This window comes from Phyllobates terribilis, unplaced genomic scaffold (assembly GCF_046119375.1).
Source record: "Phyllobates terribilis strain yellow unplaced genomic scaffold, ASM4611937v1 Scaffold_7__3_contigs__length_470593459, whole genome shotgun sequence".
NCBI classification, from domain to species: Eukaryota; Metazoa; Chordata; class Amphibia; order Anura; family Dendrobatidae; genus Phyllobates; species Phyllobates terribilis.
This window is the reverse complement of record NW_027362767.1, coordinates 426,691,846-426,836,024: the sequence shown is the minus strand read 5'-3', so window position 1 is coordinate 426,836,024 and position 144,179 is coordinate 426,691,846. Positions and strand designations below refer to the sequence as shown.

The window sequence follows — 144,179 nt, the reverse complement described above, 5'->3', positions numbered from 1 at the left end:
TGCTACATGTTCACAGACTTGCCAGTGGAAAAGCCAAACTTCACATGCCAGAAATGCAAGCTTGTGTCCCTGTTGGAGGAAAAGTTGCGAAATCTAGAAGAGAGGTTAACTACCTTGAAAATCATTAAAGAAGGTGAAGAGTTCTTACACAGAGCAGAATTATCTCTTCATGATACAGAAAGAGAAGAAATTTGAACTGCACCTGACGAAACAGAGGAATGGAAGCATGTGACCCAGAGAAGCAGGAGGATCGAGAGGCAGTCAGCACCCATACTGCTCAGGAACCAGTACCAGGCTCTCACGCAGGAGAACCATGAAGAAACACAGCAAGATAAGACTTTTCCAACAATGAATAACCTTGTAAGCCCTCAGAATCCTCCTGGATGGAGAAAAAAGAATGTTGTGAAGAAAAAACGGAGAGTGGTGGTCATGGGGTATTCCCTGTTGAGAGGAACAGAGGCCACTATCTGCAGACCTTACATAACCTCAAGAGAAATGTGCTGTCTTCCAGGAGCAAAAATTAAAGATGTGTCTGACAGGATATCAAGACTCTTCAGACCTACAGATCACCCCATTCCTGCTAATACATGTGGGGACAAATGACACCGCAAGAAAGGACCTGGAAACCATCTGCAGTGACTTTGAAGACTTAGGCAAGAAAGTGAAAGAATTGAGAGCACGGGTGGTCTTCTTATCCATCCTTCCAGTGGATGGCCATGGAACAATGAGGTGTAATAAGATTCTACAGGTGAACAACTGGCTACGTCGATGGTGCCGTCAACAAGGATTTGGATTTCTGGATCACAGAATGAATTACCTTTATGATGGACTACTTGCTAGAGATTGGGTGCACCTTACGAAGACTGGAAAACATGTATTTGGAAGTCACCTTGCTGCACTCATCAGGAGAGCTTTAAACTAGAACAATGTGGGAAGGGAAGCAAAAGGCCAGAAAAAGATATACAGCTGACAAATACTATTGAGATCTCTGCTATTGGAAGTGGAAAGGAAGAAAAAAGACAAATAAATCTAAATAATAAAAATATGGGAGGAAGAGAAACCAATCGCAAACTAAAATGTTTTTATACAAATGCACAAAGCATGGGCAACAAACAAGGAGAATTGGAACTACTAATGCAGGAAAAGGAATATGATGTCATTGGAATCACTGAAACTTGGTGGGACGATACACATGATTGGAATAAAAGGCTAAAAGGATACAACTTATTTGCAAGAAACAGACTTGATAAACGAGGAGGAGGTGTTGCATTGTATGTTAGAAAAGCGTATATCTGCACAGAGATTGAAGCTTCAGAGACTGGGAGTTCTGTGGAAACTGTTTGGGTAAGAATACAAGGAGAGAACAACGGAAAGGACACCATTGTAGGCATTTACTACAGGCCACCTGGGCAAGCTGAAGATATGGATGAACTCTTTATGTATCAAATGACCAAGTTCTCCAAAAAATATGACGTAGTGGTCATGGGAGATTTCAACTATCCAGACATTTGTTGGGAATCTCTCTCAAGTAAAACTAACAGGTCAAGCTAATTCTTATCCTCTCTTGCTGACAACTTTATCTTGCAAAAGGAAGGGGAGAAAACAAGGGGATCTGCTACTTTGGATCTAATCCTTATAAACAGGGAGGAAATGGTTGAGGAGGTAAAGGTGGCTGGGACTCTAGGAGGCAGCGATCATGCTATTATAGAATTTTTGATAACTAGAGGAGGAAGACATGTGAAGACTCAAACTTTAAGGTTAGATTTCAGAAATAATTATAATAATAATCTATATTTTTATTTATTTTTTTTTATATCTTTTTTTTATATTTTTTTTATCAGAAAGGCAGATTTTAAGCGACTCACAAAGAGAATAGGTGGGATCCAATGGCTGGATGTCCTTAAGGACAAAAATGTCCAGGAAAGATGGGAAATTTTTAAAAATGAGATTCTCAAAGCACAATCGTTAACAATCCCAAAAAGTAGTAAGAATGGGAAGCATTTAAGGAAACCAGGATGGATGAACACAGAACTTAAACACATGCTTAAAAGAAAGAAAGAAATGTTTATTAAATGGAAAGAGGGAGGCATATCTAAAGAAGATTATAATGCAGTCTGCAGATCCTGTAGGGCACGTATCAGGTTAGCTAAAGCTGACAATGAATTAAGGCTTGCAAGAGATGTCAAAAGCAATAAAAAAGGATTTTGGGGGTATGTCAAAAGTAAAAGAAAAGTCAAAGATGCTATAGGATTTTTACAGGATGAAAATGGTGAAATGGTAAGAAAGGATGTTGAGAAGGCCGAACTTTTTAATTCCTATTTTGCATCAGTTTTCTCTCAGAAAGAAAATGTAACCTCAACTGATCTTCACTGTCCTATTAAAGGAATAGAAGAATCCAGGTTATCTGTGAACAGAAAGATTGTGAGGGAATATTTAGCTAACATAAATGAGTTCAAGTCTCCAGGTGCAGATGAATTACACCCCAGAGTACTGAAGGAGATCATAGAAGAAATTTTAGAACCACTCTCCATAATCTTTGAAAATTCTTGGAGAACAGGAGAAGTCCCAGGAGACTGGAGAAGAGCAAATGTTGTTCCTATCTTCAAAAAGGGGAAGAAGGTGGACCCAGGGAACTATAGGCCGGTGAGTCTGACTTCTATACCAGGAAAGATCTTTGAACAAATTATTAAACAACATGTATGTAAGTACCTGGATAAGAATGAAGTGATTAACCAGAGTCAGTATGGGTTTGTAAATAACAAGTCATGTCAGACTAACTTAATTTCCTTCTATGACAGAATCACTGCCTGGGCGGATCAGGGAAATGCTGTAGATATGGAATATCTTGACTTCAGCAAAGCATTTGACAAAGTATCTCACACCATCCTTATTGAAAAAATGACCAAGTATGGAATGGACAAGGCAACTGTTAGGTGGATTCATAACTGGCTTAGTGATCGGACTCAAAGAGTGGTCGTAAATGGCTTCACATCCAGTTGGATGAATGTCTCAAGTGGAGTACCACAGGGCTCTGTCCTGGGACCTGTATTGTTCAACATCTTTATCAATGATTTAGGTGAAGGAATTGAAGGTAAACTGATTAAATTTGCTGGTGACACAAAGCTAGGAGGGATAGCTAATACTAGAGAAGAGAGAGAGAGGATTCAAAAAGACCTAAATAAACTGGAGCAGTGGGCAGCAACTAACAGAATGGTTTTTAACAGTGAAAAATACAAAGTACTACATATGGGCAATAAAAATGAAAAAATCATCTACAGAATGGGAGGAATAGAACTAAGCAACAGTACATGTGAAAAAGACTTAGGTATACTAATAGATCATAGACTGAACATGAGTCAACAGTGTGATGCAGCAGCAAAAAAGGCAAATACAATTCTGGATGTATTAACAGAAGCATACAGTCTAGATCACGTGAAGTCATTATCGCACTTTACTCCTCTTTGGTCAGACCTCATCTGAAATACTGTGTCCAGTTTTGGGCACCACATTTTAAAAAAGACATCGACAAACTGGAGCAAGTTCAGAGAAGAGCGACCAGAATGGTGACCGGTCTGCAAACCATGTCCTATGAGGAACGGTTACAGGATTTGGGAATGTTTAGCTTGCAAAAAAGAAGACTGAGAGGAGACTTAATAGCTGTCTACAAATATCTCAAGGGCTGTCACATTGTAGAAGGATCATCTTTATTCTCATTTGCACAAGGAAAGACTAGAAGCAATGGGATGAAACTGAATGGGAAGAGACACAGATTAGATATTAGAAAAAAACTTTTTGACAGTGAGGGTGATAAATGAGTGGAACAGGCTGCCACGAGAGGTGGTAAGTTCTTCACTGGAAGTTTTAAAGAGAGGCTGGACAGATATCTGTCTGAGATGATTTAGTGAACCCTGCTTTGAGCAGGGGGTTGGACCAGATGACCCAGGAGGTCCCTTACAACTCTACCATTCTATGATTCTATGACAACATCGGGTCGTCATGGCAACATCCAAGAAGCCGCGGCAGACAGCGCTGGAGGCCGGAAGAGGAGGTGAGTATCGCGATCACCTCCCCTTGCCACCGCAATGCTGTGATCGACTTCGATCGCAGCATTGAGAGGGTTAATGTGCCGGGAGCGGTGCGGGACTGCTCCCTGCACATAGTCACAGCTGACACCCGGTACTATCAGCTGATACCCGGCGGCGATCGCCCCGCACCACTTGTGTGCGGCACGATTGCCGTATGACTTAATAGTACGTCATTGGTCAAATCGGCCCAGGTCACCATGACGTACTATTAAGTCATATGTCAGAAAGGGGTTAAAGAGATGAGTTTTTAAAGCGCGCTTGAAGATGTGGGGGCTAGGCATTAGTCGGATCGTCTGGGGTAGTGCATTCCAGAGAACTGGCGCAGCACGAGAGAAGTCTTGGAGACGGAGGTGCGAGGTTTGGATTATGGGGGATGTTAGTCTTATGTCATTTGTGGAACGGAGGGCACGTGTAGGGCGATAGAGAGGAGAGAGGAGATATAAGGTGGTGCAGAACTGTGGAGAGCTTTGTGGGTGAGAACGATGAGTTTATATTGGACCCTGTAGCGAATGGGTAACCAGTGTAATGACTGGCACAAGATGGAGACATCGTTGAAGCGGCTGGACAGAAATACGACCCTGGCTGCCACATTCAGGACGGATTGGAGAGGATAAAGTTTGACAAGAGGGAGACCGACCAGAAGAGAGTTGCAGTAGTCCAGACGAGAGTGAATAAGAGCGACAGTAAGAGTTTTAGCAGTTTCAAAGGTGAGAAAAGGTCGGAATCTGGAGATGTTTTTAAGATGCAGGTGACAAGAGCGAGTGAGTGATCGGATATAGGGAGTAAAGGAAAGTTTAGTGTCGAATATGACCCCAAGGCAGCGAGCGTGCTGCTTGGGTGCTATGCTTGAACCCTCCAAGGTAATTTCGATGTTAGGTAGAGTTAGGTTAGTAGAGGGGAGAAACACAAGAAGTTCAGTTTTGGAGAGATTCAGTGTAAGATAGAGGGAGGACATGATGTTAGAGACAGCAGACAAACAATCCTTGGTATTTTGTTTTAGGGTAGGGGTGATGTCAGGGGCAGTGTATAGAGAGGAGAGGAGGGGGCCTAGGACTGAGCCCTGCGGGACCCCGATAGTAAGGGGACGAGGAGAGGAAGAGGAGCCGGCAAAAGATACAGTGAAGGAGCGGTCAGAGAGGTAGGAGGAGAAACAGGGATCATCGATGGGGATGTTAAAGTCTCCCATGATGAGTGAGGGTATGTCACAGGATAGAAAGTGAGGAAACCAGGTGGCAAAGTGATCCAAGAACTGGTGTGAGGAGCCTGGAGGGCGATACACGACCGCCACTCTCAGGGAGGAGGGTTTAAAGAGACGGATGGTGTGGACTTCAAAGGAAGGAAACATAAGTGAGGGAACCGGGGGGGGGGGGTGGGGATGACCTGGAAAGCACATTGTGAGGAAAGAAGCAAACCAACATTTCCACCCTGTCTGTTCCAAGGTCTGGCGGTATGTAAAAATTTCAGCCCACCAAACGAGAGAGCAGCAGCGGCAGTGGTGTCTGACTGCTGGGTCCAGGTTTCTGTAATAGCCAGAAGGTTAAGGGAATTAGATTGGAAGAAATCGTGAATGTAAGTTAGTTTGTTACACACAGACCGTGCGTTCCAGAGAGCACAATGGAAAGCGATAGGAGAGGGCATGCACTGAATGTTAATAAGATTAGCAGGGTTTCTATATGTTGCTGGAGAAGAGTAATGTATGCTAGTGGAGGGAGGCCCAGGGTTGGGGGAGATGTCGCCTGCGACTAGTAAAAGGAGAAAAAAGAGAGAGCAGGTAGTGCAATGATTTGTATGAACGTTTTGAGTGCTGTATGGATGTAGTGGATGGTTTGCAGTGGGCGAGAAATGTCAGTAGAGCCTCAGAGTTATACATGGGAGAGGGGAGAAGGGAGGGGTGAATATAGAGAGAGTGCACAGAATGTGTTAAAGGGCGGACGAGTTGTGAGAAAGCAGAAGTGAAAACAAATAAAAAGCATATTGATAAGACTAATGCATAATGCAGTACGACTGACCGAGAAGTATGTTTGTATGAATGTCTTATGCACCTTACCTGTCTCTTGCCTTGTCTAACTGCCATTGTATAACTGCACTTTTAACTATTGCACTTAAAATCTATTGCGTGCTTGACCCCGCATGCGTGCTATCCTGAGCCAGAGATGCCGAGGTGAGCTGCGGACATATTCACTCCTGTCCACGTCGGGACTATGTGCGTGGAGAGGAGCGAATATGCATTCTCTTTAGTAGCTGGCATTGTCAGCTGGAGCCGCGGCTTAGCGCTCCTCTGTGCCCGCTATTAAAGAAAATGCATATTCACTCTTCTCCGCTCCCATGGGCATGGAGAAGTGTGAATATTCATTTACCTTTAGCAGCGGGCACACGTGGTAGCCTCCACCGCCGCAACCCCCCACCACTATCCACCACCGAAATATACATATACTTGGGTATATATCAGAGTATAAGCTGAGGGGGACTTTTTCAGCACAAAAAATGTGCTGAAAGTTGGCTTATACTCGAGTATATACGGTAACTGCCAGAGTGGCATGAGTAGCTCCCCTAAGGGAAAAAGGACAAGGAACCGAGGGTTGAGAAACAGGACTCTCGCTTACCGGTTAGTGGTGCTGCTATCGGGGAAGCTCCCGAAGTGCTGTACTGGGTGATGGTGAAGCTAGAGAGAGTCTAACGCAGAGAGAGTGAACAATCTCAGAAACAAATGGGAATATGTATCACATGTTCTAACAGAAACGTCCATGAAGTTTTGCACCTGCTATCCACTGTACATACTTTTCCATAAGTTTTTGTTTAGTAAAAGACAGTTAATTTTTGAATGGTGGTCTCCCTCATTGAACTCTACATCTGTTCTTGGCCAGTTAAAGTTAACGGCATCATGTGGTCTGCAAGGGCGGAGCGCCCCCACAGATAAAGCCTACACACCCAGCGAGGACCTCCATTTTCCTGTACCATGCTGGGGTGTGGAAGACGAGTGCCCTGTGCCACGTTATACCGGACTACTTCCTTCTTCTGATTGTGGTGTACAGTCGGATATGCTGTCCGTGCTCCAGATCATAATGTCACACTGGCGGGTGTGGACCCACTACGCCACGGACCAGGCTTACCCTGGAGGGTCGTGACCAGGTGCCACTCTAGGACAGGACTGCAGCAACAAACTGGAGGGTCAGAGTGGCAGGCACGGGGTGCAGGAGGGCAAGGGCAAAGAATCTGAGGTCAGAGCAGGCAGCACAGGTTCGATAATAATAATCTTTATTTTTATATAGCACTAACATATTCCGCAGCGCTTTATATACATTATCGTCGCTGTCCCCATCAGGGCTCACAATCTAGATTCCCTCTCAGTATGTCTTTGGAGTGTGGGAGGAAACCGGAGAACCCGGAGGAAACCCATGCAAACATGGGGAGAACATACAAACTCCTTGCAGATGTTGTCCTTGGTGGGATTTGAACCCAGGACCCCAGCGCTGCAAGGCTGCAGTGCTAACCACTGCGCACACACATAGCTGAGGTCAGGAGCAGAAAGGTAAGACAGGACAGGTGAACAAGCCGGGTTGTTAATGGGAAGCAGAATATGACAATGCAGGCAATGAGTGGTGGGAGGAGCAGTCTAATAATAGAGCCTGAGCCTGCTGGAATGGGATAGGCCAGGGAACCTAATCTGTCCAGGACACAGCAGGGTTAAAATTCTGCAGAGACTGGCCATGCCCCCCTATTGCCAAATGGAAGCAACATACTGTTGCCTCAGTACAGAGCAGTGCTGCAACAGGCAAAACTCAGTGAGCCAACCTGAGGTGAGTAGAAAACGTATGGTGACCATGGTGAGTGAGGAAGCATTGGAGTTACTGCCATGACACACTGCACTTAGTGCAACTGTGAGCTGGATCACTTCCTTCCAATCAGTGGGTAGGGTTATACAGAGCTCAGCATTCAGAGAACTGCTAGATCTGCTGCAGATAAAATGTGATTTCATAAAAACTGCAGCAAGCAGCCTAGTGACACATAACTAGAATCAGGGTCTCTGCCCCTACTTTATGCTGGAATTGCAAAAGCTGGTGACAAATTCCCTTTAATACCCAAGATGTTTATTCATTATTTGTATGTGTTTGCATATTATGTGTAGTGATTTATATGAGTTTACTTTTTAAAAAATGTGTTTTATTGTTCATGTTCCATATACAGATTGTGCATTATATGAATTTACTGTCATATCAATGTATTAATTTCTTAAGAATACTAATGCCAGTATGATTCTGACTTACTTTCACAAAAACCTGCTGACAGGTTCCCTTTAACCGCTTCCCGACTAAGCAATTTTCCATTTTTGCTCTTTAGTTTTTTTCCCCTGCCCTTCTTCCAAGAGCCACAAGATTTTCTTATTCTTTCAACATCGCTGTGTGAGGGCTTGTTTTTTGCAGGACAAGTTGTATGTTGAATGACATCAACCATTTTATCATGTCATGTAGAGGAAAGTGTGGAAAAAAACTAAATTCCACCATCATTTTGGGAGTTTTCTTTTTATACTGTTCATTATGCAATAAAAATGACCTGGTAGTATGATTTTCAAGTGTAATACTATTAAGGAGATAACAAACATCCATAGTATTTTTTTATTTAACTGGTGAAAAAAAAAATCTGAAATTCTTTAACCCCTTTACAGCCTGGGACGTAATAGTACGCACCAGGCTGTCACCCCTTGTTCAGCACGGGCTCTGGCGCTGAGCCCGCACTGAACCGAGCATATGTCAGCTGATTTATACAGCTGACATGTGCCCACAACAGCCGCGGGTGGAATCGCGATCCACCTGCAGCTGTTAACATGTTAAATGCTGCTGTCAATCTCTGACAGCGGCATTTAACAGCGCCGCGCCGGAAGTGCGTCACTTGCCCCGCCCATCGGTGACCCCGTCACGTGATCGCAGGTCACTGATGGGTGGGCATGACAACCCTGGGTCTGCAGCAGACCCCAGTGGTTGTCATGTACTCATCGCTATGAGCACCACCTAGTGGTCGGCGCTCATAGCACAGGAGCATTTCTGCCACATAGAGGAGATCTGCTCATCATCTCTATGTAGCAGAGGCGATTGGACAGTTGCTGCTTCAAGTCTCCGATGGAGACTATAGGAGCATGCAAAAAGTGTAAAAAAAAAAAAAAAAAGGTTTTTAAAAATATTAAAAAAAATATAAACGTTTAAATCACTCTCCTTTCGCCCCATTCAAAATAAAATAATAAAAAAAACAAACCCACATACCAAATATGTGTATCGCCGCTTTCAGAATCGCCCAATCTATCAATATAAAAAAAGAATTAATCCGATCGGTAAACAGTGTAACGAGAAAAAAATTCTAAACGCCAGAATTAAGTTTTTTGCTTGCCGCAACATTGCAATAACGGGCGATCAAAACATCGGATCTATCCCAAAATGGTATCAATTTTGCTTCAGCTTGGCGCGCAAAAAATAGGCCCTCACCCGGCCCCAGATCGCAAAAAATGGAGACGCTACGGGTCTTGGAAAATGGGGCCATTTTTTTTTTTTTTTTTTTTTAGCAAACTTTGGATTTTTTTTTCACCACTTAAATAAAAAAGAACCTATACATGTTTGGTATCTACGAACTCGTAATGACCTGGAGAATAAGAATGGCAGGTCATCTTTAGCATTCAGTGAACGTGGTAAAAAAATTTAAAAAAAACATCTGTGGTATTGCACTTTATTTGCAATTTCACCGCACTTGGAATTTTTTTCCCGTTTTCCCGTACATGATATGGTAAAACCAGTAAGGTCATTCAAAAGTACAAATCGTCCCACAAAAAATAAGCCCTCACACGGCCATATTGACTAAAAAATAAAAACACTATGGCTCTGGGAACAAGGGGAGCAAAAAAACGAAAATGCAAAAACGGAAAATCCCAGGGTCATTAAGGGGTTAAAGCGCACCTGTCAGCAGGATTGTGCTCAGTAAACTACATACACTGTCAGGTTGGTGCCGTTACACTGATTAAAATGATACCTTGGTTGATGAAATCCGTCCTGTGGTTCTTGTGTAATCTTTACTTTCAGTTTTGAGATAATGATATGCTTCTGCTTCGGGGCGGCCTGTGGGGGGGGGCACTCTATCTGGTGCTCTGCTTACATATTCATCTGTATGCTCTTATGACAGATCACTGTGCCTTTACTGACCTGTTTCCTATTTTATATATAGTATTGTGAGATTCTAAAAAAATAAATTTCATCCATCAAAATGGTGTCCGCTCCCACGCATGCACAGTAGCATCTATCGTTTGCTGATAGAATGCTACTGCACAAGCACTGCTGACAGCGCCATTTTGCTGCAGCTAAATTTTTTTTGCCTCAAGCAATATGGCACCCGTGTATGTGCAATAGCATCTATCGCTTGCCAATAGATGCTACTGCGCAAGCACTGGAGCCATTTTGTTGGAGGAAGAAAAAATTGAGCTGCAGCAAAATGGTGCCGCAATAGCGTCACATGAGAGAGACCACATGAACGAAGTCATGTGATCAAATTTCCGATGACACGCAAATGTGGTGCGCATATGTGGCTCCCCAGGGGTCCGATTGCCACAGTGTCATTGCCTCCCTCAAAAGAGGTAATGCCATGCCTGGAAGCAAGCAGGGGTCTCCTAGTCAGGTATACTAAACATGCAACACTTTCCTGGCTCCAGACCAGCAAGGGGAGGCCCCTCCAATTGGCAACTGGGATCTGGGGGCGGGGTTAGTTAGTCTTAGTGTCAGGAGTTGAGTTCAGGACGTCGAGGAGACAAGAGCTGGGGACTGGAGCTGTGCGGCAGCTCACCCCAGAAAGAACTAACACAGAAGAACCGGACATCGGAGTCCGAGGCTGTGGGGGAATCGAAGGCCCAGCAGCTGAAACTGGAGGGTAGGAGACTGCAGGTCTCCTGACCCCATCAGACGCCCGGAGGCTCAGCAGCACCACAGGGTCCAGCACCGCCACGAGGGAGCGACGCACCAGCAAGGCCCGAGCTGCCTGCCATAGGGGTGAGCTCAGAAACGTTACACTCAGGGACGAGGGCCACCGCACAGCTACAAGCAGCAGGGCCAAAGAGTTTAGTGGAAAGGGAAGGCCTCCAACTTCACCTGGCAAGGAGGTTTCTTTGTTTGCTTCCAGGCTGCCCGGACTCCCACTTCTAGCCAGTACTCTAGTCCTGGCTTATCTAATCACCATCAGTAAAGACCCTGAGGACTGCACTACACTGCCTCTGTGTTTATTGCTGCGCCATCACTCCCTGCACTACAACGCCCAGCATAACCTGCAACTTCAACACTGCCCTGAAGCTAACTCTTCCTGTGGAGAGTCATACCATCCCTGCTGCGGTAACATCAGCTTCAGAGGAGTGCTCCGCAGCGGCGGCTCCCTTTAGCCGCATTCCACAGGTGGCGTCACGAACTTATTATAAAAACACTATAAATCCCCTTTTCAATAACCCCTTTTATTAACCGCCCTGGGTCACGGACCGGGTCACCGCCACTGTGACATCATCCCCCAGCATCTACCAGCCCGGCACAGAGTACCCCACGGCCCAGGGGGTACGTCATACATAACCGAGCGGAAAGCATCACAGAGTGTCATCAAAACCGCGATCATGTGACCCTGGGTAGAGGAACACCCACATGATGTAAGGGAATCCTCCCATTCAGGTTGGAATTGTAGCGGTCATGTTTAAAGGAATACAGCACATGTAATAACCCATAACAACCCACAAACTACATGGTACAAGATCATACTACAGAGCAAAGAAGGAGTGACAAAAGAAAGTAGGGGGGAGGAGTAAAGACACAAAAATCAAAAAAAGCTATATGTTGTCATAAAAACTATACATTATATCCATAATGTGTACAAATGTCCAGCAGTGTCCAACGAACTCTGTCTCCACACCTTAACTTCACTCCGACTTCATTCCGTAAAGGGAAAACCATCTAAAAAGTAAAAAAATACAAATGTTAAAAACATACTAATGATAACAACAACAACCAATAAGGAGATTCAAGGCAGGCAACTATGCACATTTGCGCGTCATTGGAAGTTTGACCACATGACTTCGGTCATGTGGTCTCTCTCATTTGATGCTTGAGGACAGGGGTGCGCTGAGATGGCGTGCAGAACGGATGAGTGTTGTAGCGCTTATAACGCTGTTGTCTTTTTGACAACTTGATGCTTGTCTGCTATTGGATGGGAGTGAATACACCCCTGTCATGCCTTATTATTAGGGATTTGGCGCACTTGTGGCAGCTATTTTTTATTGGCTGCTCATGGCACCTTCTGCATATTCATGAGCTATTCCGTTGAGATTGGACCCTGGTAGCCATGACAAAGGGGATGCTATTATTTGATTGGTGGGTTATTCCGATGTCTTTATACAGATCATGGATATAATATTATATAAGGGTATTATTTACCATCTTTTTCATGTATAACATGTTTTGTATGTATATTATTGTTATGGATTATATGTCCTGTATTGATATTTTTATAATTAATGTATTTAATAAAAATGGGTTTGACTTCTGTTGTGATTGGTGCATGTGTGCTAAACACACTATATAGGCCAGCCCTGTGACTCTGTATGTATAATTGATAGACCTATAACAGGTCGAAACATTGTTTTGTGATGACGGAATAAACTTGATCTTTTGGAATTCATCACCCTGGATTGGACGTAGTTTGTTTGTTTGCATTCTCCTCGAAGTCAGTTCCTTGTTATTTAGATGGAGCATCCAGCATAGTGAGTCAAGTAAGCCACCTCCTTCCTACTGGATAAGATTGTACAATTTGGTCTCCCTTGTATAAGAAAGACATTACTGAACTAGAGCGGGTGCAGAGGAGAGCGACCAAGGTTATTAAAGGATGCATGACCTGCAGAAGACATAAGTACTAGAGATGAGCGGTGTTAAGCTCAAACGGTTTGCTAATCTCAAATTTGAGCTGTTTTGGGCGGTGTTCGAGTCGTTCGACGAACTCGAACGGTTTGCAAAAAATTCGGCTGTTCGAGGTTATGTTCGATAACTGTTCGTGCACCAAAAGCGTAACTGGATTTTTTCATAGTAATACTGTTAATCAATGTTAATAGACAGTTTCAGTGTAGAGTGGGCAGGGGGAGGGGCAGGGGATGGATCTCTGCAGAAATAATGCCGATCTCCATTTACAGTGGGGCAGTGCAGTCTGTCAGCCTATCAGCAGCGCACACACGCAGCGAAGTGCTTTTTTTTTCACACAAGCTAGGGCATGTGTCATTGGCTGTGTATGTCACATGTCCTTGCTAGTGATGAGCGAGCATGCTCACCACTGCTCAGTACTCGCCCGAGCATCTCAGTACTCGAGATGCTCGGAGCTCGCCGAGTACTTTCGAGAAGCTCGGGCGGGAGCTCGGGTCCCCATCCTGCATGTTTGGCGCTATTTAGAGCACCAATCATGCAGGGATTGTCTGCCACTCACTGTAATGTCACAGCCATGGTGGTTGTGGCATTACAGTGATTGCCCAAATCGATGGGAGCAGTGTTCACAGTGAAACATGAAAAGCCGGCAATTCAGCAGCGGCATACACCGGTACCGACAATTTAGAGCAGAAAGAATAGATCATCATACATAGAATAGATAGATAGAAACATGTTAGTCACATATATAATAATTACAGTGACAGTGTTGGTTACTGTACTTGTCATTTAGTGTAAAAATAAAGGATTTATTTAAAAAAAATCATAGTATTTTCATGCACCCTTCTCTTTAAAAAAGCCGGCCGGCAATTCATCAGCGGCATACATCTGTACCCGACAATTCAGAACAGAAAGAATAGAGCATCACACATAGAGTAGATAGATAAAAACATGTCAGTCACATATATAAATGACGTCACCGCGTGAGCAGGAGAATTCTCCCACGCCGGGACTGCATTGAGATGACAGGCTGGATGGTAGCAGAACGCTGCCATCCAGCATGCCATCCTTCAGAGACACTGCGGAGCACAGGCATGCTTGCGCTCCAGTGTCTCCCTGCGACGGCATCCAGATGAGCCGAGTTCATGTCCAATGAACTCAGCTCACCTCATGCACGTCACTGACAGCGTGGGAGAATTCTGCTCACGCGGTGACGTCATTTGCCGGCACCACAAGCACAGGAGAATTCTCCCATGCTGTCAGTGACGTGCATGAGGTGAGCTGAGTTCATTGGACATGAACTCGGCTCATCTGGATGCCGTCACAGCCAGACACTGAGGAGCTTCACTGAGGAGCTTCTCAGTGTCTGCGGCATGGCAAGCTGGATGGCAGCATTCTGCTGCGGTCCAGCCTGTCATGTCAATGTAGCAGAACTGAAGCCATCCTGGGAACCATGGAAAGGTAAGGATGAGGTTGGTTTATTATTTTACTTTTATTGCAGGAGATCGTTGGCTTCAGCTGGAATGGGCGATACGGTAAGTAGAATTAAATTTAAAACATTAAAGAATTGTGTCTTTATTTCAATTAAAGGATTTTATTCTGGGTGTTGGTGTTTTTATTTCACATTCACTTTCACTATGGGGTTAGTAATGGGGATGTCTTATAGACGCCTCTCCATTACTAAACTGGGCTTGATGTCAGCTGGCATTATAAGCTGACATCAACCCCAGCCCTATTACCCCACTGCCACCGCTACAGGGCAGTGGGAAGAGCGAGGCTAAGTACCAGAATTGGCGCATCCTATGGATGCACCATTTCTGGGGTGGCTGACCGCTGGTGTTTCTAGCCTGGGAGGGGGCCAATATTCATGGCACCCTTCCTGGGCTATTAATATCAGCCCCCAGCTGTCTGCCTAGCCTTTGCTAGCTATTAAAATAGGGGGCACCCTACATCATTTTTTTTGGGTCCCCATTTTAATAGCTAGTAAAGGCTAGGTATTCAGCTGGGGGCTGATATTAGTAGCCTGGGAAGCTCCATGGGTATTACCCCCCTTCCCAGGCTTCAAACATCTGCCCCAGCTGTCTACTTAACCTCCGCTAGAGACTAAAATTACGGGGAACCCCACGCCAATTTTTTTTAAAATAAATCCTTTATTTTAACACTAAATGACAAGTACAGTAACCAACTCTGTCACTGTACTTATTATATATGTGACTGACATGTTTCTATCTATCTAATCTATGTGTGATGCTCTATTCTGTCTGTTCTAAATCGTCGAGTACAGATGTATGCCGCTGATGAATTGCTGGCCGGCTTTTTTAAAGAGACAAAAAACTATTATTTTTTTAAATAAATCCTTTATTTTAACACTAAATAACAAGTACAGTAACCAACTCTGTCACTGTACTTATTATATATGTGACTGACATGTTTCTATCTATCTAATCTATGTGTGATGCTCTATTCTTTCTGTTCTAAATTGTCGGGTACCGGTGTATGCCACTGATGAATTGCCGGCCGGCTTTTTTAATGAGACGGGTGCATGAAAATCGGATGGCACTAGTGTGTTCCAAGTACCCTGCTATGTTTTTCATGCACCCTCCTATATACCATGCCTGCCTGTCTGCCTATATATACTGCCTGCCTGACGTTTAATTGAGCACTGTTCCCATCGATTTTGGCAATTTTTGACCTTCTGCAGACCGCCGGTGGGGAACGCCAGAAAAATGCTCGAGTTTCCCATAGACTTACATTGGGCTCGTTGCTCGGGTCGAGCACCCAAGTATTCCAATGTGCTCGACCCGAGCTTTGAGCACCCAAGCATTTTAGAGCTCGCTCATCACTAGTCCTTGCTCTATAAGACCCAGCCATTTTCCCCATCGCCACCATTTTCTCACTGCTGCAGCTGAGTGTTAGACGGCACCGCTGCTGCTGTGGGCGCTATACAGTATAACTGTGTGATTTGCGAGCGACTTTCCAGTTACATAGAGAGCTAGGTTTAGGGAGTAGGGACTAGTTCTAATTGCAGCCCTTTTGAGGGCTAGGTTACAGCAGTTCATAGCACTTTTTGCCAGGCAGGTCTGTGCCAGTGCTGTGCAAGTGTTTTTTACAGCCTTTGGCGAAATGTAGCTCAGCCAATCCTTTTGGGCCTGTAGCAGTGTCTGGTAGTCAGTGGAGTAGCCCATCTGAAGCAAGCTACACCACCTGTGTATCTAATAACAATTTTTTACTGCATCTAACCTAGTAAATCCTTTTGGGCATAGTAGCAGTGTCTCATAATCAGCGGAGTAGCCCACCTGTGAAGGAAGCTGCACCGCCTGTGTATCTAATTCTAATTTTTTACTGCATCTGACCCAGGAAATCTTTTTAGGCCTAGTAGCAGTGTCTGGTAGTCAGCGGAGTAGCCCACCTGTGAAGGAAGCTACACTGCCTGTGTATCTAATTCTAATTTTTTACTGCATCTAACCCAGGAAATCCTTTTGGGCCTAGTAGCAGTGTCTGGTAGTCAGTGGAGTAGCCCATCTGAAGCAAGCTACACCACCTGTGTATCTAATAACAATTTTTTACTGCATCTAACCCAGGAAATCCTTTTGGGCCTAGTAGCAGTGTCTGGTAATCAGTGGAGCAGCCCATCTGAAGCAAGCTACACCACCTGTGTATCTAATAACAATTTTTTACTGCATCTAACCCAGTAAATCCTTTTGGGCATAGTAGCAGTGTCTCGTAGTCAGCGGAGTAGCCCACCTGTGAAGGAAGCTACACTGCCTGTGTATCTAATTCTAATTTTTTACTGCATCTAACCCAGGAAATCCTTTTGGGCCTAGTAGCAGTGTATCGTAGTCATCGGAGTAGCCCAGCTGTGAAGCAAGCTACACCGCCTGTGTATCTAATAAAATTGCCAATTAGTTAACCATCAAAATGAGTGGCAAAAGGCCTGCTGCTGATGGAAAGGGGAATAGGCGTGTTGGAAAGGGAAAAAAAGGTTGTGTCCGTGGGGTAGGTGGTAAAGCAACAGTAACATCTGCAGAAAAAAGACCATCTTCCAGCCAAACTAAGATGTCTACTTCTTTTCGTGGACAATGTGATATGATCCCTTTCTTATGGACACGCCCATCGCTACAAATTCCAGATGAGGCACAAAAACAGCAGGTGCTTCAACGGATATCAAGTGCTCCTTCAAGTGGGCTCTCCTCCACCTCAACTTCAACATCACAAATACTCCAGTCCTCAGAGGTGTCACCCCAATCGCACTTGCTTCCTCACAGCTCCCAAGTCTCCAGCTGCCCGTCTGAGTATGGGGTAATACAGATGATTAAGTCTGCAGAGCTGTTTACTCATACTATAGCCTGGGAATCAGAGGTCTGCTCCAGAGCTTCTGTGAATCCAGACGAGGAAATGATCTGCACTGATGCCCAGAATGTTTGAGTCAGATCCAGGCCCAGATGAAGAAGGTTCTGAGCATAATGTAGACCCTCGTTCCCAAACTGTAACTCCTGTTGGTGGAGACAATGAGGAAGACGATGATGAGACTCAGATACCTGATTAGAGCGACAACTTGACTTTTCGGTCAGGGCAGGAAGAGGTTGGCTCTGAGGATGACAGGTGTGAGAACACACAGGGTGATGGTGACGAGGTTGGAGGTCCCACTTACTGTCAACCCACAGTCAGCCAGTCGATGAGGTCAGCAGAGGAGGTGGAGGAGGATGCTAGTGACGACAAGGTTAGGTTGCGCCTTCCTGGACAGAGACGGAGTACTGGAAGCACGTCAACAACTGCATCCTCAACCACAACTCTGCCTCTGACCACAAGTCGTGGTGGCTCTTCAGGTCGCATGGGCTCTAAGCCTTGCATAGCCTGGGTATTTTTTGAGATCGCAAAGGATGACCAAACTCATGTTATCTGTAACATTTGTCCCCAAAAGCTAAGTTGAAGCCAAAAAATCCATAGTTTGAGTACTTCATGCATGAACCGTCACATGGATATGAAGCATAAGTTGCAGTGGGAAGCTCACTGTGCTACAATGCGGCCTAGCGGGCAGGGCCAACCACCGTCTGCCCCATCTTGTGCATCCGCGGCCTCTTCATCCTCTGTGACTGGGGTGTAGTAGTCACACATGTTTTTGGACGCAGACCTGCCACCTCTTTACCCGCAACAGCCAGTGTGATTGGCAGGTCGTCAGTTCATTTGGAAGTGGAAACACCTGCTGGTGTTGAGCGCTCTCCGACATCGAGAGCACCACCTTTGGATCAAGGCAACATAACATGTCCGCCTGCATCTTCCTCACAGACCGTCAGTTTGCCAGGGACACCCTACTCAACCCTGTCTAAGCACAACTGCCAGCCCTCGGTCCCTCAGATGTGGACAAGTAAAAGACCATTTCCTCCTAGCCATGACAAAGCTAAGAGGTTGAATTTCACCATCGGCAAGCTATTGGCTACAGAAATGCTGCCTTTCCGCCTGGTGGACACAGAGGATTTTTGAGACCTTATGTCCGTTGCAGTGCCCCAGTACCAGATGCCCAGTCGCCACTACTTCTCAAAGAAAGCTGTGCCTGCGCTACACCAGCATGTTGCACACAACATCACCGCTTCTTTGAGAAACTGTGTGTGACAGGGTGCATTTCACCACAGACACTTGGACGAGTAGGCATGGACAGGCGCGTACATGTCGCTGACTGGGCACTGGGCAACTATGGTGACAGCAGGACAAGGGGCTGCTGTCCAAGTCTTGCCGTCCCCACAAGTTGTGCGTCGATCCTCTTCATCTAGAAGTTCCTCCACTGCTTCTGCCTCCTCAACCTCCTCTCTGTCCTCCACCTGCACCCAAAGCCTGTCTGGCAATGCCACCTGCGTTCTAACTGCGCAGAAGGAATCCTGCACACCTCCTTACTATGCTGGCAGCAGGGCTCAACAGCATCAGGCAGTGTTTACTTTGAAATGTCTGGGAAATGTGAGTCACACAGCTGAGGCGTTGTGGTCAGCTCTGGAGACCGAGTTTCATGAATGGTTGTCTCCACTGAACCTGCAGCCAGGGAAGGCCGTGTGCGACAATGCTGCATGTTAGAACCTTGCTGTTAGGTTTTTTTTCCTTTGCTGGTCACATGACCTTGTTGGCCTATTTAATCCTGCTCCGCCCTTCTGGCTTTGCTGGACTTCATTGTATATCTACTTTCTAGCTAGCCTGTGCTCTGTATCTAACTCTGTTAGTTTGCTTGGTCTACGGACCTCTATGTTCTATCTATTTTGTTTGTTCGTCTGTCTGCTACTATTTCTGTTAGGAGGTGTCCCATATACCTCCCAGTCCTTAGTACTTGTAGGGATTCCCTCCCCAAATCTATAGGTCTCCGTACAGACTAGATTAGGACTTTAGCAGGTCTGATCGCAGGATCAGGTTCCCTGTTACATCGTAGGGATTCAGCTGAGTCTTATAGTAGGGACAGATCTCCTCTCTTTCCTTAGCTTTGGTAGCAGAACATAACAGTAAGTCCAGCCTGTAAATTCTCTAAGGAAAGATTTTTTTTGTTCCATCATGGTGTCGGTTCAGGATTTGGCTAAACACCTGCAGGGACTCTCTCTGGAAGTGGCCGAGCTCCGTCAGCACGTGAGTAACTGTCCTGGAGCATATTTCTTGGAGCCTAAGGTATGTTTGCCGGATTTATTTTTTGGTGAACATCGAGAATTTTTTTCATTTAAAAATGCTTGCTTATTGTATTTTCGTTTGAGACCCAAGTCCTCTGGGGATGAATCCCAGCGCGTAGGGTTCATAATGTCACTTTTGCGCAAAGAGCCTCAGGAGTGGGCCTTTTCTTTGCAACCTAGTGATACATGCTTCAGATCAGTGGATAGTTTTTTTTCTGCTTTAGGACTATTATATGATGATCCTGACCGTGTGGCATCAGCTGAGACTGAGTTGAGACGTTTAAAACAAGGATCAGGTAATATGGAAAAATATTGTACACATTTTCGTCGTTGGTCCACTCAAACAGGGTGGAACGATTCTGCTCTGAAAAGTCTATTTCTTGCTGGGCTCAGTGAAAAGGTTAAAGACCTGCTAATTGCTTATCCTACACCTGAGGATTTGCAACAGGCTATGCAATTAGCTATACGGGTGGATAGAAGACTGCGTGCTAGGGTTAATGAGAGCAAATCCTCTGCTATGTCAGTTTCTGGTTATGATAATGTGTGTACTAACAGTGGTGAACCGATGGAGATTGGATCGGTGGCACCTCGCTCTCAAGAAAAACACCGTCGTTTTTCAGAAGGCTTGTGTTTCTATTGCGGGAAATCTGGTCATTTGATTAAAGGCTGTGAGCTTCGTATGAAGAAAGAAAAAAAAAATGGTCAGTCACGCCCGTATTGCCTGTTTAAATTCCAAGGGTATATTTTTAGCTGCTTCCACGATTGCTCAGGAAAAATTAATGGAATTTCGGGTGTTTGTTGATTGCGGGTCTACACTGAATGTTATTGATGGGGGATTTGTGGAAAAACTCAATTTAAAACCTGAACCTTTATCATCCCCCATTGCTGTGGTTTCTGTGGATGGCTCCCCTTTGAAGAATATTACTCTCAAGGTCAGTGAATTTCCTCTCACTATTAATGGTGTTCACCATGAGAAATTGGATTTGGTAGTGTTGAATAACTTGCCTTCTCCAGTAATATTGGGTTTGCCCTGGTTAAAATTTCACAATCCTGTACTGGATTGGTCTACCAGTGAAATTGAATCCTGGAGCCATAAATGTTATGACAAGTGTTGTAACGGGCGTATTGCAGCTTTGGATAGGGGAGAATTGCCTGTTCCTATTCAGGATTTTTGGAGAGTTTTTTCTGAGAAAGAATCGCAGGTTTTGCCTCCTCATAGAGACTATGATTGTTCTATTGAATTTGTCCCTGGAGCGACTCTTCCTAAAAGTCGTTTATTTAACCTTACTATTCCTGAGAGGAAGGCTTTGGAGGAATACATACAGACAAGTTTGGCCGCCGGTCACATTAGGCCCTCTAAGTCTCCTGTGGCGGTTGGATTTTTTTTTGTAAAAAAAAAAGGACGGCGGTTTACGTCCTTGTCTGGATTTTCGTGAGATTAACAAAATTACGGTACGCAATCCTTACCCACTGCCATTGATTCCTGATCTGTTTAACCAGTTATTGGGGGCCAAGTGGTTCTCTAAAATTGACCTTAAGGGGGCATACAATCTGTTGCGCATGAAGGAGGGTGATGAATGGAAGACTGCTTTTAACACTCCTGTGGGTCATTTTGAGAATCTGGTTATGCCTTTTGGTCTTACTAATGCTCCTGCATTTTTTCAGAATCTGATTAATGACATCCTTAGACCTTTGATCGGTAAAAATGTGGTTGTGTATTTGGATGACATTTTGATTTATTCGCCAGATCTGGAGTCTCATTGGCGGAGCGTGCGTGAGGTATTACAGTTATTAATGGACAATTCGCTTTTTGCTAAGCTGGAGAAATGTGAGTTCGCTGTACAGAGAATTAGTTTTTTGGGCTACATTATCTCCAGCAAAGGTTTTGAGATGGATCCGGTTAAGGTTCGGGCTGTGCAGGAATGGCCTAGGCCTATTGGTTTGAAATCGATACAGAGGTTTTTGGGTTTCGCCAATTACTATAGAAAATTCATAAAAAATTTTTCTAGTATTGTCAAACCTCTGACTGATCTCACCAGGAAAGGTGCTGATGCGGTTCAGTGGTCTTCTGAGGCCATTGAAGCTTTTGTGTATCTCAAGGAGAGGTTCACCTCTGCTCCCATCCTTATGCAGCCTGATGTTACTAGGCCGTTTTTGGTTGAGGTTGATGCTTCCTCTGTGGGGGTTGGCGCAGTATTGTCTCAGGATAACGGGGATGGATTACATCCCTGTGCATTTTTTTCAAAAAAATTTTCGGAGACTGAATTGAATTACGATATTGGTAATCGGGAATTATTGGCTATTAAACTCGCATTTGAACACTGGCGCCACTTCTTGGAAGGTGCGGAATTTCCCGTTCAGGTTCTTACGGATCATAAAAATCTGATATATCTTGACGCTGCCAAGCGCCTGAATGCCCGTCAGGCTAGGTGGGCACTGTTTTTCTCGCGGTTTAATTTCTCCGTTACTTACATCCCTGGTACTAAGAATGTTAAGGCGGATGCCTTGTCTCGCAGTTTTTCTCCCATAGTCGGTGCTGAGAAAGAGGAAAACATTTTACAAGAAGGTGTTGTGATAGCTGCTTTAGACTCCGTTTTGGAAGATGAGATTCTTAAAGCTCAGGAGAATGCCCCATCTAACACTCCTCATGGGAGGTTGTTTGTGCCTGGGACCTTTAGGAGAGATTTGTTTGTTGAGTGTCACGAATCTCGGTTGGCAGGTCATCCCGGAATCTCTGAGACCAAGAGACTGGTGGGTCGCAGTTTTTGGTGGCCTGGATGGCAGAAGGAAGTCATTAAGTGGGTGCGCCAATGTACTGTATGTGCTAGATCTAAGTCCTCACATACTCCTGCTGCGGGGTTGCTTTGTCCTTTGGAGGTCCCCAGTGCTCCTTGGACACATTTGGCTATGGACTTTATAACTGACCTTCCCCCCTCTGAGGGTTTTACTGTCATCTGGGTGGTCGTGGACCGTTTTAGCAAGATGTGTCACTTGGTTCCCTTCGTCAAACTGCCCTGCGCTAAAACTCTCGCTAAGGCCTTTGTCAAGGAAATTGTCAGACTTCATGGCGTTCCTACTGACATTGTTTCTGATAGGGGTCCTCAGTTCGTGGCTCGTTTTTGGCGTGCCTTTTGTGACAGGTTGGGAATTCATTTGTCGTTTTCGTCCGGATATCATCCTGAATCTAATGGCCAGACAGAAAGGAAAAACCAGGATGTTGAGCAGTTCTTGCGTTGTTTTGTGGCAGACAATCAAGAGGGGTGGTCTGAGTTTCTGCCACTTGCCGAATTTGCTCTGAACAATCATACATCTTCTTCTGCTGGTTGTTCGCCTTTTTTTTGTTGTTCTGGGAGACATCCGTCGTTTGGGTCGTTCTCCAAGTTGGGATCTGCCGTGCCTGAGGAGGAGAATTTTTCCGGTGATTTGGAAAGAGTTTGGACGGATGTGCGTGGTAATCTTCAGGAGGCCAACAGAAAATCTAAAGACTACTTTGATAGGAAACGACAGGAGGTTTTGTTCGCTGTTGGTGACATGGTTTGGTTGTCCTCTAGGAATCTGCGGTTGAGGATTCCTTCTAAGAAATTGGGTCCCAAGTTTGTAGGGCCCTTTAAGGTGCTTCAGGTTGTCAACCAATCTGCTGTTAGGTTGGAGGTTCCTACCTCCTGGAGAATTAATCCGGTCTTTCATGTCTCTCTGTTAAAAAAAGCTGTTGTGTCGGATGGTGACGCCTCTGCCTCTGTTCCTCCGGTGGTGGAGGACGGGGAATATGAAATTTCTCGCATCCTTGACTCTAGACGGTATAGAGGTAGTTTGCAGTATCTTGTGGCCTGGAAAGGTTTCGGACCCGAGGATAACTCTTGGGTGAGGTCAGATGATGTTTCCGCGTCCAGACTTATCAGAGCGTTTCACAGGAGATTTCCTGATAAGCCTGGTCCTAGGGGATCCGGAGGATCCTCTTAGAAGGGGGGGTACTGTTAGAACCTTGCTGTTAGGTTTTTTTTCCTTTGCTGGTCACATGACCTTGTTGGCCTATTTAATCCTGCTCCGCCCTTCTGGCTTTGCTGGACTTCATTGTATATCTACTTTCTAGCTAGCCTGTGCTCTGTATCTAACTCTGTTAGTTTGCTTGGTCTACGGACCTCTATGTTCTATCTATTTTGTTTGTTCGTCTGTCTGCTACTATTTCTGTTAGGAGGTGTCCCATATACCTCCCAGTCCTTAGTACTTGTAGGGATTCCCTCCCCAAATCTATAGGTCTCCGTATAGACTAGATTAGGACTTTAGCAGGTCTGATTGCAGGATCAGGTTCCCTGTTACATCGTAGGGATTCAGCTGAGTCTTATAGTAGGGACAGATCTCCTCTCTTTCCTTAGCTTTGGTAGCAGAACATAACACTGCAAACCTGGGTGCGGCCCTTCGCCGGGGCAATGTCACACACGTGCCTTGTATGGCTCACGTGTTGAACCTGGTTGTCCAGCAATTTTTAGTCCACTATCCCGGACTAGAGGACCTTCTGCAGAGGGCACGGTCGCTGTGTGCTCACTTCCTCCGTTCGCATCCCGCAGCTCAACGACTTACATCTCTACAGAAGTCGTTGGGCCTGCCAGTTCACCAGCTGAAATGCGATATGCCGACACGATGGAATCCAACTCTGCACATGTTGCAGCGACTGTGGCAGCACCGACGAGCCCTGGTGCAATACGTTATGACTTATTGCCTGGGCCAACAAGATCCAGAGGTGGGTCAAATCACGCTGCAGGAGTGGTCTCAGATCAGGGACCTATGCACCCTTCTGCACAGTTTTGAAATGGCGACGAAGATGTTTAGTGCTGACGATGCCATTATCAGCATGACTATTCCGGTCATTTACATGCTGGAGCACACTTTAAACAGTATTCGGAGTCAGGTGGTGGGACAAGAGGCGGGGGAGGAAGTACAGGAGGAGTCGTATGCGGAAGGGATAATATCTCCAAGGTCCAGATGGTCGGCAGCACCAAGGCGGCAGGCATGGGAGGGTGGGGGAGAGGGATTAACGAGGGCGCATAGTAGCAGCCAAACTGTTGAGGAAGGTGCAGGAGCCGAGAAAGAAGTGGAGGACGAACTGGCGATGGGCATGGAAGACTCATCAGATGAGGGAGACCTTGATCACATTTCTGTTGTGCGAGGTTGGGGGGAGAGGGCAGAGGAAGGAAGCATGATTCTTACCTCGCCACCAACACAACAAGGACTTGGTCCTCCTGGATGCGCAAGACACATGAGTGCCTTCTTGCTTCACTACCTGCAACATGACCCTCGGATTGTCAGAATTCGAAGTAATCCCGACTACTGGGTTGCCACACTCTTAGATCCCCGGTACAAAAGTAAATTTGCTGAAATAATTCCTGCCATAGAAAGGGATTCACGCATGCAGGAGTATCAGCAGAGGCTGTTACAGAATCTTACATATGCTTTTCCACAAAACACCAGTGGTCCACGTAGTGAATCTCACAGTTCTAACTTGCCAACCATGGGACTGTTGAGTCTTCATCACTCAAACCATAACAGTAACACCATATCTGCTGGTAACAGCAATTTTGTGGAATCGTTTCACCAATTTTTTAGACCATCGTTTTCAAGGCCTCAGGAGACAAAAAGTCTGACACATAGTCAACGCCTAGAGAGGATGGTACAGGAGTATCTCCAAGTGAACATCGAAGCCATGACTGTGTCACTGGACACTTGCTCATTTTGGGCTTCCAATCTGGAAAAGTGGCCTGATCTCGCCACTCACGTCTTGTCATGCCCCGCAGCCAGCGTTCTCTCTAAAACGTGTGTTCAGCGCTGCTTGTGGTGTGCTGACAGTTAAGCTCACGTTGTTAGAACCTTGCTCTTAGGTTTTTTCCTTTGCTGGTCGCATGACCTTGTTGGCCTATTTAATCCTGCTCCGCCCTTCTGGCTTTGCTGGACTTCATTGTTTAACTACTTTCTAGCTAGCCTGTGCTCTGTATCTAACTCTGTTAGTTTGCTTGGTCTACGGACCTCTGTGTTCTATATATTTTGTTTGTTCGTCTGTCTGCTACTATTTCTGTTAGGAGGTGTCCATTTTCCTCCCAGTCCTTAGTACTTGTAGGGATTCCTTCCCCACATCTATAGGTCTCCGTACAGACTAGCTTAGGACTTTAGCAGGTCTGATCACAGGATCAGGTCCCCTGTTACATCGTAGGGATAAAGCTGAGTTCTATCGTAGGGACAGATCTCCTCTCTTTCCTTAGCTCTGGTAGCAGAACATAACAGTAAGTCCAGCCTGCAAATTCTCTAAGGAAAGATTTTTCTGTTCCATCATGGTGTCGGTTCTGGATTTGGCTAAACGCCTGCAGGGACTCTCTCTGGAGGTGACCGAGCTCCGTCAGCACGTGAGTAACTGTCCTGGATCACATTTCTTGGAGCCTAAGGTACGTTTGCCGGATTTATTTTTTGGTGAACACCGAGAATTTTTTTCATTTAAAAATGCTTGCTTATTGTATTTTCGTTTGAGACCCAAGTCCTCTGGGGATGAATCCCAGTGCATAGGGTTCATAATGTCACTATTGCGCAAAGAACCTCAGGAGTGGGCGTTTTCTTTGCAACCTAGTGATTCATGCTTCAGATCAGTGGATAGTTTTTTTTCTGCTTTGGGGCTATTATATGATGATCCTGACCGTGTCTCATCAGCTGAGACTGAGTTAAGACGTTTGAGACAGGGATCAGGTAATGTGGAAAAATATTGTACTCATTTCCGTCGATGGTCTACTCAAACAGGGTGGAACGATTCTGCTCTGAAAAGTCTATTTCTTGCTGGGCTCAATGAAAGGGTTAAAGACCTGCTAATTGCTTATCCTACACCTGAAGATTTGCAACAGGCTATGCAATTAGCTATACGGGTGGATAGGAGACTGCGTGCAAGGGTTAATGAGAGCAAATCCTCTGCTATGTCAGTTTCTGGTTATGAGAATGTGTGTACTAACAGTGGTGAACCGATGGAGATTGGATCGGTGGCACCTCGCTCTCAAGAAAAAGACCGTAGATTTTCTGAAGGCTTGTGTTTCTATTGCGGAAAATCTGGTCATTTGATTAAAGGCTGTGAGCTTCGTATGAAGAAAGAAAAAAAAATGGTCAGTCATGCCCGTATTGCCTGTTTAAATTCCAAGGGTGTATTTTTAGCTGCTTCCACGATTGCTCAGGAAAAAATAATGGAATTTCGGGTGTTTGTTGATTGTGGGTCTACTCTGAATGTAATTGATGGGGGATTCTTGGAAAGACTCAATTTAAAACCCGAACCTTTATCATCCCCCATTGCTGTGGTTTCTGTGGATGGTTCCCCTTTGAAGAATATTACTCGCAAGGTCTGTGAATTTCCTTTCACTATTAATGGTGTTCACCATGAGAAATTGGATTTGGTAGTTTTGAATAACTTGCCTTCTCCAGTAATATTGGGATTGCCCTGGTTAAAATTTCACAATCCTGTACTGGATTGGTCTACCAGTGAAATTAAATCCTGGAGCCATAAATGTTATGACAAGTGTTGTAACGGGCGTATTGCAGCTTTGGATAGGGGAGAATTGCCTGTTCCTATTCAGGATTTTTGGAGAGTTTTTTCTGAGAAGGAATCGCAGGTTTTGACTCCCCATAGAGACTATGATTGTTCTATTGAATTTGTCCCTGGAGCGACTCTTCCTAAAAGTCGTTTATTTAATCTTACTATTCCTGAGAGGAAGGCTTTGGAGGAATACATACAGACAAGCTTGGCCGCCGGTCACATTAGGCCCTCTAAGTCTCCTGTGGCGGTTGGATTTTTTTTTGTAAAAAAAAAGGACGGCGGTTTACGTCCTTGTCTGGATTTTCGTGAGATTAACAAAATTACTGTACGCAATCCTTACCCACTGCCATTGATTCCTGATCTGTTTAACCAGTTAATGGGGGCCAAGTGGTTCTCTAAAATTGACCTTAAGGGGGCATACAATCTGTTGCGCATGAAGGAGGGTGACGAATGGAAGACTGCTTTTAACACTCCTGTGGGTCATTTTGAGAATCTGGTTATGCCTTTTGGTCTTACTAATGCTCCTGCATTTTTTCAGAATCTTATTAATGACATCCTTAGACCTTTGATCGGCAAAAATGTGGTTGTGTATTTGGATGACATTCTGATTTATTCGCCGGATCTGGAGTCTCATTGGCGGAGCGTACGTGAGGTATTACAGTTATTAATGGACAATTCGCTTTTTGCTAAGCTGGAGAAATGTGAGTTCGCTGTACAGAGAATTAGTTTTTTGGGTTACATTATCTCCAGCGAAGGTTTTGAGATGGACCCGGTTAAAGTTCAAGCTGTACAGGAATGGCCTAGGCCTATTGGTTTGAAATCGATACAGAGGTTTTTAGGTTTCGCCAATTATTACAGAAAATTCATAAAAAATTTTTCTAGTATTGTCAAACCTCTGACCGATCTCACCAGGAAAGGTGCTGATGCGGTTCAGTGGTCTTCTGAGGCCATTGAAGCTTTTGTGTATCTCAAGGAGAGGTTCACCTCTGCTCCCATCCTTATGCAGCCTGATGTGACTAAGCCGTTTTTGGTTGAGGTGGATGCTTCCTCTGTGGGGGTTGGCACAGTATTGTCTCAGGATAACGGGGATGGATTACATCCCTGTGCCTTTTTTTCAAAAAATTTTTCGGAGACTGAACTGAATTACGATATTGGTAATCGGGAATTATTGGCTATTAAACTCGCATTTGAACACTGGCGCCACTTCTTGGAAGGTGCGGAATTTCCCGTTCAGGTTCTTACGGATCATAAAAATCTGATATATCTTGATGCTGCCAAGCGCCTGAATGCCCGTCAGGCTAGGTGGGCACTGTTTTTCTCGCGGTTTAATTTCTCCGTTACTTACATCCCTGGTACTAAGAATGTTAAGGCGGATGCCTTGTCTCGCAGTTTTTCTCCCATAGTCGGTGCTGAGAAAGAGGAGAACATTTTACAAGAAGGTGTTGTGATAGCTGCTTTGGACTCCGTTTTGGAAGATGAGATTCTTAAAGCACAGGAGAATGCCCCATCTAACACTCCTCATGGGAGGTTGTTTGTGCCTGGGACCTTTAGGAGAGATTTGTTTGTTGAGTGTCACGAATCTCGGTTGGCAGGTCATCCCGGAATCTCTGAGACCAAGAGACTGGTGGGTCGCAGTTTTTGGTGGCCTGGATGGCAAAAGGAAGTCATTAAGTGGGTGCGTCAATGTACTATATGTGCTAGATCTAAGTCCTCACATACTCCTGCTGCGGGGTTGCTTTGTCCTTTGGAGGTTCCCAGTGCTCCTTGGACACATTTGGCTATGGACTTTATAACTGACCTTCCCCCCTCTGAGGGTTTTACTGTCATCTGGGTGGTCGTGGACTGTTTTAGCAAGATGTGTCACTTGGTTCCCTTCATCAAACTGCCCTGCGCTAAAACTCTCGCTAAGGCCTTTGTCAAGGAAATTGTCAGACTTCATGGCGTTCCTACTGACATTGTTTCTGATAGGGGTCCTCAGTTCGTGGCTCGTTTTTGGCGTGCCTTTTGTGACAGGTTGGGAGTTCATTTGTCGTTCTCGTCCGGATATCATCCTGAATCTAATGGCCAGACAGAAAGGAAAAACCAGGATGTTGAGCAGTTCTTACGTTGTTTTGTGGCAGACAATCAAGAGGGGTGGTCTGAGTTTCTGCCACTTGCTGAATTTGCTCTGAACAATCATACATCTTCTTCTGCTGGTTGTTCGCCTTTTTTTTGTTGTTCTGGGAGACATCCGTCGTTTGGGTCGTTCTCCAAGTTGGGATCTGCCGTGCCTGAGGAGGAGAGTTTTTCCGGTGATTTGGAGAGAGTTTGGACGGATGTGCGTGGTAATCTTCAGGAGGCCAAAAGAAAATCTAAAGACTACTTTGATAGGAAACGACAGGAGGTTTTGTTCGCTGTTGGTGACATGGTTTGGTTGTCCTCTAGGAATCTGCGGTTGAGGATTCCTTCTAAGAAATTGGGTCCCAAGTTTGTAGGGCCCTTCAAGGTGCTTCAGGTTGTCAACCAATCTGCTGTTAGGTTGGAGGTTCCTACCTCCTGGAGAATTAATCCGGTATTTCATGTCTCTCTGTTGAAAAAAGCTGTTGTATCGGATTGTGACGCCTCTGCCTCTGTTCCTCCGGTGGTGGAGGACGGGGAATATGAAATTTCTCGCATCCTTAACTCTAGACGGTATAGAGGTAGTTTGCAGTATCTTGTGGCCTGGAAAGGTTTCGGACCCGAGGATAACTCTTGGGTGAGGTCGGATGATGTTTCCGCGTCCAGACTTATCAGAGCGTTTCACAGGAGATTTCCTGATAAGCCTGGTCCTAGGGCATCCGGAGGATCCTCTTAGAAGGGGGGGTACTGTTAGAACCTTGCTCTTAGGTTTTTTCCTTTGCTGGTCACATGACCTTGTTGGCCTATTTAATCCTGCTCCGCCCTTCTGGCTTTGCTGGACTTCATTGTTTAACTACTTTCTAGCTAGCCTGTGCTCTGTATCTAACTCGGTTAGTTTGCTTGGTCTACGGACCTCTGTGTTCTATATATTTTGTTTGTTCGGCTGTCTGCTACTATTTCTGTTAGGAGGTGTCTATTTTTCTCCCAGTCCTTAGTACTTGTAGGGATTCCTTCCCCACATCTATAGGTCTCCGTACAGACTAGCTTAGGACTTTAGCAGGTCTGATCGCAGGATCAGGTCCCCTGTTACATCGTAGGGATAAAGCTGAGTTCTATCGTAGGGACAGATCTCCTCTCTTTCCTTAGCTCTGGTAGCAGAACATAACACACGTGGCTGTCCACTGAGAATGTAGACCGACTCACGTTCATAAAGATGAACAAATCATGGATCCGCAAGGACTTTTCTACCCCTGTGTCATCCTGGGGAGACTAAAAGCTTGAGGATTTTGGAAAATCACCTCACCAACCATTTTAAGCAACTCTGGGGCAATTGATGCCACTTAAGTGGTGTCTGTGCCACAATTTTTGGAAAAAATTGAGACTTTTTGGAGTCCCCTTGCTGTGTTTTACATGACGTTGAAATCATCAATTCCAGGTGACTCGGGTCGCTCTCCCCCCCTTTTAACCGTAAGAAACTACATACACTATGGCTTGGGGTAACACAGATGGTTGAGTCTGCAGAGCTGTTTACTCATACTATAGCCTGGGAATCAGAGGTCTGCTCCATAGCTTCAGTGTCTACTAGTCAGCATAGTAGCCCAGCTGTGAAGCAAGCTACACCTCCTGTGTATCTAATAACCATTTTTTACTGCATCTAACCCAGCCAATCATTTTGGGCTAGTAGCAGTGTCTCGTAGTCAGCGGAGTAGCCCATCTGTTAAGCAAGCTACACCACCTGTGTTTTGGACGCTTAATTTTTTTAAAGGAAACGCTTCAAGCCCCCGGGACACTCTGTCAAGAGCATCAGGGAGGCGCCCCAAGGCAAAGGGGCTGGGACTGGCGGTAGCACGCCTTGCGGCGGACCGCCAAGTCGATCCTTATAAAAGCTTTTTAACTGCAGCAGCTTTAGTGGACGCTACTGGAGCTGGAATTACCGCGGGGGGTCTCGACCCACCAGCGGACAGGCACCAGTATTGGGAGAGGGGGTCTGGCCGTCAGGGTCCACCGTGGCTCTGGCACAAACCTGGCGACAAGGAGGTCGCACGGGCAGGAACGGCCTGGCCGTATCGGCTTCGCACTCCAGCGTAGTCCCTCTGCCAGCTCGCGCCCGTAACCTCAAAGGGATGCGCCAGCGGCTTTTCTTCCCAGGGCTGTTCCCCGCCCAGCAGGAACGCAGGGGAGTTCAGGTCGGCCTTCCACCGTACTCCCTTAGCTCCCTCGCCCTCTTTCCTTCTTCCGTTCTCCATCTAACCCCTCAGCTCTGTGGTGTCCGCTCTCCCTCCAGCTCTCTCCTTCTCACAGGTGGACTACCGCGTGTATTCACACTGTGGAGAATCTCTTGGGCCCAGGCATAAGAAGTCGTCGAGGTAATGGATAATATGTGCCCCCTTAGAAATGTCCATGACGACCCATTCGAGGAAGCAACTAAACGCCTCAAATAGTGAGCAGGATATGGAGCACCCTATGGGCAAACAGCGATCTATATAGTATGCTCCTTCCCAGAAGCAGCCCAATAGGCAGACACTATTCAGAGGCACAGGTAGTAAGTAACCGAAATGCCCCCTCAATGTCTGTTTTGGCCATTAGGGTGCCCCTTCCCAACTTCTTGACCCGCCTGATTGCCTTGTCAAAGGAGGTACAGTATATACTACTGTACTTGGTTCCGCGTCGATGTTGTCATTTACTGACCTGCGCCTTGGATATGACAAATGGTGGATTAGTCCGAATGTATTGGGTTCCGTTTTTGGCACGACTCCCAACGGGGATACAACTACGTCTTTTAAGGAAAGTGTTCTGAATGAAACCGCCATTCTACCTAAAGATATTTCTTTTTTTAATTTTCTTGTCATGACGTCTGTGTGTTGGTAGGCTGATTTTAGATTTTTACTCCAGTCTTTCTTGATTTTAGAAGGGCATGACATGCCTATATCTGTGTCTCCTCCTCCTTTTACTCCTCCACCTCTTTTCTTTTCACATGACTATATGTACTTGTCACTTTTCCATGTGTTAGTTGTGTCTTCTGAGCAGTTTGTCAGCTTTTGGACACCTTTGAAGGTGGTTTCTATGTGTTTCTATGTGTTTTTGTTTGCCTGCCATTGGTTTTAACGGTGTTCGACGAACCGTTCGGCAAACATGCCGGTGTTCGACGAACCGAACCCGAGCACTACGGGGGGGGTGGCTCAACACTAATAAATACTCCTCAACATTGAAATTGTAGCACCAAGAAGGAAAAGTTGTGAAATGATGGAAATCACAGGATGGAGAAATGTTAATGATGAAAAAATGTAACCAAATCTCAAACCAACCGGATTTACTGACATATAAATTTCCAAAGATGTTAGTGACAATCTGCAGCTTTTACAGATTTTTAATACTTGTACAACAACAAACTGATTGTAATTAGAGGAGAGAGGACAAGAAAGAAAGCTTTTCACCTTGTTGATGGGTCCAGTTCAGTCTCCTGTCCTCAATTCGTTTTTTTATTTTTTTGCAAGTCCCAGATTGTTTCAACACCCCAAATGTTGTGGAAAAAAAATCAACATGACAAACAGCTGTTCCAAATTGAAACATTATTATTATTACTACAAACAAGAAACATGTATTAATTTACAATAATTAGTCAAAAGATCAGACTTCTATACTGTATTACAGTTGATCTTCTTTCAGAATTATCCATGGAGTCATCCGATAAGGTTCTTTACCGTTCGTCCGTCGATTTGGAATTGTGATGAGCTGACTTACTTGGATGTGGATTTTCTTTGGAATTGTTCTTCAGCTCTTCTCAACAAAAAACATTACCTTGCATAAAGCTGATCATATATACACTGTGATACATGTCTAACTATAAAAACCTAATGTTAAAGCTAAGCTAAGTGCAATCATAATTTTGTCTATATTATAAAAGGCAATTGCGACATTTTAAATGAAACCCAATTGCAAAAATTATTTTTAGCACAACATATATGCATTTAGGAAAAATATTTCACTAAAGGTGGACAATGCCTTTAATCCTGGTGTCAAGATTATCGCAGCCCGGGAAGGTCATGCAGAACCACCCGCTGTGATCTCTTGAGTGAACAGCTCTCTGCTGCCCCCTGTCATCCGGACAATTACACGATTGGTTGACAATTAACGTAGGAGGTTGCAGGCTGTTTGCGTTATCAGGCCAGTTATTGGAAAACTAACAGTGAGCATATGGCATATACACCTTCGGATTCCAGCACATGGAAAAAATGTATATACCCCTGTACGATCACTGCTAACTTCACGATAACCCAAGATTATTAGCTGCCACAACCAGTTGGGTTTTATATAGGCTGACTAGATGCCTGGTTCTGGTAGTTTATGACTTCGGGGTGCAATATACAGAACAAAAGGAACAGAACTATTAAATTTTATATTTAATCCATAACGATAGGCAGTGTTTAAAAAAATATACAAGAGATTTTACGAAGAGGACAAAACAATACAGAATATACAGTTACATAAAATAAAAGGATAAACCAAGAAAACGTACTAGACCTGTCAGCACAGCAATGGCTTGAGATCTACGGAGGGAGGCACTTCAGGAAACAACGGTAGCACCTACAGTGAACTGTGCCTCCACAAACTGACAACGGCCAGAAGTTGGCATTTTCCTTTTATTAACTCCTAAGTTGCACCCACACACTACTCCTTCATGACTCCTAAAGGGTTGGACTTTTTAGTTTCAGAAAATTATGAGATTCCCTAAAGGGACTATATCTTTGCTTCGGAGAGTCACATGTGCTCGATATCGATGTCATATTTTGTATCATGATTTTATCTTTGTATACAGATCAAATATGCCAGGTGTAGCCTCGTCTATCAGGTCCGTATTCAATTGACAGGATTCTGGTCATCGCTCAGCAACTTGAAACTATGCTTTGCATTCGTCACTTCATCATGTTTCCGAAAATATGATTTTCCTATTTATTGGATCGACACAGTTCATGCAAACCTCCCTTCTTACTTTTCCTGTAAGCAGACAAAGACACCTCAGATCTTTTAGTTTCTAAAAACTCTTACCTAGATCGTAAATCTAATCCACATTCCTGAAGCAGCGCCTCACATCTTTTTAGCTATAGGAGTATCTGTGGTTACCTAAATCCAAAGGAGGGGGTCAGCTGCACAGAGGAGTGTACAAGCTCTTCTCTCTCATCTCTGTAAGCATTTTACTTTTCTCCATTACACCTGGTAATTTAAAATTTTAAAATTCATCCCTCTCACCATGCTGTCTACCTTTAGTAACATGAGACAGAATGACCGGTGGTGCGGAGCTCACTGATGCCAGCGAGGTCTTTTAATAGGAGCCACTGGGGTAACAAGTCCGTTCATGACATTTCTTTATCCTGAACCTTCCCCCATCTCCTATGAGTGATATTATTGAGAAGTGGAAGGAACTGCAGCAACTCAAGGGCTGAGGAGCAGAGAACAGAAAAGTCACCAACACTCTGCTAACCCCATAACTGCAGAGTCCAGACCTCCTTTGGTATTAACATCCGCACAAATCCGCCTGGAGCTTCATGATGGAACAGCTGCATGCAGCCATACATCACCAAGCTCATTGCCAAGCATCAGATGGAGTGGTGTAAAGCTGCCACCACTGGACTCAGGAGGAGACGTGTTCTGTGTAGTGACCGATCGCACTTCTCTATCTGCGTCTGATGGACGAGTCTGGGTTTGGTGATTCCAGGAGGACGTTACCCCTGACTACATTGTGCCTGCTGTACAGATGGTGGAGGAGGATAATGCTATAGGCTTGTTTTAGGGGTCAGACCCTTAGTTCCAGTGAAGAGAAATCTCAATGCTTTTAGCTAAATTTAGTTTCCAGCTTTGTGGGAACAGTTTGGGGAAGTTTTTTGTGTTCCCCATGAGTGTGCACAAATCAAGGTTCATAAACATAGTTTTCCTTCAACCTTAAAACTAAGTCCATCTAGTTCAACCCATAGCCTAACATGTTGATCCAGAGGAAGGCATGGCTGGGGGAGTTTGGTGTAGAAGAACATTTGTGAGGTCTCTTCCAACATCAGTGTCTGACCTCACTGACATCTGACTACCTAGTATTATAAATGCACACATATCAGACGTGCATAAGGCGCCAGTGACGCAACCTATTAGTGACGCCCCCACTTTCCCGTAAGAAAGGCTGCACTAACAAGTACAGGAGGAGAAGCCATACTTATATATAAGTGCCACAAAATTATGTTCCCAACACGACTGCTAACCTTTAAATTAGGAACTGTAGTATATAATGTACATAATAGCTATGCTTATTAAGTATAGGGAGCACAAGAATTGTAGCCCTCTTTGATTTCCAGAGTAAAGGCTCATTGACATTTTGGGTTGAATTACCACAATGCCTTTCGAGTATTTTTATTATAAGCCTTTGTTTTTAATTGTGTGTTAACTTGTATATGTGATGTCAGTAATTCTTATGAAAAGTTTAAGAATATTTGGGTCTGATCTGTAGATGATGTGAGGCCCCCTGAATAAAGTGTCAAATGTTAACCCCTTTTTAACATGAGGCATAATAATATTTCTCTGTGACCTGGGTCTTAATGACCAGGTACGTATTATTACGCCTCACTGATCACGCCCGCACACCACTGCTGGGTGTCAGCTGATTTTGACAGCTGACACCCGGTACTATGTGCAGGGAGCGGTCCTACACCGCTCCCGGCACATTAACCCCTGAAATGCTGTGATCAAAGTTGATCACAAAATTTCTGGGGCAGGCAGAGGTAAGAGAGCCCCTCTTACCTTGGATCGGAGAACCCGCGCTGACAGCGCGGGGTCCCGATCATTGCCATAGTGACCCAATGTCGTCATGACAACATCCAGGTCACCAGGCATCAGGAAGTTAGATAGATCATGCGCAGTGCATGATCTATCTAACTTGTGCCAGTGCAGAGCTTCACCACCTGCATAGCACAGGGATTCTGCTGCATCCCTATGCTATGCAAGCGATCAGCTTGCAAAAATATAGTGGGACAAAGTGTAAAAGTGAAAGAAAGTGTCAAAGTGAAAATTTTTATTTTATTTTTTTAAAAATTGTAAAAATATATATATAAAAAAAGGAAGAAATAATCCAAAAATATATATATATATACTGTACCCATAAATAAATATTATGAAAAAAAACAAAATAACAAAAATACACATTTGGTATCACCGCGTCCGGACCAACCTGTCCTATAAAATTGTCCCACTAGTTAATCCCTTTATTGAACACCGTAAAAAAGAAAAATAAAAAACGAAGGAAAAAATGATGCTTTATCATACAGCTGAACAAAAAATGGAATAAAACACTATTAAAAAGACGAATGTAAATAAAAATGGTACCACTGAAAACGACGTCTTGTCCCGCAAAAAACAAGCCACCGTACAGCTCCATCAGCCGAAAAATAAAAAAGTTACAGCTCTCAGAATAAAGTGATGGAAAAAAAATTATTTTTTTATAAAATAGTTTTTATTGTGTAAAAGCGCCAAAACATAAAAAAAACAATATAAATGTAGTATTGCTGTAAACGTACTGGCCCGATCAATAAAGATGCCTTATCAATTTACCACACGCGCAATGGCATAAAAAAATAATAATTCTTGAATTGTTGGTTTTTGTTTATTCTGCCTCCCAAAAATCGGAATAGTAAGCGATTAAAAAATGTCTCATGCCTGAATATGGTACCAATAGAAACATCAACTTGTCCCGCAAAAAAACAAGTCCTTACATGACTGTCTGCTGAAATATGTAAAAATAATTGTAAAAACTAGTCTTTGCAAAAAAAAAAAAAAAGCGTCTTTTAGTGTGTGACAGTTGCCAAACATAAAAACCCGATATGAATCTGGTATCGCTGTAATCGCACCGACCCAAAGAATAAAGTCATCGAATCACTTATACAGCATGAGGAACGGCGTAAAAAATAAACTCTAGGATTAGAGTTACGGTTAGGATTACGGTTGTGTTAGGGTTATAGTTGTGTTAGGGTTGGGGTTGTGTTAAGGTTGGGGTTGTGTTAGGGTTAGGGATGTGTTAGGGTTAGGATTAGGGTTGGGGTTAGGGTTGTGTTGTTGTTAGAATTTTTTCAAGGTAAAGAAAAAAAAAAAATGGTGACGATATGGCGACCAGTTTTGAGCGCAAGTGCTCGCTACTTGAATTTGCATCGGGTGCTCAGGTATGCACCGAGTATCGCGGGTGCTTGAGTGACAAGCTCGAGTCTAAGCCCCATACGTTTTGTGGCTGTTATACAGCCAAAAAAACACGTGAGAATTGCCTGCCATGCATGGGCAATCCCTGCATGTTTTTTTTTTGGGTGTCTAACAACCGTGAAACATGCAGGGCGAGGACTCGATCATGTCACTCAAGCACCCGCAATATATGGTGCATACCCGAGTACCCGATGGGTTAGGGTAGGGTTGACGCCCCCTGACGAAGCGTGGGTGAAACGTGTGTAGGGGCTTGACTGACCACACTACACATTTCCTGCCTACAACATCACCTGATGAAAGTACATACTTTTTTACTTGTTCCTAGGCCTTGTCTCCTCTTTGGTAGTCCAGGGATAGACTTATTGGATTAATTAGGGATATAATGTATTGATATATTTTTGTATTACTAATCCTCTGTAGAGTGTTGTAGTGATGTGATGATGTTCTGCTCTCTTTTCATGTATATGTTTTGATTTAACTACATATTTAAAGTTATACTTTTAGAGATTTTATGGCACTGTATTTTTGTTGGTATCAGTATGTTCGTTAGTGTTTCTCTATACAAATGAACTAGTTATAAGTTCGGTGTTTAACAAAATCCTTGAGGGGTCTAGTTTCCAAAATTGGGTCACTTGTAGGGGGTTGCCACTGTTTAGGCGCATCAGGGGCTTTTCAAATGCGGCATGGCATACGCTCTCAATTCCAGACAATTTTGCATTTAAAAAAGTCACACAGTGCTCCTTCCCTTCTGAACCCTGCCATGCACCCAAACAGTGTTTTTTCCCCACTTATGGGGTATTGGTGTACTCAGGAGCAATTGGGAACCCTTGTGAAAATAATAAATGGGCTAAAAGATCATTTAGATTTTTTTATTTTCACGGCTCTAAGTTATAAACTTCTGTGAAGCACCTGGGGGTTCAGGTTGCTCACCACCACACATCTGGATTAGTTCCTTGAGTGGTCTAGTTTCCAAAATGGTGTCACTTTTGGGGGATTTCCACTGTTTAGGCACATCATGGGCCCCCCAAACGCGACATGGCGTCCGCTAATTATTCAAGCAAATTTTACATTCAAAAAGTCAAATGGCGCTCCTTCCCTTCCGAACCCTGCCATGCGCCCAAACAGTGGTTTCCCCCACATATGGGGTATGGGCTTACTCAGGAGAAATTACACAACAAATGGTATCATGCAATTTCTCCTGTTACCCTTATGAAAATGCAAAATTGGGAACTGAAAAACATTTTTGTGGGAAAATTTGAAAATTGTATTTTTAAAGCTTAATGTTATAAACTTCTGTGAAGCACCTGGGGGATCAAGGTGCTCACCACACATCTAGATAAGTTCCCTGAAGGGTCTAGTTTCCAAAATGGTGTCACTTGTGTGTTGTTTCCACTGTTTAGGCACATCAGGGGCTCTTCAAACCTAACATGGCATCCGCTAATTATTCAAGCAAATTTTACATTCAAAAAGTGAAATGGCGCTCCTTCCCTTCCGAACCCTATCGTGCGCCCAAATAGTGGTTTTCCCCCACATATGGGGTATCTGCGTGGTCAGGAGAAATTGCACAACAAATTTTGTGTCCATTTTTTCCTGTTACCCTTGCGAAAATAAAAAAAATTGGGTCTAAAGTAACATTTTTGTGAAAAAAAGTTAGATGTTCATTGTTTTCTTCCACATTCCAAAAATTCCTGTGAAGCACCTGAAGGGTTAATATACTTATTGAATGTGGTTTTGAGCACCTTGAGGGGTGCAGTTTTTAATATGATGTCACTCTTGGATGTTTTCTGTCATAAAGGCCCCTCAAAGTCACTTCAAATGTGATGTGGTCCCTAAAAAATGGTTTTGTAAATTTTGTTGGAAAAATGAGAAGTCGCTGGTCAACTTTTAACCCTTATAACTTCCTAACAAAAATTTTTGGTTCCAAAATTGTGCTGATGTAAAGTGGAAATGTTATTTATTAACTATTTTGTCTGACATATCTCTCCGATTTAAGGGCATGAAAATTCAAAGTTTGAAAATTGCAAAATTTTCAAAATTTTCGCCAAATTTCCGATTTTGTCACAAAGTAACGCAAGTGATATTGAAGACATTTTACCACTATCCTGAAGTATAATATGTAACAAAAAACACTCAGAATCAGTGGGATCCGGAGTTATTACCTCATAATGTGACATTGGTCAGAATTGTAAAAATTGGCAATGGTCAAGCAAACCACCTTCGGGGGTAAAGGGGTTAAAGAAGTTGTCCACTACTTTTACACTGATGGCCTATCCTTAGGATAGATCATCAATGTTTGATCGGCCGGGGTCCGACACCCGGCACCCCCGCCGATCAGCTGTTATCTGTGTCGGCGGCGGCTGCTGGCCAGAAGTACTCACTTGCCGAGGTGCTCTGTTTACTAGCAGTGGCTGCTGCAGGATACTGCACAGCCACCTCCTATTGATTTGAATTGGAGGCAGATGTGCAGTACCCAGCCACTCCCACTGTCAGAAGACTGAGCATCTCAGCAAGAGAGTACTTCCTGCCGGTGGCCGCCCACACCAATAACAGCTGATCGACGTAGGTGCCGAGTGTCGGACCCCAGTCGATCAGACATTGATGATCTATCCTAAGGATAGACCATCAATGTAAAAGTAGTGGACAACCTCTTTAAATGAAACAGCTGTTTTTGTGGGACACAGAGGTAGAGCCCAGCTATTTCCTTATGTTGCAGCTTTCTGCACATAGATGCTGAGAAGGCGAGTTATTTTTTCTAACTTCATGGCCATGTGCTGGATTTTATTAATTTGTTTAAAGTGGGTGAGACTGAAATAATTATTAAATAAATATAAAATTCGCGCTGAGCTGTCGGAGAAGAAGGAGGGAGAGAGATTAAATTATTAATAAAATGAATTTATTATAAATAGGTTAAAAGGTCTAAATAGCAATTCCAAAAAAAAAATAAAATATAATAATATGAATGTGCCCTCAAAGGTGGGTAGATAAAAGTCCAATTGATAGTAGCCAGTCAGGGTATCAGAGGGACCATAGGTTTAACAATGATACCTAGAAGGGAGAGAGAGGGGAGGTGTATCAGTAGGGCATGTTTTGGTTCTTATTGTAGAGGTTGATGAAGAGAGATAGTTACCTTCCTTGTATAAGAATATTCTTATGTTGCATATTCTCACCGGGGGTGATATCCAAGTGGCTAGAATATATAGGTGCCTATTTGTGCAATAGATTTATAAAGAAATATTAGTTAAAAAGTCTTACAATCGTGCTTTTTTATGGTTTTAAAATCGTACTCTTTATGATTTTTTAAAATGATTTTTTTAAAAACACGCAGGATACCTGGTATCGCAGTTCTGTGTATAATCCTATGATGTTGATTATGGATAAAAAATCTTGTGGGAGGTAGAGCAGAGCACTAGTTACCCTAGTTACCCTAGAAAGAAATAGAAAATGGTAACTAACTCAAAATACATGCGTCACTGTATAGGTCTCCCCAATAGATGGTAGTAGCGGGAGGAGGACCCGATACTAGTGTCCAACGTGTGGTTTATATTGTACCCAACGTTATAATTATTAGTTAGGATGTCCATATATACTTGGCTACATAGCGTATAGTTCATATCCACCTATTGGGAGAACGCTGCACTCAGATATTTCCTAACTCCTTTTCCATGGAATCTTTATTCTACTAATAAACTTTTGCACATGATAGAAGCTGGAACATTCCGCATTTTTTCCTTATGTTGCAAGTGGTCCCTTGAGTGCCGTTCTTCAGGGTGCCTAGGAGTGTGGGTAAGTTGTTTTTTTCTTTTTTGCTTCTGTATTGTTATTATGCATTACTTCAGACAGGACCGGTTTATCCAATGTTGATGGATGACGGATATTATTCTAACAAGGGACTTTTCGGTGCCAGCGGGGAACACACCCGAAAGAGTGGCAAGCATTTAAACCGTGCCAACCTCTGCCAGTCCGACATATCACTAAAGAAAAAGACAACAGGAACGTTTGCTACAATGAAGAGATGTTTGTTACTGGAAGGTCTGCTCCTCTTGGTTTCAGCTCAGTTTGCCTCTTCAGGTAATGTGTTCTGTGTATTGGAATATTCATAGCTTAAAGCTTGAATAACGTTATACATATTTTACCTTCTGTTTATATCCAAGAACATTTCTCAACTCTTTATTACATTTGGGAAAATACAAGGCAGACTTTTGTCCCTTCTCATACTTGTCATGATGATGAAGGACCTGGAGGAGTTGGCCAATCAACTTTAAAAATTAGTGGCATAATTGTTGGCTACCAGTAACATAAAATTGGGCTATATGTTGATGACGTGATACCGGCTATGCAATGCATTCAGATTCTCTATTAGATTTTTTTATGGTTTTACACTGTAAGGCTAGTAATTCCAAATTACAACTTTGCAACATATTATAATTAGTTATTACTTTAGCTAGCCTAAGTTCCGAAGCATTTGTAAGAAATTGCCCTTGCTGAGAACTATGGCTGGAACTCCTTAATGCATCCAAAAACCTCTTAGATTTAAGCCTTTCTAACCACTTGGTTATATTTAATTCCTTCCAACTCTCCTAAGGCTATGATCTTGGTTTTCATTCTCAAATTCCTATATACTGCTCTTCCAGATTTTAGTTTTGCTTTATAGGAAGATGATTTATATGAAAATAGCACATCAAGATATATTTCACTCTATTTCAAAGGGGTTGATCACCCTCAGGTAAATGTGTACAATGCTATAAAGAATTGTGATTTTCTGTTTTTAATTCACTGGTTTATGTTATAGAAGGGATTCGATACAACAGCTGCAATTACATATAAATCAAGAGACCCGACACTACTATTATTTGAACGTAGCTCAAACACACAATCCACTGAAGAGATATATATGCAAAAGTCATTCCACATAGGTGCACACAGATACCGTATTCGGACATTGCTGTAGGTCAATAGGAATAAATCCTGCATGATGATATACTGCAGTGAAGGAATACGATGCCTGCACACCTGTGCAACAGCTACAATTACAAGAGCAACTCACATAATCATAGACATATGATTGACAAGGAATGAACTAGATCCTCAAAAACATACAGTAATTAAACATGGGTAACAATAATTCACGATGTGGATTAAGTGATTTTAGCGACCACCGGCACCTAAACCATATAAGAAATAGGAGAAGCAAAGAGGAACACAAAGGAGAAGATAGCGGTGGGGGGCCGAAATGAGTAACGAGTATGTTCCATCCGAAACAAGAGATGCCGCTGAAGAGAATTCAGCCCACATTAGTGCTTCTTTAGCTTTTCTCTTGACTCTGTGTTTTAATGCGCAGGTGCTAACGTTTTTCAGTGCATGCGCAGGTGCAGACGACAAAGTCTCCTTTATCTGCTGCTGTGCAGCATTGGATAGATCAGGGGATGTCGTCATATCACTTGACCCCACTTTATCTTTATTGATATGGTGTTTGCACAGGGAGCATGGATCCTATAAAATAAAGAGATTGGGTGCAATTATGACAAGAACAAATTTTCAAGGTGGTAAGATATAAGCTTCATGACCAAACTTTCAGATTTGTAACCTTTAGATGTTCATTCTTCAACTGGTTTTCTCAATATTGTCTCTTGAAAAAAGGGATTTGTATTTCCATGCTGCCTTCTTTCAGACCCCCAAATTAAATCCACACATCTGATTTCCTGGTAATAACAGTATTCATTAGACAGATGGAGATATGCCCTCTGCTTTACTTAGTCTATAGAGTATATTACTAGTAAGTGACATTTTAGACAATGCCCGTCTATGTGATAATGTGGGTATAAGAGGGACTTACATGGAGGATGGAGATACAGCTTACAGCCATTGGATTGCTTTATAAAGAGTGTGGCAATAGTGTGACATTACTAGTCTCAAGGTATAGCAAAGACGACGAAGACACCAAGCGACTGTGCCAACATGATCCAATGCAAATTAGCTTAAAGTTCACCTGCCAGCAGGATTGTGCTCAGTAATCTACATACACTGTCAGGTGGGCGACATTACACTGGTTAAAATGATACCTTGGTTGGTGAAATCCGTGCTGTGGTTCTTATGTAATCTTCACTTTCAGTTTGGAGATAATGATATGCTCGCGCTTTGGGGCGGCCTGTGGGGGGCGCTGTATCTGGTGCTCTGCTTACATATTCATCTGTATGCTCTTATGACAGCTCACTGATCGTTCACTGACCTGCCTCCTGGTAGAGCGGCGCTCCCGCGCCTTGCTGCTTGGGCCTACCCCCTCACCCTCAAGAAGCTGGATCTCCATGACTTACTGGACCCAGGTGCATTTTATCTTCATATAAGGCCTGAATAGCCCTAGATTGTATATGGGACCATTATAAGTCCCCCTCCCTTGTGGATCTTCCCCTTTGCTTTCTACTCAAGTCTGATTTGCCTACAAACCAATTTACAATAGCGACCAAAATAATTAAGGCCAACTAATAGGCCGAAACATCTTGTACTGTCAGGGTAAAAGAGAATATATATATTTGTAACTTTTATATTCTTGTAACTTTTATACGCTTTTTTGCTAATGTACTAACCACCATTTTGTGTCATATAACAATAAGCTTTCCTTGCTACGTAATTACTCAAATCGAAACTTAAACTAAGACATTTCCAGTGTTGCCAAGACATTTCAGAGAAACGAAACAAGATTATAAGCTGACGGCTGCAATATCTGCCCAGAGACTGAGATAAGGAGATGTGGACCAATCAGGAGTGGCCAGACACTGGACTTTCATGGTTTAACCCGCCCCGGACAACCCCTTTTCCCTCCCCATTATGTAGTGTATTTAGATTTGTGCATGTAAAAATAAAGGCAGAACAATGCTGAGGACGTTGACTGTAGTAGTCTTCTGAGCATGCTCTGAGCTTGAACCAGCTTGTTGTCTGACTCATTCTTTGAATGGTTGACCCATGCTCATAGTTTGAATTTGGAGTGACTGGAGGACGAGTGGAATGTCATCACGACCCTCACAAATGGCGCCCAACGTGGGGCGTGGCTAGCGGTACGCCACCCTCCCGGACCCATATTGCTGACTTCCCTGGTGGTGACCGCGGTGGCTGAATTTGAGGCCTGATCAACCTCCATCGAACACGGTAAGTTGAGATGTATTTTATATGTCTCACTTGCCTGTGTGTCAGCCGCAGCGGTTCCTGTGGGATTGTCAGGTTGGATCTGGGTGGGTGACCGGTCGAGTGGTGAGACCTTGGGCGTCCCGCACCACGTCCTGAACCAGCAAGTGTTAAACCGAGTGACGTCGCATGCCTGCGCGTGCTCGTGTGCACACCACCTCCTCCTCCCCCGGTCACTGTACTTTTCTTAGATAGCTGCCTCCCGTAACTGATAGTCGAAGTTTCAAAGCATTCCTGAATTGTAGTGTAAAGGAGGTGTTGTACTGTCAGAATCTGTGACGAATTGAGGAGTATTCTTCGTCTAATACAGAGACTGCTGTAAAGTCAAGGTTAGGAAACAGTGTATTGAGAGGTGACTCTACACTGACGGGTGATGCCGTGTTAGGAAAGGAGACAGATTGAGAGGTTACTCTCTGTCTTGTCAGTGTATTGAGAGGTGACTCTACACTGACGGGTGGTGCCGTAGTAGGAAAGAAGACGAATTGAGAGGTGCTCTTCGTCTTATACAGAGAAACCTCATAAGGAGGGGTTCTGCTGTCAGGGTGCCGTGGTGAGTCGTACTGTAAAGTCGCCATTCAAGGTTAGGGAAGGGACAGATTGAGAGGTTACTCTCTGTCTTATCAGTGTATTGAGAGGTGTACTCTACACTGACGAGTGGCGACCTGTCGGCTGCACCAGTGATCTGAGTCGCGACAGATCATTGCATTCTATAAGAAAATGTTGTGTATATTCAAATTTGAAAGATCTCGTAAGTTGCGGAATGCTGCTGTGGGAGTTAAGCCAATTAGTGGAGTTACGGGAAGGCAAGAAGGCAAGAAGAATGTTAGGAATTTGTATAATATGATAAGCTTATGAATGTGTTACACAGAAGTTGGGAAAGTTGGGTGAGGATTTCTGCAAACACATCTTAGAGTAGATGGTGCAGGGGGGAACAGAGAATGCCGAGCCTTTGTTCGGATACATGAAAGCTACAGAATGTGATTTGTTATGTGACCCTAAATTGGCCGTAACCCCGTTGATGCCTGTCACTACACCGAGCCTTCAGCCACCGCCCTATAATGGTGCCAACAACAAATCACCGGAGGGGTGGACGTGTCGGGTGTGTGGAGAGCAAAACCCACTCTGGGCGGGCCGCCCATGGCACGATGCCCAGCCTACCCCCAAGAACAATCCCACCCCCACTCCCACCACCTCCCTCCAACGGCCATCTTACTACACCTTTTCCTGCCTCCAAGAATAATCCCACTTCCATTTTAACTCCTCCCTCCCACGGCCATCTTGCTACACCTCTTACTTGTTGTGGGAGGCCCGGAAAGCCCCAATCCAGCCTATATCCACTACTAGATCCGTCCGGTGCATATTACCAGCCACCAGCACAGGTGGAAAAGCCCGTAGTCCCAGAGTACCCATCTGAAACTAATGTGATACCCTCTGCTCCAGTCCACGATGCTGAGACGCTTCCCCTGTTTCCTATGGGAGTCACCCACAACCCTGGGGATATCCTCCTCAACCTCCCCAGAATTTCAGGCCAGACTGCTCTCCTTCCGCCAACATACTGTTACTCAAGACGATACGGAGCCAGATGAGGGATGGGCTCAAGATACTCCAACCCCCCCCCCCTTTACCCCATACGTCTCCTATGGCATCCTTCACCCCACATCCATTACCCGTACTCCGGCCCTTGCTCCAAGCAACTGCTGAAAGAGCACCACCCCCCCTCCAGCCCCTCAGAAGTCTAGGACCCCTGCCGCTCCCGGAACCTAGTAGACCCATCAGGACGCCCTGTCACTCTGTCAATAGGCTATGGTGACATCCTTACACATCGGGTGGGGGCCATAGTCAACCCTGCAAACACCTGTATGAGCCATGCTGGAGGATTGGCTCGTAAAATTGCCCTTGCTGCTGGTTCTACTCTGGCTGCAGAATGCCAGGCTCACTTAGCCGAAAACGGAGAGCTTTCAAAAGGCCATGGATTCCACAAAAGCAGGACCCCTTAGTACGTATGAATCCGGCTTAGAATACATGAAACAGTTAAAGGCCTGGGCTCAGAATCGCTTGTCAGATCAAGCTGGGTCTGTATAAGATGTTCAACAAGACCCTGATGAATCTGTGGAAAGATCTGCTGCAAGACTCAGCATGCATTTTGAGGATCTTGGATACAGTCCTCACGTCAAGACGCAGGCCGCCCTGTTGGTTCAGGCCCTAATAGATGGCCTACAAGACGCTCTCAGAGATGAAGTCCTGAGAGTACGGCCCGAGATTCGTTCTTCTTCTTTCAACGACGCGGTGGATATCGTTAAAGCTTTCCAAAAATCAATGCTAAAAATGGAAAAGGATACTAAGCCAAAGAAGAAAACCGCTTCTGCCATGCTATATCAAGCTCAAGAAAGCTACCCACCCCCTGGCAACCAACATGGAATCAAGTGGGTAATGGTTAAAGGCACAGGTGATGATACTCCTCCCACATATAGAAGACAAGACAGAAGAGATGACAAGGGATCATCTAGAAACAGGAGACAATCTCGTGATTCTGAAGGACGAATGTTGTGTTGGGAGTGTGGTAGCCTTGACCACATCCTCAGAGACTGTCACTTTACAGGTGGACCATCAACCACTGGAGTTCCTGGTGGACACTGGGGCGGCCACATCTGTCATTTCCTCTGCACAGCTCCCTCCTTCTGTATCCCTATCACCGGATACCCTCACCTGTGTTGGGGTGGAAGGCCAACATATTTCCTCTCCACTCACAGTCCCTGTGTCTGCAGGACCGTTCACCGGAGTACTCACAAGATTCTTGGTCTCTGAAACTTGCCCTGTCAATCTGTTGGGAGCCGATCTCTTAGAGCGAATGAAGGCAACAATTACCTTCGGAAACCATGGTATGGAGCTTCTTTTGCGGGACCCTCATTCCGAACAAGGGACTGAAGACCGCTGTGTTCTTAAAGCCTTCCCTCTCATGATGATGACCATACAACCTCACAGTTCCCTCACTCTCTATGGTCCAGTGGGCCAGAGGACGTCGGCCTCCTGCAGGTTCCCCCGGTCCGAGTACACCTAAAGCCTGGACACAGGTATCCACGGTTGCCACAATACCCCCTCAAGGCTGCACAAGAACAAAGCTTGGGTACCCAAATCGCTTCCCTCCTGGAATCAGGAGTCCTTGTCAGATGTGTATCTCCATGCAATACACCCCTCTTTCCTGTAAAAAAGAAAACCGCTCCGGGAGAGTCTCCAAGATACCGGTTGGTTCAGGATCTCAGAGCCGTCAATGCAGCTACCATTTTAGAAACTCCAGTGGTACCTAACCCAAACACCCTCTTGTCTCAGCTGCCTCCAACGGCCACCTTGTTTACGGTGTTAGATCTGGCCAACGCCTTCTTCAGTATACCCTTACACGAAGATTCGTGGTTTCTTTTTGCCTTCACCTTTTAAGGAGCACAGCTTACATGGACCAGGACTCCACAAGGAGCCCAGAACTCTTCTAACCAATTCACTCATTCTATGAAGTCTATTCTGAAGCCATGGGTTCAAGAGAACCCTCAGGTCACCCTTCTACAGTATGTGGATGATCTTTTGCTATGTGGCACTGAAGAAAATTTGCCAGAGATGTCAGAATCCCTTCTCTGGTTTTTTTCACTCAGCTAACTGTAAAGTCTCGAAAGGCAAAGTCCAATGGTGTCTGCCCAAGGTCATTTTCCTCGAACATTGTATATCACAAGGTGCTAGACATCTGACTGAAGAAAGAAAGCAAGCCATCATGGATATCACCTTCCCAACCACCTACTCCGCTATGCAGACTTTCCTTGGCCTCATCACTTACTGCAGGCAATGGATCCCTGATGCCTCAAAGCTCATGCAATCTCTGTACGACTGTTTCAAGGATGAAGGCTCAGTTTGGCTTCATGCTGAAGATCCACGTGTTTCTCATCAACACAGACTATGTTTTGACCGTCTTAAACAGGCTGTTGTCTCTGCCCCGGCCTTGGGCTTACCGGACTATACTCAGCCATTTCACCTTTTTGTCTCGGAATCGGAAGGTCATGCCTCTGGAGTTCTAGCACAACGCTATGATCATAAGTATCGGCCTTTGGGCTACTACTCAGCCCGCCTGGACCCTGTCGCCCGAAATACCCCCACGTGCCTTAAGGCGGTCCACGCTGCTCACATTCTCCTTGACAAGTCAGCTGATATCGTCCTTGGCCATGATCTCTCAGCCGTTCTGCAACAAACATCTCCGAAACATCTAACCAACCAAAGACACCTGCGGCTGCAGTGTTCCCTATTGTTGCCCTCCAATATAACATTTACCAGATGTCTGACTATCAATCCTGCCACTTTGTTTCCACCTTCTAGGGGGGAAGGTGAAGAGGGTGAAGGTCCATTGGTGGAACCTCATGATTGTATAAAAATTTTGCAGGAAGAGACTTCTGCTCCAGAGAATATGGTGGCACATCCGCTCGCAGACCCTGCCTTGCACCTATGGACTGATGGATCCCGTTTCGCAGACCCTCAAGGGAAGTTCCACACGGGATATGCTGTCACAACAGACCTAATGTTATGCACACGCCCGGGCTAAGCGGCGTGTGCGGGTGATTGGTAGTGATTCCACTGGACCGTGCCGGAGAGTGTATGCCTGGAGGGGCGTGACTAAGTATTCACCCGATCCGACCAGGGTCGCACGACGGCATACGACGCCAGTGCACCAAGGAGGAACCGAGCAGAGGGACCAGGTGCTACTCCAGGACAGACCCCGGACACGGCTGTTGACCCACACAGGGAAATACAGGAACAGACTGGTATGCAGGCAGGCGGGTATGCAGGCAGGCGGGTATGCAGGCCGGGGGGTAGAGGTAAGCACAGATAGAGTGCAGACGGGGAGGCACTAGCAAGTAGGAACACAGGCGGGATAGGACCCAGTACACACCGGGATTCAGGAACAATACAGGCAGAGGGGTACAGGCAAGCACAACTAGAGTGCAGAAGACTGAGCAGGGAGGACAGGGCTCTGTTCACACTGAACAGACAGGAAGGGAAAGGCAGAGCCAGACACCCACAGGGTACTTGCAGTGAAGTAGCGAGTGGACCACAAACTCACAAACGGGAGTACAGAGACAACAGGCAGGAGATAGGTACGAGTTCAGACTCTGCAGGAAAAGGAAGGGAACGGGCATAGAGGCAAAACAGGTAAAGGATAGGAGAGAGTTCAGACTGGAACTGAGTGTACGGAGGAGACCGACACTGCAGCGGGATACAGGAGCGGGTCTGGGAATACTGCCCCCAGAGAGGCGGAACGAACAGGCAAGGAGCGTGTTCAGACAGGACAGACAAGATACAGGAGCGGGTCTAGGTAATCGGTCCCTAGAAGGCGGGAGGAACAGGCTAGGAGCGTGTTCAGACAGGACAGACAAGAGAACACAGAAAGGACTCAGTTCAGACACGGGAACTAATACCGCAAAGCAGGAGACATACAGGACACAGTTCAGACACGGGAGCTGACACCGCAAGGCAGGAGAAATACAGGACTTAGTTCAGACACGGGAACTAATACCGTAAAGCAGGAGACATACAGGACACAGTTCAGACACGGGAGCTGACACCGCAAGGCAGGAGAAATACAGGACTTAGTTCAGACACGGGAACTAATACCGTAAAGCAGGAGACATACAGGACTTAGTTCAGACACGGGAACTAATACCGTAATGCAGGAGACAAACAGGACTTAGTTCAGAAACGGGAACTAATACCGTAAAGCAGGAGACATACAGGACACAGTTCAAACACGGGAGCTGACACCGCAAGGCAGGAGAAATACAGGACACAGTTCAGACAGGCCTGGAAATACAGCCTCCAGGAAAGGCGGACAGGGAAACAGGAACGGGACCTGGCAACTTCAGAGTGCAAGCACACACTGAAAGAAACACATATGCTCAGGCAGGGATAGAAGGGAGCTGCTGAACTATATACCAAGTGACAGACAGCGATAGGCTGAGGACGCACAAGGGGTGTGACCCACAGCAGGTACAAAAAGCAGGAAGTGATCGGGCGCCGCCCTTAAGCAGCAGAGACAGACACAAACAGACAGCATGGAGGGAAGCCAGAGAGACATTCTGGACAGGAGATCAAGTGCGCTCTCTTGCACAGTGGGAGATGGACCACCATGCAAGGACGCCGCCAGGTATGTTACAGTACCTCCCCCCTTACGCCCCCTCTTCTTCAGGCCTGCCAGAATCTTCCGCAGGGAATTCGAGGACCAGTCGTTCACTGGGTTGGAGGGGGACAGAGACTTGAGGGTAATCTCTGCTTCGAGGTACATCTTGTCAAGCTCACAGGAAGAAATAGACGGGTTATCAGGTACATAATGAGGAAAAGTCACTGTCTCTTTGTTATCTGGTGGTACCCCGGAGGATTCAGGAAACAACTGGAGGTCCTCCGCCGGGTCAGAAGAGTACTGAGGCTCAGAGAAAACATCTGCTTCAGAGTACACTAGGTCGGACTCACTGGAGGAAGCAGGCGAGGTATCAGGTACAGGAAATAGGAAAGTCTCTGTCCATTCACCACCAGGTGGCACCCCGAAGGGTTCTAAACACAACTGGAGGTCCTCCGCCTGGTCGGAGGGGTGTAGAGACTCGGGAGTAACTTCTGCTTCGGAGAACACTAGGTCGGACTCACTGGAGGAAGCAGGCGAGGTATCAGGTACAGGAAATAGGAAAGTCTCTGTCCATTCACCACCAGGTGGCACCCCGAAGGGTTCTAAACACAACTGGAGGTCCTCCGCCTGGTCGGAGGGGTGTAGAGACTCGGAAGTAACTTCTGCTTCGGAGAACACTAGGTCGGACTCACTGGAGGAAGCAGGCGAGGTATCGGGTACCGAGTATAGGAAAGTCTCTGTCCATTCACCACCAGGTGGCACCCCGAAGGGTTCTAAACACAACTGGAGGTCCTCCGCCTGGTCGGAGGGGTGTAGAGACTCGGGAGTAACCTCTGCTTCGGAGTACACTAGGTTGGACTCACTGGACGAAGCGAGCGAGGTATCAGGTCCAGGATATAGGAAAGTCTCTGTCCATTCACCACCAGGTGGCACCCCGAAGGGTTCTAAACACAACTGGAGGTCCTCCGCCTGGTCAGAGGGGTGTAGAGACTCGGGAGTAACCTCTGCTTCGGAGTACACTAGGTTGGACTCACTGGACGAAGCGAGCGAGGTATCAGGTACAGAGTATAGGAGAGTCTCTGTCCTTTCGTTACCAGGTAGCACCCCGAAGGGTTCAGGAGGTCTCAGGGAGGACAGACCCAGGCGTGACTGCTTGCCTCTAAGTCTAGCACGTCTGGACTGCCTCTTGAGGTTGGAAGAAGTATTCCGGAAAGCGTAGTCACCCTGTGAGGATTCTGGGTGGGCAGTAGTCTCATTGGGCTGGAGAACTATTACGCTACCCACACACATTACCCATTGGGGCTGCTCCGGGATATTGGGAAGTGAAGCTTCAGCAGGAGCCTCCGGGTTAGGATCATCGAAGACCATTAGAAAGGCCACCAGGAAGGCCATTAGGTCCCGGAGGATCGGATCCTGTGTCTCATATAGGGGGTTGATCCATTCCAAGGCATCCCCCGCCAGGTAAGACATAATAAAGGCCACTTTAGCCCAATCGGAAGGAAAATAGAGAGGGTAGGCCTTAAAGTGTAGCATGCATTGCTCCACAAATGCACGACACTGTTTTGGATCCCCATAGTAACGTGGCGGATCCGCAGGAACGAGAGCTGATAGATCCATCTGGACGAGTGCGCAATTCGCCTGGAACTCAGCTAAAGGAAAAAAATATATATTTATTTATTTTAATGCATGTATTCGCTGGAAAACTTCTCAGAGAGCGAAGGCCGTGGGGCTCAACGGGAACCATGGCCTGTGCATGCTGTTATGCACACGCCCGGGCTAAGCGGCGTGTGCGGGTGATTGGTAGTGATTCCACTGGACCGTGCCGGAGAGTGTATGCCTGGAGGGGCATGACTAAGTATTCACCCGATCCGACCAGGGTCGCACGACGGCATACGACGCCAGTGCACCAAGGAGGAACCGAGCAGAGGGACCAGGTGCTACTCCAGGACAGACCCCGGACACGGCTGTTGACCCACACAGGGAAATACAGGAACAGACTGGTATGCAGGCAGGCGGGTATGCAGGCAGGCGGGTATGCAGGCCGGGGGGTAGAGGTAAGCACAGATAGAGTGCAGACGGGGAGGCACTAGCAAGTAGGAACACAGGCGGGATAGGACCCAGTACACACCGGGATTCAGGAACAATACAGGCAGAGGGGTACAGGCAAGCACAACTAGAGTGCAGAAGACTGAGCAGGGAGGACAGGGCTCTGTTCACACTGAACAGACAGGAAGGGAAAGGCAGAGCCAGACACCCACAGGGTACTTGCAGTGAAGTAGCGAGTGGACCACAAACTCACAAACGGGAGTACAGAGACAACAGGCAGGAGATAGGTACGAGTTCAGACTCTGCAGGAAAAGGAAGGGAACGGGCATAGAGGCAAAACAGGTAAAGGATAGGAGAGAGTTCAGACTGGAACTGAGTGTACGGAGGAGACCGACACTGCAGCGGGATACAGGAGCGGGTCTGGGAATACTGCCCCCAGAGAGGCGGAACGAACAGGCAAGGAGCGTGTTCAGACAGGACAGACAAGATACAGGAGCGGGTCTAGGTAATCGGTCCCTAGAAGGCGGGAGGAACAGGCTAGGAGCGTGTTCAGACAGGACAGACAAGAGAACACAGAAAGGACTCAGTTCAGACACGGGAACTAATACCGCAAAGCAGGAGACATACAGGACACAGTTCAGACACGGGAGCTGACACCGCAAGGCAGGAGAAATACAGGACTTAGTTCAGACACGGGAACTAATACCGTAAAGCAGGAGACATACAGGACACAGTTCAGACACGGGAGCTGACACCGCAAGGCAGGAGAAATACAGGACTTAGTTCAGACACGGGAACTAATACTGTAAAGCAGGAGACATACAGGACTTAGTTCAGACACGGGAACTAATACCGTAATGCAGGAGACAAACAGGACTTAGTTCAGAAACGGGAACTAATACCGTAAAGCAGGAGACATACAGGACACAGTTCAAACACGGGAGCTGACACCGCAAGGCAGGAGAAATACAGGACACAGTTCAGACAGGCCTGGAAATACAGCCTCCAGGAAAGGCGGACAGGGAAACAGGAACGGGACCTGGCAACTTCAGAGTGCAAGCACACACTGAAAGAAACACATATGCTCAGGCAGGGATAGAAGGGAGCTGCTGAACTATATACCAAGTGACAGACAGCGATAGGCTGAGGACGCACAAGGGGTGTGACCCACAGCAGGTACAAAAAGCAGGAAGTGATCGGGCGCCGCCCTTAAGCAGCAGAGACAGACACAAACAGACAGCATGGAGGGAAGCCAGAGAGACATTCTGGACAGGAGATCAAGTGCGCTCTCTTGCACAGTGGGAGATGGACCACCATGCAAGGACGCCGCCAGGTATGTTACACCTAACAGTTCTGAAGGCTGAAGCTCTACCACCATACATGTCTGCACAAGAAGCTGAACTTGTGGCTCTCACAGAGGCCTGCCACCTGGCAGCAGGAACAAAGGCGTATATATATATATACCGATTCCAGGTATGGACATGGAATTTGCAACGATTTTGGACTTTTGTGGAAGTCTAGAGGATTCATCACAGCTACAGGTACACCAGTGAAACATGTCTCATGGATTAAGGCCCTAATGAAGGCCCTGGAACTACCCATTCAGGTTGCTGTTATGAAGGTCAAGGTTCATGGAAGACTAGAATCCAGAGAAGCCAGGGGCAACCACCTAGCTGACCAAGCAGCCAAGACTGCAGCAGTGGAGAATGTGTCATCAAAGTGGCAGAAAAAGGAAGAAGAGATGGGAGAGACCCTGCAAACCGTAGCTGTGACGCTCACTAGAGCAAGAGCCAAAGAACAGCCGGCGGAAGACCATACAAGTCCAGCGGAGACACGAATGGAATCCAGGGGGGTCAGGATGCCTGAAGAAAAATTGTGTGAGGAACAAAGGGAGACCCCCACTGAAGAAGTCAAGCAATGGAAAGCGGCAGGAGCTGTGCTGGCAGGTCGCAAAGATTCAAAGGTCAACTCGACTCTTTACCAAGTGGATGGGAAACCTTGCTTGCCTAGACGCATGTACTCAGCTGTGGCAGCATGGGCTCACGGGCCTACACACAGAGGAAAGAATCAAGCCTTGGCATGTATCAAGAAACTGTACTTTGCACCCGGAATCTCTTCCACTGTGACTGCGTACTCAAAATCCTGCTCTGTCTGCGCTACCTGCAACCCAACGTGTACGGCACGGGTCCCTCTCCAACACCTGGCTAAACCAGACTACCCTTGGCAGAGAATACAAGTCGACCATATCCAAATGTCTAAAGCAAGAAAATAGGAGTACGTTTTGGTAGCCGTGGATATGTTCTCAGCCTGGCCCGAGGCCTACCCGGTTGTCAACATGACTGCTAAAGTCACAGCCAAGAAACTGATCACCGAAATTGCCTGCAGATTTGGAGTTCCCCAAGTCATAGAATCGGATCAAGGACCAGCTTTCACAGCAAATATCTACGAAGAACTCTGGAACATGTTGGGAACAGATTTGGGCCTCCACACTCCATACAATCCTGCCAGTTCAGGCAAAGTGGAAAAAATGAATTCCACACTCAAGACCCAGCTCTTGAAAATGACCTAAGATCATCCCCTCCCCTGGCCCGACCTACTCCCCATAGTATTGTATCATATCACACACACTCCTCAGGCCAAACATGGGCTGACTCCCTATAAAATTCTGTTTGGGGCCCCACCCAAGATAGGAGAGATTAGGCCCCAAGAGTTGTCCGAAACAAATGATAGAGTGGTAAAATTTGTGATTGCTTTGTCTAAAGAATTGACTAACACCCGCTCTCCAGTATCTGCTTCTCTCCCAGAATCTACAGGTGATGCAGTACATGATTTCATCCCAGGCGATCTAGTGTATGTGAAAAAGTTTGTCCGGAAAGACTGCCTCCAGCCGCGGTTCGAGGGACCGTACACTGTGCTTCTCACCACCCCGACGGCTCTGAAGCTTGAGGGCAAGAGCACCTGGATTCACGCCTCCCACTGCAAGAGAGACAGAACGAGTCTATAAAAGATGACTACCTTCTTCTATATCCTTTCCATATGCTTACTGTCTGTCCCAGGGTGGACAGCTACCACACAGGGGTAGATACCTCCTTCTTCTCAGGATGGTTGGGAGGGGTCAAGGGATTCTTCCAACAAGCTTGTTTAGTGATAGGAGGTCTACTAGTATTGGGCCTGGTGGTCCTGTGCTGCATAGTCCCCTTATACAGGAAAGCTATAACCAATGCTGTCCCAACCTCCGGGACCTTTCTGAATCAAGAAACCACATCTCTGTTACATGATGATACCAGTAAGGAAGATATGGAGAAATACACTCCTTTGAACAAGCCTGACCAGACCCCCCATGATAGAGTCCAATTGAAAGATCTAGTTTAGGATCAGTTGGGAGAACTCCATGTGTCATTTAGGGTAGGACTCAATTGTTTGGGGGCGTCCCATAAGGGGGCAGCTTCTAAGATGATTGGGTGAAGAAATCCACCTCCCCTCTCCCCACACATGGACAGTCTCAAAGGCCCCAAAGCAAAGGAAAGCTTAGTGTTTAGGGGGGAATGTCAGGGTAAAAGAGAATATATATATTTGTAACTTTTATATTCTTGTAACTTTTATACGCTTTTTTGCTAATGTACTAACCACCATTTTGTGTCATATAACAATAAGCTTTCCTTGCTACGTAATTACTCAAATCGAAACTTAAACTAAGACATTTCCAGTGTTGCCAAGACATTTCAGAGAAACGAAACAAGATTATAAGCTGACGGCTGCAATATCTGCCCAGAGACTGAGATAAGGAGATGTGGACCAATCAGGAGTGGCCAGACACTGGACTTTCTTGGTTTAACCCGCCCCGGACAACCCCTTTTCCCTCCCCATTATGTAGTGTATTTAGATTTGTGCATGTAAAAATAAAGGCAGAACAATGCTGAGGACGTTGACTGTAGTAGTCTTCTGAGCATGCTCTGAGCTTGAACCAGCTTGTTGTCTGACTCATTCTTTGAATGGTTGACCCATGCTCATAGTTTGAATTTGGAGTGACTGGAGGACGAGTGGAATGTCATCACGACCCTCACAGTACTGTCACCATCCACAATTGGTTTGATATTTCTATTTCTTTATTTCTTGTGTTAATAAATTAATTTTGCATCTTCACCAACCGAGTGTGCGATGAATCATATTTGAACTATTGACGGGGCAGCCTATGCCCATTACATCTGCCCTATATCCGTGACAGAGTGCACGCTAATCATCTCCTTTCTACTATTTGTTGAGCACATGTCCAGATAGAACACATGTGGCCGGGCCTACATTGACAGCTGTTTTCTCAGTGCGTAGATCGTCCGTCTGATATAGTATGTAGTGCAAAGAGACCAGGGGAGCTGTCTCACATGGGTTATATAGACACCTCATAGCTCCTGTTCGCTATATATGGCCTTACATTTACACTGAGCTAAATGTACAAGAATCCTTTGTTGGGTGAAGAGAATGGGGCATCAGACTGCGCTGCTCGCCTGTCAGAATAATGTACCAGAGGAATCCAAGTCGATGTAATGATGAAATAGACTTTATTTCTACGCGTTTCGTGGTGATCACACCACTTCCTCAGGACAGTCTATACACATACACATACAGGGTCTGTTATTTATAGCAAAATAATGCACATGTAGATGCCTCCCATCAAAAAGATCACCACACCCAGTGGACGGGGAATCAGACTAAATGCATGTATACACCGTAAAGTACACACAAAACAATCATAAAGCATAATGGAGTATATCACTTAAAAACATTACTCATATATTTAAAAATATAAATGCAGAATTTTTTTTTCTAAATATATTAAAAAATATATTAAAAAAGTAGTTAAATGAATAAATACATTTTACAAGCTAGGGGAGTGCTTGAACCTATGATGTTGACCCATGCGTTCTTTGGCAGGACCCTGCTGCTGCTGTTTTAAACCATTGAGCCATGGGTGAATTTGATTTGATCTCTTTATTTGGTGATAGTTTCACAAGAATCTATGAGATAAAAAAATAAAATAAATAATAATAATAATGAATAAAAGAAGCTCCAAAGCTCTTAGACTAGTTTAGAAGAAAGAATGTTTAATATTATGAGAAATTGCAGTTAGGTGATCCCTATAAAAATCACCTAGCAATTGATGGGTCAAAACTAATTGAAAAAACGGGGGTTAGAAAAAAAGAAGCAAAGACAAACTACAAACCACCTGCTCAAATGTACAAGAATAACACATTGTAATGTCAGCAAAACCTAGCACAAGGCTGATGCAATCTATGCACTACAGAATTGAGAATATAAAATGGATAACCATAATTAATATTTAACAATTCCCCCCTTTGAGGGTGACAAACATCAATTGGAATCCTCAAAGTAGATAGATTCATCATTAGGATAACAGGATCATCTTTCTTCTTCTTTGACAATATAATTTTATGTCCATAATAATATTAATAATAATAATATAAATATGAGAATATTGTTATACTTATTCAATAACATAATGATGTGAATTCATTTTATGGTAAGCCGTGACTAATATTCATATAAAATTTATAATTAGACTTTCCTAAATCTAAATCGAAGCAATCACGGGTCCAATTGTCATCATCTGATGTCATCGGGTCTTCATCTCGTCTTCTTCTTGTTTTTTTTATAACAGTCTTTAGATGAAAATTCCTTTGAAATAAATTATAACGTGTAGATATCGTACAGTCCATAATTGTATTCATTATTGAGCAGTTCATAAACTGTACTCTTTTTTTAGAAAGATCATGTGTCAGAGTCCAAAAATTAAATGTTTGATAAGAAAACAAAGTCCATAGATGAAATGTAGCTTTACTATCCGTGCAGTGTCACCTGGAGTTACACTGGATCGCCTTAAATATTTCTGGAATCCTCCATGTCATCCGCACTGGTCTCATGTCACTTTTGGAACAGATGTGACGTCCTTGATCAGAATAGCAAGGGTTAATTTGACACTCCCCTGCTTTATGTAACACCATAACCAGTATTTAGTTTTTGTTATGCAGGACACATGTCAGGGTGATACAGTCCTGACACTCCTTCATTATTCACCAGCTTTCATTGAAGCTTTGCAGGTGATAGGAAACCACTGAAATGGGATAAAAACTTGAACACAACACAGTTCATTTAGCATCATAGGATCATCGTCCTCAGAAGTCCTGGTGGTCAGTGGTGAGAATGTATTGTAATTGACACAGTCTATTATCATTCAGCATTCACAGCATTGTTACCTCCTGGGACTTCCGGATAGCGGCTGTTTCTTCTTGTAATTTTTGTGAATCTCTTGAATTTATAAATATGAAAAGTCTTTATTAAGATAAAATTTGTAATTACAGTATTTTGATTGAAGTCTTCATTCCCTAATCTAACATCAAATCTGGAAATTTTCCTAACCTATAATATCACAGCGTACCATAGCAATCAGTAATATCCATCTAATTATTTTCAAAATATTAATATAAAATGATGTTTGGAATAATAAAACAATAATAGATAATAATTAGTGTTGAGCGAGCATGCTCGACACTGCTCGGTACTCGCCCGAGCATCACGCTACTCGGGATGTTCGGCGAGCACCGAGCATTTCCGGGTTACTCGGGCGGGAGCTCGGGTCTCCGCCCTGCATGTTTGGCACTCTTTACAGAGCCAATGAACATGCAGGGATTGCCAGCCAGTCACTGTAATGCCGCAGCCATGTTGTTTGTGGGCATTACAGTGATTGGCTGGCCGCACAGCGTCACCTAGAGTATTTAAAACCGGGCGCCGCCATCTTGGACACAGACGCTCCGGATTAGACAGTGTAGGGACAGCGCTACTGAGCTAGGGAGATATTTATCCTGCGAAATAGTTAGTGTAGGGTTTGTAAAGGCTGCCAGATCAAACAAACAGTCCTTCTAAGGACTAATATCCATCCCAGATATCAGGCAGGCAGGCTGTATAGGAGACGCAGTGGTTATACCAGCAAACGCTGCATTACAGTCCTGTGTGCTCCTGTTTCTGAAATTGCTGGACTTAGTTCCAGGTCTCGGAGGCCAGTAAAAATCCTTTTTTTTTTCATCTAAATCCTCTTTTTTTTACTCCTTCACACTGTACAAATACCCGTCTTATTAACCTATTGGTGTCCCCCCCCCCAAAAAAAAGTGTGTCTGATTTTTCAGACACAAATATATCTGTTGAAAAGAGTCTGGTATAGGCCACAGAAACAGAAGTGTGGTTTTGCAGTTCCACGGGTCAAATCTCTGTAGTATCCAGTTTTGGGCCTTTTGTATCTAAAAAAAACAGTTTGAGCGTGTTGCTCACTGTTCAGCCGCAAATCTATATATTTTAAAAAGTCTGGTATATACACCAGTAAATTAAAACTGTGGTTTTGCTGTTCCACGGTAAAAAATCTCTATAATCCTGTTTTTGCGCATTTTTTGCCTTAAAAAAAAAACAGTAGTGTCTCCTGACTGTTCTGACACAAAAATATATCTGTTGAAAATAGTCTGTTGTAGGCCCGACAAATCCCAGTGTGGTTTTGCAGTTCCACGGGTCAAATATCTGTAGTATACAGTTTGGGGCCTTTTGTATCTAAAAAAAAACAGTTTGAGTGTGTCGCTCACTGTTCAGCCACAAATCTATATATTTTAAAAAGTCTGGTATATACACCAGTAAATTAAAACTGTGGTTTTGCTGTTCCACGGTAAAAAATCTCTATAATCCTGTTTTTGCGCATTTTTTGCCTTAAAAAAACCCAGTAGTGTCTCCTGACTGTTCTGACACAAAAATATATCTGTTGAAAATAGTCTGTTGTAGGCCCGACAAATGCCAGTGTGGTTTTGCAGTTCCACGGGTCAAATCTCTGTAGTTGTCACACTGTCTCTGTATACTGGAGGTAGGGGGCCTAAGCTGACCCTAAGCTGGGGCCCTGACTAATCCCTCAACCTGGAGGTACTGTTAAAGGTACAGAGGTCCAGGCCGCCAGCGTAACCCCTACCTCCTGAGGATCCCTGCACCTAAGTAATCTAGTCCTGAGAAGGACCCCGATCACAACAAAAGAGGACAAGTAATAATATGCCCACACACAGTACTTAGACGAACGAGACAGTACAAGGGAAAAACCAAAACCACCTTGCATACAAAGACTACACAACTACAACAGAGGGAACACGAACGGGAAAGGAGATAAATGATAAAGCGAGGAAGGGAAAATACACTCCAAATACACTTATCTCAGAAACTCCAAATACCACGATCCGCTCTGTAAGTCTGTATGAAATGCTTTCACCGACACTTCCCAAACAGACCAGCAGGCATTTGAAGGAGACTCACTACAGCAGCATTGATTGCAGCTGGGCGAGGCTGGACCTCGTCTAGCACAGAGAGAAAGAGAATTAACTCCCTCACTGCCGAAAACACAAAGCACCAAAAAGTCAGCTGAGAGAAGTCAGGCTGTGTAATCGTGACGATCTTCGTGGCGACATACCCGTGACAGTACCCCCCCTTCTACGAGGGGCCTCCGGACCCTCAGGGCCAGGTTTATCCGGGTGAGTCGTGTGGAAGGCCCGAACTAATCGGTCTGCGTTAATATCCGACGCAGGAACCCACATCCTCTCCTCAGGACCATACCCTTTCCAATGAACCAGGTACTGAAGGGACCGACGATTAAAACGTGAATCGATGACCCTTGATACCTGGAACTCCAAGTTACCATTGACCACCACTGGAGGGGGAGGCAAAGGTGACGGTACCACCGGCGCCACATACCTCTTAAGCAACGATCTGTGGAACACGTTGTGAATTTTAAACGTAGGGGGGAGGTCAAGACGGAATGCCACCGGATTAATAATAGAACTGATTCTGTACGGCCCGATGAACCTGGGACCCAGTTTCCAGGAGGGAACCTTAAGTTTAATATTCCTGGTAGACAACCATACCCGATCGTTCACACTTAGGTCCGGACCAGACACTCTCCTCCTATCAGCCATACGTTTGTATCGGTTCCCCATAGTATTCAGATTCTTCAGCACCCCTCTCCATACTGAAGCGAGTGATGAGGAAAATCGTTCCTCCTCAGGAACCCCCGAAGAGCCCCCCCTACTGAAAGTACAAAACTGGGGGTGAAAACCATATGCCCCAAAAAACGGGGACTTACCAGTGGACTCGCTCCGCCTATTATTGAGAGCAAACTCTGCCAGAGGTAAGAAAGAAGCCCAGTCCTCCTGGTTCTCTGACACAAAACACCGGAGATATGTCTCCAAGCTCTGGTTCATACGTTCCGTCTGACCGTTGGTCTGAGGGTGAAAAGCCGATGAGAATGACAAATGCATCCCCCGCCGTGCACAAAACGCCTTCCAGAACTTGGACACAAACTGAGACCCCCGATCAGACACCACATCGGAGGGTACCCCGTGAAGCCTCACAATCTCCCCAATGAACACCTGCGCAAGAGTTTTAGCATTAGGGAGAGCCGGAAGAGCGATAAAATGTGCCATCTTGCTGAACCTGTCCACTACAACGAGTATGACCGTTTTACCCGAAGACGGAGGGAGGTCCGTAATAAAGTCCATAGACAGATGAGTCCAAGGACGCTCCGGGATCTTCAAAGGTAAGAGGGCCCCAGACGGACGGGTATGTGAGGTCTTAGAGCGCGCACAAACCCCACAGGACGCGACAAAAGTTACCACCTCCTTATGTAAGTTAGGCCACCAAAACCGACGCGAGAGAAGATCCACAGTTGCTTTACTCCCCGGGTGTCCTGCCAAAACTGAGTTATGGTGTGCCTCGATCACCTTTTGTCGCAACTGATCTGTAACAAACAGTCTCCCCGGAGGTCCAACAGGGGCGTCCCCCTGAGCCTCCAATACCTCCTCCTCCAGCTCAGAGCATACTGCCGAAACCACCAACCCCTCCTGAAGGATAGGAATCGGGTCGTCCGTATTCCCGGCCCCAGGGAAACTACGAGATAAGGCATCCGCCTTTACATTTTTTGACCCAGGACGATATGTAACGACAAAATTAAACCTGGTAAAAAACAATGACCACCTAGCTTTTCTGGGATTCAGACGTTTCGCGGACTCCAGATATAGCAGGTTCTTGTGATCGGTGATGACGGTGACCGGATGGACTGCCCCCTCCAAAAAATGGCGCCACTCCTCAAAAGCTAACTTAATGGCTAAGAGTTCCCTATTGCCGACATCGTAATTCCTCTCAGCGGACGACAATTTTTTAGAGAAAAAGGCGCACGGATGCCACTTACCAGGGGACGAACCTTGTGACAATACTGCTCCCACCCCTACCTCGGAAGCGTCTACCTCTACAATGAATGGCTGTGACGCATCAGGTTGAATGAGTATGGGTGCCGAGGCAAAACATTTTTTCAAGCAGGAGAATGCTTGACAAGCCTTGTCAGACCACCTAGAAAAATCCGTCCCCTTTTTAGTCATGTCTGTGAGAGGCTTAACCATGGACGAGAAATTACGAATGAACTTCCGGTAATAATTAGCAAACCCCAGGAAACGTTGTAGTGCCTTAAGATTCTCTGGCCGATCCCACTCAAGAACTGCCCGCACTTTCCCAGGGTCCATACGAAAACCGGACGCTGAAACCAGGAAGCCTAAAAACTGGAGTTCCTGTACGGCGAACACACACTTTTCCCATTTGGCATACAGTTTATTATCCCGCAAGATCTGTAACACCTGCCTAACGTGCTCCTGATGAGACACCAGATCCGGCGAGTAAATTAAGATATCATCCAGATATATGACAACAAACTGTCCCACCAGGCGGCGAAAAATGTCATTAACAAAGTGTTGGAACACCGCCGGGGCATTAGTCAGACCGAATGGCATGACAAGGTTCTCATAATGCCCCTCCGGAGTGTTAAACGCCGTCTTCCACTCATCCCCCTCCTTCATCCTAATCAGATTGTACGCCCCCCTGAGATCCAACTTAGAGAACCATTTGGCGCCCACGATCTGATTAAAGAGATCGGGAATAAGTGGGAGTGGATACGGATCTCGGACCGTAATCCGATTAAGTTCACGGAAATCCAGGCAAGGGCGTAGGCCTCCATCTTTCTTCTTAACAAAGAAGAACCCCGCAGCCACCGGTGAAGATGAAGGTCTAATATGCCCCTTAGCCAGACTTTCTGAAATATAATCCTTCATGGCCTGCCTCTCAGGACCAGAAAGGTAATACAACCTAGCTTTAGGTAACTTGGCCTCAGGGAGCAGTTTTACAGAACAGTCATACTCGCGATGAGGAGGTAGTTCCTGACACCCTTTCTCCGAGAATACATCCTCAAAGTCCGCCAGAAATGGAGGTAAGACCCAAGGAGTAACCGCACCGATGACCGTGTTCATGCAGTTTTTATTACAGAATTTACTCCATTGGCTTATCTCTCTGGTTTGCCAATTAATAACCGGGTTATGCTTAGTTAACCAAGGAAGGCCCAACACTATAGGAGTGGGAAGACCCTCCAACACGTAGCAAGACAACAGTTCTTTATGTATCGCCCCCACTTGAAGTTTTACGTCATGCACAGCTTGAAAAAAACTTCCCTGACCGAGAGGCCTGGCATCGATCGAGAATATGGGGATGGGTTTAGCCAACTCACTCAATCGCATACCTTGAACCCGGGCAAACCGAGCATCAACCAGATTAGCCCCGGCCCCACTATCCAGAAGAACAGATATCCTCTCAGTTCTCGTACCCACCACCACCTCCGCCGGTACGAGAAACTGAGACGAACCTAGGGACGAAATACCTACTCCCAGATTGCCGTCCACCACACAACCTGGGATCAACAGTTTTCCGACGACTCTTCACTCTGCAAGGGACGGGATGGACACCCCCCAATAAAATGTCCCTTTCTCCCGCAGAAGAAACACCTTCCTGTCTTATGGCGCACCACCGGTCCCCTCCCCCGAAATGATGTCCCTCCTAATTGCATAGGCTCCTCTGGACTGACCAGGGGAACCACCATATGAGGGGACCTTGTAGGAGGTGGAGTCATCACAGGGGGTCGAGTTATCCCGCACCTCTCCCGAAGCCGTCTGTCAACGCGAATAGCCAGGGCCATAGCGGCTTCCAGTGACGCGGGAGAGTCATACTGTGCCAACACATCCTGTAATTTGTCGGATAAACCTTGACAAAACTGGCTCCTAAGAGCCGGGTCATTCCACTGGGTGTCCGTGGCCCACCTACGGAACTCCGAACAGAATTCCTCCGCCGGACGATCTCCCTGCTGGATCCTACGTAACTTAGACTCAGCAAGGGAGATCCGATCTGGGTCATCATATACGAGTCCCAGAGCAGCGAAAAACCTATCCACTGACTGGAGAGCCGGGGAGCCCGGGGGAAGAGAGAACGCCCAAGATTGTGGGTCCCCTTGTAGGAGCGAGATGACAATTCCCACCCTTTGTTCTTCACTCCCCGATGACCGAGGCCGCAGCCGAAAGTACAATTTGCATGCCTCCCGGAAAACAAAAAACTTGTCCCGCCCCCCAGTGAACCTGTCAGGGAGAGCTACTTTAGGTTCTGGTCCGGCTTGCTCCAGAGGATGCAAAACCTTGGACCTAACGTCCGCCAGCTCCATGGACAAACTCTGCAACTGCCGAGCTAGACCGGCTACTGGATCCATGGTAGCTGGAGAAAAACTAAGTGGGTCGGTGAAAATGTCACACTGTCTCTGTATACTGGAGGTAGGGGGCCTAAGCTGACCCTAAGCTGGGGCCCTGACTAATCCCTCAACCTGGAGGTACTGTTAAAGGTACAGAGGTTCAGGCCGCCAGCGTAACCCCTACCTCCTGAGGATCCCTGCACCTAAGTAATCTAGTCCTGAGAAGGACCCCGATCACAACAAAAGAGGACAAGTAATAATATGCCCACACACAGTACTTAGACGAACGAGACAGTACAAGGGAAAAACCAAAACCACCTTGCATACAAAGACTACACAACTACAACAGAGGGAACATGAACGGGAAAGGAGATAAATGATAAAGCGAGGAAGGGAAAATACACTCCAAATACACTTATCTCAGAAACTCCAAATACCACGATCCGCTCTGTAAGTCTGTATGAAATGCTTTCACCGACACTTCCCAAACAGACCAGCAGGCATTTGAAGGAGACTCACTACAGCAGCATTGATTGCAGCTGGGCGAGGCTGGACCTCGTCTAGCACAGAGAGAAAGAGAATTAACTCCCTCACTGCCGAAAACACAAAGCACCAAAAAGTCAGCTGCGAGAAGTCAGGCTGTGTAATCGTGACGATCTTCGTGGCGACACACCCGTGACAGTAGTATCCAGTTTTGGGCCTTTTGTATCTAAAAAAAAACAGTTTGAGTGTGTCGCTCACTGTTCAGCCGCAAATATATATATTTAAAATTTTATGGTATACCCCAGTAAACAATAACTGTGATTTTGCCATTCCACGGTAAAAAATCTCTATTATTCAGGTTTTGGTATTTTTTCCGTAAAGAAAAACAGTAATAGTTTCTCCCTGATTGTTCTGATTGTTTAAAAGAGTCGGGTGTAGGCCAGAGAAATAGAACTGTGGTTTTCCTCTTCCACGGTTCCAATCTACTTTTTGTTACCCTTTTTCCATTGATAGTGCGAGTGTAAGCTATTTTACTTCCTTTACAATGGGCAAGGCGCGTGGCAAGGGACGTGGAAGTGGACGTTCAGGTGATGGTGCGTGCAGAGGACTGGGCCGTGGCCAAGGTGAAAATGTGCCACAACCAACAGCCACATCTTCTCGCTCCCACTTCTTGACCGAATTACTAGGGAAGCACAGAACAACACCAGTATTGCGAACTGATCAGTGTGAACAGGTTATTAATTGGATAGCAGATAATACTTCCAGTTACCTGAGCACACCACCTCCGGTCTGTCTTCCACACGGTCAACTCTTTGTAGCCGTGAGTCTCGATCGCATACTCCTCACCCTGATGCTCCTTCCTCCCACCATGCCGAGTGTCGTCAGACAGCAACTGATCCTACACTTGGACACTCTGAAGAGCTGTTCACTGGTCCATTTCCATATTTGTGCCCCTCGTCTGCTCCGCTTGAAGTGGTGGAAGTGGAGATCCCATGTAGCGATGCCCAAATATTTGAACAGCCACGGCCACAGGAAGTCGACGCTGGCAATTTGTCACAAGTGGTGGACGATGACGAGACACAATTGCCAGGAAGTGAGGAGGAGGATCGTGGTGCGCAAGTGGAAGAGGAGGAGGTGGTTGATGATTTAGTAACTGACCCAACGTGGCAGGAGGACATGCAGAGTGAGGCCAGCAGCACACAGGGGAGGGGGAGGGAGGCAGAGTACCCCAACAGGCAGGAAGAAGCAGTGTGGTGGCTGCAGACAGAAGGCAGGCAACCGTTCCCCGTAACACCAACACGAGGGACGTTGTCAGTACAAGCGGTAGGTCTTCCAAAGTCTGGAATTTTTTTAAAGACTCTGCTGATAACCCCAAAAAGGCCATTTGTACCACCTGCCATGCCAGCATCAGCAGGGGTGACAAAACTACCAGCCTGACCACCACCAGCATGATCAGACACATGGCAGCAAAGCACCCGACTTTGTGGGGTGAACCCCAGGGTCCACGACCAGTGTCAGCGGGTGTCACCACTGCTTCTTCCGCTGTTGTGCGTGCAATAGAACCCCCTGTTGTGTGTGCAAGGCAATCCCCTGTCCATACTGCATGTAAAGATGCCCCCTCCTCTCAGTCTTCACTAGTTATGGCAGTTTTTCAAGAAACAGCATCAACGTCCACGTCCCACCGCAGCGTTCAATTGTCCATATCCCAGACCTTTGAACGAAAGCGGAAATTTGCAGCTAACGCCCCACAGGCCACAGTCCTGAATTCGCACATTTCATGAATGCTTGCGTTGGAAATGCTGCCTTTTAGGCTGGTGGAGATGGAATCCTTCCGCAACCTTATGGCGGTGGCCGTCCCTCGGTACTCGGTCCCCAGCCGACACTATTTTGCCCGGTGTGCCATCCCCGCACTACACAAGCACGTATCCCAAAACATCTGCCTTGCCCTCAACAACGCAGTTACTGGGAGAGTCCACCTGACAACGGACACGTGGACAAGTGCTTGTGGCCAGGGACGGTACATCTCCCTGACGGCACACTGGGTAAACAAGAGTGGAAACCAGGACCCAGTCGGACCTTGGGATGGAACACATCCTCCCCACACCGAGGATTGCGGGCCCTATGTCAGTCAGAGTTGCCCCCACAGTGTACAGCTCCTGCGCATCCTCCTCCTCCTCCTCATGTTCAGCCTCCATCTCAGATATCACCACATCAGTTACAAGCTGGAAGCACTGCAGTACTGCCTCCGCCAAGAGGCAACAGGCTGTGCTTAAACTCATAAGCTTAGGTGAGAAACCTCACACTGCTTGTGAGTTGTGGACAGCTGTGAAAGAGCAGGCAGATCTGTGGCTGAGACCGCTGAACCTACATCCAGGCATGGTCGTGTGTGACAATGGCCGTAACCTGGTGGCGGCTCTGAGGCGAGGCGAGATCACACACGTACCATGCCTGGCTCATGTGCTTAACCTCGTGGTTCAGCGGTTTCTTAAATCGTACCCCGAGTTGCCAGATCTGCTCGTCAAAGTACGCCGCCTGTCAGCTAATTTTCGCAAGTCGGCTACAGCTTCCGCCGCCCCTGCTGTGTTGCAGCAGCGTTTGCAGCTTCCGGCACACCGACTGGTGTGTGATGTCCTCACACGTTGTAACTCTACCCTCCACATGTTGCTAAGGATTTGTGAGCAGAAGAGAGCAGTTGTGGAGTACCAGCTGCAACAAGGCCGTCGATATTCAGGTCAGACTCCACACATAAGACCTCAGGAGTGGACCTGGATGTCTGACGTATGTACCATCCTGACAAACTTTGAGGAGGCCACCAAGATTTTGAGTGGCGATGACGCCATCATTAGTGTTAGCATTCCACTTGTCTGTCTTTTGCAACGCTCTCTGCAGAGAATTAAAGAGGATGCATTGCAGCCAGAGTATGATGAGATGGATCAAGAAGCCGTAGCGGTCGATTACACACAGCCCAGCCTCATCTCATCCCAACGTGCATTGGGGGACAATGAGGGAGAGGAGGAGGAGGAGGAGGAAGAACAGGAGCTGGTATCATGCGCTGTAGACGGTAGTACCTCAACAACTGTCATACCGTCGGTTCAGCGTCGGTGGCCTGAGGACAGGGGGGAGGAGGAGGAAGAGGAGGAGAGCATGGTCAGTCGTCATCTGGGTGAAGACACGGAAATCTTGCCCGTTACCAGTCTGGCACGCATGGCTGACTTTATGTTATGCTGCCTTAAACGTGACCCTCGCGTTGTCAAAATGTTGGGTGACAGTCATTACTGGTTGGTGACACTTGTAGACCCCCGCTACAAGGAGAACTTTCACTCTCTTATTCCTGAGGTGGAGAGGTCTACAAAAATGGGTCAGTACCAGAAGGCCCTTGCTGCAGAACTGTTAAAAAAATTCCCATCTGAACACACTAACGGCAGAGGTCACAGTTCGTTGTTGCCCAACCAAGGCATACATGCGAGAGAGACTCAACTACAATCCAGCAGAGGCAGGGGAACACTGTCAACGTTCTGGGACAGTTTTCTCAGACCCTCCCTTCGGACAGACCCTGAGTCGCGGGGTGCTCTCACAAGGAGTGGAAAGTTTCAAAAGATGGTGAGGGAGTACCTTGCCGACCGAACCAGCGTCCTCCGTGATTCCTCTGTGCCTTTTAATTATTGGGTATCCAAGCTGGACACTTGGAATGAACTCGCTCTGTACGCCTTGGAGGTCCTGGCCTCCCCTGCCACTAGCGTGTTATCGGAGCGTGTTTTTAGTGCCGCTGGGGGAATTATAACTGATAAGCGCACTTACCTGTCAACTGACAATGCTGACAAGATGACCCTTATCAAAATGAACAAGGGCTGGATTGGGCCAGACTTCTCATCACCACCAAATGACAGCAGAGTAACATAAAGTCAAATCCACTGTGTTATTTCGGTAGGTGTATTCACATGCACCGTTTCACACCCACACATGGGTATACGCTTCCTCATTTCGGCTGTTTTATGCTCTTCTCCTTATCCTCAGCCTCCACCCCCACTATACCACCAGGGTGACCGTGGTCCGTGTTGCCATTATTGAAAGTTCCTCCATCCTGTTTTTTGTCAGCTTTTGCTTGGAAGGCATAAGCAAAGACTGTGGGAGACCCACTTCCCAATAATGGGAATAATATTTTTAAGATGTTGTACTGTATGGCTCTTCCAAGGGGCATTAAAAGTGTCTTGTTATACCACTGTGACCTCCACGTCTCTTCTGAGGGGCAGTAAAAGCATCTTGTTAAGCTACTGGGACCTCCATCATTCTTTCAAGGGGCATTAAAAGCGTCTTGTTAAGCTACTGGGACCTCCATAATTCTTTCAAGGGGTATTAAAAGCGTCTTGTTATACCACTTTGACCTCCACGTCTCTTCTGAGGGGCATTAAAAGCATCTTGTTAAGCTACTGGGACCTCCATCATTTTTTCAAGGGGCATTAAAAGCATCTTGTTATACCACTCTGACCTCCACGTCTCTTCTGAGGGGCATTAAAAGGGTCTTGTTATACCACTCTGACCTCCACGTCTCTTCTGAGGGGCATTAAAAGCATCTTGTTATACCACTCTGACCTCCATGTCTCTTCTGAGGGGCATTAAAAGCGTCTTGTTATACCACTCTGACCTCCACGTCTCTTCTGAGGGGCATTAAAAGCGTCTTGTTAAGCTACTGGGACCTCCATCATTCTTTCAAGGGGCATTAAAAGCGTCTTGTTATACCACTCTGACCTCCACGTCTCCTCTGAGGGGCATTAAAAGCGTCTTGTTAAGCTACTGGGACCTCCATCATTCTTTCAAGGGGCATTAAAAGCGTCTTGTTATACCACTCTGACCTCCACGTCTCTTCTGAGGGGCATTAAAAGCATCTTGTTATACCACTCTGACCTCCACATCTCTTCTGAGGGGCATTAAAAGCGTCTTGTTAAGCTACTGGGACCTCCATCATTCTTTCAAGGGGCATTAAAAGCGTCTTGTTATACCACTCTGACCTCCACGTCTCTTCTGAGGGGCATTAAAAGAGTCTTGTTATACCACTCTGACCTCCACGTCTCTTCTGAGGGGCATTAAAAGCGTCTTGTTAAGCTACTGGGACCTCCACGACTCTTCGTAAGAGGCATTGCAAGTTGCTCCGTCCTAATTTTTGGAAGCTTTTGCTTGGAAGACATAAGCAAATACTTTGGGAGACCCACTCCCCAATAATGGGACTTATGTTTGTAATATGCTGTACTGCATGACTCTTGTAAGAGGCATTGCAAGTTGCTCCGTCCTAATTTTGGGAAGCTTTTGCTTGGAAGGCATAAGCAAATACTATGGGAGACCCACTCCCCAATAATGGGACTTATGTTTGTAATATGCTGTACTGCATGGCTCTTGTAAGGGGCATTAAAACCGTCTTGTTAAGCTACTGTGACCTCCACGTCTCTTCAAAGGGGCATTAAAAGCATTTTCTTAAGCCACTCTGAACTCCACAGCTCTTCCAAGGGGCATTGAAATGTTGTTTTTAATTACCTCTAACCTCCACGACTCTTCCCACGGGCATTGCATTTCCTCCTATTTTTAGTCAGCTTTTGCTTTTCAATGCAAAGGTGAAAACTAAGGGAGACACACTCCCCAATAATGGGTAGAAGGTTTTTAGTACGCTGTAATCCACGTCTGTTTTAAGGGGCATTGCAGTTCCACATAATTTTTGGAAAGCCTTCCATTCACTGCTTAGGCCAACAATGCACAGGAGACCCAGTTGCTATAAATGGAAAAAAAGGTTTAGTTAAGGCCCTCTGACCTCCATGTCATTTCCAAGGGGCATTGGAGTGCCTCAAAATTTTTGGTAGGCATTGCACTCACTGTATGCCCTATAACTGTGTAGCCGAACCGCTCCTTTTGGTACAGAAACATATCCTACAAGACATATGTGGTTGACTGGCCTGATATTGATGTGAATGGTCCCTGTTCCTCCTGCTCTTTCTCCTTTGCCACTACCTCATCCGTCATTTATCACCTGAAGCTTTGTTTTAACGGGAGTCATAGAACTTGGATAGTAGCAGGAAAACATCCAGCAATCCTCGGAGGAGGTAGGATATGCGCCAAAATGCTGACCACCTCAGGCCTAGCAGCTACTACATACATGCGCTTGCATTCCTTGAAAACAAAGCAGATGCTAACTTCTATCATCCTCATCATGCTCCTCACCTTGGCACTCTCAACTCCCCTGATGGAGAAGCCAGGGCCCACCGGAGGAGTCGGGTTCTCTGGTGGGCTCGTCCAATGCTGCCCTAAAGCAGGCCAGTCTAAGAAAAGTGTGTGGGGATGTTCCGCGGAGTAATCGGGGCGGCTGGGGACCGTTTATGGACACCCGGCCGCCCCCTGGCGGCTGGGGACCGAGTGTGGACACCCGGCCGCCCCCTGGCGGCTGGGGACCAAGCATGGACACCCGGCCGCCGGGCGGCTGGGGACTGAGTATGGATAAAAGGGCCGCCGACGCAGTCATGACATGGTGGCCAGCTTCGGCCTCCACATGCCTAAAAGGCCCAATTTAATTTGCAAGCAAGATAGCAGTATAGTATTGCAGCCTGGGGGTGGGTGGGTGGCAGGTTGCACACTTACGCTTGCATTCCAAGAAAACAAAGCAGATGCTAACTTCTATCATCATCATGCGCCTCACCTTGGCACAAACAACTCCCCTGATGGAGAAGCCAGGGCCCACCGGAGGAGTCGGGTTCTCTGGTGGGCTCGTCCAATGCTGCCCTAAAGCAGGCCAGTCTAAGAAAAGTATGTGGGGATGTTCCGCGGAGAAATCGGGGTGGCTGGGGACCTTTTATGGACACCCGGCCGCGGGGCAGCTGGGGACCGAGTGTGGACACCCGGCCACTCCCTGGCGGCTGGGGACCGAGTGTGGACACCCGGCCGCCGGGCGGCTGGGGACTGAGTATGGATACCTCGCTGCCGAAGCAGCCATGAGGTAGTGGCCAGCTTCGGCCTCCTCAAAACTAAAAGGATCCATTTCAAGTGCAAGCAAGCAGTATGGTATTGCAGCCTGGGGGTGGGTGGGTGGTTGGCTGCATATTTGCGCTTGCATTGCAAGGAATGGGGGAGGTACAATTGAACACAGCCCTGGGACAAGGACTTGCACAGGGATAGTTGCAAGTCTGCATCTTCTGATGCGGCAAGGATCACTTCTGATGGGCACACTTTTAGGCAGTGACCTGGGAGTCAGAGATGCTTCCAGGGGTCTTCCCCATGCTGTCCCCATGTCTTTTCAGCACTGTATGCATGTGTCACACAGCACATGGACAAATAAGGTTGTAAAATGTTAAAATGACATTTCCCGGTGAATGCATTTGTCACATTTGAAAGCAATACAAAAGTGCAAAAACGCATAAAAAATGCTACTTGTGAACATAGCCCAAGGTGTGGAGGAGTATTTTTGTTTTTGGTTATTTATTTTACCTTATACACAAGTCTTTACCATGGAAAAGAAATTCCTTAACATATTTCACAGGAAAAAAAGTTTCACTTTCGTTTTTGAACGTTTTATTGTGAGCCCGTAAAAGTGGCTTAATACCTCTGACCACGTTGTTGACAGCAGTGACCTGGGGGTCAGAAATGCTTCCTGGGGCGATCCCCATGCTGTCCCCATGTCATTTGAGCACTGTCACTATCATTTTGGGCACTTGTTAGGCTTTTAAAACACTGCCTGGGGTGCCGCCGCAAAAATGCTCGAGTCTCCCATAGACTAACATTGGGCTCGTTGCTCGGGTCGAGCACCTGAGTATCACGGTGAGCTCGGCCCGAGCTTCGAGCACCCGAGCATTTTAGTGCTCGCTCAACACTAATAATAATCCATTATTTACCAAGTTCTTCATGTGATAAAAAAATGTTCTGTCATAGATGTAATTACCTTTTCTAACCCATAGGTGTCAGTGTGTTTTGATGTAACAAGTGTTTATATCTTTATTACTCAAACTTTATTAACTAGACATATTTATTAAACCAATAATACCAAAGAATGTATGATCATGAGCCAGAATAAATAAATATATGAATGAATGAATGAATGAATGAATAAATGATATTTACTCAAAGAATTGAAACTTTTTTCTTCTTATGTTAGAATCACATCATTATATTTAATGAAGACATTTTCTTGTACTAGACATTACTTTATTAAATATTGATGTGTTTTCTAAACTGGCATTTTGAACTGAAATAAAAAATGAGAATTAAAATGAAAAATAAGAATAAACTAAGAATAAACTTTGCATATAATACCCTATAGTTATACCCTTGTACCTAATTAATATTTCTTCTTTATTAAAATGTGTGAAAAAATAAGTATTGATTAAATGTGATTATATAATCAGGATCAAAAAATATTATTTTATGAAATAATTTATATATCAGAATCAAAATTAAAAATAATTATTTTATAAATATTTTGTATACATTTCCTATCAATTTGTAGCATATATTTATCTGAATATGTGTGTACCCATCTAGGCAATGATTAAAAATAAATTGAATACTATAAAATTATCATTTGGAAAAATTATTCTGAATGTAAACTTTCTTTATAAATCATTTTGATGTGTGGTTGCACTTATCCACTATTAACTAAATCAAGAAATAATAATTACTAAAGAAATATAGAAATATATTATGTAGATAATACTTAATTATGTATCATCATATTCTCAGAATTAAACGTATTTCTATTACTTCACATAAAAAAAGTTTTTTTCCTAGCATACATGAGGTCTCACACTCAGTCACACAGATCTCAGCAGCAGCTCATATACTTATCTGTCAAATTTCACTCTGACTGTCACAGATATGTTCAAAGCATACATTCAACATGCAAAAGTTTGAATAATACATACAGTATATAGTAATATATATATTTTTTGTTTAACCCAAAATTATTGTATCCTAATTATCAATGCGCATTGTAAACTATTACATTTAATATCTTAATATTTTGTTGAAAATTCCCAAAATACACATAACATAACACTTTTAACTTTACAGACCCAAAACCATTCTATAGATACAAGGACACACTGTGGTGTAGTATATAGAGGATCTGTCAGCTCTCCTGTGTGTTGTATAGTATATAGAGCATCTGTCAGGTCTCCCGTGTGGTGTAGTATATAGATGATCTGTCAGCTCTCCTGTGTGGTGTAGTATATAGAGGATCTGTCAGCTCTCCTGTGTGGTGTAGTATATAGAGGATCTGTCAGCTCTCCTGTGTGGTGTAGTATATAGATGATCTGTCAGCTCTCCTGTGTGGTGTAGTATATAGAGGATGTGTCGGCTCTCCTGTGTGGTGTAGTATATAGAGGATCTGTCAGCTCTCCTGTGTGGTGTAGTATATAGAGGATCTGTCAGCTCTAAGTGTGGTGTAGTATATAGAGGATCTGTCAGCTCTCCTGTGTGGTGTAGTATATAGAGGATGTGTCAGCTCTCCTGTGTGGTGTAGTATATAGAGGATGTGTCGGCTCTCCTGTGTGGTGTAGTATATAGAGGATGTGTCGGCTCTCCTGTGTGGTGTAGTATATAGAGGATCTGTCAGCTCTCCTGTGTGGTGTAGTATATAGAGGATCTGTCAGCTCTCCTGTGTGGTGTAGTATATAGAGGATCTGTCAGCTCTCCTGTGTGGTGTAGTATATAGAGGATGTGTCAGCTCTCCTGTGTGTTGTATAGTATATAGAGGATCTGTCAGCTCTCCTGTGTGGTGTAGTATATAGAGGAACTGTCAGTTCTCCTGTGCGGTGTAGTATATAGAGGATCTGTCAGCTCTCCTGTGTGTTGTAGTATATAGAGGATCTGTCAGCTCTCCTGTGTGGTGTAGTATATAGAGGAACTGTCAGTTCTCCTGTGCGGTGTAGTATATAGAGGATCTGTCAGCTCTCCTGTGTGGTGTAGTATATAGAGGATGTGTCAGCTCTCCTGTGTGGTGTAGTATATAGAGGATCTGTCAGTTCTCCTGTGTGGTGTAGTATATAGAGGATCTGTCAGCTCTCCTGTGTGGTGTAGTATATAGAGGATCTGTCGGCTCTCCTGTATGGTGTAGTATATAGAGGATCTGTCAGCTCTCCTCTGTGGTGTATTATATAGAGGATCTGTCAGCTCTCCTGTGTGTTGTAGTATATAGAGGATCTGTCAGCTCTCCTGTGTGGTGTAGTATATAGAGGATCTGTCAGCTCTCCTGTGTGATGTAGTATATAGAGGATCTGCAGTTCTCCTGTGTGATGTAGTATATAGAGGATCTGTCGGCTCTCCTGTGTGGTGTGGTATATAGAGGATCTGTCAGCTCTCCTGTGTGGTGTAGTATATAGAGGATCTGTCCGCTCTCCTGTGTGGTGTAGTATATAGAGGATCTGTCAGCTCTCCTGTGTGGTGTAGTATATAGAGGATCTGTCAGCTCTCCTGTGTGGTGTAGTATATAGAGGATCTGTCGGCTCTCCTGTGTGGTGTAGTATATAGAGGATCTGTCGGCTCTCCTGTGTGGTGTAGTATATAGAGGATCTGTCCGCTCTCCTGTGTGGTGTAGTATATAGAGGATCTGTCACCTCTTCTGTGTGGTGTAGTATATAGAGGATCTGTCAGCTCTCCTGTGTGATGTAGTATATAGAGGATCTGCAATTCTCCTGTGTGGTGTAGTATATAGAATATCTGTCAGTAGTCCTGTGTGGGGTAGTATATAGCGGATCTGTCGGATCTCCTGTGTGGTGTAGTATATAGAGGATCTGTCAGCTCTCCTTTTATATGCATTACTTCAACTTTGATATACAGTAAGGTTTTTAATATAGACAGTATAGGTACCGTCCCAATTTAGGGTCACCTTGCCGCTGGTGGGACGGCTTGTATACTTTTTTTGATCAAAAATAGTTCACTAAGTACCCTATATTTATTATGCAATTTTGCTTTACATTTATATATAATTATGGTAGGGTATGAGATATATTTTTGTCTTGCTTCTTTTTTGCTAGTGTGAACATGCCTCTGTTTCTTGTATGTCTGCCATCTTAGACCTCAGTTCACATTGTCTGGTTTTTTGACTTGTTTGCATTCTGTGCAATTTAAGGGTGTGGCATGCCCTTTGTTGAGCTGATTGGTATATATGTAGCTTACCACGGGCCTAGGTGGTCTGGAGTTGGGACCCGGTCCTATTTGTCTACCCTTTTATATGCATTACTTCAACTTTGATATACAGTAAGGTTTTTAATATAGGCAGTATAGGTACCGTCCCAATTTAGGGTCACCTTGCCGCTGGTGGGACGGCTTGTATACTTTTTTTGATCAAAAATAGTTCACTAAGTACCCTATATTTATTATGCAATTTTGCTTTACATTTATATATAATTATGGTAGGGTATGAGATATATTTTTATCTTGCTTCTTTTTTGCTAGTGTGAACATGCCTCTGTTTCTTGTATGTCTGCCATCTTAGACCTCAGTTCACATTGTCTGGTTTTTTGACTTGTTTGCATTCTGTGCAATTTAAGGGTGTGGCATGCCCTTTGTTGAGCTGATTGGTATATATGTAGCTTACCACGGGCCTAGGTGGTCTGGAGTTGGGACCCGGTCCTATTTGTCTACCCTTTTATATGCATTACTTCAACTTTGATATACAGTAAGGTTTTTAATATAGGCAGTATAGGTACCGTCCCAATTTAGGGTCACCTTGCCGCTGGTGGGACGGCTTGTATACTTTTTTTGATCAAAAATAGTTCACTAAGTACCCTATATTTATTATGCAATTTTGCTTTACATTTATATATAATTATGGTAGGGTATGAGATATATTTTTGTCTTGCTTCTTTTTTGCTAGCTCTCCTGTGTGTTGTATAGTATATAGAGGATCTGTCAGCTCTCCTGTGTGGCGTAGTATATAGAGGATCTGTCAGCTCTCCTGTGTGGTGTAGTATATAGAGGATCTGTCAGCTCTCCTGTGTGGTGTAGTATATAGAGGATCTATCAGCTCTCCTGTGTGGTGTAGTATATAGAGGATCTATCAACTCTCCTGTGTGGTGTAGTATATACAGGATCTGTCGGCTCTCCTGTGTGGTGTAGTATATAGAGGATCTGTCAGCTCTCCTGTGTGGTGTAGTAGATAGAGGATCTGTCCCGTGTGGTGTAGTATATAGAGGATCTGTCAGCTCTCCTGTGTGGTGTAGTATATAGAGGATCTGTCAGGTCTCCTGTGTGGTGTAGTATATAGAGGATGTGTCAGCTCTCCTGTATGGTGTAGTACATAGAGGATCTGTCAGCTCTCCTGTGTGGTGTAGTATATAGAGGATCTGTCAGGTCTCCTGTGTGGTGTAGTACATAGAGGATCTGTCAGCTCTCCTGTGTGGTGTAGTATATAGAGGATCTGTCAGGTCTCCTGTGTGGTGTAGTATATAGAGGATGTGTCAGCTCTCCTGTGTGGTGTAGTATATAGAGGATCTGTCCACTCTCCTGTGTGGTGTAGTATATAGAGGATCTGTCAGCTCTCCTGTGTGGTGTAGTATATAGAGGATCTGTCAGGTCTCCTGTGTGGTGTAGTACATAGAGGATCTGTCAGCTCTCCTGTGTGGTGTAGTATATAGAGGATCTGTCAGGTCTCCTGTGTGGTGTAGTATATAGAGGATGTGTCAGCTCTCCTGTATGGTGTAGTATATAGAGGATCTGTCAGCTCTCCTGTGTGTTGTATAGTATATAGAGGATCTGTCAGCTCTCCTGTGTGGTGTAGTATATAGAGGATCTGTCAGTAGTCCTGTGTGGTGTAGTATACAGTGGTGGCCAAAAGTATTGGCACCCCTGCAATTCTGTCAGATAATACTCAGTTTCTTCCTGAAAATGATTGCAATCACAAATTCTTTGGTATTATTCTCTTCATTTAATTTGTCTTCAATGAAAAAACACAAAAAGAATTGTCCTAAAGCCAAAGTGGATATAATTCCACACCAAACCTAAAAAAGGGGGTGGACAAAAGTATTGGCACTGTTTGAAAGATCATGCGATGCTTCTGTAATTGGTGTAATTAACAGCACCTGTAACTTACCTGTGGCAGCTAACAGGTGTTGGCAATAACTAAATCACACTTGCAGCCAGTTAACATGGATTAAAGTTGACTCAGCCTCTGTCCTGTGTCCTTGTGTGTACCACATTGAGCATGGAGAAAAGAAAGAAGACCAAAGAACTGTCTGAGGACTTGAGAAACCAAATTGTGAGGAAGCATGAGCAATCTCAAGGCTACAAGTCCATCTCTAAAGACCTGAATGTTCCTGTGTCTTCCGTGCACATTGTCATCAAGAAGTATAAAGCCCATGGCACTGTGGCTAACCTCCGTAGATGTGGACGGAAAACAAAAATTGACGAGAGATTTCAACGCAAGATTGTGCGGATGGTGGATAAAGAACCTCGACTAACATCCAAACAAGTTCAAGCTGCCCTGCAGTCCGAGGGCACAACAGTGTCAACCCGTACTATCCGTCGGCGTCTGAATGAAAAGGGACTGTATGGTAGGATACCCAGGAAGACCCCACTAATTACCCCGAGACATAAAAAAGCCAGGCTGGAGTTTGCCAAAACTTACCTGAGAAAGCCTAAAACGTTTTGGAAGAATGTTCTCTGGTCAGATGAGACAAAAGTAGAGCTTTTTGGGAAAAAGCATCAACATAGAGTGTACAGGGAAAAAAAAGAGGCATTCAAAGAAAAGAACACGGTCCCTACAGTCAAACATGGCGGAGGTTCCCTGATGTTTTGGGGTTGCTTTGCTGCCTCTGGCACTGGACTGCTTGACCGTGTGCATGGCATTATGAAGTCTGAAGACTACCAACAAATTTTGCAGCATAATGTAGGGCCCAGTGTGACAAAGCTGGGTCTCCCTCAGAGGTCATGGGTCTTCCAGCAGGACAATGACCCAAAACACACTTCCAAAAGCACTATAAAATGGTTTGAGAGAAAGCACTGGAGACTTCTAAGGTGGCCAGCAATGAGTCCAGACCTGAATCCCATAGAACACCTGTGGAGAGATCTCAAAATGGCAGTTTGGAGAAGGCACCCTTCAAATATCAGGGACCTGGAGCAGTTTGCCAAAGAAGAATGGTCTACAATTCCAGCAGAGTATTGTAAGAAACTCATTGATGGTTACCGGAAGCGGTTGTTCGCAGTTATTTTGGCTAAAGGTTGTGCAACCAAGTATTAGGCTGAGGGTGCCAATACTTTTGTCTGGCCCATTTTTGGAATTTTGTGTGAAATGATCAATGATTTGATTTTTGCTTCATTCTCTTTTGTGTTTTTTCCTTGCAAGCAAATTAAATGAAGATAATAATACCAAAGAATTTGTGACTGCAATCATTTTCAGGAAGAAACTGAGTATTATCTGACAGAATTGCAGGGGTGCCAATACTTTTGGCCACCACTGTATAGGGGATCTGTCGGCTCTCCTGTGTGATGTAGCATATAGAGGATCTGTCAGCTCTCCTGTGTGGTGTAGTATATAGAGGATCTGTCACCTCTCCTGTGTGGTGTAGTATATAGAGGATCTGTCAGTAGTCCTGTGTGGTGTAGTATAAAGAGGATCTGTCAGCTCTCCTGTGTGGTGTAGTATATAGAGGATCTGTCGGCTCTCCTGTGTGGTGTAGTATATAGAGGATCTGTCAGCTCTACTGTGTGGTGTAGTATATAGAGGATCTGTCAGCTCTCCTGTGTGGTGTAGTATATAGAGGATCTGTCATCTCTCCTGTGTGGTGTAGTATATAGAGGATCTGTCATCTCTCCTGTGTGGTGTAGTATATAGAGGATCTGTCGGCTCTCCTGTGTGGTGTAGTATATAGAGGATCTGTCAGCTCTCCTGTGTGGTGTAGTATATAGAGGATCTGTCAGCTCTCCTGTGTGGTGTAGTATATAGAGGATCTGTCAGCTCTCCTGTGTGGTGTAGTATATAGAGGATATGTCAGCTCTCCTGTGTGGTGTAGTATATAGAGGATCTGTCAGCTCTGCTGTGTGGTGTAGTATATAGAGGATCTGTCAGCTCTCCTGTGTGGTGTAGTATATAGAAGATCTGTCAGCTCTCCTGTGTGGTGTAGTATATAGAGGATCTGTCAGCTCTCCTGTGTGGTGTAGTATATAGAGGATCTGTCAGCTCTCCTGTGTGGTGTAGTATATAGAGGATCTGTCAGCTCTCCTGTGTGGTGTAGTATATAGAGGATCTGTCAGCTCTCCTGTGTGGTGTAGTATATACAGGATCTGTCAGCTCTCCTGTGTGGTGTAGTATATACAGGATCTGTCGGCTCTCCTATGTGGTGTAGTATATACAGGATCTGTCGGCTCTCCTGTGTGGTGTAGTATATACAGGATCTGTCAGCTCTCCTGTGTGGTGTAGTATATAGAGGATCTGTCCGCTCTCCCGTGTGGTGTAGTATATAGAGGATGTGTCAGCTCTCCTGTGTGGTGTAGTATATAGAGGATCTGTCAGCTCTCCTGTGTGGTGTAGTATATAGAGGATCTGTCAGCTCTCCTGTGTGGTGTAGTATATAGAGGATCTGTCAGCTCTCCTGTGTGGTGTAGTATATAGAGGATCTGTCAGCTACCCTGTGTGGTGTAGTATATAGAGGATCTGTCGGCTCTCCTGTGTGATGTAGTATATAGATGATCTGTCAGCTCTCCTGTATGGTGTAGTATATACAGGATCTGTCAGCTCTCCTGTGTGATGTAGTATATAGAGGATCTGCAGTTCTCCTGTGTGGTGAAGTATATAGAATATCTGTCAATAGTCCTGTGTGGTGTAGTATATAGAGGATCTGTCAGCTCTCCTGTGTGTTGTATAGTATATAGAGGATCTGTCAGCTCTCCTGTGTGGTGTAGTATATAGAGGATCTGTCAGCTCTCCTGTGTGGTGTAGTATATAGAGGATCTATCAACTCTCCTGTGTGGTGAAGTATATACAGGATCTGTCGGCTCTCCTGTGTGGTGTAGTATATAGAGGATGTGTCAGCTCTCCTGTATGGTGTAGTATATAGAGGATCTGTCAGCTCTCCTGTGTGTTGTATAGTATATAGAGGATCTGTCAGCTCTCCTGTGTGGTGTAGTATATAGAGGATCTGTCAGCTCTCCTGTGTGATGTAGTATATAGAGGATCTGTCAGCTCTCCTGTGTGGTGTAGTATATAGAGGATCTGTCCGCTCTCCTGTGTGGTGTAGTATATAGAGGATGTGTCAGCTCTCCTGTGTGGTGTAGTATATAGAGGATCTGTCAGCTCTCCTGTGTGGTGTAGTATATAGAGGATCTGTCAGCTCTCCTGTGTGGTGTAGTATATACAGGATCTGTCAGCTCTCCTGTGTGGTGTAGTATATAGAGGATCTGTCAGCTCTCCTGTGTGGTGTAGTATATAGAGGATCTATCAGTAGTCCTGTGTGGTGTAGTATATAGAGGATCTGTCAGCTCTCCTGTGTGTTGTATAGTATATAGAGGATCTGTCAGCTACCCTGTGTGGTGTAGTATATAGAGGATCTGTCGGCTCTCCTGTGTGATGTAGTATATAGATGATCTGTCAGCTCTCCTGTATGGTGTAGTATATACAGGATCTCTCAGCTCTCCTGTGTGATGTAGTATATAGAGGATCTGCAGTTCTCCTGTGTGGTGAAGTATATAGAATATCTGTCAATAGTCCTGTGTGGTGTAGTATATAGAGGATCTGTCAGCTCTTCTGTGTGGTGTAGCATATAGAGGATCTATCAACTCTCCTGTGTGGTGTAGTATATACAGGATCTGTCGGCTCTCCTGTGTGGTGTAGTATATAGAGGATGTGTCAGCTCTCCTGTATGGTGTAGTATATAGAGGATCTGTCAGCTCTCCTGTGTGGTGTAGTATATAGAGGATCTGTCAGCTCTCCTGTGTGATGTAGTATATAGAGGATCTGTCAGCTCTCCTGTGTGTTGTATAGTATATAGAGGATCTGTCAGCTCTCCTGTGTGGTGTAGTATATAGAGGATCTGTCAGCTCTCCTGTGTGGTGTAGCATATAGAGGATCTATCAACTCTCCTGTGTGGTGTAGTATATACAGGATGTGTCAGCTCTCCTGTGTGGTGTAGTATATAGAGGATGTGTCAGCTCTCCTGTGTGGTGTAGTATATAGAGGATCTGTCAGCTCTCCTGTGTGGTGTATTATATAGAGGATGTGTCAGCTCTCCTGTATGGTGTAGTATATAGAGGATCTGTCAGCTCTCCTGTGTGGTGTAGTATATAGAGGATCTGTCAGCTCTCCTGTGTGATGTAGTATATAGAGGATCTGTCAGCTCTCCTGTGTGTTGTATAGTATATAGAGGATCTGTCAGCTACCCTGTGTGGTGTAGTATATAGAGGATCTGTCGGCTCTCCTGTGTGATGTAGTATATAGATGATCTGTCAGCTCTCCTGTATGGTGTAGTATATAGAGGATCTGTCAGCTACCCTGTGTGATGTAGTATATAGATGATCTGTCAGCTCTCCTGTGTGATGTAGTATATAGATGATCTGTCAGCTCTCCTGTGTGGTGTAGTATATAGAGGATCTGTCTGCTCTCCTGTGTGGTGTAGTATATACAGGATCTCTCAGCTCTCCTGTGTGATGTAGTATATAGAGGATCTGCAGTTCTCCTGTGTGGTGAAGTATATAGAATATCTGTCAATAGTCCTGTGTGGTGTAGTATATAGAGGATCTGTCAGCTCTCCTGTGTGGTGTAGCATATAGAGGATCTATCAACTCTCCTGTGTGGTGTAGTATATACAGGATCTGTCGGCTCTCCTGTGTGGTGTAGTATATAGAGGATGTGTCAGCTCTCCTGTATGGTGTAGTATATAGAGGATCTGTCAGCTCTCCTGTGTGGTGTAGTATATAGAGGATCTGTCAGCTCTCCTGTGTGGTGTAGTATATAGAGGATCTGTCAGCTCTCCTGTGTGCTGTATAGTATATAGAGGATCTGTCAGCTCTCCTGTGTGGTGTAGTATATAGAGGATCTGTCAGCTCTCCTGTGTGGTGTAGCATATAGAGGATCTATCAACTCTCCTGTGTGGTGTAGTATATACAGGATCTGTCGGCTCTCCTGTGTGGTGTAGTATATAGAGGATCTGTCAGCTCTCCTGTGTGGTGTAGCATATAGAGGATCTATCAACTCTCCTGTGTGGTGTAGTATATACAGGATCTGTCGGCTCTCCTGTGTGGTGTAGTATATAGAGGATGTGTCAGCTCTCCTGTATGGTGTAGTATATAGAGGATCTGTCAGCTCTCCTGTGTGATGTAGTATATAGAGGATCTGCAGTTCTCCTGTGTGGTGTAGTATATAGAGGATCTATCAGTAGTCCTGTGTGGTGTAGTATATAGAGGTTCTGTCACCTCTCCTGTGTGGTGTAGTATATAGAGGATCTGTCAGTAGTCCTGTGTGATGTAGTATATAGAGGATGTGTCAGCTCTCCTGTGTGGTGTAGTATATAGAGGATCTGTCGGCTCTCCTGTGTGGTGTAGTATATAGAGGATCTGTCAGCTCTCCTGTGTGGTGTAGTATATAGAGGATCTGTCAGCTCTCCTGTGTGGTGTAGTATATAGAGGATCTGTCAGCTCTCCTGTGTGGTGTAGTATATAGAGGATATGTCAGCTCTCCTGTGTGGTGTAGTATATAGAGGATCTGTCAGCTCTGCTGTGTGGTGTAGTATATAGAGGATCTGTCAGCTCTCCTGTGTGGTGTAGTATATAGAGGATCTGTCAGCTCTCCTGTGTGGTGTAGTATATAGAGGATCTGTCAGCTCTCCTGTGTGGTGTAGTATATAGAGGATCTGTCAGCTCTCCTGTGTGGTGTAGTATATAGAGGATCTGTCAGCTCTCCTGTGTGGTGTAGTATATACAGGATCTGTCAGCTCTCCTGTGTGGTGTAGTATATAGAGGATCTGTCCGCTCTCCCGTGTGGTGTAGTATATAGAGGATGTGTCAGCTCTCCTGTGTGGTGTAGTATATAGAGGATCTGTCAGCTCTCCTGTGTGGTGTAGTATATAGAGGATCTGTCAGCTCTCCTGTGTGGTGTAGTATATAGAGGATCTGTCCGCTCTCCCGTGTGGTGTAGTATATAGAGGATGTGTCAGCTCTCCTGTGTGGTGTAGTATATAGAGGATCTGTCAGCTCTCCTGTGTGGTGTAGTATATAGAGGATCTGTCAGCTCTCCTGTGTGGTGTAGTATATAGAGGATCTGTCAGCTACCCTGTGTGGTGTAGTATATAGAGGATCTGTCGGCTCTCCTGTGTGATGTAGTATATAGATGATCTGTCAGCTCTCCTGTATGGTGTAGTATATACAGGATCTGTCAGCTCTCCTGTGTGATGTAGTATATAGAGGATCTGCAGTTCTCCTGTGTGGTGAAGTATATAGAATATCTGTCAATAGTCCTGTGTGGTGTAGTATATAGAGGATCTGTCAGCTCTCCTGTGTGTTGTATAATATATAGAGGATCTGTCAGCTCTCCTGTGTGGTGTAGTATATAGAGGATCTGTCAGCTCTCCTGTGTGGTGTAGTATATAGAGGATCTATCAACTCTCCTGTGTGGTGAAGTATATACAGGATTTGTCGGCTCTCCTGTGTGGTGTAGTATATAGAGGATGTGTCAGCTCTCCTGTATGGTGTAGTATATAGAGGATCTGTCAGCTCTCCTGTGTGTTGTATAGTATATAGAGGATCTGTCAGCTCTCCTGTGTGGTGTAGTATATAGAGGATCTGTCAGCTCTCCTGTGTGATGTAGTATATAGAGGATCTGTCAGCTCTCCTGTGTGGTGTAGTATATAGAGGATCTGTCCGCTCTCCTGTGTGGTGTAGTATATAGAGGATGTGTCAGCTCTCCTGTGTGGTGTAGTATATAGAGGATCTGTCAGCTCTCCTGTGTGGTGTAGTATATACAGGATCTGTCAGCTCTCCTGTGTGGTGTAGTATATACAGGATCTGTCAGCTCTCCTGTGTGGTGTAGTATATAGAGGATCTGTCAGCTCTCCTGTGTGGTGTAGTATATAGAGGATCTATCAGTAGTCCTGTGTGGTGTAGTATATAGAGGATCTGTCAGCTCTCCTGTGTGTTGTATAGTATATAGAGGATCTGTCAGCTCTCCTGTGTGGTGTAGTATATAGAGGATCTGTCAGATCTCCTGTGTGGTGTAGTATATAGAGGATCTGTCGGCTCTCCTGTGTGATGTAGTATATAGATGATCTGTCAGCTCTCCTGTATGGTGTAGTATATACAGGATCTCTGAGCTCTCCTGTGTGATGTAGTATATAGAGGATCTGCAGTTCTCCTGTGTGGTGAAGTATATAGAATATCTGTCAATAGTCCTGTGTGGTGTAGTATATAGAGGATCTGTCAGCTCTCCTGTGTGGTGTAGCATATAGAGGATCTATCAACTCTCCTGTGTGGTGTAGTATATACAGGATCTGTCGGCTCTCCTGTGTGGTGTAGTATATAGAGGATGTGTCAGCTCTCCTGTATGGTGTAGTATATAGAGGATCTGTCAGCTCTCCTGTGTGGTGTAGTATATAGAGGATCTGTCAGCTCTCCTGTGTGATGTAGTATATAGAGGATCTGTCAGCTCTCCTGTGTGTTGTATAGTATATAGAGGATCTGTCAGCTCTCCTGTGTGGTGTAGTATATAGAGGATCTGTCAGCTCTCCTCTGTGGTGTAGCATATAGAGGATCTATCAACTCTCCTGTGTGGTGTAGTATATACAGGATGTGTCAGCTCTCCTGTGTGGTGTAGTATATAGAGGATGTGTCAGCTCTCCTGTGTGGTGTAGTATATAGAGGATCTGTCAGCTCTCCTGTGTGGTGTATTATATAGAGGATGTGTCAGCTCTCCTGTATGGTGTAGTATATAGAGGATCTGTCAGCTCTCCTGTGTGGTGTAGTATATAGAGGATCTGTCAGCTCTCCTGTGTGATGTAGTATATAGAGGATCTGTCAGCTCTCCTGTGTGTTGTATAGTATATAGAGGATCTGTCAGCTACCCTGTGTGGTGTAGTATATAGAGGATCTGTCGGCTCTCCTGTGTGATGTAGTATATAGATGATCTGTCAGCTCTCCTGTATGGTGTAGTATATACAGGATCTCTCAGCTCTCCTGTGTGATGTAGTATATAGAGGATCTGCAGTTCTCCTGTGTGGTGAAGTATATAGAATATCTGTCAATAGTCCTGTGTGGTGTAGTATATAGAGTATCTGTCAGCTCTCCTGTGTGGTGTAGCATATAGAGGATCTATCAACTCTCCTGTGTGGTGTAGTATATACAGGATCTGTCGGCTCTCCTGTGTGGTGTAGTATATAGAGGATGTGTCAGCTCTCCTGTATGGTGTAGTATATAGAGGATCTGTCAGCTCTCCTGTGTGGTGTAGTATATAGAGGATCTGTCAGCTCTCCTGTGTGGTGTAGTATATAGAGGATCTGTCAGCTCTCCTGTGTGTTGTATAGTATATAGAGGATCTGTCAGCTCTCCTGTGTGGTGTAGTATATAGAGGATCTGTCAGCTCTCCTGTGTGGTGTAGTATATAGAGGATCTGTCGGCTCTCCTGTGTGGTGTAGTATATAGAGGATCTGTCAGCTCTCCTGTGTGGTGTAGCATATAGAGGATCTATTAACTCTCCTGTGTGGTGTAGTATATACAGGATCTGTCGGCTCTCCTGTGTGGTGTAGTATATAGAGGATGTGTCAGCTCTCCTGTATGGTGTAGTATATAGAGGATCTGTCAGCTCTCCTGTGTGATGTAGTATATAGAGGATCTGCAGTTCTCCTGTGTGGTGTAGTATATAGAGGATCTATCAGTAGTCCTGTGTGGTGTAGTATATAGAGGTTCTGTCACCTCTCCTGTGTGGTGTAGTATATAGAGGATCTGTCAGTAGTCCTGTGTGATGTAGTATATAGAGGATGTGTCAGCTCTCCTGTGTGGTGTAGTATATAGAGGATCTGTCAGCTCTCCTGTGTGGTGTAGTATATAGAGGATCTGTCAGCTCTCCTGTGTGACGTAGTATATACAGGATCTGCAGCTCTCCTGTGTGGTGTAGTATATAGAGGATCTGCAGCTCTCCTGTGTGGTGTATTATACAGAGGATCTGCAACTCTCCTCTGTGGTGTAGTATATAGAGGATGTGTCCCGTGTAGTGTAGTATATAGAGGATGTGTAGTGTGTGTGTGGTGTAATATATAGAGAATCTGTCCCGTGTAGTGCAGTATATAGAGGATCTGTCAGCTCTCCTGTGTGGTGTAGTATATAGAGGATCTGTCGGCTCTCCTGTGTGGTGTAGTATATAGAGGATCTGTCAGCTCTCCTGTGTGGTGTAGTATATAGATGATCTGTCAGCTCTCCTGTGTGGTGTAGTATATAGAGGATCTGTCAGCTCTCCTGTGTGATGTATTATATAGAGGATCTGTCAGCTCTCCTGTGTGGTGTAGTATATAGAGGATCTGTCACCTCTCCTGTGTGGTGTAGTATATAGAGGATCTGTCAGCTCTCCTGTGTGGTGTAGTATATAGAGGATCTGTCAGCTCTCCTGTGTGGTGTAGTATATAGAGGATCTGTCAGCTCTCCTGTGTGGTGTAGTATACAGAGGATCTGTCAGCTCTCCTGTGTGGTGTAGTATATAGAGGATCTGTCAGCTCTCCTGTGTGGTGTAGTATATAGAGGATCTGTCAGCTCTCCTGTGTGGTGTAGTATATAGAGGATGTGTCCCGTGTAGTGCAGTATATAGAGGATCTGTCAGCTCTCCTGTGTGGTGTAGTATATAGAGGATCTGTCAGCTCTCCTGTGTGGTGTAGTATATAGAGGATGTGTCCCGTGTAGTGCAGTATATAGAGGATGTGTCCTGTGTGGTGTATATAGAGGATCTGTCTGCTCTCCTGTGTTGTGCAGTATATGGAGGATCAGTCAGCTCTGCTGTGTGGTGTAGTATATAGAGGATCTGTCAGCTCTCCTGTGTGATGTAGTATATAGAGGATCTGTCAGCTCTCCTGTGTGATGTAGTATATAGAGGATCTGTCAGCTCTCCTGTGTGGTGTAGTATATAGAGGATCTGTCAGCTCTCCTGTGTGGTGTAGTATATAGAGGATCTGTCAGCTCTCCTGTGTGGTGTAGCATATAGAGGATCTATCAACTCTCCTGTGTGGTGTAGTATATACAGGATCTGTCGGCTCTCCTGTGTGGTGTAGTATATAGAGGATGTGTCAGCTCTCCTGTATGGTGTAGTATATAGAGGATCTGTCAGCTCTCCTGTGTGGTGTAGTATATAGAGGATCTGTCAGCTCTCCTGTGTGGTGTAGTATATAGAGGATCTGTCAGCTCTCCTGTGTGGTGTAGTATACAGAGGATCTGTCAGCTCTCCTGTGTGGTGTAGTATATAGAGGATCTGTCAGCTCTCCTGTGTGGTGTAGTATATAGAGGATCTGTCAGCTCTCCTGTGTGGTGTAGTATAAAGAGGATGTGACGCGCCCCCTGGGCCAGTGTTGTTTGGGGATACCCGGAGCCGGATCAGATGGGGGTTGTAGTCTCCGAGTGGCTGTGACCCGGTCCGTGCCCAGGGTGTCAAGCTCAGTGTGTGGCAGTCCTTACTGATGTTACTAAAGTTCTTTATGTCGACTACGCCACCCGTTGAATTGCGGTCACTACGGCCGCCGCTGCAGCAGGGTCCGCTGAGGCTGATGGGGTTTGTGCAGCTTAGGTAGTATAACCCCCAACGGGAGGGGTATAGCCTCAGGGGGTCAGGTGCAGAGGGTGGTGGTTGTGGAAGTGCAAGGAAGATGGTAATTAGAGTCAGAGTCGGGTTGTGCAGTTCAGGGTTCTTTACTTACTGCTGTTCTTGTACCGGTCACTCCGGCCTTGAGTGACCACCCGAGCCGCGCTGCGTCCACCAGGTCCTGGACTCGGCCAACCCCCAAGTAGTTCTGGAGCGTGGTTCTGAGCTCCCTTTCTGTCCTGTCCTCGTCTCTGGCCTTCCCCACCAGGGATCCACCTATGTCCGGCTCCCTCGGGCCTCTTGTTGGCGAACCCTTGCCTTTGGGTTCCCTGACCCTATGCGTGGTCTGCCTTCCGGGTGGATTTAGTGGGTGGCCGTGGCAGATGCTGCCCATGGCCTCCGGTCTCTGGCTGAGGTATGCTGTAGCCCCCACCAGTTTGGGATCCGGTACCCTGTTGCCAACTCTTCACCCTGTGATTGTATTTGGGTTCTCAGAGTTCCTTCTTTCTCCCCCTCTGGGTCTTTCGTTCTCTCCTCTCTCACTCTGGGCCTGGGGCTGCTCTGCTCCTCTGCTTTCTTCCACTGCTCTGCAAAGTCTTCACTACAACAGGCTGACTTCTCACAGACTGACTGACTGTGGCTGACTGACCCTGATCTTAGATGGTTCCCACCTTTTATACTCCCTCTATGTGTGAGCTCAGGTGACCAGCACCCAATGAGCTCCTAGCACTACCCAGACTGCTCCCCCTATCTGCCCCTACACTACTGGGATGGTCCACCCCCCTCCCACTCCAGCCAAGGACAGACTCGGTCGTACCTGCACATTTCTAAGTGGGAGTACCGTTGGTCTGCCCTCCGGAAATGGGATGTGTGTAGTGCATGCAGCCTTCTGAGCTCAGCTCCACACTCCATCCTTACCCGGGAGTGGAATATCACACCTCTGGCTTGAGGTGCAATACCCCTGTAGCAGCCGAATCCTCAGGGTGCTACATTCCCCCCTGGTAAATCACAGCACGTCCTCGGGCTGTAAGATATAAACAACACCAAAACATACAATTTTTGCATAAACAACATAATAAAACATCATATAAAACTTTTCATAAAAACTTTTCATAAAAACATTCTTGTCTTCTGGTACCTCCGGTCACGGTGCAACTTGTGACCGGGTAAAGTGCGACAGTCTCTTGAAGAAAAATGGTTTTCCCATAAAACCGGTAGGGGGCGCTTTAGGAAGCGCAACTATATACAAGGGGAAGGTATGGCCGCTCTCAGTCCTCGGCCAGGTATTAGGGAGGATTGACCGCTCTCAGTCCTCGGTCAGTGGGAATAGGGACACACGGGGTTAACAGTTCAATTCTCTGGTCCCAACGGGGACTATATTAGCAGCAACGGTTCACTGTGCCCCGACGGGCAACTATATACAGTCTCTATACTACCGTACTCAACGACGGCGTCCTCCTGCTCTTTCTTTGTGGACAGTTTCAGTTTCAGACCCGTCCGGGTCCTCTTGCTCCTCCTCACACCACAGCTCCTCCTCCGTCAGGCGATGCACATGGAGGGCGTAGGGTCCTTTGGCACACTTGTGCCGGGTGAAGGTGACCTCGTCCCCTAAATACAGGTCATGACCTCTGTGTCCCTCCGGTAGGTGGGACTCAACGTCTCTCCTGGTCACGAAGACGTCGCCTGGGGTGCGGTGATCCCTGATGAAACCCCACCCATGCTGCAGATTGAACTTTATCACAGTCCCGATGGTACGGGGACCATGCGCTGCACGGGGGTTTCTCCTGGTCCGGCTCTTCTGCTCCGCGCTCCTGACTTGGGCTTGCTGTTCCCGGACCCGCCTCTCTCTCCGCTCCCTCTCAAAGACCTCGAGCTGCTGGCGGCAGCACTCTGCACGCTCCGCTGCGGCTGCCCGAGTCTCCTGAGTGAACCCCATGAGGTCTTCTCCGGTGGGATCCCACTCAAACTGGGTCTCTTCTAGCGGGGGCGAGATCCTCTTTATGGGCTTTGGAGCCGGGATCAGGGGTTCGTCTAGGGGTCTCTCTTTCCGGAGTCGGGGATGGTGAAACTCCGGTGGCCATATGAAGGGCTGCCCATCCGGGCACGTATGTTGGGCGAACAGGTCTTCACCCAGGTGCGGCACTCTTGATGTTACGGGCGCTGTGGTGGTAGCGGCGCCCGGGTTGCCCAAGCCTTGCGACCAGGCTTGGGGCACTTTGAAAGTAAAGGGCACCGTAAGGACGGCGGCGCCCTGTGTTACTTGGCCCTGCGACCAGGCCGGTGGCTCCGCGGAGGTAGGGGGCGCTGTTGGTATTGCGGCGCCCGGGGGTACTAGGCCTTGCGACCAGGCCGATGGTACTTCCTGCTTGGTCACGCTCGGGGTCGAGGCGTGTGACGTCACAGGGGTCGCGGCTCCCGTTTGAGGCCTAGTCTGCGGCGGTGACGTTGCAGCGACGGGCACGGCAGGGGGTACTTCGGGCTCTGCGACGGGGAGCTGGGGCAGGCACGCGGTTTCCCGGCTCGGGGTAGTGACGTCCCCTTTACCTGCCTCCATTCGTTCGGCTCCCTTCTCAGCGCCGTCTCCGGCCTTCAGTCCTCCTGCGCCATCCTCAGAGGCGGTCTGTCTCCTCGTCTCGGGTGGCGTGCTCCGCTGACGGGTTCTTGTCTGCTGGGCCATCTCACGGCTCCATTCTGCTAACGTCTCTCGCTGCACCCGGGCCATCCTCCGTGCGAGGCCCTCCAGCGCAGTCTGTGCACACTCCCGATCTCGGGGGAGCTGTGTTAGGATCTCCAGCAGGCCTTCTGGAGTGGAGACCTGCAACAGGCTCCTGACCACTGGGTCGGTGCTGCCTGGAGTGGCGGCCCGCATCAGGCTCCTGACCACGGGGTCGGTGCTGCCTGGCTCTCCCTCCATCTCCGGGGAGGCTCTCTCTGGACTCTCTTCCAGACGTCTTGTCTCCGGGTGCGCTCTCTCCAGACTGCTCCAAGCGACACCCATCTTTGCTCTCTTCTTCTGTCTCCGCCCACATCGAGGGTGGTCCCGGGGCAACTTTGTGATTGTCAGTTCCAGGGGCAGTTCTCTTACGCTGATGGACACTTCCAGCATCACAGTCTCTGTTGGTGGGGGCGGTTTCCGCTTTTGGCGCCATTCTTCGACCTGGCCCACGATGGGAGGTGGCCTCTTGCCACCCTCTGGCACGCCCATAATGGCGTCCGCTCTTCCAAGGCGGGAAATCTTCGGAAATGGCGGGAATCGTCTCCCAGTGGCGGGAAACTCCATGGATGGCGGGAAAAAGCTGCAAATGGCGGACAACCGGCGGGAAACGACCTGTGATGGGGCCCGATGGCGGGGACCCTCCGGAACCGGCAGGAGACTTCTTTTTAAGGTAACGGTGTACTTTTCTTCAGGCACGCAGTACCCGGTTGTTGCGGGCACGTTATCCTGCCGACTACGCCAAAGTTGACGCGCCCCCTGGGCCAGTGTTGTTTGGGGATACCCGGAGCCGGATCAGATGGGGGTTGTAGTCTCCGAGTGGCTGTGACCCGGTCCGTGCCCAGGGTGTCAAGCTCAGTGTGTGGCAGTCCTTACTGATGTTACTAAAGTTCTTTATGTCGACTACGCCACCCGTTGAATTGCGGTCACTACGGCCGCCGCTGCAGCAGGGTCCGCTGAGGCTGATGGGGTTTGTGCAGCTTAGGTAGTATAACCCCCAACGGGAGGGGTATAGCCTCAGGGGGTCAGGTGCAGAGGATGGTGGTTGTGGAAGTGCAGGGAAGATGGTAATTAGAGTCAGAGTCGGGTTGTGCAGTTCAGGGTTCTTTACTTACTGCTGTTCTTGTACCGGTCACTCCGGCCTTGAGTGACCACCCGAGCCGCGCTGCGTCCACCAGGTCCTGGACTCGGCCAACCCCCAAGTAGTTCTGGAGCGTGGTTCTGAGCTCCCTTTCTGTCCTGTCCTCGTCTCTGGCCTTCCCCACCAGGGATCCACCTATGTCCCGCTCCCTCGGGCCTCTTGTTGGCGAACCCTTGCCTTTGGGTTCCCTGACCCTATGCGTGGTCTGCCTTCCGGGTGGATTTAGTGGGTGGCCGTGGCAGATGCTGCCCACGGCCTCCGGTCTCTGGCTGAGGTATGCTGTAGCCCCCACCAGTTTGGGATCCGGTACCCTGTTGCCAACTCTTCACCCTGTGATTGTATTTGGGTTCTCAGAGTTCCTTCTTTCTCCCCCTCTGGGTCTTTCGTTCTCTCCTCTCTCACTCTGGGCCTGGGGCTGCTCTGCTCCTCTGCTTTCTTCCACTGCTCTGCAAAGTCTTCACTACAACAGGCTGACTTCTCACAGACTGACTGACTGTGGCTGACTGACCCTGATCTTAGATGGTTCCCACCTTTTATACTCCCTCTATGTGTGAGCTCAGGTGACCAGCACCCAATGAGCTCCTAGCACTACCCAGACTGCTCCCCCTATCTGCCCCTACACTACTGGGATGGTCCACCCCCCTCCCACTCCAGCCAAGGACAGACTCGGTCGTACCTGCACATTTCTAAGTGGGAGTACCGTTGGTCTGCCCTCCGGAAATGGGATGTGTGTAGTGCATGCAGCCTTCTGAGCTCAGCTCCACACTCCATCCTTACCCGGGAGTGGAATATCACACCTCAGGCTTGAGGTGCAATACCCCTGTAGCAGCCGAATCCTCAGGGTGCTACAGATGTGTCCCGTGTAGTGTAGTATATAGAGGATGTGTAGTGTGTGTGTGGTGTAATATATAGAGAATGTGTCCCGTGTAGTGCAGTATATAGAGGATGTGTCCTGTGTGGTGTATATAGAGGATCTGTCAGCTCTCCTGTGTGATGTAGTATATAGAGGATCTTTCAGCTCTCCTGTGTGGTATAGTATATAGAGGATCTGTCAGCTCTCCTGTGTGATGTAGCATATAGAGGATCTTTCAGCTCTCCTGTGTGGTATAGTATATAGAGGATCTGTCAGCTCTCCTGTGTGGTGTAGTATATAGAGGATCTGTCAGCTCTCCTGTGTGGTGTAGTATATACAGGATCTGTCAGCTCTCCTGTGTCATGTAGTATATAGAGGATCTGTCAGCTCTCCTGTGTGGTGTAGTATAAAGAGGATCTCTCAGTAGTCCTGTGTGTTGTAGTATATAGAGGATTTGTCGGATATCCTGTGTGGTGCAGTATATAGAGGATCTGTCAGCTCTCCTGTGTGGTGTAGTATATAGAGGATCTGGCAGCTCTCCTGTGTGGTGTAGTATATTGTGGATCTGTCTGCTCTCCTGTGTGGTGTAGTATATAGAGGATCAGTCAGGTCTCCTGTGTGGTGTAGTATATAGAGGATCTGTCGGCTCTCCTGTGTGGTGTAGTATATAGAGGATCTGTCAGCTCTCCTGTGTGGTGTAGTATATAGAGGATCTGTCGGCTCTCCTGTGTGGTGTAGTATGTAGAGGATCTGTCAGCTCTCCTGTGTTGTGTAGTATATAGTGGATCTGTCAGCTCTCCTGTGTGGTGTAGTATATAGAGGATTTGTCAGTAGTCCTGTGTGGTGTAGTATATAGAGGATCTGTCAGTAGTCCTGTGTGGTGTAGTATAGAGAGGATCTGTCTGCTCTCCTGTGTGGTGTAGTATATAGAGGATCTGTCAGCTCTCCTGTGTGATGTAGTATATAGATGATCTGCAGTTCTCCTGTGTGGTGTAATATATAGAGGATCTGTCAGATCTCCTGTGTGGTGTAGTATATAGAGGATCTGTCAGCTCTCCTGTGTGTTGTATAGTATATAGAGGATCTGTCAGCTCTCCTGTGTGGTGTAGTATATAGAGGATCTGTCAGCTCTCCTGTATGGTGTAGTATATAGAGGATCTGTCAGCTCTCCTGTGTGATGTAGTATATAGAGGATCTGTCAGCTCTCCTGTGTGGTGTAGTATATAGAGGATGTGTAGTGTGTTTGTGGTGTAATATATAGAGAATATGTCCCGTGTAGTGCAGTATATAGAGGATCTGTCAGCTCTCCTGTGTGGTGTAGTATATAGAGGATCTGTCAGCTCTCCTGTGTGGTGTAGTATATAGAGGATCTGTCAGCTCTCCTGTGTGATGTAGTATATAGATGATCTGTCAGCTCTCCTGTATGGTGTAGTATATAGAGGATCTGTCAGCTCTCCTGTGTGATGTAGTATATAGAGGATCTGTCAGCAATCCTGTGTGGTGTAGTATATAGAGGATCTGTCAGCTCCCCTGTGTGGTGTAGTATATAGAGGATCTGTCAGCTCTCCTGTGTGGTGTAGTATATAGACGATCTGTCAGCTCTCCTGTGTGGTGTAGTATATAGAGGATCTGTCAGCTCTCCTGTGTGGTGTAGTATATAGAGGATCTGTCAGCTCTCCTGTGTGGTGTGGTATATAGAGGATCTGTCAGCTCTCCTGTGTGGTGTAGTATATAGAGGATCTGTCAGCTCTCCTGTGTGGTGTAGTATATACAGGATCTGTCAGTAGTCCTGTGTGTTGTAGTATATAGAGGATCTGTCGGATATCCTGTGTGGTGTAGTATATAGAGGATCTGTCAGCTCTCCTGTGTGGTGTAGTATATAGAGGATCTGTCGGCTCTCCTGTGTGGTGTAGTATATAGAGGATCTGTCAGCTCTCCTGTGTGGTGTAGTATATAGATGATCTGTCAGCTCTCCTGTGTGGTGTAGTATATAGAGGATCTGTCAGCTCTCCTGTGTGATGTAGTATATAGAGGATCTGTCAGCTCTCCTGTGTGGTGTAATATATATATAGGATCTGTCAGCTCTCCTGTGTGGTGTAGTATATAGAGGATCTGTCAGCTCTCCTGTGTGGTGTAGTATATAGAGGATCTGTCAGCTCTCCTGTGTGGTGTAGTATATAGAGGATCTGTCAGCTCTCCTGTGTGGTGTAGTATATAGAGGATCTGTCAGCTCTCCTGTGTGGTGTAGTATATAGAGGATCTGTCAGCTCTCCTGTGTGGTGTAGTATATAGAGGATCTGTCAGCTCTCCTGTGTGGTGTAGTATATAGAGGATCTGTCAGCTCTCCTGTGTGGTGTAGTATATAGAGGATCTGTCAGCTCTCCTGTGTGGTGTAGTATATAGAGGATGTGTCCCGTGTAGTGTAGTATATAGAGGATGTGTAGTGTGTGTGTGGTGTAATATATAGAGAATGTGTCCCGTGTAGTGCAGTATATAGAGGATGTGTCCTGTGTGGTGTATATAGAGGATCTGTCAGCTCTCCTGTGTTGTGCAGTATATAGAGGATCAGTCAGCTCTCCTGTGTGGTGTAGTATATAGAGGATCTGTCAGCTCTCCTGTGTGATGTAGTATATAGAGGATCTTTCAGCTCTCCTGTGTGGTATAGTATATAGAGGATCTGTCAGCTCTCCTGTGTGGTGTAGTATATAGAGGATCTGTCAGCTCTCCTGTGTGGTGTAGTATATACAGGATCTGTCAGCTCTCCTGTGTGATGTAGTATATAGAGGATCTGTCAGCTCTCCTGTGTGGTGTAGTATAAAGAGGATCTCTCAGTAGTCCTGTGTGTTGTAATATATAGAGGATCTGTCGGATATCCTGTGTGGTGCAGTATATAGAGGATCTGTCAGCTCTCCTGTGTGGTGTAGCATATAGAGGATCTGGCAGCTCTCCTGTGTGGTGTAGTATATTGTGGATCTGTCTGCTCTCCTGTGTGGTGTAGTATATAGAGGATCAGTCAGTTCTCCTGTGTGGTGTAGTATATAGAGGATCTGTCGGCTCTCCTGTGTGGTGTAGTATATAGAGGATCTGTCAGCTCTCCTGTGTGGTGTAGTATATAGAGGATCTGTCAGCTCTCCTGTGTGGTGTAGTATATAGAGGATGTGTCCCGTGTAGTGTAGTATATAGAGGATGTGTAGTGTGTGTGTGGTGTAATATATAGAGAATGTGTCCCGTGTAGTGCAGTATATAGAGGATGTGTCCTGTGTGGTGTATATAGAGGATCTGTCTGCTCTCCTGTGTTGTGCAGTATATAGAGGATCAGTCAGCTCTCCTGTGTGGTATAGTATATAGAGGATCTGTCAGCTCTCCTGTGTGATGTAGTATATAGAGGATCTTTCAGCTCTCCTGTGTGGTATAGTATATAGAGGATCTGTCAGCTCTCCTGTGTGGTGTAGTATATAGAGGATCTGTCAGCTCTCCTGTGTGGTGTAGTATATACAGGATCTGTCAGCTCTCCTGTGTGATGTAGTATATAGAGGATCTGTCAGCTCTCCTGTGTGGTGTAGTATAAAGAGGATCTCTCAGTAGTCCTGTGTCTTGTAGTATATAGAGGATCTGTCGGATATCCTGTGTGGTGCAGTATATAGAGGATCTGTCAGCTCTCCTGTGTGGTGTAGTATATAGAGGATCTGGCAGCTCTCCTGTGTGGTGTAGTATATAGAGGATCTGTCTGCTCTCCTGTGTTGTGCAGTATATAGAGGATCAGTCAGCTCTCCTGTGTGGTGTAGTATATAGAGGATCAGGCAGTTCTCCTGTGTGGTGTAGTATATAGAGGATCTGTCGGCTCTCCTGTGTGGTGTAGTATATAGAGGATCTGTCAGCTCTCCTGTGTGGTGTAGTATGTAGAGGATCTGTCAGCTCTCCTGTGTTGTGTAGTATATAGTGGATCTGTCAGCTCTCTTGTGTGGTGTAGTATATAGAGGATTTGTCAGTAGTCCTGTGTGGTGTAGTATATAGAGGATCTGTCAGTAGTCCTGTGTGGTGTAGTATATAGAGGATCTGTCAGTAGTCCTGTGTGGTGTAGTATAGAGAGGATCTGTCTGCTCTCCTGTGTGGTGTAGTATATAGAGGATCTGTCAGCTCTCCTGTGTGATGTAGTATATAGATGATCTGCAGTTCTCCTGTGTGGTGTAGTATATAGAGGATCTGTCAGTAGTCCTGTGTGGTGTAGTATATAGAGGATCTGTCAGATCTCCTGTGTGGTGTAGTATATAGAGGATCTGTCAGATCTCCTGTGTGGTGTAGTATATAGAGGATCTGTCAGCTCTCCTGTGTGGTGTAGTATATAGAGGATCTGTCAGCTCTCCTGTGTGTTGTATAGTATATAGAGGATCTGTCAGCTCTCCTGTGTGGTGTAGTATATAGAGGATCTGTCAGCTCTTCTGTGTGATGTAGTATATAGAGGATCTGTCAGCTCTCCTGTGTGATGTAGTATATAGAGGATCTGCAGTTCTCCTGTGTGGTGTAGTATATAGAGGATCTGTCAGTAGTCCTGTGTGGTGTAGTATATAGAGGATCTGTCGGATCTCCTGTGTGGTGTAGTATATAGAGGATCTGTCAGCTCTCCTGTGTGTTGTATAGTATATAGAGGATCTGTCAGCTCTCCTGTGTGGTGTAGTATATAGAGGATGTGTCAGCTCTCCTGTGTGGTGAAGTATATAGAAGATGTGTCAGCTCTCCTGTGTGGTGTAGTATATAGAGGATCTGTCACCTCTCCTGTGTGGTGTAGTATATAGAGGATCTGTCAGCTCTCCTGTGTGGTGTAGTATATAGAGGATCTGTCAGCTCTCCTGTGTGATGTAGTATATAGAGGATCTGTCAGCTCTCCTGTGTGGTGTAGTATATAGAAGATCTGTCAGCTCTCCTGTGTGGTGTAGTATATAGAGGATCTGTCAGCTCTCCTGTGTGATGTAGTATATAGAGGATCTGTCAGCTCTCCTGTGTCGTGTAGTATATAGAGCATCTGTCAGCTCCCCTGTGTGGTGTAGTATATAGAGGATCTGTCAGCTCTCCTGTGTGGTGTAGTATATAGAGGATCTGTCAGCTCTCCTGTGTGGTGTAGTATATAGAGGATCTGTCAGCTCTCCTGTGTGGTGTAGTATATAGAGGATCTGTCAGCTCTCCTGTGTGGTGTAGTATATAGAGGATCTGTCAGCTCTCCTGTGTGATGTAGTATATAGAGGATCTTTCAGCTCTCCTGTGTGGTATAGAATATAGAGGATCTGTCAGCTCTCCTGTGTGGTGTAGTATATAGAGGATCTGTCAGCTCTCCTGTGTGGTGTAGTATATACAGGATCTGTCAGCTCTCCTGTGTGATGTAGTATATAGAGGATCTGTCAGCTCTCCTGTGTGGTGTAGTATAAAGAGGATCTCTCAGTAGTCCTGTGTCTTGTAGTATATAGAGGATCTGTCGGATATCCTGTGTGGTGCAGTATATAGAGGATCTGTCAGCTCTCCTGTGTGGTGTAGTATATAGAGGATCTGGCAGCTCTCCTGTGTGGTGTAGTATATAGAGGATCTGTCTGCTCTCCTGAGTTGTGCAGTATATAGAGGATCAGTCAGCTCTCCTGTGTGGTGTAGTATATAGAGGATCAGGCAGTTCTCCTGTGTGGTGTAGTATATAGAGGATCTGTCGGCTCTCCTGTGTGGTGTAGTATATAGAGGATCTGTCAGCTCTCCTGTGTGGTGTAGTATGTAGAGGATCTGTCAGCTCTCCTGTGTTGTGTAGTATATAGTGGATCTGTCAGCTCTCTTGTGTGGTGTAGTATATAGAGGATTTGTCAGTAGTCCTGTGTGGTGTAGTATATAGAGGATCTGTCAGTAGTCCTGTGTGGTGTAGTATATAGAGGATCTGTCAGTAGTCCTGTGTGGTGTAGTATAGAGAGGATCTGTCTGCTCTCCTGTGTGGTGTAGTATATAGAGGATCTGTCAGCTCTCCTGTGTGATGTAGTATATAGATGATCTGCAGTTCTCCTGTGTGGTGTAGTATATAGAGGATCTGTCAGTAGTCCTGTGTGGTGTAGTATATAGAGGATCTGTCAGATCTCCTGTGTGGTGTAGTATATAGAGGATCTGTCAGATCTCCTGTGTGGTGTAGTATATAGAGGATCTGTCAGCTCTCCTGTGTGGTGTAGTATATAGAGGATCTGTCAGCTCTCCTGTGTGTTGTATAGTATATAGAGGATCTGTCAGCTCTCCTGTGTGGTGTAGTATATAGAGGATCTGTCAGCTCTTCTGTGTGATGTAGTATATAGAGGATCTGTCAGCTCTCCTGTGTGATGTAGTATATAGAGGATCTGCAGTTCTCCTGTGTGGTGTAGTATATAGAGGATCTGTCAGTAGTCTTGTGTGGTGTAGTATATAGAGGATCTGTCGGATCTCCTGTGTGGTGTAGTATATAGAGGATCTGTCAGCTCTCCTGTGTGTTGTAGTATATAGAGGATCTGTCAGCTCTCCTGTGTGGTGTAGTATATAGATGATCTGCAGTTCTCCTGTGTGGTGTAGTATATAGAGGATCTGTCAGTAGTCCTGTGTGGTGTAGTATATAGAGGATCTGTCAGATCTCCTGTGTGGTGTAGTATATAGAGGATCTGTCAGATCTCCTGTGTGGTGTAGTATATAGAGGATCTGTCAGCTCTCCTGTGTGGTGTAGTATATAGAGGATCTGTCAGCTCTCCTGTGTGTTGTATAGTATATAGAGGATCTGTCAGCTCTCCTGTGTGGTGTAGTATATAGAGGATCTGTCAGCTCTTCTGTGTGATGTAGTATATAGAGGATCTGTCAGCTCTCCTGTGTGGTGTAGTATATAGAGGATGTGTCAGCTCTCCTGTGTGGTGAAGTATATAGAAGATGTGTCAGCTCTCCTGTGTGGTGTAGTATATAGAGGATCTGTCACCTCTCCTGTGTGGTGTAGTATATAGAGGATCTGTCAGCTCTCCTGTGTGGTGTAGTATATAGAGGATCTGTCAGCTCTCCTGTGTGGTGTAGTATATAGAGGATCTGTCAGCTCTCCTGTGTGATGTAGTATATAGAGTATCTGTCAGTAGTCCTGTGTGTTGTAGTATATAGAGGATCTGTCGGATATCCTGTGTGGTGTAGTATATAGAGGATCTGTCAGCTCTCCTGTGTGGTGTAGTATATAGAGGATCTATCAGCTCTCCTGTGTGGTGTAGTATATAGAGGATCTGTCAGCTCTCCTGTGTGGTGTAGTATATAGAGGATCTGTCGGCTCTCCTGTGTGGTGTAGTATATAGAGGATCTGTCAGCTCTCCTGTGTAGTGTAGTATATAGAGGATCTGTCCGCTCTCCTGTGTGGGGTAGTATATAGAGGATCTGGCAGCTCTCCTGTGTGGTGTAGTATATAGAGGATCTGTCAGCTACCCTGTGTGGTGTAGTATATAGAGGATCTGTTGGCTGTCCTGTGTGGTGTAGTATATAGAGGATCTGTCAGCTCTCCTGTGTGATGTAGTATATAGAGGATCTGTCAGCTCTCCTGTGTGATGTAGTATATAGAGGATCTGTCAGCTCTCCTGTGTCGTGTAGTATATAGAGCATCTGTCAGCTCTCCTGTGTGGTGTAGTATATAGAGGATCTGTAAGCTCTCCTGTGTGGTGTAGTATATAGAGGATCTGTCAGCTCTCCTGTGTGGTGTAGTATATAGAGGATCTGTCAGCTCTCCTGTGTGGTGTAGTATATAGAGGATCTGTCAGCTCTCCTGTGTGATGTAGTATATAGAGGATCTGTCAGCTCTCCTGTGTGGTGTAGTATATAGAGGATCTGTCAGCTCTCCTGTGTGGTGTAGTATATAGAGGATCTGTCAGCTCTCCTGTGTGGTGTAGTATATAGAGGATCTGTCAGCTCTCCTGTGTGATGTAGTATATAGAGGTTCTGCAGTTCTCCTGTGTGGTGTAGTATATAGAGGATCTGTCGGCTCTCCTGTGTGGTGTAGTATAAAGAGGATCTGTCAGTAGTCCTGTGTGTTGTAGTATATAGAGGATCTGTCGGATATGCTGTGTGGTGCAGTATATAGAGGATCTGTCAGCTCTCCTGTGTGGTGTAGTATATAGAGGATCTGGCAGTTCTCCTGTGTGGTGTAGTATATTGTGGATCTGTCTGCTCTCCTGTGTGGTGTAGTATATAGAGGATCAGTCAGTTCTCCTGTGTGGTGTAGTATATAGAGGATCTGTCGGCTCTCCTGTGTGGTGTAGTATATAGAGGATCTGTCAGCTCTCCTGTGTGGTGTAGTATATAGAGGATCTGTCGGCTCTCCTGTGTGGTGTAGTATGTAGAGGATCTGTCAGCTCTCCTGTGTTGTGTAGTATATAGTGGATCTGTCAGTTCTCCTGTGTGGTGTAGTATATAGAGGATCTGTCAGTAGTCCTGTGTGGTATAGTATATAGAGGATCTGTCAGTAGTCCTGTGTGGTGTAGTATATAGAGGATCTGTCGGATATGCTGTGTGGTGCAGTATATAGAGGATCTGTCTGCTCTCCTGTGTGGTGTAGTATATAGAGGATCTGTCAGCTCTCCTGTGTGGTGTAGTATATAGAGGATCTGTCAGCTCTCCTGTGTGATGTAGTATATAGAGTATCTGTCAGTAGTCCTGTGTGTTGTAGTATATAGAGGATCTGTCGGATATCCTGTGTGGTGTAGTATATAGAGGATCTGTCAGCTCTCCTGTGTGGTGTAGTATATAGAGGATCTATCAGCTCTCCTGTGTGGTGTAGTATATAGAGGATCTGTCAGCTCTCCTGTGTGGTGTAGTATATAGAGGATCTGTCGGCTCTCCTGTGTGGTGTAGTATATAGAGGATCTGTCAGCTCTCCTGTGTAGTGTAGTATATAGAGGATCTGTCCGCTCTCCTGTGTGGGGTAGTATATAGAGGATCTGGCAGCTCTCCTGTGTGGTGTAGTATATAGAGGATCTGTCAGCTACCCTGTGTGGTGTAGTATATAGAGGATCTGTCGGCTGTCCTGTGTGGTGTAGTATATAGAGGATCTGTCAGCTCTCCTGTGTGATGTAGTATATAGAGGATCTGTCAGCTCTCCTGTGTGATGTAGTATATAGAGGATCTGTCAGCTCTCCTGTGTCGTGTAGTATATAGAGCATCTGTCAGCTCTCCTGTGTGGTGTAGTATATAGAGGATCTGTAAGCTCTCCTGTGTGGTGTAGTATATAGAGGATCTGTCAGCTCTCCTGTGTGGTGTAGTATATAGAGGATCTGTCAGCTCTCCTGTGTGGTGTAGTATATAGAGGATCTGTCAGCTCTCCTGTGTGATGTAGTATATAGAGGATCTGTCAGCTCTCCTGTGTGGTGTAGTATATAGAGGATCTGTCAGCTCTCCTGTGTGGTGTAGTATATAGAGGATCTGTCAGCTCTCCTGTGTGGTGTAGTATATAGAGGATCTGTCAGCTCTCCTGTGTGATGTAGTATATAGAGGTTCTGCAGTTCTCCTGTGTGGTGTAGTATATAGAGGATCTGTCGGCTCTCCTGTGTGGTGTAGTATAAAGAGGATCTGTCAGTAGTCCTGTGTGTTGTAGTATATAGAGGATCTGTCGGATATGCTGTGTGGTGCAGTATATAGAGGATCTGTCAGCTCTCCTGTGTGGTGTAGTATATAGAGGATCTGGCAGTTCTCCTGTGTGGTGTAGTATATTGTGGATCTGTCTGCTCTCCTGTGTGGTGTAGTATATAGAGGATCAGTCAGTTCTCCTGTGTGGTGTAGTATATAGAGGATCTGTCGGCTCTCCTGTGTGGTGTAGTATATAGAGGATCTGTCAGCTCTCCTGTGTGGTGTAGTATATAGAGGATCTGTCGGCTCTCCTGTGTGGTGTAGTATGTAGAGGATCTGTCAGCTCTCCTGTGTTGTGTAGTATATAGTGGATCTGTCAGTTCTCCTGTGTGGTGTAGTATATAGAGGATCTGTCAGTAGTCCTGTGTGGTATAGTATATAGAGGATCTGTCAGTAGTCCTGTGTGGTGTAGTATATAGAGGATCTGTCGGATATGCTGTGTGGTGCAGTATATAGAGGATCTGTCTGCTCTCCTGTGTGGTGTAGTATATAGAGGATCTGTCAGCTCTCCTGTGTGGTGTAGTATATAGAAGATCTGTCAGCTCTCCTGTGTGGTGTAGTATATAGAGGATCTGTCAGCTCTCCTGTGTGGTGTAGTATATAGGGGATCTGTCAGCTCTCCTGTGTGGTGTAGTATATAGAATATCTGTCAGCTCTCCTGTGTGGTGTAGTATATAGAGGATCTGTCAGCTCTCCTGTGTGGTGTAGTATATAGAGGATCTGTCAGTAGTCCTGTGTGTTGTAGTATATAGAGGATCTGTCGGATATGCTGTGTGGTGCAGTATATAGAGGATCTGTCAGCTCTCCTGTGTGGTGTAGTATATAGAGGATCTGGCAGTTCTCCTGTGTGGTGTAGTATATTGTGGATCTGTCTGCTCTCCTGTGTGGTGTAGTATATAGAGGATCAGTCAGTTCTCCTGTGTGGTGTAGTATATAGAGGATCTGTCAGCTCTCCTGTGTGGTGTAGTATGTAGAGGATCTGTCGGCTCTCCTGTGTGGTGTAGTATGTAGAGGATCTGTCAGCTCTCCTGTGTTGTGTAGTATATAGTGGATCTGTCAGTTCTCCTGTGTGGTGTAGTATATAGAGGATCTGTCAGTAGTCCTGTGTGGTATAGTATATAGAGGATCTGTCAGTAGTCCTGTGTGGTGTAGTATATAGAGGATCTGTCAGTAGTCCTGTGTGGTGTAGTATAGAGAGGATCTGTCAGCTCTCCTGTGTGGTGTAGTATATAGAAGATCTGTCAGCTCTCCTGTGTGGTGTAGTATATAGAGGATCTGTCAGCTCTCCTGTGTGGTGTAGTATATAGAGGATCTGTCAGCTCTCCTGTGTGGTGTAGTATATAGAGGATCTGTCAGCTCTCCTGTGTGGTGTAGTATATAGAGGATCTGTCAGCTCTCCTGTGTGGTGTATTATATAGAGGATCTGTTAGCTCTCCTGTGTGGTGTAGTATATAGAGGATCTGTCAGCTCTCCTGTATGGTGTAGTATATAGAGGATCTGTCAGCTCTCCTGTGTTGTGTAGTATATAGAGGATTTGTCAGCTCTCCTGTGTGGTGTAGTATATTGAGGATCTGTCAGCTCTCCTGTGTGGTGTAGTATATAGAGGATCTATCCGCTCTCCTGTGTGGTGTAGTATATAGAGGATCTGTCCTGTGTGGTGTAGTGTATAGAGGATCTGTCAGCTCTCCTGTGTGGTGTAGTATATAGAGGGTCTGTCAGCTCTCCTGTGTGGTGTAGTATATAGAGGATCTGTCTGCTCTTCTGTGTGGTGTAGTATATAGAGGATCTGTCCGCTCTCCTGTGTGGTGTAGTATATAGAGGATCTGCAGTTCTGTGTGGTGTAGTATATAGAGGATCTGTCAGCTCTCCTGTGTGGTGTAGTGTATAGAGGGTCTGTCAGTTCTCCTGTGTGATGTAGTATATAGAGGATCTGTCAGCTCTACTGTGTGGTGTAGTATATAGATGATCTGTCCGCTCTCCTGTGTGGGGTAGTATATAGAGGATCTGTCAGCTCTCCTGTTTTGTGTAGTATATAGAGGATCTGTCCGCTCTCCTGTGTGGTGTAGTATATAGAGGATCTGTCCGCTCTCCTGTGTGGTGTAGTATATAGAGGATCTGTCCTGTGCGGTGTAGTGTATAGAGGATCTGTCAGCTCTCCTGTGTGATGTAGTATATAGAGGGTCTGTCAGCTCTCCTGTGTGGTGTAGTATATAGAGGATCTGTCAGCTCTCCTGTGTGGTGTAGTATATAGAGGATGTGTCAGCTCTCCTGTGTGGTGTAGTATATAGAGGATCTGTCAGCTCTACTGTGTGGTGTAGTATATAGAGGATGTGTCAGCTCTCCTGTGTGGTGTAGTATATAGAGGATCTGTCAGCTCTACTGTGTGGTGTAGTATATAGATGATCTGTCCGCTCTCCTGTGTGGGGTAGTATATAGAGGATCTGTCAGCTCTCCTGTGTTGTGTAGTATATAGAGGATCTGTCCGCTCTCCTGTGTTGTGTAGTATATAGAGGATCTGTCCGCTCTCCTGTGTGGTGTAGTATATAGAGGATCTGTCCTGTGCGGTGTAGTGTATAGAGGATCTGTCAGCTCTCCTGTGTGATGTAGTATATAGAGGGTCTGTCAGCTCTCCTGTGTGGTGTAGTATATAGAGGATCTGTCAGCTCTCCTGTGTGGTGTAGTATATAGAGGATGTGTCAGCTCTCCTGTGTGGTGTAGTATATAGAGGATCTGTCAGCTCTCCTGTGTGGTGTAGTATATTGTGGATCTGTCTGCTCTCCTGTGTGGTGTAGTATATAGAGGATCTGTCAGTTCTCCCTTTGGTGTAGTATATAGAGGATCTGTCGGCTCTCCTGTGTGGTGCAGTATATAGAGGATCTGTCAGCTCTCCTGTGTGGTGTAGTATATAGAGGATCTGTCGGCTCTCCTGTGTGGTGTAGTATGTAGAGGATCTGTCAGCTCTCCTGTGTTGTGTAGTATATAGTGGATCTGTCAGTAGTCCTGTGTGGTGTAGTATATAGAGGATCTGTCAGTAGTCCTGTGTGGTGTAGTATAGAGAGGATCTGTCTGCTCTCCTGTGTGGTGTAGTATATAGAGGATCTGTCAGCTCTCCTGTGTGGTGTAGTATATAGAGGATCTGTCAGCTCTCCTGTGTGGTGTATTATATAGAGGATCTGTCAGCTCTCCTGTGTGGTGTAGTATATAGAGGATCTGTCAGTAGTCCTGTGTGGTGTAGTATATAGAGGATCTGTCAGTAGTCCTGTGTGGTGTAGTATATAGAGGATCTGTCAGTAGTCCTGTGTGGTGTAGTATAGAGAGGATCTGTCTGCTCTCCTGTGTGGTGTAGTATATAGAGGATCTGTCAGCTCTCCTGTGTGGTGTAGTATATAGAGGATCTGTCAGCTCTCCTGTGTGGTGTATTATATAGAAGATCTGTCAGCTCTCCTGTGTGGTGTAGTATATAGATGATCTGTCAGCTCTCCTGTGTGGTGTAGTATATTGTGGATCTGTCAGCTCTCCTGTGTGGTGTAGTATATAGAAGATCTGTCAGCTCTCCTGTGTGGTGTAGTATATAGAAGATCTGTCAGCTCTCCTGTGTGGTGTAGTATATAGAGGATCTGTCAGCTCTCCTGTGTGGTTTGGTATATAGGGGATCTGTCAACTCTCCTGTGTGGTGTAGTATATAGAAGATCTGTCAGCTCTCCTGTGTGGTGTAGTATATAGAGGATCTGTCAGCTCTCCTGTGTGGTGTAGTATATAGAGGATCTGTCAGCTCTCCTGTGTGGTGTAGTGTATAGAGGATCTGTCAGCTCTCCTGTGTGGTGTAGTATATAGAGGATCTGTCAGCTGTCCTGTGTGGTGTAGTATCTAGAGGATCTGTCAGCTCTCCTGTGTGGTGTATTATATAGAGGATCTGTTAGCTCTCCTGTGTGGTGTAGTATATAGAGGATCTGTCAGCTCTCCTGTATGGTGTAGTATATAGAGGATCTGTCAGCTCTCCTGTGTTGTGTAGTATATAGAGGATTTGTCAGCTCTCCTGTGTGGTGTAGTATATTGAGGATCTGTCAGCTCTCCTGTGTGGTGTAGTATATAGAGGATCTGTCCTGTGTGGTGTAGTGTATAGAGGATCTGTCAGCTCTCCTGTGTGGTGTAGTATATAGAGGGTCTGTCAGCTCTCCTGTGTGGTGTAGTATATAGAGGATCTGTCAGCTCTCCTGTGTGGTGTAGTATATAGAGGATCTGTTAGCTCTCCTGTGTGGTGTAGTATATAGAGGATCTGTCAGTAGTCCTGTGTGGTGTAGTATAGAGAGGATCTGTCTGCTCTCCTGTGTGGTGTAGTATATAGAGGATCTGTCAGCTCTCCTGTGTGGTGTAGTATATAGAGGATCTGTCAGCTCTCCTGTGTGGTGTATTATATAGAAGATCTGTCAGCTCTCCTGTGTGGTGTAGTATATAGATGATCTGTCAGCTCTCCTGTGTGGTGTAGTATATTGTGGATCTGTCAGCTCTCCTGTGTGGTGTAGTATATAGAAGATCTGTCAGCTCTCCTGTGTGGTGTAGTATATAGAAGATCTGTCAGCTCTCCTGTGTGGTGTAGTATATAGAGGATCTGTCAGCTCTCCTGTGTGGTTTGGTATATAGGGGATCTGTCAACTCTCCTGTGTGGTGTAGTATATAGAGGATCTGTCAGCTCTCCTGTGTGGTGTAGTATATAGAAGATCTGTCAGCTCTCCTGTGTGGTGTAGTATATAGAGGATCTGTCAGCTCTCCTGTGTGGTGTAGTGTATAGAGGATCTGTCAGCTCTCCTGTGTGGTGTAGTATATAGAGGATCTGTCAGCTGTCCTGTGTGGTGTAATATCTAGAGGATCTGTCAGCTATCCTGTGTGGTGTATTATATAGAGGATCTGTTAGCTCTCCTGTGTGGTGTAGTATATAGAGGATCTGTCAGCTCTCCTGTATGGTGTAGTATATAGAGGATCTGTCAGCTCTCCTGTGTTGTGTAGTATATAGAGGATTTGTCAGCTCTCCTGTGTGGTGTAGTATATTGAGGATCTGTCAGCTCTCCTGTGTGGTGTAGTATATAGAGGATCTGTCCTGTGTGGTGTAGTGTATAGAGGATCTGTCAGCTCTCCTGTGTGGTGTAGTATATAGAGGGTCTGTCAGCTCTCCTGTGTGGTGTAGTATATAGAGGATCTGTCAGCTCTCCTGTGTGGTGTAGTATATAGAGGATCTGTCAGCTCTCCTGTGTGGTGTAGTATATAGAGCAGGGGTCCTCAAACTTTTTAAACAGGGGGCTAGTTCACGGTCCCTCAGACCATTGGAGGGCCGGAATATAGTTTTTAAAAAAAACTATGAACAAATTCCTATGCACACTGCACATATCTTATTTTGTAGTTAAAATACAATACAGGAACAAATACAATATTTAAAATGAAGAACAAGTAAAATTAAATCAACCGGTATTTCAATAGGTAGGTAACTGTACCCAATAGGCAGCATAGGTCCTCAATAGGCACGTAAATCTTCCCAATAGGCAGTATAGGTCCCCAGTAGGCAGGTAAATGTCCCCAATAGGCAGGTAAATGTTCCCAATAGGCAGCATAGGTTCCCAATAGGCAGGTAAATGTCCCAAATAGGCAGGTAAATGTACCCAATAGGCAGCATAGGTCCCCAATAGGCAGGTAAATGTCCCCAATAGGCAGGTAAATATTCCCAATAGGCAGCATAGGTTCCCAATAGGCAGGTAAATGTCCCAAATAGGCAGGTAAATGTTTCCAATAGGCAGCATAGGTCCCCAATAGGCAGGTAAATGTCCCAAATAGGCAGGTAAATGTCCCAAATAGGCAACATAGGTCCCCAACAGGCAGGTAAATATCCCCAATAGGCAAGTAAATGTCCCCAATAGGCAGCATAGGTCCCCAATAGGCAGGCTGTTTCCCCCTTATAATGCCCTATGCAGGCTGTTCCCCCCTTATTATGCCCCATGCAGGATTTCCCTTTCTCCCACCATATAATGCCCCATGCAAGATATCACCCCCCTGTCTTTATAATGCTCCATTCAGGATGTCACCCCCCATATAATGCCCCATGCTGGATGTCACCCCCCCCCATATAATGCCCCATTCAGGATGTCACCCCCCCCATATAATGCCCCATTCAGGATGTCACGCCCCCATATAATGCCACAGGCAGGATGTCACCCCCCCATATAATGCCCCATTCAGGATGTCACCCCCCCCCCATATAATGCCCCATGCTGGATGTCACCCCCCATATAATGCCCCATTCAGGATGTCACCCCCCCATATAATGCCCCATTCAGGATGTCACCCCCCCATATAATGCCACAGGCAGAATGTCACCCCTAATATTATGTACCATGCCTCCATACATTAAAAAAAAAAATCCAATACTCATCTCCCTCCTTGCCTGCTGCCGCTGCTCAGGTCCGGACTCCAGTGTCGCGGCTGCGATGTCCCGCACTGCGCTCCCTGTGACGGCTCAGGGGAGGGCGCGGTGTAAAGACGTCACCGCACCCTCTGACCTGAGACGTCACAAGGAGCGCAGACCAGGAAGACAGCGGATCTGCGGAGGCACGGGGAGAGGTAAGTATCGGGCTGCCGGGGCTCTGAGAAAGCGAGAGGAAGGGCGGGCGCTGACACCGCTCTCCTCTGCCCACAGCCCGGTGGGACGGATAAAAGTCCTCCGCGGGCCGCATGTGGCCCGCGGGCCGTAGTTTGAGGACCCCTAATATAGAGGATCTGTCAGTTGTCCTGTGTGGTGTAGTATATAGAGGATCTGTCAGCTCTCTTGTGTGGTGTAGTATATAGAGGATCTATCGGCTCTCCTGTGTGATGTAGTATATAGATGATCTGTCAGCTCTCCTGTATGGTGTAGTATATAGAGGATCTGTCAGCTCTCCTTTGTGATGTAGTATATAGAGGATCTGTCAGCTCTCCTGTGTGGTGTAGTATATAGAGGATCTGTCAGCTCTCCTGTGTGTTGTAGTATATAGAGGATCTGTCAGCTCTCCTGTGTGGTGTAGTATATACAGGATCTGTCAGCTGTCCTGTGTGATGTAGTATATAGAGGATCTGCAGTTCTCCTGTGTGGTGTAGTATATAGAGGATCTGTCAGTAGTCCTGTGTGGTGTAGTATATAGAGGATCTGTCGGATCTCCTGTGTGGTGTAGTATATAGAGGATCTGTCAGCTCTCCTGTGTGTTGTATAGTATATAGAGGATCTGTCAGCTCTTCTGTGTGGTGTAGTATATAGCGGATCTGTCAGCTCTCCTGTGTGGTGTAGTATATAGAGGATCTGTCAGCTCTCCTGAGTGTTGTATAGTATATAGAGGATCTATCTGCTCTCCTGTGTCGTGTAGTATATAGAGGATCTGTCCACTCTACTGTGTGGTGTAGTATATAGAGGATCTGTCTGCTCTCCTGTGTGGTGTAGTATATAGAGGATCTGTCAGCTCTGCTGTGTGGTGTTTTATATAGAGGATCTGTCAGCTCTCCTGTGTGGTATAGTATATAGAGGATCTGTTAGCTCTCCTGTGTGATGTAGTATATAGAGGATCTGTCAGCTCTCCTGTGTGGTGTAATATATAGAGCAGGGGTCCTCAAACTACGGCCCGCGGGCCACATGCGTCCCGCTGAGGATTTTTAATCCGGCCCGCCGGGCTATGGGCGGAGGAGAGTGGTGCCAGCGCCCGCCCTTCTCCCCCTCTTGCTTAGTGACCCGGCAGCCGGATACTTACCTCTCTCCATGCCTCCGCAGATCCGCTGTCTTTCTGCTATGCGCTCCCTGTGACGACTCAGGTCAGAGGGTGCGGTGACGTCTTTCCACCGCGCCCTCACCTGAGTCATCACAGGCAGCGCAGAGCGGGAAGACGCCGGCGACGCTGGAGTCCTGAGCAGAGCCGCGGCAGCAGGTGAGGAGGAGTGAGGTGAGTATTAGATTTTATTTTTTTAATGTATGTAGGCATGGGGCATTATATGGGGGGGTGACACCCTGCATGGGGCATTATATGGTGGGAGAAAGGGACATCCTGCATGGGCCATTATATGGGGGGGTGATGTGGCGCCCTGCTGTGCATTGGTGCCACAGATCCCAGAGGGGTGCATGGATGGACTTCTCCACAAGAGGCCCTCACAAAATTCACACACCTTCACCCTACCACCTCAGACCACCAGAGGGAGCCCGGATAGGGATATATATACTGGAGGGTGGAGTTAGGCAGCCAGTGAAGTTCCTGCTCAGGCACAGAGAGGGACAGAGCTCAGTGAGTCTACTGGGAAAGTCAGTCTGTCCCGGGACAGCGTTCCAGTTGAGCTCAGTTGAAAGCAGAGAGCGTGCTGTCGCTGAGAGCAGCGAAGAGCAGCGTGACTGCTGCGGTGCTTAGGCGAGTTAGGGCCTACAGCACGGTGTGAAGCCTAGTGAGGGCCTCGAGCATGGCCGAAGGCGAGTGGAGACAGCAAGTAACATAGGGGGCAGAGGAGCATAACAGGCTCACCCGGAACCATATACCGGACACCGGGTCCGCGCCTACAGGGATCTTTATGACCAGTAGGAACAACCGGAATCCTTGGAGAACTAAAAGTCCCAGGTTAACCAACCGCTGACCACAGCAACAGGGTTAGGTACCACTAAGGCTCCAGCGACCAGGAATAGTGGGAACCAGGAGAAAACCCTTCCGCCAGGTCAGTAGGTACAAGAAGGAAGCAGTAACCAAGCTAGGCCTAGCTCCAGGCAGGCCCGAAGCTTAGAAAGCAAAAGACACAGATGAGGAGGCCCTACACCCGCTCACTGGGGAGAGTCCAGAAATGCACCCTTCGCCCTGAGTACCCTGGACCGTACCTGCATCACCACCAGTAAAGGTATTGAAGTTTACCCCTGTGTGTCTGCCCGTACTTCCTCCGGGACCGTCCTGCCGTCTCTCTCCTGCTTCCATCTACACTATTACACTGCCCTGAGGCCTGCTCCACCTGCGGGGAGCCGTCCCATCGAAGCTGCCCCTAACATCTTCCTCAGTGGACTGTCGCAGCGCTGGTAACCCATTACCAGATACCGCAGGTGGGGTCACGAACATTTACAAACCTATATCCCAATATCCATTCCCCTCTTTTCAGTTGTCTGCCCTGGGCCACGGACCGGGCCAGCCACCGTGATATCCCCCAAGTGTCTAAGAGGCCCGTGCTGCCGAGTACCCTACGGTCCCGGGGGCGCGACAGTGACATCCTGCATGGGGCATAATATGGGGCGGTGACATCCTGCATGGGGCATTATAAAGACAGGGGAGTGATATCCTGCATGGGGCATTATATGGTGGGAGAAAGGGACATCCTGCATGGGCCATTATATGGGGGGGAGTGACATCCTGCATGGGGCATTATATGGGGGGAGTGACATCCTGCTTGGGGCATTATATGGGGGGGAGTGAAATCCTGCATGGGGCATTATATGGGGGGGTGACATCCTGCATGGGGCATTATATGGTGGGAGAAAGGGACATCCTGCATGGGCCATTATATGGGGGGGTGACATCCTGCATGGGGCATTATATGCGGAGTGACATACTGCATGGGGCATTATAAAGACAGGGGAGTGACATCCTGCATGGGCCATTATATGGGGGGAGTGACATCCTACATGGGGCATTATATGGGGGGAGTGACATCCTGTATGGGGCATTATATGGGGGGGTGACATCCTGCATGGGGCATTATATGGTGGGAGAAAGGGACATCCTGCATGGGCCATTATATGGGGGGGTGACATCCTGCATGGGGCATTATAAAGACAGGGGAGTGACATCCTGCATGGGCCATTATATGGGGGGGGAGTGACATCCTGCATGGGGCATTATATTGGGGGAGTGACATCCTGCATGGGACATTATATGGGGGGTGACATCCTGCATGGGGCATTATATGGTGGGAGAAAGGGACATCCTGCATGGGCCATTATATGGGGGGGGAGTGACATCCTGCATGGGGCATTATATGGGGGGGAGTGACATCCTGCATGGGGCATTATATGGGGGGGTGACATCCTGCATGGGGCATTATATGGGGGGGAGGGACATCCTGCATGGGGCATTATATGGGGGGGGAGTGACATCCTGCATGGGGTATTATATGGGGGGAGTGACATCCTGTATGGGGCATTATATGGGGGGGAGTGACATCCTGCATGGGGCATTATGTGGGGGGGGAGTGACATCCTGCATGGGGCATTATATGGGGGGTGACATCCTGCATGGGGCATTATAAAGACAGGGGAGTGACATCCTGCATGGGCCATTATATGGGGGGGAGTGACATCCTGCATGGGGCATTATATGGGGGGTGACATACTGCTTGGGGCATTATAAAGACAGGGGAGTGATATCCTGCATGGGGCATTATATGGTGGGAGAAAGGGACATCCTGCATGGGCCATTATATGGGGGGGTGACATCCTGCATGGGGCATTATATGGGGGGGGAGTGACATCCTGCATGGGGCATTATATGGGGGGGTGACATCCTGCATGGGGCATTATATTGGGGGGGAGGGACATCCTGCATGGGGCATTATATGGGGGGGAGTGACATCCTGCATGGGGCATTATATGGGGGGAGTGACATCCTGCATGGGGCATTATATGGGGGGTGACATCCTGCATTGGGCATTATATGGGGGTGACATCCTGCATTGGGTATTATATGGGGGGGAGTGACATCCTGCATGGGGCATTATATGGGGAGTGACATCCTGCATGGGGCATTATAAGGGGGGAACAGCCTACCTATTGAGGACCTATGCTACCTGTTGGGAACGTTTACCTGCCTATTGGGGACCTATGCTGCCTATTGGGGACATTTACCTGCCTATTGGGGACCTATGCTGCCTATTGGGGACATTTACCTGCCTATTGGGGACCTATGCTGCCTATTGGGGACTTTTACCTGCCTATTGGGGACCTATGCTGCCTATTGGGGACATTTACCTGCCTATTCAAATACCGGTAAGTTTGTTGATTTAACTTTACTTATTCTTCATTTTAAATATTGCATTTGTTCCTGTATTGCTTTTTTACTTCAAAATAAGATATGTGCAGTGTGCATAGGAATTTGTTCATAGTTTTTTTAAAAAACTATATTCCGGCCCCCTGTTTAAAAAGTTTGAGGACCCGTGATGTAGAGGATCTTCAGTTCTCCTGTGTGTTGTAGTATATAGAGGATCTGTCAGCTCCCCTGTGTGTTGTAGTATATAGAGGATCTGTCAGCTCTCCTGTGTGGTGTAGTATATAGAGGATCTGTCAGCTCTCCTGTGTGGTGTAGTATATAGAGGATCTGTCAGCTCTCCTGTGTGGTGTAGTATATAGAGGATCTGTCAGCTCTCCTGTGTGGTGTAGTATATAGAGGATCTGTCAGCTCTCCTGTGTGGTATAGTATATAGAGGATCTGTCAGCTCTCCTGTGTGGTGTAGTATATAGAGGATCTGTCAGCTCTCCTGTGTGGTGTAGTATATAGAGGATCTGTCAGCTCTCCTGTGTGGTGTAGTATATAGAGGATCTGTCAGCTCTCCTGTGTGGTGTAGTATATAGAGGATCTGTCAGCTCTCCTGTGTGGTATAGTATATAGAGGATCTTCAGTTCTCCTGTGTGTTGTAGTATATAGAGCAGGGGTCTCAAACACGCGGCCCGTGGGCCGCATGCGGCCCCTGAGGCTGCTTTATGCGGCCCGCAGACACAGACCCCTTGACGATCCCGACCTGGTCCAGGAGGAGCCGCCGACAGCAGCGCTGCATTGCCGCACAGAGACTGTTTCCCAGCACTGCATTTCCAATGCCAGCCGCTGGCCAATCAGAGGCCAGCAGCTGATATCTGCGTGTCGGCGCAGCGAGTATGACGTCATTGCCATATGCAGATGTCAGCTGCTGGCCTCTGATTGGCCGGCGGCTGACATTGAAAATGCTGTGCTGGGAGACAGTCTCTGTGCGGCAATGCAGCGCTGCTGTCGGCGGCTCCTCCTGGACCAGGTCGGGATCGTCAAGGGGTCGGACTCTGTGGTGCCTGCGGGCCACATCTGCAGGAAGGCCACCGAGGGAACGGAGGACAGGTGAGAATCATCTTTTTTTTTTTCTATTTTATATGTGTGAAGAACAGCACAGGGGGCACAGAGCCACAACATGGGGACCGGGATGGGGCACAGAGCCACAAGAGGGGACCTGGATGGGGCACATAGCCACAAGAGGGGACCTGGATGGGGCACATAGCCACAAGAGGGGACCTGGATGGGGCACATAGCCACAGGATGGGGACCTGGATGGGGCACATAGCCTCAAGATGTGGACCTGGATGGGGCACATAATGGGGACCTGGATGGGGCACAGAGCCACAAGATGGGGACCAGAGCCACAAGATGGGGACCTGGATGGGGAACATTGCCACAGGATGGGGACCTGGATGGGGCACATAGCTCCAAGATGGGGACCTGGATGAGGCACATTAGTACAAGATGGGTGCCAGGATGGGGAACGTTGCCACAGGATGGGGACCTGGATGGGGCACATAGCCACAAGATGGGGACCTGGATGGGGCACAGAGCCACAAGATGGGGACCTGGATGGGGCACAGAGCCACAAGATGGGGACCAGAGCCACAAGATGGGGACCTGGATGGGGAACATTGCCACAGGATGGGGACCTGGATGGGGCACATAGCCCCAAGATGGGGACCTGGATGAGGCACATTAGTACAAGATGGGCGCCAGGATGGGGAACGTTGCCACAGGATGGGGACCTGGATGGGGCACATAGCCACAGGATGGGGACCTGGATGGGGCACATAGCCCCAAGATGGGGACCTGGATGAGGCACATTAGTACAAGATGGGCGCCAGGATGGGGAACGTTGCCACAGGATGGGGACCTGGATGGGGCACATAGCCACAAGATGGGGACCTGGATGGGGCACAGAGCCACAAGATGGGGACCTGGATGGGGCACAGAGCCACAAGATGGGGACCAGAGCCACAAGATGGGGACCTGGATGGGGAACATTGCCACAGGATGGGGACCTGGATGGGGCACATAGCCCCAAGATGGGGACCTGGATGAGGCACATTAGTACAAGATGGGCGCCAGGATAGGGAACGTTGCCACAGGATGGGGACCTGGATGGGGCACATAGCCACAGGATGGGGACCTGGATGGGGCACATTAGTACAAGATGGGGACTTGGATGGGGAACATTACTACAAGATGTTTTCCATTATTACTATATGATGCTAATTGTAAGACAATATTACTGTATGTGGCCAATTGGGGGAAATAAAATTGTAAAAAAAATAAAAAATAAAATAAATCATGAAAAAATATTGGGCACTAAAAATGCTGTTTTATATGTAAACTAAAGTAAACACAAAAAAGTGCACGTTTATTATCGCCACATCCATAACGACCCAAGCCATAAAAAAATAAACACGGCAAAAATGTTCAAAAGGTGTATACAAAAAAAATGGTATCACTAAAAATGTCACATTGAACAAAGAATGCGGCCCCCCAAATTCAAATTTTTTCCATGTGCGGCCCATATACCCAGCCGAGTTTGAGACCCCTGATATAGAGGATCTGTCAGCTCTCCTGTGTGGTGTAGTATATAGAGGATCTGTTGGCTCTCATGTGTTGTAGTATATAGAGGATCTGTCAGCTCTCCTGTGTGGTGTAGTATATAGAGGATCTGTCAGGTCTCCTGTGTGGTGTAGTATATAGAGGATCTGTCAGCTCTCCTGTGTGGTGTATTATATAGAGGATCTTCAGTTCTCGTGTGTGGTGTAGTATATAGAGAAAGTGTCTGCTCTCCTGTGTTGTAGTATATAGAGGATCTGTTAGCTCTCCTGTGTGGTGTAGTATATAGGATCTATCCTGTGTGGTATTTTTACATAACTATATGGTGGCCCCAAGAATGATTTACTCTGATGGGCCCAAAGTAGTGCAGTCCGACAGTGGTTGTAGGGATTCACTTTCTTTAACACTGAACAAATGCAGCTTCCACCCAATTCTCTGCAGCTCTCACAAACAGACCGCTTAGCGCAGTCTCCATTCAGATAGAGACCCCGGCATGTTTCTCTCAGCTACAGCTCTCATTTTGGCTGGTCACTCATCAGTAACACACTCAACTCTGCTTCATTCAGCAGACTGACATTCCCTCAGAAGAAAGCCACTCCATGATGTTAATTCCTAATTCTTAGCAAAACCCTACATGTGCATTAAATCAAGACCCTGAATAGCTGGGATTTAACCCTGTCCATCCCAACTATGTTACATATTCCCCCTCTGCCCAAAACAGAGGTCTGGACATCATCTGACAATGCACAGTGCCAACAGGGTGTCACTCTATCAAAACTGTTTAATGGCTCCCAGCTCCTGGAGCACACCATTCACACATCTCACACGTGGCTCTGCTATCTACAGCTTACACACAGTGCTCTGCTACCTACAGACTGCATCACGCATGCTACAAGTTCTTGACCACTCCCACTTTGTGGGACATGGAATCACAGCCTATGCGTATGTTGACCTAGTCCATGGGATAGTTCTTAGTGTCGCCATCGATACACCTTACCCCCACCACAGGGACTAGCACATGTGGAAGTGTGGCCCTCTCCAGGGTCACCAAACTCCCTGAGTCCCAAAGTTCCATCAATTGGACACTGTTCCACAGTCACCTGGCTGGTATGACTGCCAAAACACATTCACACGGGTAACGTACAAACCAGGAAGACAAATACCTGAAGCTGACAAGTGCCTGTTCAGACTAGGAAAAGCCCTTCTCTTACCCTGGTCTATTACTGCTTGACCACAGAGGCTGATACTGTAAGATAACGCAATGGCGCCCCCACTCGACGGCGGCTTACCCTGAATGTCCTTAGCAACTCCTAGGATTGCTACAGCTAGGTGAATGAAGCCAACAAAGTCTATTACCGGCAAGAAACACTAGTAGAGAAAAGAATTTAAAGCTGTACCCGAAAGGTGATTGGACACACAAAAAGAGTACATGAAAAACACCTGTTACCCAAAACTGACAGAAACAAAAATAAAATAAGCAAAACACCCAAAGAAAAGGTGAAAACAGAGTCAGGGGTTCTAATCCAGAAGCATAACAGTACCCTCCCTCCCTTCAAGGCGTCGTCAGCATTTGGGACCCACCGAGACTCCCAAATGCTGACGAAGCCGATTGAATTCTCTTATTAGATGATCGGTATGTAGATCGAAATCCTTTCCACAAACCCTTCCACTTGACAAGAAACTGAAGCCCCCATCTGGATTTCAAGACTCGTTCCACTTCATACTCCTTGTCCTCCTCCAAGTCTACCTCAATACTGACCTAGCGTCCCTTCAAACTTTTTAAGAAGCGAGATATGGAAGGAATTATTAATCCTCCATGCAACAGGGAGTTGGAGCTTAACAGTCAGCGGATTAATGGTCTTGATTATCTTTTATGGTCCAACAAATTTAGGAGCAAATTTTCTGGATGGAACTTTAAGACAGAGATTTTTACAAGATAATCAGACAAAATCTCCCACCTTAAAAGGGGTTGTCCAGTCAAAAGTGATAAGTCTGCAGTCACTCTACACTTGTATTGAGCAAGGCCACGCCTTTTAGTCAGACACACCCACTGGCCATCCACGTCACTAGGCAGGGCTGAATGACCAGGGGTATATATAACACATACATACCCTCAATTACCGGGTCTCATGTCGCCGAATCCCCACAGCGCACAGTGCCTGCGCTGGGTGGATTCATAAGTCTGCAGTCACAAAGAGTGACTGCAGACTTATCACTTTTGACTGGATAACCCCTTTAAAGATAGGAGTCCTCCTAAGTCTGTGGCTGGCAGTTCTCTTGGTCCGATCACAAGTTATTAAAAGGCCCCTTTTAACCTCTCTCCAAAACTTAAGCCAATGAGAAGAATATTTTTCCTCCTCTGGAACCGCAGACTGTAAACCAGTAAGATCTTCAAAAACTGGATCAAAACCCCCAAAACAAAAAAAAAAAGGAGTGGTACCAGTAGCAGTAGAGGTGCGGTTATTAAGTGCGAACTCAGTCAGTGGAGGAAAATCCACCAAATCCTCTTGATTAGATGAGACAAAACACCCTAAATATTGTTCCAGCTCCTTGTTTATTCTCTCCGTCTGACCATTAGTCTCAGGATAATATCCTGAGGAGAACAAAAGCTTAATTCCCAACCTAGAGCAAAATCTAGCCACAACTGAACCCCTGTATCGGAAATAATGTTTTTAGGAACACCGTGTATTTTAACGACCTGGGACATAAACAAAGTAGTTAAACCCTTAGCCGTAGGCAATTCTGGTAGCAGAACCAAGGGAACCATCTTGCTAATGCAGTCAACCACCACCCACACCACAGTATTACCACCAGAATTAGGTAAATCCGTGACAAAATCCATAGACAAGTGTGTCCAAGGTCGAGACGGAACCTCGTTAGGCAAAAGAAACTGCCAGGGCCTGGCGAGTGGCTTTAGACCTGGCGCAAATGCTACACTTATGGACATACTCATCCACATCTTTTCAAGCACTCGGCCATCAAAAGGACCTGGAAACAACTCTCCAGGTGGCAGAGGAAGCCGGATGTCCAGCCAACACTGAGTCATGTACTTCTTTAAGAAGATCAGTGCAAAGTGAGGAAGGCACAAAAAACATACCGGGTGGCAAGCCCTCCGGTGCCCCATCTTGAGCCTCCATAATGCGCTGTATGAGATTGATACCCAAAGCACCCACCACCACCCTTTCACTAAGAATTTTGACTGGATTTTCATCCCTCAACTCTGGAACGAAACTACATGATAATGCATCCACCTTAACATTCTTAGTACCAGGGAGATATGTCACAGAGAAATCAAACCAAGTGAAAAAGAGAGCCCACTGGGCCTGTCTAGTATTCAGGCACTTAGCAGCACCAACATACAGTAAATTTTTGTGATCAGTAAAGACCGTTACTCTATGACTAGCCCCCTGCAACTAATGTCTCCATTCCTCAACACCTCTCTTAACCCCCAAGAGTTCCCGATCACCTATATTATAGTTTGTCAGGAAAATATTAATATCAGGGACATATTAACAGAATATTAGCCCTTCTCCCATGCCCTCTGCTGTAGTGTTTGTCCAGAGATGACAATCATACAGTGTCTACTGCAAATTATCACCACTTGTCAGCACCGAGCTGTCCCATTTTCCTCAGCACAAAATCCCCAATTAGCGCACGCCTGAGAAATAGCTAATGCAAACCAGGCCAGCCAAGAAGAGTTATAACTTCATTAGGAAGCAAGCATCTTGTCTCTGAAAGACGCAGGAGGTAATTAAAATGCAGGCTTGCACTAATTTACTTATACCCGTGAGGCTGGTTCCCGAGCTTCAAAGGGGAATTTGCAGACATGATGACTCCGATATGAATTATGAGATATTATGAGTTCCATACGTCCGACAGTAACGGGACCCATATGTGTAGTGGCCAAATCAGCCCAGGAATGTATAGGTAGTTTTCCAGGGCTGTAACCAAAATCAGGGAGCTGTAGCGCAAAAACACCAGAATAGCAGACTGCAGCTATGTGAAGTGTGATATCAAAATAAAGATAAAATCATAAGGGAAAAAATGGCGTAGTTTGCAAGCTTCTGCGATCAACGAGCGATGAGTTATCGCAGAAGTTAGCGTTTTTAATAAAAATGTACAGGCTGGAGACCGGCCCACATGATGTCACCACAAGGCCGTGTGGCCAGATCTCCCCTTAGGTATAAAAGAATCTATGGAGAAGACAGGAGCACTCATTGCCAAGGGGGGAATAAGAATCATAAGCAACGGGTCCTGTTCAATAACAGCATAATCTGGAGAGCCCCTCCTCCACCTATATTGAATCGTCTCCACGATCGTATAGTGTAAGTAAGCTATCTTCTTTTTTTACCCTGTTTATTTTATGTAACTGTCTATGTATTTTAATGTCCCGTTTGTAACATCCTTGTATATATTTTTCCTAAACACTGCCTCCCTTTTGGATTAAATATAAAATTTAATAGTTCTGTTTATTTTGTTCTGTAATCGTTCCCTTCCCCGAAACCATACTCTACCAAAACGCAGGCGTCCGGCCAGGCCTGTATTATATTTCAAACTCGGCCGATGGTGGCAGAGAATCTTAATAATTGGGCTATCGTGAAGCTGAAAGTGACCGTACGGAGGGCGTTAAACACGGATTCCAGTCTGTGGAACCCAGGGTGTTGCGCCATATGCTCACTGGTCGCTTACCGATACCTACGTAGAGAGTAGTCTGGATCGTGTGCTCGCGACTCCGGACAAAATACAGACAGCGTGACGGCACAGTGAGATATTGCGTGATCTCCCCGGTGTCGTCCCTCTGTGTGGGTTGCGGTGGGATATTGTATGATCCTGCCGGTGTCGTACTGACTGTGTGTGTTGGGGATTCCCTGACAATCGCTCACGTAGCTTTTATAGCCTATGAGTCCAGTCACATGTCCTTTTTTTGTGGACAATTGGTAGCCAAAATAAAAGCATAGACAATCAGAGTTTGGTCGGGCTAAAGTCACACGTCAATAAATAGGTCCATAAAGTAACAGATCGCACACGGAGACCATCTGTGTTGCATTTTGTGTTGTTCGTTGCAAGTCATGGGAATGTGAATGGAGCCCCATACAAAAGAGATAACAGCCGGCCGAACCTTCATTTGCTATCTCCTTCAGACACAAGAACGCTTGGTCGAGTGCTCCTGTGTTGTCTCTCAGAGAGTAGCTGCCGCTGCCAGCCTGCTCTGTCCCCTCCACATTCCTCTGCAAAGGTTTATCTCTAGGGAGAAAGAAAGAATCACCCGGTGGAGAAGATCACCTTCCAGCGCAGGCTGCTCCGGAGATCTGTGCCAGCTCCGGAAGCCATACTTGTTCCATTAGAAAATCACAGCACCGCTGCATCCTGTGATTGGCTGCAGCTGTCAGGTGACTAGAAAAGTGCCTCATTGGATCTGCGGAGACGCTGGAAGATGAGTTTACCTCCATTTTTTATTTTTAAAACAATTTATATCTAAGGATAAAAAATAAAAAAATATTTCACTGTTGGGCAACCTCTTTAAGTGATTAAAGCAAAACCAAAGAAATGAGCTGGATCACACATTACTATAAGTGCAATGTGTAGGTGCATATTCACACTGTGACCATTTAACAGACAAAACCTAGGATAAAAGAAATGAGCAAATACCCTGCAGGAAGTAAATAAATAGTAATAGTGCATATAGATAACATAGGGGACTTAGTTAACACTACTTTGATTGAAAAAGTGTAAAAGTCATCCCACCAGGGAAAGTGCACCCAATTGGAATGGACCCTAACTCTTGCACCTCACTTCGCTATGTGTCAGCCGACCTCAAAGTAGATGGGGGCAGAGCAGGACCCGGACCTGACTGTTTTGCTCGAGCCTGTGGACTACTATATAGAAAAGATGCACAGCCCAAAAAGGAGGAGCCACAAAAACAGCAGTACACATTGTCGTGGTGGGATGGCTTTTACACCCTTTAGATCAAAATATTGTCAGCTAAGTCCCCTATATTATTTACATATACTATTACTATATACTTATTTACTTACTATAGGGCCTTTCTCCTATTGTTTCTATCCTAGGTTTAGTCTCTTTAAGTCATTGCTGATGCTGCTGTGAGAACAGGATGCGAGTTACTTCTACAGACGCAAAAAGCTTGGGTAAAATATCCATAATATTCTTGCAATATTCTTAAACTATCCCTCACTCACATCATTTGTCTATTTACAGTGTATCTGAGCAAATAATAATTAATGGATGCAGTCATTTTATATGGCCTCTCACACGATGAAATTTTTGCAGGAATGTATATTGGGTGAAAATCAAAGTAGTACTGGAAATTGTGCACCATTAGAAATTTGTATCCAAAGTAGAAGAATCAAAACTGTGTCTGTGATCCCATTACTGTCAGTGAATCCAATTTATGGCCAATCCAATGTGCACCCAATGAGCCATAATGAAGCACCCATATGTGTGATATACACTGATCCGAGCATGAATCTGACGTCTGTATAATTACATCCTCTGTGCGTCCTCTCCTGTACAGGTAGATCCGAGCATGAATCTGACGTCTGTATAATTACATCCTCTGTGCGTTCTCTCTTGTACAGGTAGATCCGAGCATGTATCTGACGTCTGTATAATTACATCCTCTGTGCGTTCTCTCTTGTACAGGTAGATCCGAGCATGAATCTGACGTCTGTATAATTACATCCTCTGTGCGTTCTCTCCTGTACAGGCAGCCACTCTCATTACTTCTACACGACTCTGACCTACAATTCATCATTCGATTCTGCTTCCTACTACACGACAAGGACGATTGATGACATCACTCTATACTGGTTTGACAGCGACAACAGAGTAATAGAGCGCAGAGTTCCCTGGTTTAAGGGGCCCAATGCATCTCTATTTATTTTCAGTATACGTTCACAAAGATATCATACAGGAATGCAACAATTGTTATATGGGATTGTGCAGCATCTAAATCACACAGAGGGTAAGTCTCGCATTTACTTGATACATTTCTATTTGAGAAAGAAGAAAAAATATATTTAAATAGATATTATCTTACCGTCCAGGTCAGAGGCTTACATAAAAATCATGGGGCCCCGTAGCATAAGTTTTAATTGCACCCCAATAAAAAAAAAAAAATAAATAATTTTCGTCACAGAAGAAAGTCTCACAACTTTCCAGACTTTACAAAGTAAGTTTCTTCCTACTGAAGCCCTAGATTCCTCTTTCATTGCACCCATGAAGTATGATGCCAACAAAAGTGCCTCCACACCCACAGTATGATGACCCTACTGTACCCCACCTCAACTCACCCAGCAAAGTTTGGTGACCCCAACACAGTATGATCCCCCAACTGTGACCCCCACACAGCCCTCCATGCAGTTTAATGGGCCTACATACAACATAATACACCCCATAGTTCTCCATATAGTATAATGCATTCATAGTCCTCCAAATAGTATAATGCACCTCATAGTCATCCATATAGTATAATGCACTCCCTCTTCTTACACACCTCCGGTGTAGTGACATCATTATGCCCGCAGCGCTGAGACATCAGACGTCGAGGGGGAATGACGGGAGAGGGAGCGTCAGCTGATGCTCCGGCTCTCATTATTACTTTCAACTGTATCAGCGTCCAGGATGCCAATACAGTTGAATGTGCGATGGCAGGCGGGGGGCCTGCTGCCATTGGCGGTACACCACTGTTCCAGATACAGTAGATTGTAAATCCTGTAAAAAAAAAGTGCAATCTGTGGAATATGTTAATCTCATAAATCCAAATACTAAATTACTGCTAAACACTTTTAAACATTCATAATACTCCAAGATCCCTATAGGTCAAAGTTATAGACCAAGGAAGAAGAAACTACACAATATCATAAAAATAGAATTTTATTGATGAATTAAAAACTCAAAACAGATACAATATCAGAAGAACAGAGAAGGGAATCTCACAATGGAGAAGAAAAACAGCAATCCACAAGACAAAAACCATCTGATGGTAAAGGCCTAGAGCTTAAGATATAGCTAAACACAATATACTACTTATAAGTCAGAAAAAAATTATTTATATACAAAGTCACCTGGGTGTAAAGGCAGGGCTATGATATAATTATCTCCTTATGGGTTTTTTTCTGCATATGATTTTGCTGCATATATCTTATACATTAATGTCAGATTATAGCGCTCCCTTTATCTAGTGGATTGATGGTGGTTGGATCCTTGGTGTTGCCATCTACCTTCTGGTTAGTAGCAGATTATCACTGCACATACAGTGGATACGGAAAGTATTCAGACCCCTTTAAATTTTTCACTCTTTGTTTCATTGCAGCGATTTGGTAAATTCTAAAAAGTTAATTTTTTTCTCATTAATGTACACTCTGCACCCCATCTTGACTGAAAAAAAAACAGAAATGTAGAAATTTTTGCAAATTTATTAAAAAAAGAAAAACTGAAATATCACATGGTCATAAGTATTCAGACCCTTTGCTCAGTATTGAGTAGAAGCCCCCTTTTGAGCTAGTACAGCCATGAGTCTTCTTGGGAATGATGCAACAAGTTTTTCACACCTGGATTTGGGGTTTCTCTGCCATTCTTCCTTGCAGATCCTCTCCAGTTCCGTCAGGTTGGATGGTGAACGTTGGTGGACAGCTATTATCAGGTCTCTCCAGAGATGCTTAATTCGGTTTAGGTCAGGGCTCTGGCTGGGCCAGTCAAGAATGGCCACAGAGTTGTTCTGAAGCCACTCCTTTGTTATTTTAGCTGTGTGCTTGGGTTCATTGTCTTGTTGGAAGGTGAACCTTCGGCCAAGTCTGAGGTCCAGAGCACTCTGGAAGAGGTTTTCATCCAGGATATCTCTGTACTTGGCCGCATTCATGTTTCCTTCAATTGCAACCAGTCGTCCTGTCCCTGCAGCTGAAAAACACCCCCATAGCATGATGCTGCCACCACCATGTTTCACTGTTGGGATTTTTTTCAGTCAAGATGGGGTGCAGAGTGTACATTAACCCCTTCGCAACATTGGGTTTTGTCGTTTTTGCTTTTTCGTTTTTTGCTCCCCTTGTTCCCAGAGCCATAGCGTTTTTATTTTTTGAACAATATGGCTATGTGAGGGCTTATTTTTTGCGGGACAAGTTGTACTTTTCAACGCCATTACTAGTTTTACCATATCGTGTACGGGAAAACGGGAAAAAAATTCCAAGTGCGGTAAAATTGCAAAAAAGTGCAATACCACAGTTGTTTTTTATTTATTTTTTTTACCACGTTCACTGAATGCTAAAACTGACCTGCCATTCTTATTCTCCAGGTCATTACGAGTTCGTAGACACCAAACATGTATAGGTTATTTTATATTTAAGTGGTGAAAAAAAATTCCAAAATTTGGTAAAAAAAACTAAAAAAAAATAGCGCCATTTTCCGAGACCTGTAGCGTCTCCATTTTTCGTGATCTGGGGCTAAGTGAGGGCTTATTTTTTGCGCGCCGGGCTGACGTTTTTATTGATAACATTTTGGGGTAGATCCGATGTTTTGATCGCCCGTTATTGCATTTTATTGCAATTTTGCGGCGACCAAAAAACGTAATTCTGGCGTTTAGAATTTTTTTCTCGTTACACCGTTTACCGATCGGATTAATTCTTTTTTTATATTGATAGATCGGGCGATTCTGAACGCGGCGATACCAAATATGTGTATGTGGGTTTTTTTTATATATATTTTATTTTGAATGGGGCGAAAGGGGGTGATTTAAACTTTTATATTTTTTTTATTTTTTTTATATTTTTAAAAACATTTTTTTTCTCTTACTGCATGCTTCAATAGTCTCTATAGGAGACTAGAAGCAGCAGTTGTCTGATCGTCTCTGCTACATACAGGGGACGAGCAGATCCCCTGCATGCAGCAGAAATGGTCCTGTGCTATGAGCGCCGACCACTAGGTGGCGCTCATAGCGACCAGATCATGACAACCACAGGCGTCTGCTGCAGACCCTGGGTTGTCATGCACGCCCATCGGCGACCCGCGATCACGTGACGGGGTCGCCGATGGGCGGGGCTTATGACGCGCAACCCGGAAGCGCGCGTTAAATGTCGCTGTCGGAGATTGACAGTGGCATTTAACATGTTAACAGCCGCGGGTGGATCGCGATTCCACCCGCGGCTGTTGCGGGCACATGTCAGCTGTAAGAATCAGCTGACATGTGCTCGGTTCAGTGAGGGCTCAGCGCAGCAGCCCTCACTGAACCGGGGGTACGCAAATGTGCGTACTAAGACGTCATGGGTTAGAAAGGGGTTAATGAGAAAAAAAATTAACTTTTTAGAATTTACCAAATGGCTGCAATGAACCAAAGAGTGAAAAATTTAAAAGGGTCTGAATACTTTCCGTGCCCACTGTATATAGCAATGACACCATAGGATTGTGAAGGTCTCTGATATTATGCACTATGCACTTTATTTAATTATATCATATCCTTGCCTTTCCACCCAGGTGACTTTGTATATAAATCAATTTTTTTATGATATATACAGTGGGTCATTGATTTCCATCAATGGAAATCAAATTTATGAACCAATGGAGGCCTGGATTTGGAGTCACCCCCAAAATTAAAGTGGAAAAACACACTACAGGCTGATCCAACTTTGATGTAATGTCCTTAAAACAAGTCAAAATGAGGCTCAGTATTGTGTGTGGCCTCCACGTGCCTGTATGACCTCCCTACTGTTATGCACACGCCCGGGCTAAGCGGCGTGTGCGGGTGATTGGTAGTGATTCCACTGGACCGTGCCGGAGAGTGTATGCCTGGAGGGGCGTGACTAAGTATTCACCCGATCCGACCAGGGTCGCACGACGGCATACGACGCCAGTGCACCAAGGAGGAACCGAGCAGAGGGACCAGGTGCTACTCCAGGACAGACCCCGGACACGGCTGTTGACCCACACAGGGGAATACAGGAACAGGCTGGTAGGCTGGCACACAGACTGGAGGGTATAGGCAGGCACGACTGGTATGCAGGCAGGCGGGTATGCAGGCAGGGGGGTAAAGGCAAACACAGCTAGAGTGCAGACAGGGAGGCACTAGCAGGTAGGAACACAGGCGGGATAGAACCCAGTACACACCGGGACTCAGGAACAATACAGGCAGGATAGGGCCCAGTACACACTGGGACTCAGGAACAATACAGGCAGGATAGGGCCCAGTACACACTGGGACTCAGGAACATTACAGGCAGAGGGGTACAGGCAGGGCAGGACAGGACTGCCGGAGCAGCGGGCAGAAGCAGGGCAGGACAGGACTGCCGGAGCAGCGGGCAGAAGCAGGGCAGGACAGGACTGCCGGAGCAGCGGGCAGAAGCAGGGCAGGACAGGACTGCCGGAGCAGCGGGCAGAAGCAGGGCAGGACAGGACTCTGTTCACACGGAACAGACAGGAAGGGAAAGACAGAGCCAGACACCCACAGGGTACTTGCAGTGAAGTAGCGAGTGGACCACAAACTCACAAACGGGAGTACAGAGACAACAGGCAGGAGTTAGGTACGAGTTCAGACTCTGCAGAAAAAGGAAGGGAACGGACATAGAGGCAAAACAGGTAAAGGATAGGAGAGAATTCAGACTGGAACTGAGTGTACGGAGGAGACCGACACTGCAGCGGGATACAGGAGCGGGTCTGGGAATACTGCCCCCAGAGAGGCGGGACGAACAGGCAAGGAGCGTGTTCAGACAGGACAGACAAGATACAGGAGCGGGTCTAGGTAATCGGCCCCTAGAAGGCGGGAGGAACAGGCTAGGAGCGTGTTCAGACAGGACAGACAAGATACACAGAAAGGACTCAGTTCAGACACGGGAACTAATACCGCAAAGCAGGAGACATACAGGACTCAGTTCAGACACGGGAGCTGATACCGCAAAGCAGGAGACATACAGGACACAGTTCAGACACGGGAGCTGATACCGCAAAGCAGGAGACATACAGGACTTAGTTCAGACACGGGAACTAATACCGCAAAGCAGGAGACATACAGGACACAGTTCAGACAGGCCTGGAAATACAGCCTCCAGGAAAGGCAGACAAGGAAACAAAGACGGGACCTGGCACCTTCAGAGTGCAAGCACACACTGAAGGAAAACACTTGTGCTCAGGCAGGGATAGAAGGGAGCTGCTGAGCTATATACCAAGTGTCAGACAGCAATAGGCTGAGGACGCACAAGGGGTGTGACCCACAGCAGGTACAAAAAGCAGGAAGTGATCGGGCGCCGCCCTTAAGCAGCAGAGACAGACACAAACAGACAGCATGGAGGGAAGCCAGAGAGACATTCTGGACAGGAGATCAAGTGCGCGCTCCTGCACAGTGGGAGATGGACCACTATGCAAGGACGCCGCCAGGTATGTTACAAGTACAATGCCTGGGCATGCTCCTGATGAGGTTGCGGATGGTCTCCTGTGGGATCTCCTCCCAGACCTGGACTAAAGCATCCGCCAACTCCTGGACAGTCTGTGGTGCAAGGTGACGTTGGTGGATGGAGCGAGACATGATGTCCCAGATGTGCTCAATCGGATACAGGTCTGGGGAACGGGCGGGCCAGTCCATAGCTTCAATGCCTTCATCTTGCAGGAACTGCTGACACACTCCAGCCACATGAGGTCTGGCATTGTCCTGCATTAGGAGGAACCCAGGGCCAACCGCACCAGCATATGGTCTCACAAGGGGTCTGAGGATCTCATCTCGGTACCTAATGGCTGTCAGGCTACCTCTGGCGAGCACATGGAGGGCTGTGCGGCCCTCCAAGGAAATGTCACCCCACACCATTACTGACCCACTGCCAAACCGGTCATGCTGAAGGATGTTGCAGGCAGCAGATTGCTCTCCACGGCGTCTCCAGACTCTGTCACGTCTGTCACATGTGCTCAGTGTGAACCTGCTTTCATCTGTGAAGAGCACAGGGCGCCAGTGGCGACTTTGCCAATCCTGGTGTTCTGTGGCAAATGCAAAGCGTCCTGCACGGTGTTGGGCTGTGAGCACAACCCCCATCTTTGGACGTCGGGCCCTCATACCACCCTCATGGAGTCGGTTTCTAACCGTTTGTGCAGACACATGCACATTTGTGGCCAGCTGGAGGTCATTTTGCAGAGCTCTGGCAGTGCTCCTCCTGTTCCTCCTTGCACAAAGGCGGAGGTAGCGGTCCTGCTGCTGGGTTGTTGCCCTCCTACGGCCCCCTCAACATCTCCTGGTGTACTGGCCTGTCTCCTGGTAGCGCCTCCAGCCTCTGGACACTACGCTGACAGACACAGCAAACCTTCTTGCCACAGCTCGCATTGATGTGCCATCCTGGATGAGCTGCACTACCTGAGCAACTTCTGTGGGTTGTAGAGTCCGTCTCATGCTACCACGAGTGTGAAAGCACAAACAACATTCAAAAGTGACCAAAACATCAGTCAGAAAGCATTGGTACTGAGATGTGGTCTGTGGTCCCCATCTGCAGAACCACTCCTTTATTGAGGGTGTCTTGATAATTGCCAATAATTTCCATCTGTTGTCTATTCCATTTGCACAACAGCATGTGAAATTGATTGTCAATCAGTGTTGCTTCCTAAGTGGACAGTTTGATTTCACAGAAGTTTGATTTACTTGGAGTTATATTCTGTTGTTTAAGTGTTCCCTTTATTTTTTTTAGCAGTGTATATATTTTTTGTCAATTAGTCTTGAATATTGCTCACAATACAAAACTATTTTGTTTATCAACAAAATAATCCTTTTTTCCCCACTTATAAGCCACTTCTCTTCCACACCTGAAGTTAACACTCCTCTCAAATCTGTCTTGTAAAAATAAGAGGGACTACCAGGTCAAAAAGAGACCAGATTACAGCTGCCTATTGAAGCCTATGGAGAAGGGAAGAGGAGCAAAGTGAAAAAGATAGGCACAAACATGTTCTGCTTTCTAGTAAGAGTTCATCTTATCTCAGTGCTGTATTCACAGCTACACTGCACAGAACTGCAGTATATGTCCTCAATGCTGCTGCTTTCTGGTAAGTAGAAAAGAGCAATAGCTCAGCAGACAGGAAAACTGACCATGGAGCAAGAGGTCACCGGATCAAATCCCCAAATTGAGCCATGACACTGTAAAAACTTGAAGGACTTTGAAAATGTTGCGCTGCTCCCAGTCATGAAACACTGATTGCAGTTTTATTTTTCAAAAATGATGTTGAGAAGAGTGAACTTTTAAATTTCTATTTTGCATCTGTGTTCTAAGAAAGCAAATGTAACATCAACTTATCTTTACTGTGCTATCGAAAGAATAAAATAATCCCCACTATCTATAAACAGAGAGATGGTGAGGAAACACTTAGCTAATTTAAATGAATTTAAATATCCTGGTCCAGATTAATTACATCCTAGGGTACTGAAAGAGATAGAGGAGGAAATTGCAGAACCATTAACCAGAATCTTTGAAAATTCCTGGAGAACAGGATAAGTCCCATAAGATTGGAGAAGAGCAAATGCTCCTATCTTCAAAAAAGGAAAGAAGGAGCAAGGAAATTACAGGCCAGTGAGTCTTACTTCTATACCATGAAAGATCTTTGAACAAATTATTAAACAGCATGTATGTAAGTACTTGGTCAAGAATACAGTAATTAACCAGATAAATAACAACATACTCACAAGGATTTCAGGAACATAACGTTCAACTCCATTGAAAATTTAATTTACAAAAAAGACCCTCAAGAAATAAGAGAGCTTATAAGACCAGAGTTTTAGAAAAAAAAAATTAATACTTTATTTATACATAACATGTTAAAAATATTATGGTGCTGCAAAAAGAGGGCACAGCCAGCTCACACATTATTCAAGTAAAGGGTATGCTGGAAGCAAATTAGTCCAATGTCATTGAAATACATGCACTGTGCATTGTTCACTTTAACCTTTGAAGTATTGACTGGATTCCATTTTTTCTATTGAAGGATATAGACTATTTATAGCTAAATATGTATTTTGATATATTTTTGCATGTATTTCAATGACATTGGACTAATTTGCTTCCAGCATTCCCTTTACTTGAATAATGTGTGAGCTGGCTGTGCCCTCTTTTTGCAGCACCATAATATTTATAACATGTTATGTATAAATAAAGTATTAAATTTTTTTTTCTAAAACTCTAGTCTTATAAGCTCTCTTATTTCTTGAGGGTCTTTTTTGTAAAGTAATTAACCAGAGCCAACATGGGTTTGTAGCAAACAAGTCATGCCAGACTAATCTAATTTCCTTGTATGATGAAATCACTGACTGGGTGGATCAGGGAAATGCGGTAAATATAATATATCTCGACTTCAGAAAAGCATTTGATAAAGTATCACATACTATCCTTATTGAAAAAATTACCAAGTATGGGATTGAAAAGGCTACAGTTGGGTGGATTCATAACTGGCTCAGTGATCATACTCAAAGAGTGGTAATAAATGGTTGAATATCCAATTTCAAGAGTGTTTCAGGCGGGGTACCACAAAGCTCTGTCCTGGCCCCAGTGTTGTTCACCATTTTTAGAAATCATCTAGATAAGGGAACTGAAGGTAAACTAATCAAATTTGCAGATGATGCAAAGCTAGGAGGGATCGCTAGAGAAGACAGAGAAAGGATTGAGAAGGATCTAGATAAGCTTGAACAATGGGCAGCGACTACTAGAATAGTATTTAACAGGGGAAAATGCAAGATTCTACATCTGGTCAAGAAAAACGAAAATGACATCTACAGAATGGGAGGAATAGAACTAAGCAACAGCACGTGTGAAAAAGACTTGGGTATAATAATAGATCACAGACTGCACATGAGTCAACAGTGTGATGCAGCAGCAAAAAAGGCAAACACAGTTCTGGGATGTATTCAGAGAAGCATAGAGTCTAGATCACGTGAAGTAATTATCCCCCTCTACTCCTCCTTGGCCAGACCTCATCTGGAATACTGTGTCCAGCTCTGGGCACCACATTTTAAAAAAGACATCGAAAAACTGGAACAAGTTCAGAGAAGAGCTGCCAGAATGGATACCAATCTGCAAACACTGTCCTACAAGGAACGGTTAAAGGATCAGGGAATGTTTAATTAGCAAAAAAGAAGGCTAAGAGGAGACTTAATAGCTGTCTACAAATATCTGAAGAGCTGTCACACTGTAGAGGGATCATCCTTATTCTCATTTGTACATGGAAACATGAGAAGCAACGGAAGGAAACTGAAAGGGAGAAGATACAGATTAGATATTAGAAAAAAACTTTCTGACAGTGAGGTGATCAATGAGTGGAACAGACTTCCAAGAGAGGTGGTGAGTTCTCCTCTTGGACGTCTTCAAACAGAGGCTGGACAGACATCTGTCTGAAATAGTTTAGTGAATCCTACATTGAGCAGAGGGTTGGACACGATGACCCTGGACATTCCTTTCAACTCTAACATTCTATGATTCTATGAAGTATTTATCTCATCCCAGGGCTGTAAGTTCAGTTACACTGCTCAGTAATGCTGTATATGTCTTCAATGCTTCTGATTTCTAGTAAATATTTATCTTAGCCCAGTGCTATATTTACAGCTACGCTGCTCAGTCCTCCTGTATCTGTCCTCGATGCTGCTGCTTTCTAGTAAGTATTTATCTTATTCAAGTGCTGTAAGTACAGCTACACTGCTCAGTGCTGCTGTATAATGTCCTGAATGCTGCTACTTTCTAGTAAGTGTTGATCATATCCCAATGCTGGATTCACAGTTACTCAGTACTGCTGTATAATGTCCTCTATGCTGCTTCTGCTTTTGAACATGTGCTACATTGAGATAGGAGAGCAGGAATTGTTCAAATCAAAGGGCAGTGTAAGAACATATAGACTTTCTATTGAGTCTGTAGACCACTCCATGCTCTATAATTGTCTGATCGTGCTTCTGCTCCTCGATTTGAGTGATCATTGGCAGTGTCTGAATTATTAAACAATTTACTTACACTTCAAAGTGAATCTGTTGCTTGATTTCCAATTATAAACGTCATGCATTATTAAATAGGTCTGTTAGATCTGATGTATTTACTTTGAAAATCAATGTAAGAAAGGCTATATAATCCTGACATTAAAATCAACATTTTATGAGCCCAGCCAAAGAAAGAGAGAGATCTCCTAAGTCCAACTGTATTTATTGTTTGCACGCCCAGCTTGACTGACAGTTGCAGCTTATATTGAGTATTGCGAAATTCCAGAAGCAGCAGGAAGGACAATGAGGAGCTGTCAGTAAGGGAATGTGATTGAGACAGAACTTTTACAGATTATACAATCTAACTTGGATTTTCACAGTAAGTACACCAGCCTCATCAGGTGTAAGAGATCTATTTAATAATGTATGCACAGCAATACCCACTCCAATACCTGCCGGGTCCCTGCACTGCAATACACACTGCCAGCCAATCAGAGGCCGGCAGCAGACATTGGCTTGTCAGTGACGGGTGGCACATGGCAGTGATGTAATGTGTTGACCGTGCTGACACGCCAAAGTCAGCTGCCGGCTTCTGCACTGGCCATAGAAGAGGGCGACGCATGCCGTGGGAGCGGTGGAAGGTGAGAAGACTCATTTGTTTTTTAAACGTGTTGGATAAGAACAAAGAACATAATACTAGGAAAGGGCGCAGAATCAGGGTTATTATACCAGGAAAGGGCCCATGATGGGGGCACATTACACCAGGAAAGGTCCCAGGATGGTGGCACATTACACCAGTAAGGGGCCCAGGATAGGGGACATTATACCAGAAAGAGGCCTAGGATGGAGGACATTGTTATAGGATGGAGCTCATGATGGAAGCTTTATTACTGGAAGGAGCCATGATGGGGCGAGATTATTACAGGAAGGATCCAGGATGGGGGACATTATTACATGGGGGGGGTGAACACACATAACTTTATAGGGTATAGAACGCTACAAGGACCTATATATCTGACCAACATGCAGGTGGGGGCCCAGGTCCAGATTTTGCCCCAGGGCCTATCGGACTATAGTTACAGCACTGCATGTGATGATCATGGTATACAGAGCTCTGACATCTGTAATGACGGGTTCCATTTGATGACTAGAAGTAGAGATCTTAAAAACGTGCGGATTTGATATAGAAAGTGTAGATTAAATGGATAAAATATAAGTCCTCGGTTTACTGTAGAATAACCGGATTACTTTTCTTGTTTCATTAATAGGATTCCACATTCTGCAGATCTCAGAAGGATGCACGCGGTGTGATAACGGCTCGGTCCAGGCTACATTAAGTCATCGCTATGATGGAGATCCATTTATGTCTTTCAATATGGAGACAGAGAGGTGGACATTGGAGACGCCGGAAGCCGAGACGATCGCACAAAGCTTTAATTCTAATAAAACTGTACTAGAGCAGATCCACCATGATATGACGAATACCTGTGTGTCACACATCACCGAGCTGCTGGCACTGGGAAACTGCACATTTAATAGGAAAGGTAACGCAGACACAGCTCAGGGTGCGTTCACACTTCTGTTCCAGCCTTTTTCCATCAAAAATTGATATGACTCGCCCCCTGGGCCGTGGGGCACGCGGAGCCGGGCAGTAGGGAGACGCTGGGAGTAGTAGTGGCGGCCCGGTCCCGCGGGTCAGGGTGGTCAGACCAATGGTAGTCTGCTAAGTGCTGTTGATAATGTCCGACTACGCCACCCGTGGATTTGCGGTCATTAGGAACCGCCGCTGCAGGGCAGACCGCTGGGGCTGGTGATGTAGGCAGCTGGGATGGTGTGACTCCCCACGGGAAGAGTGCAGCCCCAGGGCAGTGTAGTGGAAAGTGGGAGTGATGGTGGTGAGAGTCCCAGTACCGGTAGTGCTGGAGGCGTGAAGGAGCACACAGACAACAAGTTACAGTCCAGGGTCTTTACTCACAGTTCGTTTGTTCCGGGTCACTTCTGTCAGCAGTGACCGCCCGAGCCGTGCTGCGTCCACCAGGTGAGGGGCTCGGTCAACTCCCAGGCAGTTCAGGAGCATGGCACAGGACCCCCTTTAATCCTTTCTCTGGCCTGCCTCACCAGTGACCCACTTTTGTCCGGTCGCCGCGGACCTGCGCAGGTATACGTGGGCCCCGTTCCCCGCTGTCCTTTATGGTGCCTTCCTAGCAGGTTTGATGAGGTGTCGCACCAATAAATGGTCACAGCCTCCGGTCTTTGGCTGAGGGTTGTTTCTCCTCCACCAACTTGGGATCCGGTACCCTTAATCTGCCTGACCCTTCACCCTGGATTCTCGTGGGTTCTTAGGGTCCCTTCCATCTTCTTGTTCCTGAGCCCTTATGTTTCTCTGTCTCTTCTTCTCCTTTTCCGTTCCTTCCTGTTCCTTTCTGTTCCGTTCTCTTGGAGCTGAGATGAGCCAAAATCTCAGCTCCCCTTCACCTCCTCCTCGGCCTCTCACTAGGCCCTCCTGGAGTAGAGCTCCTACAGAGCCTCTACTCCATGTCTTCTCCTCTGACTGAACTGAACGAACTTCTTCTCTCAAGAGCTAAGATGGTGCCCACCTTTTATACCTCCCTCTGACCATGAGCCCAGGTGACCAGCAAAAAATGAGCTCCTTCCTACTCTCAGGAACCAACCCCTATCTGCCCCTACAGCACTGGGTGTTCCACCCCCCTCCCCACTCCAGACAGGGACATAGTTGGTCGTGCCTGCACTTCTGTCTAGTGGGAGCACCGTTGAGTTGCCCCTCGGAAATGGGGTGTGTGTGCTGTATGCAGCTAACTGAGCCCTGGTCCATACTCCATCCTTACCTGGGAGTGGAATATCACACCTCTGGTCTGAGGTGCAATAACCCTGTAGCGGCCGAACCCTCGGGGCGCTACAGATACATTTTCTGCCATATTGCTTCGGGGTTTTTTCTCAGCCGTTTTAAAAAAATTGTTTAAACCATGTAAACTTTTTCCTGGTCACTTAGCAATGGACTGTATGAAAATTTTAATAAGCGGTAAATTGCAAAACTACTTGTTTTTACACCACTCTCCGACAATATCCAGCTGTGAAGATGGGAATTGTCCTATAGCTCTTCTATCTATCTGTCAGCTTTTTCGCAGGGTCAAAACTAACGTTAGTGACACCTAGGTAGAAATCCTAAAAGTCGATATTGACCCTTTAACGAGCTACACATGATTTAGGATAAGGATCCAAAAAAGAAAGTACATTTCCAGACTCATGTTTTGGGGTGTTTGCCCCTCATCAGTGCAAAGCATGAGAGCTGTTAGGCTGGTTGAGAGACCTCTGACAGAGGTTGTAAGGGGAAACTTTTCTTTTTGAAGAGTGCCAACTCAGTGTAAGGAGACTTATAGGCTAAGACTAGAACGCTAGTGCCACTGATTGGATGTAGCAAACTTAAACTATCATATAAGTCAATATCGTCCCTTGCCACAAGACTTAGGAGATGAAGAAGCCAATCCAGACTCTCCATTTGCAGATACGTGTTTTTCGGGGTGTTTACCCCTTGTCAGTGAAAAGCAGGAGGTCTGATTTGGCTGGGTGAGAAGCCTCTGTTCAGATGTTCAAGGGGGAACGTTTCTACTTTGTGCCGTATTTTTGGCAGCATGACTTATTTAGGTTATACGCTCACAATGATGGATATACCACAATCCAACATGTTCAGCCACACAGGTGCTTGTGGGAAAGGGCCTTTGATATGAAGCCGATCCTCCTGTCTTGAGTTATGGATAGTTTCTCCTCTAAGGAAACATGGCACTAGATGGGTGGTCTTTTTGGCTTCTGATTTGGATTTAGATTCATCCAGTGGCCACTGCAGAGAAATCTGTAGCCAGGGAAATCCAGCAAAATCACCTGTTTGCCAGGGAACCAAACCCATGGCAGTCAGATTTCTGTTGTGGCTCTTATGTAGGTAGGAATAAGTCCCAAACTTGGTAAGATTAAATCATGTTTTTCCTCTTACAGAAGCCCCAGTTGTGAAGGTGTCCAATTTTCCTGTAGACCATGGCACACTTAGGGTGCACTGCCGGGCGTATGGACATTACCCCAAAAACATCTCCATAATGTGGTACAAGAATGGACAACAGATATCGGAGGAGATGATGGAAAGGATGACCCTGCCATTACTGGACCTGACGTATCTGACTTCTCTATCGTTTAATGTCACATCCATGGCTGATGATGTGTATACCTGCAGGGTCAACCACAGTAGTATGCTGCGGGACTTCACCCAGGACTGGAGTAAGTCTAGTAAGATATTATATACTGATTATAAGAATCCAGAAAGCAAATAAATATCCATGATATTTAGATGTACTCTAATGCAGCTGAGCTGCGTGTTAGTTTTATAATTAGGTTAATGGGGTAATCTTCTGTATGTATTGGCCTATAACTGCAATATGTCATTACATAATGAGGTCCAAACTCTGGGATCTACACCTATACTGAGAATTAATACAATGCTGTATTGCCACTCCTGGCTGTGCTGTAAAATGAGCCCCTGAACCTCTGATGAAGCAAGTGTGGTGGCGAAACATGTCAAGGGAAGGTGACCTTGTTTCTGAGTTTTTATTCACTACGGTGGTTGTCGCTGTCTGGCAAACACACCATCAACATAACTAGTGCAGCAATAGAAATAGTTCTCTCAATTAGGGAGCAAAATTGGAAAATCCAAACATTAAACACTAATTATACCACCATAATAATTTAGATAGTGCTTTTAAAAAAGCTAGAAGGTATGATTGAAGAGGCTTAACATTTTTTATGTACATTTGGACAATTGTATATGTTTAGAGAACTGCAGTCAGACACGGTTTATAGCTCCACTGCCTCCTACTACAGTTCCTTTCTCTCTTTGGTGAACATTCAGGGTCTCCCACTCCCACATGACCTCCTCATCCTGCCCCCTCTCTGTTGGAGTCCCTCAAGACTCTGTCCTAGGACCCCTACTCTTCTCCATCTATACCCTTGGCCTGGGACAACTGATGAAGTCCCATGGCTTCCAGTATCTTCTGTACGGTGACGACACTCAGATTTACCTGTCTGGCCCAGACGTCACCTCTCTGCTGTCCAGAATCCCAGCATGTCTATCAGCCATATCCTCCTTCTTCTCCTCCCGCTTCCTCAAGCTCAATGTGGACAAATCTGAAATCATCATCTTTCCTCCATCTCCCGTATCTTCCCCACCTGATCTATCACAATATGACATCACGCTTTCCCCTGTACCGGAAATCCACTGCCTTGTAGTAACCTTCGTTTCTGCCCTGTCCTTCAAACCACACATCCAAGCTCTCTCCATCTCCTGTTGCCTCCAGCTCAAAAATATTTCCAGAATACGTCTTTTCCTCAGGGAGTATTTTGAGGCATTCACAAAAGATGAGTTTTCCTCCATCTCACGTATCTTCCCTACCTGATCCATCTATCACAATAAATGACATCACACTTTCCCCTGTACTGGGCATCTGCTGCCTCAGAGTAACCCTTGACTCTGCCCTGTCCTTCAAACCCCACATCCAAGCTCTCGCCACCTCCTGTCGCCTCCACCTTCAATCTACTAAACTGCTTGTGCATGCCCTCATCATCTCCCGCCTCGACTACTGCAACATCCTCCTCTGTGGCCTACCTGCTAACACTCTCGCACCCCTCCAGTCCATCCTTAACTCTGCTGTCCGACTAATCGAATCCATCTCTCTCCTCGCTACTCCTCCGCTTCTCCCCTTTACAAATTCCTTCATTGGCTCCCAATTTCCCAACAAATCCAGTTCAAACTACGAACATTGACCTACAAAGCCATCCATACTCTGTCTCCTCCATACATCTCTGAACTAATATTCAGATATTTTCCCTCATGTAATCTCCGGTCCTCCCATGACCTCCTTCTCACCTCCACACTTATTCGTTCCTCACCCAATCGCCTCCATATCTTCACAGTTTGTTTTTATTTTTAACTTGAAACCCTATTTCTTGCTATCAAATTAATAGCTATATGATGGAAGGGAAATTATTCAACTCTACTGTCCTGGATTAGTTAATTCAATAGTCCCATATGAAAGCATAGTACACCACGATAGGGGAGGCCCAAAGAAGTTTTCAAAGGTTTGGGATTTTTGGATTCTTCACACTCGACAGTCACATCAGACAGAAATGTCATTTCAATGGTTATCTCTCGTATAACACATTCCCGTAATTCCCCTGATTAGTTTTTTAGTTTTTACTCGCAAAACAAGTTCTATATCTCCCCATTATTGACCCATTGTAATTTGTAGCTTAGCTCTGGTTGCTTGTATTATACTGTATTATATTTGCGTTGATTTCTTACATTGTTTTATTCTTTTTGCTATATGGAACGTTTTTTATGACTTTGGTTTACCGCTGACATCTGTGCACTGTATGGTTTCCTGGTATTATATTTTCGAGCTATATTTTTCTGACTAATTCCCGTTGATCCTCCCATAAATCACCAATGATCTGTAGTTACTTGTACTCTGTACGTTCGGCACCAGATGTCAATAAAACGATTAATAAAAAAAAGGACAAATCCCAAGAACCGTTAAATGATGGCAGTTCTCAGTGATATCTTACGTTTACTCCTCTCTGCTCATTGATATTAATCGTTGACTCTGATAAAACTTTGTGTGTTTTCTTTACTCAGGAATTTCAAGTGATTTTGGAAATCTATACAGCGCCCCCTCTGGCCGATTTGTAGGGACAGTGATCGCTATCTGCCTGGCCGTCATCCTCATCGTTGTCTTCATTGTATTTGGTTCAGTTTCCTTTGCAAGAAACAGGAGACAATGACGGATATTCCTATGGAAGAGACTTATGGAGTGGGGTAACACAACTGGCCGTAAACCCTCCGAACTCCTCCTTACATAAAGCTGATTATCATTTCACCAAACTAATGGTTGTTCCACAAGTATGGTGGCGTCTGATGGTGCAGGAAACTTACACTGCCTTCAGTTATCGTGACAACACTGACGCGTCTGTATCTGCCAATCTACATATATCTACGTATCTGCCAATCTACATATGACATTACTGTGAGCCGGCCGCCGGTTGTGTCTGCTCTGTAGGACAGTGATGTCCTTCAGGAATCACATGATGAAGGATGATTGACAATGATTTTTGCGTTGGCAGCCATGTTTGTCTGTATTTATGAGCTGTCCATTATATGGTATATACAATAACCTATGGGGACAGAGAACTGATTTACTTCTGTTGGTAATGTTGGGTGTATTCTATGGCATTTATTTCTAATGTAGAATACAATAATGCCACCCCCTAAAGTAATGATGCCACCTTTGTGTCACTGTCCAGAAAAAATAAAGTTTATGCTCCCTTAAAGTTTCCTTCTCCCCTGCGTACAGAGCGGCTGGCACCGGTGGAGCAATGTTCTGACATCACTATGGTCATGATTCCGGCGTCTTCTAGGTCATGCACCACCTGTGGTCTACTGGGCAGGGGGCCTGTGCTTCTCTGCTCTGCCACATGTTACAACTACATTGGCTTCATGTGGCTGTTGATACCGGGGTGGACATCTGCAGCAGAATTATGGGGATTGTGCGCTGCGCTAGCGATGCCACTGACCACTAGTATGGGGCACTTTTATCTTTGTTAGAATGGGGCAACAGTGCACTATTTTCTATGGGGCTACTGACGTGCTGAATTTGACTCTTTTTTTGCAGCCCCAGAGAGAATGAATGCGCCGCGGTTGGGTGCACTGCTGCTCCATTCTACCCGTTCTGGCAGTTTGTGTAGTTCCTGCTAGTCAGACCCTTCTGTAATGCACCTTTAAACGATAAAGATGTGAGAAATTAGTAAATTTAGCAACATTTGAATATTTAGCGATGCTCCAAAAAGCTCCGCTCAGCTCCTCACCTTGGTGCTCGCTGCTTTCTTCGTGATGCAGAATGACAATAATGTCATTGCACCGTCTGCATCGTTTAGCAGAAGCCAAGGCAGCAGCTAGAAGACAGCGGGGGACATCAGTCTGGAGGTCAGTTTCTTGCTTTGTTGCTGAGACTCAGTGGGCTTAATTTCTTAATTCAGGGATTTTAGTGGTATTGGGCTGTCATCTAGTGGTAAATTCTGAGAATACAGTTCTCAAGAGCTTTCTGTAGGAAGCATGAATAGGAAGCAGCAGCAAAGTTTAAAGTTGAGCATGTAAGTAGGGGGCAGAGAGACCGGATATCACTGTACCCTGTGCTGTGTGCACGGCGCATACACCGACTCACGGAAAAGAATCAATAGGAGCTGTATAATGTGGCTTCATTTACAGTCATCCAATTGTAAGGTGCCCCAGCGAGGTAGTCGTGGGCGAGCTGTAGCCCCCTCTCGCTCTGGCACCCTACAGACAATTCGTGTCCTCCCTCTGATGTGTGGCTGTGTATGTGGTGCTCTCCACTTACTTCAAACCATCCGATCGTGGCTGTCTCCAGGCATTTCTCTTCTGGGACCAGGGCAGCAATAAATTCAGAGGACACGAGGTTCTTAACCAGAACTTGGACTTTACTTGGGGAAGAGGAATATGTACAGTATTTACAAGCAGATATAATGGATAAGGCCGGACAGGTTATTATCGCTCTCACAGGCGCTGGCAACATCTTCAGCCCTGGTTCCCTTTTTAAGTGAAGCATCTCTGTGACTCTAATCTCTGGCCCAAGAGACTCTTCTGAAATATGAACAGTGATCTGGATCCGATATCTCTCCCCCACGTCTTAGCCTGGAGTCCTATTTATCTTCCTCCACTTCCTGCAGACTAGAAGTGCCCCGGGTCCTCACTACCTTTGATGAGTTTCTCCGGCCGGCTAACAGGACTCTTGCTCTTGCGTAGGGAGACTTTCACACTGGTGATCCCACTGTCTGAGGGTATGGAGCTCCCGTCTACCCTAGCAGCCAATATATATTCAGGCTGCCTGTATGGTTCTCTGTCCTATCTCTTACTGCCCTCTGGACACTAAAACAGAGGCTTTTTGCTAATGTGCCCAGCCTCTGTGAGCTGTCATCACAAAACTTTAACCCATCACTGTCTATAACACTGCTAGCCGACTCAACCTGACATCTGCACCCAGGACAGTGGCATCTTGTGGCTGATTACAGGTACTGCAGCCCACAAGGAACTATGCCAGAGCTAACCCCTTAGCTTGGCCTACCACAGTTCAGAGAGGATTAATTAAGGGAACACTTTCCTTAACTACTTCAGTGCCTAGGGAAGGCTACGTCCTTCCCCACTATTACATTCCCCAACACTTTAATGTTGGTCGTCTCCGACCACACTAAGCAATCAATACATATCAGCAGCTATGACATCATATACATTTACTAAAACATTTTAGTACATGACTGGTCCTGAAGTCTTCTTCTTGAGTAGGAGACCGGCCCTTCTCGGTTAAGGGCCCTGGAATAGCAATTCAGGACAGTCCATTATCAACCTTTCAAACTTCTCAAAGGTGCCGGTCCTTCTTGGTAAGGACCCTGGAAACACAATGTCCGTGTCCATATTTTTAAGACAAGTTACACACCATTAGCCCTCAAT

General features: G+C 46.0%; 1 protein-coding gene and 1 long non-coding RNA gene across 2 annotated transcripts; both read left to right on the top strand.

The window, feature by feature from the left end:
- Nucleotides 1–41,463: 41,463 nt before the first annotated feature.
- Nucleotides 41,464–141,964, top strand: LOC141155196 (major histocompatibility complex class I-related gene protein-like). Its single transcript, XM_073641930.1, has 5 exons — nucleotides 41,464–41,581; nucleotides 124,406–124,663; nucleotides 135,871–136,146; nucleotides 138,611–138,886; nucleotides 141,297–141,964. Exons 1-5 carry the CDS (start codon nucleotides 41,518–41,520, stop codon nucleotides 141,440–141,442), a joined length of 1,020 nt encoding a protein of 339 aa, XP_073498031.1. The 5' UTR covers nucleotides 41,464–41,517; the 3' UTR covers nucleotides 141,443–141,964.
- LOC141155189 (uncharacterized) lies at nucleotides 44,020–56,006 on the top strand. Its single transcript, XR_012247520.1, has 2 exons — nucleotides 44,020–44,653; nucleotides 55,670–56,006. It is a non-coding gene; the product is annotated as an uncharacterized lncRNA (long non-coding RNA).
- Nucleotides 141,965–144,179: the final 2,215 nt, after the last annotated feature.

Excerpts from the sequence above, each read along its gene's own strand:
- LOC141155196 (XM_073641930.1), top strand. The coding sequence starts at position 41,518 with ATGAAGAGATGTTTGTTACTGGAAGGTCTGCTCCTCTTGGTTTCAGCT. Across the intron at positions 41,582-124,405 it reads AGCTCAGTTTGCCTCTTCAG|GCAGCCACTCTCATTACTTC; the intron begins GTAATGTGTTCT and ends TCTCCTGTACAG. Across the intron at positions 136,147-138,610 it reads CTGCACATTTAATAGGAAAG|AAGCCCCAGTTGTGAAGGTG; the intron begins GTAACGCAGACA and ends TTCCTCTTACAG.